The sequence below is a fragment of the Centruroides vittatus genome, unplaced genomic scaffold, assembly GCF_030686945.1.
Source record: "Centruroides vittatus isolate TY-2023 unplaced genomic scaffold, ASM3068694v2 contig_880, whole genome shotgun sequence".
Lineage (NCBI taxonomy): Eukaryota > Metazoa > Arthropoda > Arachnida > Scorpiones > Buthidae > Centruroides > Centruroides vittatus.
In genome coordinates, this window is record NW_027122572.1 from 2,539,369 (window position 1) to 2,683,547 (window position 144,179).

At 27.6% G+C, this 144,179-nt stretch overlaps 2 protein-coding genes and 6 long non-coding RNA genes across 14 annotated transcripts; 4 read left to right on the plus strand and 4 right to left on the minus strand.

Moving 5' to 3' along the window:
* The first annotated feature begins 6,270 nt into the window (after positions 1 to 6,270).
* On the plus strand, positions 6,271 to 62,824 carry LOC136983361 (protein couch potato-like). 5 transcript variants are annotated; one of them, XM_067280076.1, is made up of 10 exons: positions 6,271 to 6,664; positions 56,502 to 56,579; positions 57,206 to 57,259; positions 57,755 to 57,817; positions 57,904 to 58,045; positions 58,425 to 58,558; positions 58,719 to 58,939; positions 59,238 to 59,307; positions 59,649 to 59,773; positions 59,877 to 62,824. In XM_067280076.1, exons 1-10 carry the CDS (start codon positions 6,587 to 6,589, stop codon positions 59,959 to 59,961), a joined length of 1,050 nt encoding a protein of 349 aa, XP_067136177.1. In that variant the 5' UTR covers positions 6,271 to 6,586; the 3' UTR covers positions 59,962 to 62,824. The 5 variants fall into 5 exon arrangements, 3 of the variants coding, with proteins under 3 accessions (XP_067136177.1, XP_067136176.1, XP_067136178.1); XM_067280075.1 differs by having other exon boundaries at positions 6,278 to 6,664; positions 58,422 to 58,558; XM_067280077.1 differs by having other exon boundaries at positions 6,284 to 6,664; positions 58,422 to 58,558; positions 59,649 to 59,756.
* LOC136983318 (uncharacterized) lies at positions 43,015 to 44,612 on the plus strand. Its single transcript, XR_010882020.1, has 3 exons — positions 43,015 to 43,195; positions 43,295 to 43,383; positions 44,466 to 44,612. It is a non-coding gene; the product is annotated as an uncharacterized lncRNA (long non-coding RNA).
* Positions 62,825 to 64,601: 1,777 nt separating the features above from the next.
* Positions 64,602 to 66,296, minus strand: LOC136983320 (uncharacterized). Its single transcript, XR_010882023.1, has 3 exons — positions 66,191 to 66,296; positions 65,256 to 65,355; positions 64,602 to 65,166 (listed from the first exon to the last, which is right to left on the minus strand). It is a non-coding gene; the product is annotated as an uncharacterized lncRNA (long non-coding RNA).
* On the plus strand, positions 64,892 to 65,810 carry LOC136983319 (uncharacterized). Of its 2 annotated transcripts, XR_010882022.1 has the most exons (4): positions 64,892 to 64,954; positions 65,066 to 65,189; positions 65,263 to 65,378; positions 65,726 to 65,810. It is a non-coding gene; the product is annotated as an uncharacterized lncRNA (long non-coding RNA). The 2 variants fall into 2 exon arrangements; XR_010882021.1 differs by lacking the exon at positions 64,892 to 64,954 and having other exon boundaries at positions 65,028 to 65,189.
* Positions 66,297 to 67,835: 1,539 nt separating the features above from the next.
* LOC136983281 (uncharacterized) lies at positions 67,836 to 83,488 on the plus strand. Its single transcript, XR_010882010.1, has 4 exons — positions 67,836 to 67,967; positions 68,047 to 68,177; positions 82,145 to 82,253; positions 83,351 to 83,488. It is a non-coding gene; the product is annotated as an uncharacterized lncRNA (long non-coding RNA).
* A 3,625-nt stretch (positions 83,489 to 87,113) lies between these two features.
* Positions 87,114 to 96,073, minus strand: LOC136983321 (uncharacterized). Of its 2 annotated transcripts, none has more exons than XR_010882024.1 (3): positions 95,863 to 96,073; positions 87,489 to 87,576; positions 87,114 to 87,402 (listed from the first exon to the last, which is right to left on the minus strand). It is a non-coding gene; the product is annotated as an uncharacterized lncRNA (long non-coding RNA). The 2 variants fall into 2 exon arrangements; XR_010882025.1 differs by having other exon boundaries at positions 87,478 to 87,576.
* Positions 96,074 to 96,354: 281 nt separating this feature from the next.
* On the minus strand, positions 96,355 to 97,312 carry LOC136983341 (uncharacterized). Its single transcript, XR_010882031.1, has 3 exons — positions 97,142 to 97,312; positions 96,540 to 96,644; positions 96,355 to 96,447 (listed from the first exon to the last, which is right to left on the minus strand). It is a non-coding gene; the product is annotated as an uncharacterized lncRNA (long non-coding RNA).
* A 25,629-nt stretch (positions 97,313 to 122,941) lies between these two features.
* On the minus strand, positions 122,942 to 123,502 carry LOC136983299 (uncharacterized). The gene has a single exon (XM_067279997.1). The coding sequence runs from the start codon at positions 123,500 to 123,502 to the stop codon at positions 122,942 to 122,944; it is 561 nt and encodes a 186-aa protein (XP_067136098.1).
* Positions 123,503 to 144,179: the final 20,677 nt, after the last annotated feature.

The following is a 144,179-nucleotide window of genomic DNA, read 5'->3' on the forward strand; positions in this document are numbered from 1 at the left end:
AAATGATAGAAAAAAATATATAAATGTTTACACTTTTTTGGATTACGATGTCATTAAAAAAGTCTTCATGTTTTCATTATTTTTTAATCATTTTAATAATTTTTCTTCATTTAAACATGTCAAGAAATGTGTGAAGAAATTGTTAAGAAAGTCAATTTAACGATAAATAAAAAACTTTATTATTATTAATAAAGCGCTAATTATTTAAAAAATATTCTATGAAATTCTCAATTAGATGATAAATGTTATCTTATAACTTTAACGAAGCATAGAGCTGACATTTAAAGCGTGTCATATAATTTCTGACATCAACAAACTGGAGATTAAACGAAGAAAAATGTGCAAGATTTTTATATTGCTTTTATTATGTATGACTTTATTTTATCTTTAATGAATCAAAATAACGTAGGTTTTTTTTATTTCCCTGTTGATTTTTATTATATTTCCATCTGTCTAGATGCGTTAAGGGAGCGAATTACTTTAACCGGTAGCAGATAAGTTCATTAAGAAAAAAACAATTTAGTGATAAGCAAAGAAAATTTCTATTTTCATTATTAAGATCGACTTTCAGTGTTCCTTCCTGAAAGAACGTCTTGGGAATTCTTTAGTCTAAAGCTATCTCATCTGTTGCGGAAATAGAAAGGATTTCGTTACTTCATCACTCTGCTCTTTTTTTTCTAAAACTGATTCTAACAAACAAGTCAGAAACGAAGACAACCTTTAACGAATTCCGTTAGCCGAGCGAACAGATATTGTCAGTTAACGAAAAGATATGCTAATTAACAAAGTTTTTTCCCCCTTCTCCACGTTTAAATGTTTCTGGTAGCGAACGTGTAAAAGGTTCGTTTGTGATTATCTAATGAGTGCATTACAGAACCATTACTGAAGTCTGACAAAATCAATTCCTCTACCTTTATTGCTTACTTTTGGTAACAGCCCCGAAGATATGTGGCGATAAAATTGATAAAAATCTATTTTAAACTATTTAAAATCTAATTAGACATTTTATTAAATAAATATAACATACGTAAAGCTATATTGATTTAATAAGTGAAGAATCACTCGTTGTGAAATATTCAAAAATCTGGCTTAAATTTTTGAATTTTTGTCTTTTAAAAATATTTTATAAGAAGATTGAATAAAGAATTCAATTTTACAGTTGGAATGATAATATAATAATAAATATTATTTACGTTTTTTACATTAGAGATAGCAAAAACAAAAAAAAAACAAAATGTCTTCCATTATTTTGAGGTTTGCTTCTTTTTGTGTTTAAAAATTTAGAAAAAAAATATACAATATATAAACGCGCATCTGTGCTTAAAGTTTTTTGTTTATATATAATTGTTTTTAGCTTAAGAGAAAGATAAAATATACCGCAACGTGTTCTAATCCTTTGATTGCATTTAAAATATAAAAATATATGTACAGTACATATACGTACGTATGTCAATAGATTAAGCTTCAATACTCTGCGCTAAATCCGACTTGCGGAGGATTTATAACGCTTGATCCTATATTTACTATATACAGAAATTTTTTAAGTTGGTTCCACTTTGAATATAACACTTTAGTAAACATGAATTTGGTGCGAAAAGTTTGTATCCATCAATTGAAAAGAAGGAGAAAGTATTTCTCCCACGAGTCACATTCTTTTCACTAGTGGTTTTCCAAGATATTTGTTTGCTTTAAGAAACAACCCCTCGGCTCTTTATACAATTCTTACTGTATTCTTCTCGGTCGAATAGTGTTTTTTTGTTTTAAAAAAACGACCAAGATGATTTTCTATAAGCGCTCTTTTATTGAACTCGGGGGATGGAAAATGGAAAAGAAGGAATAACCATTTTCCAAAAGTAGATATTATATTATGTATTCTACATAGAATATTACGTAAATGTATTCGAATGTGTGTGTGTATCCGTGTTAAATAATTTATTTTAAGAAATTTAGATGGAAACAATTCTTTCCAACAGCATATATTCGAAGAAGATGAAGAAGAGTTGAGGGGGGAAAAAATGGTCGGAGTTGTTAAGAGAATGTATCCTTTGTGGAAGTCGTACATTCCCTTATTGAGCACGTACATTTATTTTAACGATCCCATTCTCAACACCTCACATGACAAAATATGTCGTCAAGCATCTTTCATCGTAAACAAAGAGTCAGTTACGAGATCATTAGAATCGGATGGTTACAGTTTTATTTAGTTTTACTTGGTTGTTTCGTAATTAAATTTTAACTTACCACCTCGTAATAATTCAAAATATCGTGTAACGTCATACATTTTATGAATAAATACTTCGAATGGCTTGTTTCTAGCTATCGTAACTCATTAAATATATAAATTTTTAGGAGTTTGAAGTATCGTAAAAATTATTTCGTACAGTAATGAAACTTAATATATATACATGCGTACATAATGGAGTATAAGGAATATGGTCAACTGCAAAATTTATGTTAGCTAAATAAACTAATTGATGTCTCATCTCGACTCATTTCCATAAAGATTACATGTAATTTCTATACTATGACTACTAACGTAACACTTTAAATAATTATACATTTACTACGGATTGAACTGTAAAATCATCTGTAAATTATATAAAATTTAATTGTTTTAAGTTTATTTGGTTAGTATCATTGTTAATTTGAGTTTTAAATTATGATTTTAATTCCTGGAAAATATGTGATTTGAGTTGTAAATCTGCAATAAATCTTATCTCTAATTGAAGATTTTAATCTAAATTGACGATTAAGATCGAAATTTGAGTTGGTAGCTGAGTGCGAAATTCAATTTTGATTCATTCGTGTGTTGATTCAGATTGAATATGGATCATTTGGTAAGTACGTGATCAAGCTTGGATCAAGCAGTAATTGTGTAATTGAAACGAGATACACACGAAATCTATACATTTAAATCTGCTTAAAAATTTATTTTGAATTTTAATTCCATTGTAATTGAGTCTGAATCATAAATTTGGGGTTGATTCATTCGACAAATGCATTAAAATATTGAGTTATATTATCAAAAGAAATTTATTTCACGAATCAATACGAATCAAAATAGCCTGTAGATCATCAATAAACATGAATCAAAATTGAATTTAGGTCATCGATAATTATGAATTTAAACTGAGTTTAAATTATTGATAAGTGCGAATCAAAGTGGATCAATAATGTGGATTTTAAACCGAGTTTTAATTCTCGAATTAAAAAATTGCTTTTACAACAAGAAATTGTTAAGTTAAATTTCAATACGTTTCAATTTAAAACGTCGAATTACGTGGAAAAATATAACTTAAAACATAATTTAGTCCGAATAAAATGTGGATTAAACCTGAATTTGGGCTTAAAATAAATGTGAGATTAAATTCGAATTGGGATCCCAGTAAATGGGGGATTAGAATCGGGTTCGGATCCGAATAAAAGTAAGATTAAATTTTAGTTTGAACTGCCAATTAATGTGGATTAAAACTGTGTTTGTAAACTCAATAAACGAGAAAGATTAGAACGTAATTTCGAACCACACGCAGCTGTACAAAAATAAATAGATAAAACATTTTTCTATCCACTTATTGATTTTGTACGGTGAGCACAGAGCTAACAGGTGTCGTATGATATGTGCTTTGTACGCAACATCGCACCAAGTCATTTTCTCTCTTTCTCTTTGCACCAACTTTCTTAATCCCACAGATTAAAGAATAGTTACGCAGTGCACACCTGTTCCTACTCTACGGTTTTCTCTTAATACCCCGTAAAATATAGAAAACAGCAATTTGAAACACTCCTCTGTTAACTTTAAAGGGACGGAATCACCTACTTCATATTCTTATTAAAATTTGAGGGGTGGAAGAGTAGCTTATAACTTAAGTTTCGAGTTGATCGAACGGAGTACGTAAGAACACTTTGCCAATTTATAAAGATATATATTCACTTAATCGTGATATACGCCATACTTAGATATTTCTGACCGTTTTATTTGACAAGCAACGCTATTAGAGTGATACACTTGACACCGGTAATCCTGTTGTTATAAAAAAAACACAAGCTTCCTAACCAACACACCCAAAAATAAGCTTTGTCATATGGGGGATCTCTCATATACAAACTCAACCCCTCGGGAGACGTAATGGGCGTGTTCCAACCTCGTCGTCATAGTGACGTCTCCCAGGTGATCCAGGTAGGTCGCTGCAGCTGTTCACTGCCAAGTTGCTGCAATCGTCCTCAGACCGTGACATGACTTTTTTCTCTCTTTTTTGAAGGAGAAAAACCACCCTAGACCTATTAAACGTCTAAATACCGGAATGACACCATTTACCTCTTAAAATGTCCACATAGAGAGGATAAGAAGTGATACGATCGAATTTGGACAAAGCACGGGTCAGCTAATGGATATTGGTTACAGGCGATTGGTAGGGGTGATCTATGGTGTATACTCACTCTAGCTTCTAAGCGAATATATTGATTCACTCCACTGTCACGAGATGGAACGTTTTTATATATATAATTGGTGTAGTCTTACGAGCCAAGTTGTATAGGTAGGAGTCAGCTTGGCTCCACCATATGTACTTTTTTAAATAAATGATAAATGATAATTTGTACAGCTACGTTGGCTCCCATACGTACTGTACACTTGGTTTTTATTAATTACTTAAGAGGCAGGAACCAAAATGTATAGCCTACTTGATTCCTATCTGTATTCCTTTTAAGTAATGATAAATGCCAAACTGTATACTCTTGGCTTATCAATTACTTAAAAATTATTGGATGAAGTGGGAATTTTTTACATCGCCAGTGTCACGTATAATGAATTCTTTAACGATATTATTTATAATCCTGGAAAATTTCGATAGTTAATCCAAGTGGGACCACCAAGAAGCAATTGGTGAAACGAACTAGTTCGATAGCATCTAATTAGCTAGAGAGATAATCTGAGATGGAAAGCAACAGTTCGCTTCTCTCTCTCTCTCTCTCTCTCTCATGCCTACAAGTACTAAGCTGACTACAGTAGCTCATAATTGCTACATACTGCATACACTACTTAAGCTTCACTCTTCAACCTATTGGTTGTCATAGTAACCACCGAGTTTAGACAGTTATATACATTCTTGGAAGTTGTTTCGTACTCGAGGGAGGAACTGAAACGTTTAGATAAAAGACGATATATTATCGCTCCCGCTTTCTCTACTCCTAAGAAATTGTTAAGAACTGAATATAAAAGTAAATTGCTAGAATCGTTAGAAGGGAGAAGAAAGTATAAAATGCACCAGTTTAGAAATGTTAATGATTTTGATGTCGTGACAAAGTAGCAAAATTATCTTTCAAACTAATGATTAAGTGCATTTTACTCTACGAAGTCGTCGACTACTGCTTTCGTGTACATCCAAGTACATCTTCATACATAGTTCCGTGTGTTGTATATGTGTAATTGTCGATGGTTCGAATCTGTATTTGATATAGAACGATATTGTCAAAAGTAAGGCTGCTAACACCGTTGTACGTTACGTATTTGTACAGTTTTTTCGTCTGTACAGTCTTTTGAGCTCGTAAAGACAAAAAAACTGTACATAGATACAAATATACATATTCATATAATAAAAATCCATGTTAGTTAAAAAATGAATACGACACGATCTCCTTCAGCCGTGTACTTATTGTACACGGTTGGTAGATCATGTCGCATTTCAGAAATGCAACTATGTACAGTACATATTGTACCTATTAAAAATTAATATACATCTATGAATATCCATCTAAAAGCGTAACAAAGTCATTAATGGGTTAGCTAAAGAAGCATAACATTGGATGATAGTCTACTAGGTGATGGAAATGTCTGCTATGTCTAGTAATAAACTAACACATGTACGAGCTTCTACGTAAAGAAAACGTAGAAAGAATGAGTTTTCGAGGATAAAAATTGAAGAGTTAGTGTAATAACGTCTACAAACGTAGCATTGTAAACGATTAGTAGGCCAGTACCGTTAATAAACATTAATCTATTTATATACACCCACTCAAACGCGTAACAATTCATCAATAAGTGAAAAAACACGAACGAAGCAAAAAGAAGCACGGCTTCCATCATCAAATTTATACGAAAAATCATTAATACATGAGTAAAAAAGAGAGAAAAGGAGTATAGAAACAGGAAACACACCTTCATTCTCCTAAACTTCCGGATGTTGCAGGTTACGTAACAACGTAACGATATTTATTTATTTGTTTCCCGTCTCGGAAAGAACACACACACACCGGGTGTCGGAAACGCCACCGACCACGTGATACTATCCGGGCGTGGTAGCGCGGCTGACGTCACAGAGGCAGGGCTTTCGGTTTAGCAGACGCGCATCAGCGGTATCAGTGGAGCTGAGGTGCCGCGTATATGTAGGTAGGAACGAGCGGAGATACTGTGTGTGTGAGATAGACACCGGCCCTCTCTCCGTAGCACTCACATCACAGCACCTAACGTTAGCACATTCATTAAATAAATTAATTAAAAAATAATAATAATCAAATAAAATTTAAGCACCCGTGCACCCATAGTTGGTGATTTTCTACTGGTTTGTATCGTCCTCTTTCAACACCTATCATGTCCACATCTACAACTGAGAGTTCTATGACGCTAAGTCAAAGTATGGACTCGGTCAATACAGCGACTGAAGAGGAGGTGAGTGAAGTTTACGTGTTTACACCTTTGACCAGGTGCGTTAGGCTTAAGTTAACCTATAAAAATCGCTTTTAAATTATATAATTGCCGTTATTTTTTTATTATCTTATTTAAAATATCTAAATTAGCTTCTAATTTATATTAATTCGTACTTAGAATTTTATATAATGAAAATTATTTCATTTTTTCCTATTTTTTAAACTACGTCTATATACGTATTTTCGTACGTTGTAATTATGATCACGTGCCTTTCGCTTATAAAAATTCACGTTTAAGCTATTATTTTATGTAAAATATGTTTAAAATGTTGTAAAGATTATTATTATTTTTAATTTCAACAAATATCCTGTACTGTGTATTTAATGTTATAAAAAAAATAGAACTCATCCGCTGTTTTTATGTATAAAAATTCATCTTTTATGCTGTAAGGTATGTGTGTACTATATAAAAAAATGCGAGATAAAATAATAAATCTTGTGTATAAAAATGATTTTTATACATTAAACATTTAAATTTTTAATAAGTAAAAGATAATATAAAGAAATATTTATATAAAATTACTAAATTCATGTATTGAATGCCATGTATAGGCCGCAGTGACGTGCCGAATTTTATAAAAAAAAATTATAAAATTTAAAAAATATTACTTATAAAAATTATATAAATTAATAAAAGGAAACGGTTATAAATGTTACAATGTTTAGTTATGTTTAAATTTTTATAATGCAAAATAATCTAGAGAGAGAGAGAAAGAGGAAGAGCTGTTATATTATTTATGCATTAGTGGTGTGCTCATATAAAATATTTTTATCATCGTTTAAATGAAAATATATTACTTTATGCTGTTTTAAGTTGTATATAAATAACATCACGTTGATAATTCTATAAAAATAGCCCGAATCTTTAGTTGATTTATATTAAAAGCCGCGTTTGATTTAGAGCTTATGTTGACTGAAAACGCATTTCTGTAGTTTGTAAAATAGTTTTAATGTTTAAATATTTGCATATCTTCCTCTTAAAATGTTTGTTTACATTTATAATTAGCAAAACGTTTCATATTTTAAGAACAGAAGACGTTTGTTTGGTTTTTTTCCTTCTTTTTTTTATTTTTTTGTAAACGTAGAATGAGAGAAAGTGCGTATGTGCCGTGCATTTCCGGTCCCCCTGTCTCTGCACACTCTCACTGAAGAATGTCGACACGACTATTGTGTCGACGTGAATGTACTGTGGACAGGAAACCGGGACACAATACCTGGACGTTGCTTTTCACCTGGCCTCCCCACTTTGCAGATTGCGCGCTGCTGCTACCGAAAACCCTCCCAATGTTAAGACAGGATATAGGGCCAGTTGTCCACGGTTGGTTAGCGTCACGTGACGTGGCCCGCTGCCTTTACAGAAAGAGGGGGTTGCCCACAGATGGGTGAAGAACCTCCTCTTCATCGTTGACCTAACTTAACCTTACTAAGGGGTGGAGAAGATAGGGTTTTTTAGAGCAGAAAACGGTTTGATACGGATCAAGATATGTAGGAAGCTTCCTTTTTCTTTTCATTCTACACCGGATTTTTCTGGTTCTTTTCGATACTAAATTGTTATAATCTCTTTTATTATTGTTTAAACATGACTCTTAATGTGTGTTGTATTAAAGATTTTCTCCATTCTAACTTGAAAAAACTCTTGTAGGATTAAGACAGCACAATGTAATCAATATTTTAATCTGCATGGCACTCGACTTAAGTCCACAATAAATCGAGAAATTGTTTGTGTTTCTGGATGTATTCATCGTTCGAGGATTATGTACAAATATACTTTTACTTTTTTTACTATTTTCACTTCAATTTTTGGCACGAATTTAGTTTTATCAAGCTCACAATTCCCCCAGTTTGTATAAGGTACTGTATACGTCCACGTGTACATAATTGATCGTAACTTTTATAAAATTCGTCACGATTAGTTAAAATATATTTAAATAAATTAACGTTTCAGCAGAAATTGGAGACGATAAATTATTTTGGTGGTGGGTTCAAACAGGCAAGAGACCTTAGCCACGTGAGAGTGTAACGTGTCTTCGCTTACGTTCCCAGAGGAGTGAGAGTTGCAGAGGGAAGTTAGACGTGACAGGTGTGCCGAAAACGAATCACCTGCATCTATAGTGACGAGAACGGAATGGGAGGAAAAGAGTAGTAGTTCGATAGTTTGCTATTGATCGAATAGGGAGAGAAGAGAAGTGTCCCATCCGGGACCAAATCTGGTGACAGGTAAAACATCCTAAGGCAACATCATTATCTTGCCTTTCTCCTTACTAAATATGGCTCCAATTTCCGTTCGTTATACGAAAACTCATTCATATATTGGAATTTAGTCGAGTTTTCTAGTCAAATTTATCATAAAAATCCAAACAAACCGATAAAAATGTATACAAAACACACAGACAGACCGAAGAAAAAAATCGCACGCACGCACACACACATACATAATCTGGAATATTCTCATAAATTTTAAAGTTTTATATAAATTTTTAACCTTAAACAAATAAACACAGAGTCTTTTCTTTTCTATTCGAATTATTGACTTTTATCCAGTGATGAGTGATGGAGAGAGAAAGAGGAATGTTTAGTTTTAATTAAACTAAAATTACACGAGTTTCATAGACGATAGTTTAATTTTAACTTAAAAAAATTCTTTAAATGTCACGTTAAATACATATTTTTGATAAGAGTGAATTAAAATTCAGGTGTTGGGAACGTATTTTTATCAAAGCAAATCTTTTTACTTGTTGAACACCTCCCTATCCATTCACTTCATTGACAAGAGGGGTGTACTTTCATTTAGCTTCAACCCTTACCGCGGTGAGTATAAGACCCTTCTTTGTGTTTCCATATCTGTGTTGCTTGGTAACACTGGGTTACCATGGTAACAGACAGTCGCCACAACTGATAAGTGTACAAACAGGCAATGCTAGTATAGGTGAGTGTACACTACATCCCGTACAATAAAGTCTATGATTGATTAGACGTTACCTGCCAAATAATGAGTTAAGCGACCTTATTTATAATCATTTGTAAAGTGGAGTTATTATTTTGAAGTCTTTATAAGAGTATTTTCCTGATAATTCTGTACAGAAATGCTTCACGTGCTCGATTTTTTTACTTTAGTTCTCACTCACTCCTACCAACATTTTAAGTTGAAAAATTCCTAAATATTCGACTTCAAAATATTCTTTTGAAAATAAATTTTGAGCTTATTTAATGAATAAAGAATCTATTTTATTTTTCTGCCAGAAAAATAAATATCTTCTAAAGTTTATGTGTTATGTTTTGTTTATACACCTGTTGTTGCTTAGCAACTAAACTTTTGCAAAGTCTCGAATAATCGACATCGAATTGCAATATATTACAAGTAAATATATTCTAAAATGTTTTTTTGTAACTGCTACGTTCACAAAAAACAAGGAAATATTTCTGTATTTTCCTTTCTCCGAATGGGAATTTTCATAAATTTCATTTAGTTGTAACTCGAATTGCACGCTTCACAACAGTTAATAAGACGAAGAAGGAATTTAATTTGTTTATTTGTAATGCCATTTGTATAATTTCTATTTATGTTCAGCAAATTATATTTATTTGTAACCCAAATTTTAATGTAACAGCTTGCATTTTACTTGCACTTATTGCATTTGATTTAACAAGAGTTGCATCGTTTAAATTCATTTGTAACGAAAATTATTAACTTGTAACACAAATTACATCTTTATCTCTACTTAAAACATAAACTTTACGTATTTTCTTCACACGTAACACGAATTGCATCCATCTCCTTACGCTTCTCCTTCCTTCCTCTCTTTTATTATAAGAATTGCATCCATTATCTTAATATATAACTCGAACTGAATTCGAATTTTATATCGTAATGCGATAGCTGCTAAGCAATACCTGTTACTTTATATCGTAACAGATAACGTAGAAGCTATACCTGTTACGATCTTTGAATTATATATTCTAATAGGAATTACCTTCATTGCATCAACATATGCATCACAATATCACTTGTAATAGGAATTGCGCCATTTTATTTGTATATATTTTAATTTACTTACACGAAACAAGGAATTTGATATATTATTATAATATCTAACATAAATTTCATTTATATTTTAATGCGTAACGCAATTAAATATCCATCTTTTTCTAACTTGTAACGCGAATTTCATTCGTGTTCATGTTACAAGTAGCTAGAATATAATCGTTGTAACATGAACCGCATCCATTCTAGAATGAGAAACTCAATCGAAAAAAGGAAAGGATTATGTAACAAATTGTACTCATTACTTTAGAAATGTCATTTTCCTTCCTTAAAGCATCATCAAACAATCTATATTTTCTTTAGATGATTTTTGAAATCAAATGAGTAGATGTAAATATCTATTATCAAATAAAAGGAAATTTAGTAAAAATTACAGTTTAAAATATTTTAAATGTCGAAAGGAAAAGAGATTTTAAGCTAATTAAATCCATCTCCAAGCAAAGCATCTGTCTACTAAAAGTAATATCTTCAGCTTTTAAGCTAATTAATATGCACCATACGTTTAGGAAAATATGCTAATGGATACTTGATGCAAAGAAAAATCATTGGAAAAGTGAATTTTATGTCAAAGAAACTTATAATTTCATTAAAGGATTTGTTTACAGTAATATTTGAAATTAAAAAAAAAAATTGGAAAAAAATGTATATCTTATCCCATCAACTCTTCATCATTTTGCAATTAGTGGGTCATTTTTCAAGCCTTACAACCTCGTGTTATCGACTGATTTTCTAGGAAGCAACCAAACTTTTTGCTTCGAACTAGCGACAAACTACATATATTAAATAAGCAAATTGATGCAAAATCATTAGAAATTTTAATTTTCAAACGTAATCTTCCGTCCTGTAACACAAAAACGGTGCGAATAACTATGAATTTTGGCAAATTTTGCGTTTCTAAATCACATTTCTCTTCATCTTCTTAATTATGCATCCTAAATCATATTTTTCTTAATCTTCTCTTATTCCAAATCCTTAAATTTCACTTATTTTTATTTTGCCTCTATAAATTATATTCCTTGTACATCTCTCTCGTTTTGTATCTTTAAATCACATCCCCTTTATCCTTATATCATCCAGCATCTTTAAATAATAATTCTCTCGTTCTTTCCTCATACAGCATCCTTAAATAATATTTTTCTTATTTTTCAAAGTAGTTGCTTCGTCATAACGAAGTGTCAACAAGTTTGTAACAAAAAAAGGAACGTAACCATAGTAACGTTTTGTACCATTCATGATGGATTGTGATTAGCATGTTATGCGCTAACGTTAATAACATGCTTAGTTAGTTGATATGCATTTCGGACACGGTGCGTTGTAAAGCGAGTAATTTGCTATGAAACATCTTATTGATCTATAATTAAATTAAATATTACAATTCTGCATATAATTCTTTTATGTAATCGTCAACAAAAACATTTCTAAAATTTATCTTTGAAAAATTCACTCCGACGATCAGAGAAACGTGGCTTAATCACTTTAGCATCCTTTCTAGCGTATCCTTAAGATATCTTCCACTAATTTTGTCCCCTTAAATCAGTTCCTGTTAGTGTTTTGTTTAAATCGCGTCCTTAAATTATTCCCCATTCATTAAATAATGTCCCTCTTATTCTTTTATTATCCTACATCCTTAAATTATCTGTCATTCATCTTGTCGTCGATTTCCATCTTTAAATTATCTTCCTGCTCAATTTTCGTATCCTTAAATCATATTTCTTTTATTGTGTTCTCATCCTGCATCCTTAAATCACATTTGGCTTATCATTCTATCATCTTTCCTACTTAAATCATCTTTCGCTTATCTTTTTCTAATACTGCATTCATAAATCAAGTTTCTCTGATCCTTCGCTCATAATGTATCTTTGAATCACCGTTTACTTGTCTTGAAGATGAGAGAAACGTAATTTAAAGGTTTAGTATGAAGGAAAAATAGTTATAATGATATAAAATTCCTAATTTTATCATTTATAACTTAAGATATTCGCGAATTTATCTCGAATCGCAGCTCTTGTTGAACTTTTCTAAAGTTTTCAGAGTAATCATAAGAAACTATATATTGTTGTATCGCTCGAATGTTTGTCGTTTAGTTAAAACGATTAATCTACCTCGGATAATACATGGCTGAAAGTTAGATAAACGATAGTTTCGATCACAAGAAGTGCCACAATGATTTATAACTTTGAAAGTCTGGCATCTTCCTTTCGATAATCATCCTTTAAATGCTCTCTTTTATAATGATAATCAGATAAAAGTAAATAAAATTTTAGTAAATTATGATAAAAGTATATCTTTCTTCCATTTTGTAAGTTGTTATTATTATTTTTTTATCTTAATAATCCACCGATCGTTATCGTTTGATAAGTAAAAATCTGATAGTTTATCTTTCTGATTCCAGTTTTTTTTCATTTTTGTTGGATTATTTTAAAAGGCTTCTTTAGTTACAATAGTCTTTGTTATTCTAGTAGCATTTATTGAATTGTATCCATCTGGTGGAAAGCTAAAAATGGGATTTTATGTAGGAAAAGGTGTATTTAAGTATATGATATAGATGAGCCGAATGATGAAGAGAGAATGCAGAACTAGAAACAGTTGGATACAAAGCTAGAAAATGAACAAATAACGGATGTAGAAGCACAGATATTGTAGAGGAATTGGTTGTAGAATGAACAAGGTGGATAAGTGATATCAGATATAAGAATGTATAATAGAAAACCATTGATATTGTTGTTTAGATTGAAGAAAGATGAGGATGCTGGAGATGAGAAAGGGGATGCTGCAAGGACACAAAACAGGAAAAACGTATAGATTTAAGGAAACAATAAGCAAAAATTTAAATAGTAATCGCGTAAAATTTAGTTTTAAAGTTGCCAAATAAATGAAATTATGGAATTAAAATATAAAATAAGAAAAATTGTTAAAGATTTAATAAAGCAAAGTATGGACGAATGGAAAAAGATGAATATCAAGATGTGTAACGAGTAAAAATATCAAGATGCAGAACGAGGAAAGGATAGACATAAATATGCGGTCCTACTTTCCAAAATTGCATATATAATACTTATTGAATACATTTACAGAGTTTAATTTTATCATTCACATTCATTCTAAGAGATGTCCGTTCATTTAATTTCTGGTTTCGGCTTATTGAGTCGGATACAATCGCAAGCTATGCACCGTATTAATTAACTAAATCACACTTACTTGGCATAGTTATCATACTATTCAGTTAGCAGGTAGTTAATCAATATTCTGCTACAACCTAGTATAACTAATCTTAAATAATCCTCTCATTTAAATCCGTATCTTTACAATATTAATTTTGGATAATTGTTTCCTTGAATCTTAAGAAAACATATATAAATAATAGTCCTAATATCGTATCTCTTTGATATTTTTCTCCATTAACGAACTTTTCCTTTGTGTATCAGCATCTTGGATTCATCTCTTCTGGATGTATACCAACGAATAGGGATTAATGCTACATTAGTGACAATACTAGACTAGTTGTGAGTTATCCGGTATATAGAACAACACGAAACTTAACTTTCCAGATTTAGAAATGTTATTGATATAGATCTTTTAAAAGCATCCTTCCCACTTCCTGGTTTATCTAAGTTTTAGATTTAAAAATGAAGTTGTTCTTGACTAATCTTCGCATCTGTATGCTCCTCACAACTCTAGAAATATGATTTAGTGAATAATAATTCGTTAAATAACGCCGAAAATGATATAAATGTAGATAATATAGAGAATATTGATGCTATTGTTTGACGTTGATTGAAAGATAAAGATGCGGGATGAGCAGAGGCTGAGCAGAAGACGAATAAGGATGCTGGAAGAGAAGAAGATAAACAAGGATGTAGAATGGAAAAAAAGATGATTCAAGAGGGTAGATGATTAAAAAAATTGTATTTTTAAGTTGATAATTTCAAATTGAAATTTAAATTCGTAATTGAGTACGTGAAAGATGCTTCTTTGTATATTTATTTCTGTTTAAAGTAATGGAATCATTAATGGTCCTGATTCATGATACACGATGGGCTTATGTTGCTAAATTAGTATTATAAAATATAAATATAGTTTCATTTAACATAATTCTGCTTAAATTACAGAATTGTCTCCATTGACACTTAACTTAAGTGTATAGTGGACGTAATTCTGTTTAAAAGTACCAACTTAGATCAATTATGCAGCAATGCAAATATGTTTAACACATTTCTCGGATCCATAATTAAGATAAGGGACATAACTGCGTTTACAATATTCTATTCTGCAACGGAGTTAATTATGTTAAACTTAATGACAGTAATTATGCTTAAATACACAAAATTAACTCCATTATCGAACTCAATTAACGCTGTTTTTTTTTACTTAGAATTGCCTCAATTGATTATAATTAATGTACATTAAACAATTAAACTAGTATTTAGAATTTATTTAACAAACTTTTACGCGATAATGGAACGAGTATTATAATGGGACATAAGGTTTGCCCATTCAGCCAATCACCCCCACGTAAATATGTCATATAAAAATACAAATTTTAATGCTAAAATGCTGATTATCCCATTAGATACGAACCGAAAACATAGATTTTTAGGCAGTCGGTTACATGAGAATGTAGTCAATCAAGCGACAACACGTATTAATTAGCGGCAGGGGATGGCAAAGGTTCTAATAATTATCGCGTCACCCAACTAATGGTGTATAAAGCTGAGTATACATTAACAAGGCAAGAGTTTTCAGTAGCAGACTTTCAATAGATTAGCGGTTGAACAGCGGAGGTCTCGAGTTACTAGCATTTTGGGAGCCATTTAATACTGCATTATGACTACTACTAGAGATTCTTGGCTGATGTCCTAGTCGCGTTTAGAGCTTCTTTAGTGAGAAGTCGATACATCTGTCACTAGTCACTTTGCCATAATCTCCGTTTCAGACGTTTTCACGATTACAAGTTTTAATGTTTGTCGAAATTCGTCCTCTCCTACCTTTCCAATTTTTGCATGGAGATGTGCCAATACACGGCTCTTTGCAAGAACGTAGTTTAAGAATTTTATTCCCCTTAAAAAAAGTTTTTAATTAAATTTAAGTGGATGTATTTATTATTAAAGTGTGATAATGATGTTGGAATTTGAAAAAAAAATGCCAAAAAGTTTGAAGATTTTATAATCCATAATGTTAAAAATTCGGATGGAGATGCGGAAGGTGGGAAAAAATTCTCGCTGTTTATGCCTAATTAAAATGTAAATAAACGATTTTCTCTTTTAAGTAATGAAGATTAAAATTTAAATGTTTTTTTTCTAAATGCCTAAATTTTTAAATTTTGGATTATTTTATTTTTTAATTCTTCCAACAGGAAAATTTTGAATCGCTGTTTGAATCTCTAGTTTTAAAACACATCAATACTAGAGGAAATTTTTAATTTTCTGATTTTTATTTTTAAAATTAAGAAATTTTAAATGAAGTTCACTTTAGATTTGTTGAAGATTATTTTTTTTTTTGGTAGATTTTTTTAAAAATTTTCTTAATTTTAGTGGATTTTTAACGATTCTAAATGTTTGAACTCTTACTTAAAATGTATTTTTTTGAAATATTCTAAATTAGAGAACTTCAAATTTTAGAATATCCCGTTTTTAAGCGGTTTTTCGAGCTTTATCTAAGAATTTTTGGTATTTCTAACATGAAAATACCCTAAGATTTGCGGATTATTTTGTTAGTCAAGATTTGGGACTTCAGATAAAAATCCTCCTATCAAGGATTTATCTGAAGCCCTAATTAAATTATATCTAAAACACTCGACATATTTTAACATTTTAATTTTTCGATCCCTAAAATTAGGGATTTCGAATAAAAATTCATCTTTAAATCTTCAATTAATAGAGATTTTCCTGCAATATCTAATTTCGTAGCACCTTGAAGTTTTTAGGATTTTTTTGATATTGTAAAAAAATTTCTGAAGGGTTTTCTCTTCTTGCACAGGAGAAAAAAATCTATCCACTCGAGTTGTTTTATATCAAATCTTGGATTTGATACGAAAGGCGTTAAGGAAAAAAAAAAAAGAAATATATTCCCATCTGCGGTTGTTTAATGTCCGTGCTTGTAAAGTAAAGATAGTATCGCTTTTTAAAACACAGTTAAAAGAAGAAAGCAGTGAAAAGACGTTCCACAGAGAGTGTAGAATCCTCGGCGGAGGACGTGAAAAGATTTGGAACCTTAAAAAAAAGAAAGCAGCACAAGAAAAGATATTTTTCTTCACCGATTCTATAGGATTATATAGGACTTGGCTGAATGATCTTTAGACACATACAACGTTTTCCAGTTTCAGAAAGCTCTATATAAGTGGCAAGTAGTTGGTTTTAAAGTCGAAAGGACGTTGTAGTAGTTATTAGCCACTCTTTTTATATATCTTTCGTAGAAAAATGCTCTAGTGGAGGCAACAAGTGGCTTCTGTTCTTGAGCGGTCTCTAGTTGTGACGTTGGCCAATATACTTAGTTTTTAAAAACATAATTAAATTTAGTAAAAATTTTAATGTTAGCCCATTTTCTTCTCGCGTTTATCATTATTTTTTTTATAAAAAAACCTTTAAAATAACTGGAGGGTGCAAAATACGAAGAAATTTAATACAAGCTTACAAAAAAAAAAAAAAAAGAAATTCTTTCGAATCGTGTTGAAGGATACATTTAATTTTAGATTATTTAATTCAATATGTTACTAAATTTAGTAGTGCTATTAAAATTAGCTCTTTGTCTTATTAAATTAATTATTTTATATTTTTAAACGTAAGCACAAAGGGACCACGGGGTCTTGCGTGGTTACGAAGGATCTTGTGTGATATACTTCGAAGGATTTATGAAGAACTTTTTATAAGAGGATTTTTTACTTGTTTATGATAAAATAACTTGTTATAGAAATGAAAATTTCGAAAGTTTCAGTGTGAGGTTGAAGTAGGTTATAAAAAATTCAAGTGCTAAGCTAGTGGCGTATGACACTTCGACTGCACACAATTTTCGATGTTCTTACTTTATTGCGACAAACAGATAGAAAATATTAAATGAAAAATTGTATTTGGCATATGATACAGCACTATTACTCAAAATAACCGGAAACCAACCACTTGTTACACCCCACTGCGACAGAAAACAAATATGACAAACAGCTGCCCCTGTCTCTTTCCAATCAAACTGGGTGACGTTTATAAAAATATTTTTCTCTCAGTTTTCTAAACGATTTTATAGAATTTATATCACATTTAAATTCTAGTTTTTAAGACGTATTTACATACATTTATCGTACATTAAAAAATAAATAATAGCGAAATATTTTGGGGATAGAAAGAACGAGCCGTGTGTGAATTTATAAAGAGGACAAACATGTAAATGTGATCCCCTTTTATAAGTCTCTCTGGAATAATTTATAATGGCTGAAAATGAATAAATTTACAGATTATTGGGTTGAAGGGGGGCTGAATATAAAAAAACTGCCAGTAATCTGCTTGGCCCGAAGCCAAATATAATGATCGCGTTGCAGTTTAGAATGTAGATGACGTTGCATGGAATTAAAGATAACTTACACAATAGATGACACTTCCTCACAACATTAAAACGGGGTAAATAATATTTTCCGGTAGGAAGCAAAGGTAAGTTGAGATTTTATAAAAATCTTTGGTGAATTCGGTTCGATGTTGTAAATAATTCCTTCGCTTATAGCGGAGAACTGTTGAGAATTTTCGTGTAACTGAGGATGAGTAGATCAAAACGGGATAAATTTTTGAAAGAAAGATGTTAGAAATTATTTAAAATAAAATGGAGCGAGGATGAAGATTTCTTTCGTGGAAGCTGAAGATTGTGATTACTGTTGCTGCCTATGAATATTTCATGGATGAGATGGAGAAATTGAAATTAACTAATTTCAGTAAATGAGGACGTGAGATCTTGATTTCTTAGGAATGTAGGACAAAAATTTACTTCTTTTGAGGAGAATAATTAACTAATTAATTTAAAAAGGATAGAATAGGATAAGTTTCAATAACGGTAAGAAACGGTTGAGAGTTCTTGTAACGGAGGGAAGGTTGACTGAAGAATAAGAATGTAGATTTTCTTTAGAAAGAGGGTCTTTTTGCAATAGGAGATGTAAGAAGAGAATCTCTTTCATTTAAAGTGTTAACTGAATTTGTAATATAGAGAAGAGATAAATGAGAAGGGGCATTTCTTTTTAAGAAGAAAGGAGATTGACTACTGTTTCTGTAAGCGTGGTTTATGAATGAAAATCTTTTCTTTAGGAGAGAATGATGTTAACTAATTTCAGTAATTGAGGGGATGAAAAGATGATCTTTTTACTCAGGAGCGTAAGCTGAAAATCTTTATCTTTTCAAGGAAAGAATCAAATAATTAATTTTGTAAAGGCGAGAATGAGATGAAGGTTTCCTTTAAGAAAAAAAATTGAGTGCTACATTCTGTAACCTTAGAAAGGAACGAAGATCCACGTTTTAGAAAGAAGAGGAGGATAACTAATTCAGTAAAGGAGAGAAAGAGATGAGAAACTTTTCCATCTAAGTAGAAAAAAATGGGGTTAACTAATTCTGTAACAGAAGGAGTAAGATGAAGATTGTAGAAGGAAGAAGGGACTTAACTAACTCAGTAACGGAAAGAAGGAAGAAAAACTTTTCAATTTAAGTTAAAAAAGGGGGTTAACTAATTCTTTATATAAGAAAAGAAGCGAAATGAAGACTTTTCTCTTTCAAGGAAGAAAGGAAGTTAACTAATTCTTTGTGTAACGGAAGGACGAGATGAGGATCTCGTACTCTTTAGGAAAAGAAGGGGGTTAACTGAGTTTCGTATCCGGTTTGTAAATAAACTGTTTCGAAATCGAATCAGAAAAGTTTAAATTGAAATACGTTTCTGTAGATAGATGAAAGTGGAAAAAAAGAAGAAGATATCTTAAATTCCTCTATCTGACTAGATCAATACTACAGCTGTCACTTCAATATGTGCAAACAGCGAAAGTTACTCCGCCAAGGCGAGAATCAATTAAGCAAGGAGAGACTAATCGTATAGAGAATGGAACTTTTATCGAAAAGTATTATATTGGTAGACATGTTTCTGCGGTCGAAATATCTTTGCACATTAAAACTTTTCAGCAAACTTCTAAATATAATACTTCAACTTTGTCTTTCTGACTGACAAAGTTCGCTCTCTCCATTCGCATCCTTTGGGAAATGATGCTGCAAATAGATACCAAACTACGCTCTTTACCTTCTCAAGATATTATCTCTCCTAAATTTAATAACGCACTTTATTTATTGCTAAAAATAAAATAAATTCTACTCTTTAATTTTAAAAAAATATATTTAAATTTACACAGAAAATATTGTCGATTTTAATATCAGAATAAGCTCATTCCATGGTTTTATGAAATGCAGTTTGTCATGCTATTTCTCTTTATTGAAAGAGGAAAATTCGTTGCCATTGGTTAGTACAGCTGCTACTGTGTGTGTACTTCTATATAAATATTTACTTTCCACATAAATATGCTACCTGACATATAAAATAGTATCGTCCGCTTCCTATACGTATCACGCTTTCGCTACCGTCTCCCTCTAATAGGTGAGGAGCGAAAAAAAGTAATATCGGGAAATCACGTGATCTCTCTACTCCCAATGACGTCACAGCCGATCTAAATGATACGGATCACGTCATTTGTCCATATTAGTAACCATAGTGATTGGCTTATTTTATATCAACAAGGATGGTTACGATCAAAACTGGTGAAGTGTATCTGTACAGATATTGAAGCTATTTAAGCGATATTTCCTATACTTTGATAATTATATAATAAATTTTTAATTATTTAGACGTAACGCTCGTATAAATCTACATAATTTTAACGCGTTATACGCCTACAAACGTAACAGTTAACGTAGTTATACATCTGCATTCGAGCCTATTGTGTTTTAAGGGCTTATTATACGCTTTTATTGCATAAAATTCTAGCAATATTTTATTTTATGTACTGTACCGTACATGTTATTTATATACGTCGATACTTATTATCAGCTTTACGTGATAAGGATGTATTTTCGACTTACTCTTCCTCTGCATAAACATATTGGAAAATCATATCCCTGCACGAATATTTTTAATCTATGTTATATAAACGTAAAATTCATATATTATACAACTCTTAGGTTGATTTACTGTTTATGTATATATCATAAACGTTCTATACACGTACCTTTCTATCTAAATTTACTTATATAAGCTACATATATAGAGTGAATGTTACCTGCAGTAAGAAAGCCACGTTATTGTGTGCATATAACCCCCGAATACATATTGTATTTATAAAAATAAAAATACACAAAATTTCTTATAATAACGTATTATAATGTATATAATAAGCTTCATTATATTAAAAAAAATTCATAAATTTAGCCCGGTTCTAGTAATACATTGTTAAGATGTCCATGAGCTTTCTAGAGCTGTACAATTGTATATTTTATGTAGCACTTATATTGAAGTTTCACATAGACACATTAATGAGCATAAACAAGCAATAGGAATTAGAATAGCCATATATATTTACAACTTTCCAACTTCTAGAAATATGAATTGCTCCAGAAATTAGAGAGAAAGTTGTAAAAATTATTATTATTATTATTACAGTATTTAAATTTATAATTTAAATAAAAATATATTTAATATAAAATTTAAAAATTTGAATAATAATTAAATTAGTTCGATTTACATTTTTGGGAACATTCCTTAATTTAAAATGTGTAATTTATAAAAAGAAATTGATTTAAAGTGGTTGAAAATTTTAATTCGACGTTTTCTTTTTTTTTATAATTTAAGAAAAGATATTTAAAAAGTCTCTTAAATATCAAAAAATTAACAAAAAAACATTTTATTTTTTCTACAGAATTCTTTTAATTTTCTTATAAAAATATTATTATGCAGCATCTAAGAATAACTGCAGACTCTCAATTAGAATGCCAGCAATTTGATGTGTCCCTCCTCTCTTTGTAGTAAAGAAAGATGTTTACATCCTTTAATGTGAATAGATATTCACTTTGAATTGAAAAAAAAATATATTTGAAAAATTAGTATTTTTTTTTTATTGTGAACTGGCTGATTTTTTAAAAATTGGTTTAAATATTTATATACATATAAATACGTGTACAAAATGATAAATTTGTATATAAAACAACTTAATTCCTCTCGTCTTATCTTTCTAATTTTTAATAAATTTTATATGTATAAAAAAACCTCTATTTTTTAAAATTTTACTATAAAAATGTACTAAATATTTTTATATATATTTTATATTAAGCTTTAAGTGTTTGATATATCAATATATCAAAGCGTACTGTACAATAAGTGCGATCTAACATGATCTAAAAAATTTATGATACTCTTTTATAGATTATTGTAAATGTTTACAGATTAAATTACGATCAGTTTATTTTTAAAAATTCCAATTTCTAAAATAATATTTAATTATCGCCTTCAAAATACGGTCGAACCTCCAATAACGGCCACCTGCAAACAACGACCACTTTTTTTTATGGTCCCGTCAGTGAGGTTTGACTTATACATTTTACATCTGCTAATAAACTTTTGTATTATATTAAACTAAAGACTTTAAGGTACGTGATAATTTAATAAAAACAGAAAAAAAACTAAAAAATTTAATTTTTTAGACACCTTTTCTGTACTTTTCTTTACTCGATTTGTTTCTAAACACTCAAACTTCTACAACAATTTGGGATTTTAGAAATCAACTACATTTAAAAAAAACGTCATTTTTTTTAAATTTAAGCTCTACTCAATCATCATTATTATCCTTTCCCTCCTGTTCTAACACTTTGTTAAGTCAGTTTAGTCGATGTCTTTCATCCTTTCCTGTCTTTCCACGATCTTCCTTCATATTCTAGTCTATCCCTATTCTATCCAAGTCCTCTTTAATCTGATTTCTCCATCTCTTCTTGCTCTTCTCATTTGTCTACTCTTCTTGATATCTACTAGAAATATATTATATTAAGCTATAGATTTTTAATGTGTTTAATAAGAAAAAAACATTAGAAAAACTCTAAAAATCGCAGTTTTTTTCGACTTTTCCTCTTTAATTTTTATTCAGCTTCTACCAAAAAATTGCAACTTCTTGAACAATTTATGGCTTAAAAGTCAACCATTTTCCATTGATCCGCGTGGACAGAATAATTAACAAGTCGCAATTAACAGTTTCGATCAAAGTTATTTTTATTTTTCACCTTTAAAATATATAACAATAAAATATCCATCTGCATAATTGTTTCGAAGATTATATTAATATATTCTGGCATTTGTTAGCGTAATTATAAAATAAATTTCTGTACAATTTAGTTATTAATTTGACTAATTATTTTCTAAAACAATCATTAAGCCAATAGTAAGATGATAAATGCAGTTTGAGGGTAAAATCAGGACCGATGTGTATACAAAGGTTGGGCGAATTAATCGAATTATTTTAATTAAGCACTTTACTAAATAATTGCTTTTGTATCCTTAAGGACAAACTAACTTAGACGAATACACTTGTACAGTTGTGTATACATATACTTGTACTGTGTATATACACTTTTACTATGTGTGTGTGCATGTATATAAGTATTGTAGGGAGATTTTCAGACTTTTATTTAACAGAATAGCATGTTTTCATTATAAAAATAAAAAAATCCTATCAGCAGTGACGAAAAATTCAACATATTTTGGTATTTTTTTGACATTTTCTACTTTTCTAGTAGGGTGTTCGATCTCAGAAGACTGGGGAATCCATCAAAAAATGTCAAAAATGACAGACAATAGCTCGATTTAATTTGGCGAGAATAACAAAAATATGCATAAAAACAATCCGCAAAATATTGTTATTTATGTAGACAAAACTGCTATTTTTTGGTATTTTTCTAAAGGTCTTTACGCCTTCCTGTTACTGAAAAGCTTAGAAAATGCATTAAAAATAACAGGAAATAGTCAAGTTGGAAAGATTAATATATAAAAAAGAATTCTATGAAAAGAATACACCCGAAAACCCCAGTCAAAAATATCATTTTTGACAGGAAAGAACACATTAAAAAATACAAAACAAAATATCAGAAAAATACTCAATTCAATCGGAGTAGATTAATAAAAATTTGTATCAACAAAAACCATCCCATAAAACAGTAGGAAGACTTTTCTTATTTATATAATCACATGGGAAATCGCCAAAAATATGCGCGAAAAGTCTTTTATCCACTTTACAAAACTTTAATTCTTGTAGGATTTAAAGTATTTTGTCTGCAAAACTTTGCTTTATAAACAAGAACATTCGAAAACTAATCAAGCAAAAAAACGTTAGGTTAAACCATAGATTAGCAAACAATACAAATTTAGATCCCCGAGTGTAGAAACTTTATAAATGTTAAGATTTTGGATCGATCTATTCTCTAGGATCAACTGTCCAAATATGATTAGGAAGTGATTGTCTTTTTCGGTTGGCAACACCTTCTCCCCAACGCCCTAATCTGGTAAGTGAATTCTTTGCCAACTCCCTAAGGAGCTGCTCTTTTTTCCCTACTCTTTCCTACTTTAAGTATAAAGATATTGACAGGGTTTACATGTTACAGAGTGATGAGAAATTCTAGATTCTAACACCATTCAGTTGCTTTTTTGGATTACAAATTCTTCTAAAAAATTCCAAAGTTTTCATTGTTCCGTTTTCTATGAAAAATCCTGGAAATTTAATATTAAGCTTTGATAAATTATGGAATAAACATATCTAGATACTTGATTTTTTTTAAAAAGTAATTTAAATTAATTTTTTCTTTGTAAAATTATTTTGAATTTTTGAAAAATTGATAAGTTGTGGGTTGGTGAATCGTCTAGACGTTCGGTTCTTTCAAGAACCGAGTGTCTAGATGAGTCACCAACCTACAACAACTTCTATAATTTTACATAGTATCATTTATACAAGACTGTTGAACGTTTTTAAGACAATATTTTTTGAATTTGAAAAATTTTACATTTAAAATTTACGGACTTTTCCCGAGTTTCATACTCCTAACTTGAAAAAATGACCTTCTCGTTGAAATCTTCTTTAGGATTATAACTAGAAATTTTAGATTATTTCCAACCAACTTACTTGAAATTTATTTATATTTGCCCTTTCGGAAAACTTTCACACATTCTAGAGAATTATCTAGAAACGTTATTGAAAAATTCGAAAAATCATTCTGAGTTTATGAAAACTCTAAGTGAAAAATATCAAAAAAAAAATTAAATTTATAAAGTAATTTACTAGAAGAATTTTTTTTCTTTAAATGTCTCATTAAAAAATTTAATAAAGCTTTGTGAATTTCTCCAAAATAAAAGCAATTAAATCTATACGAATTTTTGGAGAAAGTATTTCTAAAAATTACAAAATTTTGAACTTCTCAAAATTGTAAATTTATTTTATTATTTTTGGATTTTTGACAGAAAACTTTTATCGGAGCTTATGATGAAATTTTAGTTGATTTACTCCATCCGCATCATTTTCATCATCACTTGGGGCAAGATTCCAAAAATTAATTATTTTGTTTAATTTATATTCTTTTCAATTAATAACTAGCGAGATCAAAGAGACGTTTTATTTTCCTGTGTGTGTGTGTTTTTTTTTAAATTTTCCAAAGCATAGAAATTAATGGTTGGTCAAGCGATATCTTGTTTGACAATCGACTCGACAAACTTTTACTTTGTTTAGTGGAAGGAAGCCTTATTGATTCTTTAATCTCTTTGGTTATTTTAATGCTGTCACTTTTGTGATATTCAATAAACGTTAAAATCTACACTCGAATGACGAATTTAATAAAAATAAAATCGTTTTAATTACTTTATTTTGTATTATTTAATGATTTAAACGTTTAATGTCCACGCTCGAGTTGGAAACTTCACGCCAGTTTGACGCTTCTTTGTAGCTTTTTTTTTTACAAATAAAACTCAAAAAATAACTTTTACTTAAAAAAAAGACAGAGAATAGAATGTCTCGAGGCGATTTTATATATGTTTTTTCTAGTTTTAAAGGTAAAAATTTCCGGTTTGGTGAACCATTTTGTTTCGGTTTCGAGTGGGAAGATGATGTCGAAGTTACTTTGAACACGAGTTAAATTACTGAATTAATCGGAAAATTTGATATTAAATCGATTCGAAAAATATATAAAACTTTAAAAGATTTTTTTGATATTATTTTAAACGGAATTTTTTGAACTGTGTCATTTTTTATTGGAAGAAAAAACAATTTTCACGTTGGAAATATTGGCAAGGGAAGGTGTTTTCTTTTTTATATCTTTTATTTGGCTCCTATTCTTGCTTCCTTCTCAATATTTTGTTGTTTTCTTGAGGGGATGTCATCTTATGTTTTAAAATAATTAATCTGATTAAGTTATATATCATCCAAATCTTTATATAAGAAAATAATATAAAGACATAACATTAATCCTTGTTAATCACGTTTTGTTGTCAATTGTCGAATGTGTCAGCTGTGTTATTTCCGTTAGAAATGGGGGAACGAGAGGGGAAGAACAGTTCGACGTAGTTTAATTTTCATACCTTATCAGGTGTGTTCTTAGGTAGAGCCAACCGATCGAAGTAGTCGCCATGGTAACGATATTGTTTGCGATAGGGACACAGAAATGGTACAGAAGGACCCATTTACAATAACATTTGTCGAATTGACTCCATGTTTTTTTTTTTTTTTTAGAAGATGAGAGACGAATTTATGCAGAATAAATGTTATAAATATATAAAATTTCGAATTCTTTGTACGCACTTTTTTAATAGTTACGGTAGACAACATCGGGGTTTAGTTTAGATCGAGTTTGTGCAGCTGTATAACATCTACCGGGGGTGCTTCCGGTGTCCATTGTACCACCCAACCCACTATTGTGCCCATTTCCTGACGTGTTGCTTGTACCTGGTTCCTAAAGCAGGAAGTTCCCGCAAATTTCTTTTCGCTTGGATAAGCCAGGATATGACGACAGCGGTATCACTATAAACTGATATTATACCCGATACATCCGTATGAATGTAAAAGTTCGCTCTTCGACCCCCTTCTTTAGTGTATTGCCGCTTCTTCGTTTTTCCCTTTTAACATGTAAATGTATAAATTTAGAATTAAGTAGAGGTTGTTTGATCATTACGGCGAAGAAAAGAAAAAATAATACCCTCGAACAATGCGCATTACTTCGATTATACGTCACACAGCGATTTATATGACATTTGAGAATGTATGACACTAAAAACTATTTGACTAAATCGAGGATAGGTTAAATATTTTATTCAGTTTTCGCTTTCTAAACGACACTTACAGAGAACTAATACTCGTAATGTCTCCCATTCTGTGATTAGTTTCTTATTTTTTACATACTTCGCCAGTAATTTTAAAGCTTTCTTATTCATATTTTACTTTTAATAAACCAATAATAAAAGAATTACAGATTAAATTATAATATATGAACAATTTCCACGCGAAGAAAGATTAGAAATAACGTGTGGGATTGAACAAATGCTCTTGTTTCGAATACACCGAATTTTCTAATTAGTTAATCCACTAAAACACTTATCTTTTCTTCTAATTGGAGATGAATTCGGATCCTATCCTGTAGTTCAAGAATAGTATCTAAATTTATCTCCAAACACGTCTTTATATGTTTAGGATATTGAGACTTTAACTATATATAACTAACTTGATTTTATAATTATTTCTCTATTTTTATACGTTTTTCTAGCTTTTTTTAAACTCCGGAAAGTATATTTTCGATAAATACTACTCTTAATAAACATATAAACACGAAATATAGGCTAAATTTGTGTTTTTAAACCTCATTTCTACAAGTGAGATCCGAAATCTCCTTCAACTGCCCTGAACATTTATGCCACATACTTTATAATTGGAAGTATTTTCGAATTTAATCCGGATCAAAACACGCGTCACAAGCCTTCTAAACAAACCAGTTACCTTAAATCTGTGCTGTGTTTTCCCTCCTACATTTTAGAAGAGAGGTTTGTATGGTCTTCTGTCAAAATTTCGTGTCCAAAAATTGTAGACAGGTAAGTTGATTGGTTAAGACGATCCAGATTTTATTCTGTTAGGAAAAAAGATAAGAAAGAGGAGGTAGCGTGCTCCAAGATAGATTTAACGTTGTCCAAATAGTATATAGTTTCTTACTCGACTGCACGTTCGTGTGGCAAGCAGATGATAGTTGTTAGAAGATGTGTGCTTCGTAGTAATCACGATTCCAATCCACAATCAATCACACACACACACACACATACATACACGAAGAATCTTCACAAAGACTTACAACGTCTTTTCAAATATTCATAAAGATTCTTACAATCTAATCTTCGCTATCCGAGGGCAACTTTTGAATTTAAAAATTTCAAACTTCAATTGATGAAACTAATACTTTAACAATGTCTGGGAGGAAATTTATTGGAGATTTCTTTTAAATTTGTATTTTTAGAAGCAATTAGAAGATTCGATTCATTCTTTGATATTGCTTCTGTTAGAATGATAATTACGTTAACGTAATCAAAACAGTTTTAAAACACGAGAAAAGGAATTAAATTTCGTGCAGAATCTTTTAAAAATGATAGAAATTCTAAAAAAATATTCGCGATTTAATAGAATAAAATGCTCTCAATCGTAGTTATGCATCAGAATCACCATGGGGTGATTGGGAAAACAGGGATGAGTCAGTGGAAATTCTCTTACCTCACTCGATTTCTAACTACTAGAAGCATCAGTTATAGTTTTTAGTGTGCAACATTTGAGTCAGAGGTAAATACAAGTTTTAGTCGTAGTTCAGAAAACCCTGAGTAAGTGATCAGTGCCAATAGGGATGACTAATTTTAGGCCATTTACGTCGAGTCTGTGTGTTAGAATCGAAAAAGGTAAATTTATTAGCGCAGGTAGCACTTCGCAGAGTATTTTTTTTAATCGTAAGAATGTAGCGGTATTAGTATACACTAATTAAGTTGTAACATTGTGATGTAAGACTGTAAAACTTTAAATTTAGGTTCATTGGCCGTATTTGTTAAGTGCATCTATTTTTATACGAAAAATATCTTATTCTTGATGTTTTTAAGGAGTAAAAGATTTAGCAAAGTGAGAATTTTACTTCACTTCGACCAACATAAACAGTGGTTACATAAAGGCGAATGCAACAAAACGAGTTTTTATCCCACTTACATCATCTACCACTTCACTTTTACATCTCTGGATACGGTAAATAATTCAGTAGAAAACGTTGTGGGTGAGGTGTTGGAGCAGCATTGGGACTCATTCTAACAGAAAACGACGTCAGTTCTTACCTTCAAATATTTACGACGGCGTCAGTCTAGAAGAGGTGAGTTGATTACGGTCGTATTTCTCACCTGACAGGTACGTATCTCACAGTAATGCCTGCTTTAGTTACTTTATAACAGTCGAAAAATACACTTAATAATCTCTGTAAACTTTTTTAATTCTTGTATTCGCTATCTTATACATCAAACGAAGATGCTGCTACTTATATCACGTCTCTACTCCCGACGTGGGTTGAGATTGTATGGTAACAACCAAGAAATAACTTTATAACTCGGCTTCTGATACTGATTAACTACTAAAAAAATGTAAAGATCGGTTGAATATACTCCTCCCAGCATTTTTATAAAGTAGATAACTGGGTATTTTCAAAAAAAGGCAGCAAAGAATGCTTCTACTTACAGATATCATCTGCTTCTCTAACGATAAAGAGTAAACATTTTTTAAGAAGTTATGATCATTTTCTGCGTAGTTCTGGGGATATAATATTTTAATTTTGAAGAATTTTTGATATATTTTCATTTTATCATCAATCCACCAACGATAAGTCCGAGTTTATTCTATTAAAAAAAAAACACCTGGAGATAGATACGAAATGACGTTAATCTCTTTTCAAACTCCACGGTTTACTATAAAAAAAAGAAAAAAACAATGTTTAAAGTCATTTGTTTTCAACCTCCTTTTTCGCACTTTCACTATATATTTTTTTATATATATTTATATACGAAAATTTGACTTTTAAATTCAGTAATCAATAACAGATCGTATATATATTTATATATATAGGCTATAAAATAGAAGCGAGGGTGAACTTGATTGATATTTCTTGGTTAGAAAAGTAGTATAGACCCTCTACTACACTTTGGCGGATAAAATAAATAACATTATTCTTACCATTTATCAAATAGGGATGCTATCTTGTACCTTAACTGTCATCATTCTCTGATATTATAACTGGTGGGGGGATGAGAAGTTTCTTCTTTTTCCAAGTTGATTTTTCTGTTTGCAATTATATACACGCTAGAGAATTTGATTGTTTAGAATAGCAAATGGAAGCGACGAGATGAGAGGAAGTTTGTTGTTTGCCAAAAGCGGAAATTTCACTTGCTTTAATTTGATTCTCATTGACAACTTGGATCGCTTCAGTGATTGAAGGATAAATAGAATCAAAATGACTTAAAACCGATCGAAATTTGTTAAATTTGTGATTTAGATCGTTTCGTTTACAAATATTTATCATTTTCTTTCCATTATTTCTGTTTTTGGGGGGGCAAAAATCGTATAATTCTCGTAACAATTCCACGATTTGTTTACGAGTAAGCGATAGAAAAACATGTCAAAATAAACTAAATTAAGTGAATAGTTATGATTTTTTAAAATAATATTTAACTAAGAAATGTCTAAAATGATATTTTATTATTAAATTATTGTTGTTTATTTCCTAAACATAGAAATTATTATAGTTTAGCTACAAAATTTTACACCATGTTTTCTTACTTTTAAATAAGTAAAATAATTACTAAAATGATTTAAAGTGGATAAAAATGTTAAATTTATGTTTTTTTTAATTTTATTTATAACGTTTTTAAGTTTTTGAGTATTTTTATTTAATATAAAGCCCCATCTTTATATTACTCGCGAATGAGATCGTTATTTTTTTAGATTTCTGTCGGGTTTACAGATATTTTTATGTTTATAAACCGACTAAAATCTATCTTTTATTTACATCTCTCGTGTATAATATCTATAGTTTTTATATAGATCCATGAATGGGGTTATTCTCTATTTCAGTTGAACATGGGAATTAGAATAAATAAATAATAAAAAAAAATAGTTAAATAATAGAAGAAGGGCAAAAGATATCTATAAATAAGCAATTTAGGATTAAAATATATTTATAAATTAAAAAAATTAGGTCGAAAATACGTTTATAAGCACTTTTTTTACCGCTGTTTATTAGTCTTATTTATCAGGAATAACTCATTGCTAAGCTGTTATAACAGAGAAAAAAAACGTCAAAGTTTGAAAAAAATATGTAAAAAACATTTTACGTTTTAAAATTTTAAAGAAAGAATGATGTTTCTGAACCATTTCCGTCCATAGTTGATGTTCTTTAGCACGTAAACTAGGGTCAATGCTCCGATTATGTCAGTTGTGACATCGCTTACGTTTAAGTCACATGACACGCGTTTAAATGAGGGCACGACTCTATCGATGAGTTTGTCATTTACCTTTTAAACTACGATTTCTGAATAGAACACGTCATAAAACTCGGCTCCTTTCACAGTTATACTGCGAAAGGAGTGGAGGAAAAGTAAGAAACTGATCGTTTTATTGTGAATTTACTTAGTAGATGAGTCATTTTAAAGTAGTGTTTTCGATATTGCACGGTTGAAGTAAGCTATGGGCACTTTTCTGTGTTGTACAATTATAAAATTTCTTGCTAACAAAAGAAAGAATACGTTGCCACGAGACAACATCCATTTGTTTCGCGTGAAAAACTATTTATTTTTGACATTGATAACCCCAAGGCACCGAGAAAAGAGTGGATTCCTTTCACAATTTAACTTTTATTAAAATCCTAACAATTCCTTCAGAAAGTAGTTTATTATATATGCATGAGCGAAGAATAAGCGTCTTCATTGTTTTCTTACTTAATTATAATTATAACAAAAGAACTGAATCGAAACAATACCCCATTTTTATGTGTAGAAATTCAATTCTGATATCTGTTTAGACAATTTTTGTTCACCCCTTCATTCTTTTTTCTCTTACGTACTTTATTTCATCGATCTGCATCTCCGAAAATTAAGAAATTCGCATTTCTGACGGGGTATGAAGCATACTTGCACCCTTCGAAAATACCCCATTTTATAATTTTATGTATTTACATGCTCGTAAATGAGAAAAAATATTGCTTTCTGAGGCATATACATTTAAAAAAAATCCCTAAAAGTAATAATTTGATAAGCTAGAACACCTAAAAATAGAGGTACCTTTGTTTTTAAGGGGCGTAGGTCGTGTTCACGCATCTGTGAATACTCTATAAATGATAATTTAATCATCAGAATCATGTTCATACTCTAAGTTGTACTTTTGTGGGGTCGAGATAGCATTTTCATCTAAAAAGTTCATTCTAATTCACAACTCGATTTAGTCCATTAGAAAATAGAGGATTACAACCTACATTTTAGAGAACTTTTAACGTATTTGCTTATAAATAAAACCTTTAAAACTAAAATATAATCAAACCTCTGAATAACGGCCACTGGCGAACGTGAAAATAATGGCCTCCGTTTAGAGGTGGTCGTCGTTATTGGAGGTTCGAGTGTATAAAACCTGAAAATAAGTAAGCTTCTATTTTACGGAAGTGTGGCCTGTTTTTACCTCCAAAACAATGCAAAAAAACGTAGAAAATCTTCTTTAAGGGATATAAATTGAATTTTAATTAAATAAATCGTTATACCGGGGTTACAAATCGATTTATATTAAGATGAATCATTGTTCCGGGTTATAAATCGAGTTGTGTTTAATTGAATCGTTGTTTTGGGAGTTATGAATCACGTTTTATCTTATTGAAAGGAGGATAAAGACATAAACAAAAATGATTTTGAAGCCGTAACAGTTATTCACGTCTTTTTATAAATGGCAAACAGTCGTTAACGAGGTAACGCTCGAGTAAACCCGCGTCCAGCTGAGAAACGAGCTGCTCGACCACTGGACAGGTGTTCCTTCAGGTAAAAGCATCTGCCTCTCGACACGTTCAGCTGTCGTTTGCCACGTGGCAGGCACGTGGGCGAATCACCTCCCCACCAGTTTCTTGCCACGGGCAAGATCTGACCACAAAAGATATACGAGACAAACCATTGAAGCTAGACAATCGTACATCCGCCATTTTCGTCGAGGCAGATGTTTTTAACTATTTACAAACACCAATCCCCCCTCTTATATACGTATTCCTAGACGTTTTTAAACGTCGCAGAATCAATTTTGCACGTAATAAACGTAACATCTGCTTAGTTACGATTGTAAAATTTCAAATTTCTTCATCTGTAAGTGGGGTGACGATCATTTTTCTTTCTTTTTTTTTTCGAAATTTAAACTGAGTTTAATTGAGTTCGCTGAGGGGGATTAAATGTAGATACATTTAACACGTTACTACATTAATATTTGTATGAATAATTGATAAGATTTTAATCAAAATTTAAATATAAAGCTGATAAAATAATAATAATAAAAAAGAAATTCGAAATAACAACCAATTAGCAAGAAAAATACGTTAAAAAACCCCCCAAAAAAGATTAATTCTCGTTCTAATTGGTTTGTAGTTTTTTATATACGTAAAAATTCGTAATTTAAAAAAAAATATTTTTACTCTTATTTTAATTAAAATAAATAAGCTTAAAGTGATGCGAATTTAATGCCGTAACACTCCATATCACGCTTTAAAATTAAGCTAGTTATCAATAACAATGAAAACAAGCAAATGACGCGACTGCAACTACATAATTTTTTCCTAATTTTACGTACATTAAACAGCGAAAAACAAGAAAATTTAAATTAATTAATTCGTTGTAAATTATTCGGACAGATGCTAAATGATATAAATTTTAAAGATAACGGTTTAAAAGGTGAGATTTTTACACAGCTGTCAACTGTTGTTGATGATAAAATGTGTACTGTTAATCTCCGATAAAAAGAGTCAAAATTAGTATTTTTTTTTCAACTTTTTTTTTTTTAATTTTAATCTTAATTTTCTTTATCTTCTTCATCATCTTCATTCTTCTTCGTCGTATCTTTTAAAATCATATTATTTCCGCTTGTATTAATTAGGCTTATAATTCGTGTCTGCAGTGTTTAAACGGGGAAAATGGCGTTTATATGTGGAAATATTTAAATTTTAACGTTGTTTTGTATGAATTTTCAACTTGTTCGAGAGAAAATTGAATGAGGAAATGCGTGTTTTTTAATGTATCGTCTGTGTTATTATTATTATATACGCTGGAAGAGTAGAAAATCATATTTTTCGAACGTAAATAATCTGCTTCACTGCATATGAAAATGCAGTTTTTCTAACGTATCATTTGAAAACGATATACAGAAACACGTAGCTGTGGGAAACCCTATATTTTGTCGACGTAGTGTTAGGAAACAATATAAAAAATATAGTTTTTCCAACGAATCGAAATGATACAGACACGAAAAGATAGAATATTTTTCTATCAGGAAGCGCTTTTTCCAACGAACTAGTAAGAAATTCTACATAAAAGTGCAATTTCCAGCCCTTCTGTACATAGTAACATAGCCTATTTTCCAATAGCATACCCAACAGACACAACGAATGGAAACCGACATCTCCCCCGTTATAACGATTATTTCGAACGTCGTAACGGGTTTGGGGCCTTATGCACTTTGAAAATTCCGAGTTAATTATGTTAATATCCTATTAGAAAGGTAATTAGTCGGTAACAATATTAATCTTTAAAGTTCTAACTGACAACATCTGGCACATCAAGTAGATTAATTGCAACAACCGAATAGAACAAAAGAGACGAAGGAAGTAACTCGAATACAATTAAATGATACTTTACTAACGTAACGCTTCTATAATATTTCCGAAAACCCATTATATATATGACCTTATAAATTATCCACCTATTTTATTTATAATTTTAGTTTTTTGGATGCTGCATCCACAGCATCCATTGAAGGATGCTGAGGAGTTGACAAAATTTAGCATCTTCTTGTCCAACGTTTAATGCGCTTCTTATATTGTTTTAATATATATATATATATATTTTTAAATATAAAATAATTTTAATTAATTTACTTTATAAAATAACGGAAAAATTATTATATGATATTTTATTATATTTTTCACATCTTAAAAAGTCATTCTTATTTATGTGATAAAGCATTAAATATTAAAAATTTTCATAAAAATAATTACTTTTTAAAATTTCGTTGTATTCTTAGATAAATTTTAAATGTCTTTTTGCCTATTTTTTTAAGTTTTTACTCAATTTTTAAATTTATAATCTTATATTCGAGCTAATTTAAATTTTGTTTCTTTACTTTATATTTTTTAAATAAATTTTTCAAATTATTAAATAAATTATTAGAATATTCTAAATTTTAAATTTTATATAAGTTTATAAATTATTTTTAAAATGAAGTTTAAGTGTTATTTGATAATTTATTAGCTTTTAACAGGTAAAGACAAACAAATTTTACGTTTTATCCCTATTAAGTTCTTAATTTCGACTGCAATTCTTTAAAAAAAAAGCAGTTTTTTCCCCTTAAAAATTCTACTGTTTACATTTAAAACATTATAAAATTATAAAATATTTCTATTTTATCGCTCAAATATATAAAAAAGGAAGTGAAAAATTCAAAAATCTTTACGGTAAAAGCGAAATTTCAATCAATTCACGACTCGAATGATGGGATTTCGAGAAAACGCACGTGAGGTACTATATAAAAATAAATCGATCTAATTTAACGAAATAGAAAAAAATATTTAAAAATAGATCATGCAACAAATATTTATTCAGAAATAAAGATAATAAATAACCATATTTATTTTCCTATCCACGTTATATGGGTCCATCACTAGGCACCAGACATGAAAATATTTCCATATACAAGAAGCTTACTCAAGGTGAAGCTAAGGATGCCAAAATATTCAATCTTAGAATTATGATAATGCTCTTTCTTTTCGCTTGAAATTCTCTTTTCTTTCTTTAAAAAAAAAAATAATAAACAGCAACAACAACAGAAATATCTTTTGTCCAACGATAAATGCACTTACTATCTTTCATATAATGTAATTTAATAATATGAAAAATGTAAGAATGCGTGCAAGAATAGCAGATTTTTTGGGCAAGGAATCGAAATTTTTAGTGGAAAGATGTGTTAAAAGGTAAAAAAATTTAAGTAAAAACTGAGTTTTTTCAACGAAATTAACCTCAGAAATGAATTAGAATTACATCCGTAGACGAAAAAAAAAAAAAAATAGATTTAGAAGCGATTTTAATGCAGAAACTGAGCCGAAGTGAATCAAAATTCACACGAAGATAGGCTGAGTAGTCGAGATTTTGGTTAAAAATTCGCTTTTCATGTCAAAATTCAATGCAAAAGTTGCAGCGAGGAGTCGAAATTTTCTTCAAAAAACGAAAATTAAATAGAAAAATCAATTTAGGGATCAAAATTTTATATAAAAAATAAATCGAAGAGTCAAAATATTATTATTTTTTTTTACTGCTTCTGAGAGATAATATTCGCGTGATTTACTTTATTAATATAAAAATATGCAAAAATAAGCAGAATAAAAAGAATATTTTACGAGTAGAAGGGTGGAAATTGGACATGTCTGGCATCGAGCAAAGGATAATTAAGAGTTTTTTTAAAGCTATTCTTGAGAGAGACATCGCGTTACAATTTCAATTAGCCACCTTCGACAATGCAAACGTATCAATTACTCTGCTACAACAGTCAGTTAAGCCATGCTATTAATACATTTGTTCAATCTCACATCAGGAAAAAAATGTTTTCGACTTTTAAATAAATGACTTCCAGTTTTTAAATAAATAAATGCCTCTACATAAAAATTAATAGAAAAATAGTTTAAGAATAAATTCAGGAGCCAAATTCTATTAAAATAATTGGGTTAGAGATCAGATCTTTACCAAAAATAATTAATTAAGGAGCCAAAATTTACACAAGAATTGAGTTAAGAGCTACAATTGAAATTCGAATTCTAATAAAAGTATGTTTAAAGAGTGAAAATTTTGTTAAAAAATTTAGTCGAGGAGCAAAATTTTACCCAAAATATGGATGAAAAGATCAAAATTCTATTCAAAAAATGCATCGAAGGTCAGAATCATACGTAAAAGATCAATAAGAGAGTCAAAATTCTACATGAAAATCAATTTAAGAATCAAAATTCTATCGAAAAAATGTGAAGAATTTTCAAAAAAAAAAAAAAAAGAAATTTTAATTTCAACATAAAAAATGAATCGGGGAACCAAAAGTGGGATAATCTTTAGTGAAATACGAATGATGCCACGTTAGATTTTCATGAATTCCCTGGTTCCCATTATTCTGTCTTATCCTCTTACAATTTTTTAACATAGGATAATAGTAAAAGCCGCTAGTTGAGAACTAATTTCTTGAAAATTGATCGCGCATGGAGGGTTACAAACATGAACGGATTGAATGTTGCTTATTGTTAGTGACAACCAAATTGATGGCATCATTACTTATTACATACGACGGAAGAAAATTGATGACTTTTAAACACTCCATTGACAAAACTATAGACGTTCTTTTGTTGCAAGACTCTTACAGATTAAGCCACCATCGCTCTATGAATATTAAAGGATGCAGATATGGCCTTTAAATACAGAAGAAAGACGTTAGAGAGGGGTTCTCTACCCTTTTTTTTCCCTTTAAATTGTTCTTGTAAACAGCAACGTTACAGTACGCTGCCTTTACAAAGATAACTGGCTCTCTACTCCCTTCTGCATCAATCATTTCGCTTCAAACAATCCTTAATGGCGTCGAAATTTTTGAGAATTGATCGAATTGAATAAACACATAAAGATTTTATATAAATACCTTATATAAATGTACCTTATGTCTCTACGCAGGAGGATAGGATAATGTAATTACAATATAAATAGGCCTATCTCTGTTAATGTATCGGAATTACTTAATTGAATCTCTTTTTTTTTGGAAACTTCAAGTTATTTTTATTCAAAAAAAAATAATCTCAAAATATATTAGCCTTTTCTGTGAATTTACGTATAACACGATTTGTCCTTTACCTTCATCGATCATTCGTCGTCACGAACCATTCTCTTTCTATGGGGATAATATGTAAATTTGAAATTTTTGACTAATTATATACACCTGTGGGTTTTGAATAATCAAGTATGATAAAGTTCTTATGTTAATATAAAATATTAAGTGAAAATAAATATGTATTTAAGGCGATTTAAGTGGAAAGATCGTATTTTAAATAGGCCTAAAATTCCTTTACAGTTGGATAAATAATTAAAATATTCGTATATATGATAAATTAATACATAAAATTTTGTTATTTTTAATTAAAACGGTGTGTGCATTTAAAGAAATATCTTAACGATAATATATTTTGATCATAGTCGAAGGAAGGGTTTGTCTCCTTACTAGATAATCCAGGATAATTATGATACTTAGATATAAATTTCAAGAAACAGATAATTTATAGAAAGATAAATTAACTTCTTTATATATAAATATAAAATTTTATATCTAAATTTAAGAATATTTTAAGTTTTAAGTGTTGAAACTTTACCTAAAGTATAGGATTTCTATGAATACGAGTCTTGATTTTGCTGTATCAATCTACATATTTTATGATATAATTCTATTAATGTCCGTCTTTTAGTGTATCAAAAACAGCTAAATGAAAGGGTTAAATTAATTAATAAATTTGTAATTAACGAAATAAACCACAGAGCCTATACAGTTGTCATTTGTTTTAAAAGTTATAATGTCCCTTTAAATTTCTATAGTTTAATATTTAAGCAAGCACTTTAAATTTCAATCATTTAAGCTTGAAGTCCTAGAAGTAGAGATGTTTTATGTGTTCAGGACTTGAGTGAATTATCTTCAATATATTATAGAAGACAGCAAGACTTAGACAGAAAGGAAGTAGTTACTTTGTCTCGTATTTTTAAACGCCAGTCTATATATAAAAATATTTTCAGAATATTTTTCGAGATAATATTTTATATAATAGCTTAGCAGCTTGAAATTCTTGATAAAAATCGAATATTTTTTAAATAAAAAAATACGGAAAATATATTAGAAATCTATTGCGAATTTTAATGATATAATTTTTTTGTATAAAATTTTTTAAAAAATTATGAGTTACACAGCACAAATATTCGAATCTTAACATCTACTATATACATTAAAATAGCTAAATTTTATATTAAAAAAAAGTAGAAGTAATAAGCTATTAAAGTCTTCAATACGTTTCATTTTAAAAAAAGGCATGTTTCTAAGACGAAACACATAATTTACCTTGAATATGTCTACTCTAAAAATGATTGATCTGCACCTGAATAGATGTGTTGAAGACGAATCGTGCAACCATATGTCGCATTTTCTACACATCCAACTACTACAAACTCCAATTTATAGACCAATTTTTGTAGAAGTTTTTGACAATTTTGATGAAGAAAATTACACCTGGAAGTTTATTTGTGTTGAAAATGTAATGTAAGCTTTTCGAGATAACAGAACTTGACTAGGATGTGCTAGTAACACGAACCCCATAACTGGGTCCGTTTTGCTATTTCGTATCCATTTATAGCGAGTGTAACATCAAAGAACACGTTGAACGAACAGGTTCAACGTGTTCTTTCACTGTTCATAAATTACAGAAGAATGTAAACATACTTTTTTATACAAAGTATACTCGTAGTATAAAATTCTATAATTGTATTGTTATATCTTAAAATATCTTTAGCTTCAGAGAGCTTAAACTAGAATATCCGCACAGACAGACAGACACATTAGTATGCGCTTTTCTGTAAAGATATAAAATCTGAAAGTGTTATAAGATTTCTTTACCTACCTGCAGCAAAGTATGTCAAACTTTAACATCAGCGAATACAAATATGTTGAGTTTGTATATAAATTATAGACAAAGAAGAATAAAAACATAAATATGTACTTTTCTATAGAGTCTATTGCCTATATAAAACCTTAGGGTGTGTACTTTAAGCTTTTATAATATTTTAAAATGCGCTTATATCGGATATACAAAACTTTAACATCAGAGAGTAGGAAGAGGAACATCTTCGGTTTACACAAAATGTAAATAAATAAACTGCAGACAAAACACAAATTAAAAAAATTAACTTGTGGTATAGAACGAGGAAGTTTACATCCTCACGTGACGATTTTTACTACACGGTCGAATCCACTTTACACTTTATGAGGGAAGTCGGGTCGTAAACGGTACATAAAAACAGACATCATAAGAGAAGGGGGCGATATAAATATATATATATATATATATATATATATATATATAAAGGGAAATTGTTTTAGATTTTCTGCACAATTTTACGTGATTTAAACTTAAACAAGTTAATGAATTATGTTCATAAATCTTTATTTGTTGGCTTTAATGTTCCAATATTGCAAAACACGATAAACAATGTAGACGATGTTGAGTAAGTTCATCTAGTGATAAGTAAATAACCGGTGTTATAGGTGTAGATAAATTTACATACGAAAACGCTCTCGCCAAACCTACCTCCTCTGGGAGCTTTAGATATAATAGACCACCTCTAGAGACGACCTCGACTTCTCTGACGACATCGGCACATGTCACATCTAGAGAACCACGTGACTGGGTATAATGGCTCCTGTATTGTTCGACCATCAGCACCTAATGTGTTAGACTTTGACGTTAAGTACAGCTTACAGCTAAGAACCTTTAGATACAAATATCTCTTGTAAATACGTGCTTAACGCTTAGACACGATTTTAAGTTAAAAAATATATATATAAATACGAATTTTTAAAGCTAAAAATATACCATTCTATCCTTGGAGGCATTCTATCTCTTCGCTTCTAACTGTCGATATAACATTTCTATCTATGCTAGACAGAGATAGGAGGGTGGAAAGAAGCTGTCCATATTACTTCGTCTCCCACTGATAAAACGATCTTGCAATTGCACTTCACGCTGCATTAAATGCTAAAGAATTTTGAATAAATATATTTTTCCTGAGAGTTTATACTTTTATCAACAAATTTTTTTAAAAAAATTGAACATTTCAGATTAGTAAAACAAGAAAATATTTAATTTAAAGTCATTTGTAATGCGTGTAATTCGATACTTAAACAAGGCAAATTTTCGGCTTAACTAATTGAATGTTACATCCGAGCTAATTGCTGCTGTCTTCTCTCATTTATTAATATTATTTTTCGAATATTTTAAGCCCGTATACAAGTTTAGAAATTTATTATCCGTGCGAATTTATCGTTTTAGATATATACTTGCACGATATGAGATGAGCTTCTGCTGATATAGATTAGCTCAATTCGTTGGTGCAATTATATCTCTGATAATGATCATTAAACTACGTATATGGCGAATTAATTGGATGTGTGTTGGCCCACGTAAATATCAAATTATACTCACTCAATACGGTTTGCCATTACAAACAAGATATCATACGAGACGAGCATCTTTAAATTTTTCGTCGTATCTTATGATAAATTGAAGTTTAACACGAACATTTTGATGTTTCAAACACTCGCTAACCTCTATAATTTCAACGTATAATTTTTTTAAAAGAAGAAATATGTATAAAATATCGTTGGAGTTATATAAAGGTAGTATATTATCTTATTAGTCAACCAGATCGATTATCGATTATTTTCATAGATAAAGTTATAGTCGGATGGTGAAGTGAGTTATTATATTAATTTACCGACTGTTCTATACGAGTATTCATTGATAAAACATAATAATAAGTTGTCAAAAGAGCAGATGAAAGTTCGTGTTACATGTATAACGTCCATTAACGTTGCATAATTAGGATCATCTTGTTGGAAAGATGATCCGCATCACTTTCCTCATCCTCATCACTATTTGCTTTAATGTAGACTTTAATTATGAAAGAATTTATTAAATTCTCATTTAAAAACTCGTTAAAGGTAGTTCTCTACTTAAAAAATTATAAAACTTTTAAGTAAATTTAAATATTTTATTTTACTTTTTCGTATTTTTTTCCAACATCCTTTTCTTCTCCAACTTGCTGTAGTGTAATGGAATTTCTCACTCTTTTTTTTATTATTATTAAATCGGATAGTTTCGTGTTTAATGCAAAATTTAGCTTATTTGAAAACATCGAATTTTTTGAAATTGTTTTTTTCTCTTTTCTATGAAATAAGAATCCAGAAAATATATTTAAAGTATCGATTCTAAATCTCCTATGCAAATTTTCAGCCAGCTTGCTAAATTTGTAAAAAGTTCTTCAATGGAATAAGCAAAATTTTTACTATCTTCAGCCTTCTAATAAGTAAAATTGCATAATAAGCTCTTTAATTTGTTTCTTAGATAGCTACTGTTGCAGTAATAATTTCACAAAATTGATAAATCGTGCTGCTTTAGGTCTATAGTCTATATAATAATTTAACAATATCTACTTCTGTAAAGTTATTTTAATGTAATTATAAACACAGAAAAACTGTTATAGGCTACAATATCTTCTAAACATACTATCCTAGCTAGATTCTAGAAAGATAAATGCATTTTGCAGATTTTAGTTTATCATTCTTGCCATTTTTACTTTTCTATTATAATGAGCACACTTCTATATAATTTCCCAAATCTAGTGTACAGAATAATACAAATTATAATGTTTTTCTGTTATTTTTCTTACAAAACCATCGAGTTTTTCTCTTATTATTGAGCTAATAATTTTTTATTGCTGTAATAATTAGTTCCAATATGAAATACATAAAATTTTTATTAGAAATGTGTAACAAATGAATGGTATTAATGTAGCTTTTCTTTAATTTATTATATAATAATTCTTTATTGCTATGATGTTACATTGTCAAATAATTAAAAAAATATGCAAAATTATATTTTTCGCAATTATTCTTTTAATATTATCCTAATTATTTAAGAAATCTGAATAAATTAAAGATGCGATCATTTCTTTACTTAAGTAATTTTTATTACTACAACAACAATTTTATCAAATAAAACAAACAAATTTATGTTAATTCAACAAGCAAGTTATATAATAAGTTTTCTAGGATAATTTTACATTTTTATAGAATATTTTTGATAATTTTATTATAGTAAAAATGAATAAATTCAAAGAAAATATTCGGATAATTCACAAGGGAAAAACGTAGAAAATATTTAATTAAAAACTTTTCATCTATGAAAATTGTATAAAAAAAGAAGGAAAAAATAACAAAATCAGAATTTTCATCTATTAAAGAAAAAGAATAAGAAAATAAAACAAGATGGAACAATTTCCTCTCGGATGAACAGGAACCATAATGTAATCATCTACATTCAATAAAATGTTTATAAAACCGCATCAACTCAACTCATTTTTATCATTTTTATTATTTTTTTTTCATAAATTCTATGATGACAGATTCTTTCTATAACAAAATGACATCAAATAACAGCTGTTCATCGGAGCATAACATTTTCCAACTCCAGCATTCATCTTATTAAGATAAGGTATGCAATTTGTTACCTTTACTCCTCTCACTTTTCGACCTTCTTCTATACGTTTAACAATATTATAATTTCTCTTTTTTAATTTTTCTAAATTTTTACAATGTAAATTTTAATTTCGAAATTATTTTATACACGTAAAAATATATTAAAGGCAATTATTAAACATCTTTCGTAACGCATTTCTTTCGGATGCAGGCAATTCTCGAAGCACCGTGCCGCTTTGTTTATCTTGTAATTTTTTATTTATTACGTTTAAAAATTCAAAATTTTGGCAAGGGCGATGTAAAGAATTGTTATTGTAACAGTATTGAAAAAAATATTTATTATTATAAATGTAACAGCACGAGAGCGAACGATGTTCGCTTATCTGAACATAAATACTTTATGATACAAATATATTGAAGGATGTTTCTCATGATATAATATACATAAATAATTTAAAAATCTTGCAAGCAGAGAAAATAAACTAAGCATTCGTTTAATATTTATCATTTTTCTAAGCTCCCAAACAACCAACTTTTTTTCTTAAATATTGTTATATTAAGGCTGTAGCATCAATAATGAATGCTTATTCATTGGAGGTACTCCATGACATACTACATAAGTAATATCACTACTATTTGATACTAATTAATAGACCTATACTACACTGTAAAATATATAATACCAAGCACTATATTACTACAATACTAATAAATGCAACTATATTACTGTAAACGCGAAACATAGTATTATAATAATACTTTACTACTGCATTAATATTAATCAATACCACTATCTTATACAATATTAATTACTATACTACTACTACGTTACGTGCTTTATAGTAACCAAGACCTTTTCTGCTTAGTTTCTATAGATTCTATGCTGAATTTAATGGTAAAAATAAGGAAAACTTACTTTAATGTAGTGGATGGATGCTATACAATATGGAAGAGTGTAATATTCATAAACATATCTCATTAGAAAAATCTCACCCCTTCAATTGCATCTTTAGTTATAAAATTAACTTTAGAAATATTAAACGCTATAGGATTGTGTGTGTTTGAAAATTATTATTAAGTAAGCTTATTTCTTGAAAGATTCCATCATAACAAGCGTCAAGTAACAAGAATTTAATTATCGAAGGAAGAAGTATGCACTTGATATGCAGAGTAATGAGTTAATTTCCAGCTTGCTCATTAGTTTTCAACTGGTTAAGTCAGAATGAAATTCTACACTGTTCATTAAAAGACAAAGTCTTACTCGTTTATAATAAAATTATTCTTGTTAAACATAAAATGGGTAATTAATTAATTTTTTACAAAAATATTTTACCGTCGTTCGAATAGTTAATACTCTTTTTTAAATTGCAATTAGAATCATTTTTACAGCTAAAACAATAAAATTATTTCCATAATAAACTCTCCCAATTGTTATTCATGCAATTTTTACTACTAAAGTAATAAATTCTTCAATAAATACAAAGAAATTTATTTTTTTACTGGCTTAAATCACTGATTTTTTGCAAGTTTAATAGATGCATAACGATCTCTTCATTCTTTTTGATATTCGAGTAGCTTTTACTGCTACAGTAATAAATTCCTGAATTGAAATAAGCGAAATATTTTCATTTACTGATCTTGTAGTAACAGTAATTATATAATATCCTCTTGAAAGTTTTATTTAAATAGCTTATATATATTACTATAGTAGTGCATATGAGTAGCATTTCTCAAAGTAAGGAAAGTTTGTATAATAATCAGCCATTAACTTAACGACAGTTGCGAATGTTTAGCTCCATAGTTTTTATCACTATAGCAACAATTTTCTTAATTACAATAAGTTACTATCATCAATCGCAACTAGAACTTTACTACTGTAATAGTATAACGAGTTCTTGAAACTACAGACAAGAAAATCTACTATTATAGTAAGTAATTTTCTATATGAAATAAGGTATTAGTATAACAATAATTGAGTAATTGGTTATGTTAACTCCAAGGTAGTACTATGATAAATCGCGAAAAATCACTAATATAACAGTAAAAAATCAAGTAAAAGATTTACTATATATAACCTTACAGTAATGGTTGCTACTTGGTAAATTTTACTGCTATAGTAATAATCTCACCGATAATATAAACAGCATTTTACAATTAGTAACCAATCACCTTATTTCAATTTCTCTTCAACTTAATATTTAAGTAAATTTTACTACTATAATAATATATTCCCTCATTATAACGAACAAAACTCATTATTTTCAACAACTGGTTCACTTTAGTTACTTAAGGAGATCTTATATTATTTTACAAGTAAATTTTACTACTAGAATAACAAATTTCTTAATTAACATATGTCTATTATAATAATAAATTTCATAGTTTACAATTGGAAGAAACATTTATTACTATAACTTCAATTACTCATTTCATTTTAATTTTATAAAATTCTCTTTAAATATTATTCAAATAAGCTCTATTAAAAAGGTAACAAATTTAACAAATTATTCAATGGCAATTTCAACCATTTTTCACCCCCTATATAGTAATATTTATTATTTATTTTTATTGTCCTAATAGCAATTAGTTGCATATTTATTAGTTACAACAGTGTTAAGGTAATCGGTTACTTACACCAATCAATTTGTTACTGTAACAGTAGTGGATTAGTTAATTCAATCACTAATTTGTTATTACAATGGTAGTTGGTCGTTAATTCTAATTGGTCATTTGTTGTAATAATAATAATTTAATTTTTTTACACTAGATATTCGTTGCTATATTATACAATCATTTGTTACTTACTACAGCAGTATTAAATTGCAGTTTAAGGCATTAAACCAAGGAAATTTTAGACGTTCTCTGGCATTTTACGCTCTTCAGAAGGGGTAAAATGTATTTTTTTTTTATTTAGAAGGTTTATAAAATCCTTTTTTTCAGATACAACCATTTTTATATCTTTCTTGTACACTTTCGCATCCTCTTACGTTCTCCCTCCAAGGTATAAAGTAGGCAAACAAACTTTGTGACTTATGTAAAGACATTTTTGGAGTCGACCAAATGTTGGGTAAGTCAGGAAGGTATTGTTGATGAACGGCATGTCGCTGGTAGGTAAGTCGATTCAAAAAACCTCCGTTCTCACGTAATGTTGGTGTACAGTACAATAGAATACCCGGTGAATGGCCTGGGGGATTTTTTGGAGAGGAAGAGATCCCCAAAACTGTAGGACTGAAGTGAATGGCAATTTCCGTTCTAGTCTCAACTCTAGCTCCAAGAAGTAAGAACAGTTTGCCTCAGGCTTTGATTCCAGCAACACCGAAAAGTATTAAAAAAAATCTTTTCAACGTTTTTTTAGAAGCGATAGCGACTAAAATAGTAACATAAATTTATAATTTTTGGACATTTATCTGTTGCTCATCTTCGCAGTTTAGAGCATCTCTACCAGTGAATAATATTCCCGAAACGTTAAATGTATTTAATACTCGAAAATTATCATTTACTCCTCTAAAAAATCCATTTTTTAAACTGATTTTAATTAATAATTCATATTTTACTTTTATAGGATAATTAAATTAATTTTAAAGTGCATGGAGAAAAATGATACTCGACATTTTAATTATAGCTTGGAGCGAACTTTACAAGTTGGATCTTTGTTAATATAATTTATATTGTAACGAATTATTTTTAATATAATTAAATTATTTTCTAGCATCATTATATGTTATAAGCAAATACGGATGATGCGGTTGGAGTAGATTACTGCTATAATATTAATTGGGTGGTTGAAGCAAATAACTGACTAGTATCAATTGACTTTTACAATAATAAAAATGGATGGTATGGTAAACAAGCCACTTCTATTATAATAATAAGTGGGTTATAAGTCTATACAAACAATTTCCATTATAATAACAAATGAGGATTGAAGTATGCTACATAAAGCGATTGTTGGAGTAAGCTCTACAAAAATTCTACTTCAGTAACATAGGGATGATTGGAATAAACTGCAGAAATTCTGCTTCAGTAACGTAGGGGTGATTGGAGAAAGTTACAAAAATTCTGTTTCAGTAACATGGGATGGTTGGAATCAGAACGTACTTGTTACCTCTTCTCTGGTGCTAATCAGGTGACTACTACTTAAACTACTATAATATTGCTTCTACTGTAATAATAATGGGTATCAGCAAATTGATAGTTGAAGTAAAAACCAAATACTATTATAGTAACAAATAACTGATGAATTTAAATAAACAAACATTACTATTATAGCAAATAATTGCTTGAAGCAAACCATGTATGAAAAATTAATCACATTAAATTTAACCAATTACTATTAAAGTAACAAATCAGTATAACTAATAACTACAATTATAATAATAAGCGGGTAATTTTGTATATATTTATATGTATATAAATGGCAACTTCTAGAAGGATTTCGTGTAGAGTTTCCTTATTTGAATACCTTATTTTAAGAGATTGGAAAGTTTTTCGGTCAATGTTATTCATCCAGAATATTACGAATGAGTTAACATTTTATTGCAAAATGTTGGAAAAAGCATTTTTCAGTTTATAAAAGGGCACGATATATTTCGTGTAACATTAAAAATTGCTCTACGAAACTAGACCGGATGCACCAATTCTTTAATCTCTACTTTCGAAATTTGTAACATTTTTTAATTTTTTAAAAAATTTTTATAATTCGATATGAGTTTTTTAAATAATAAATTTAAAGAATTTTTAATTAATAGAGAAAATGTTTAGATTTTATAAGTTTAAAAGTAGCAAGAAGTCGTTTTATCCAAAAAAAACTATTAATTTTCTTTTAATTATTTTGCATTTCTGAACTTATACACAACAAAATATATTTCTTACTTTAGATTTTTCAACATAAATTGGTATTTTTAGAGTAAAATTATGCTCATTTTTTGATTTTATACAATTCGAAACTTCCAAGATTCTAAAATATTTATTGAAAAATGGAACCAATTTTAAGGTGTTAATGTTTCCGAGAAGTGAAAAATACGAATTATTTTTTTCAAGATAAGATTTTATGTTTTTTTTTTTCCTTTTTCCCCTAAGTTTTTGGACCCTACAGCATCAAAAATATGCTTTAAAATAGTTCAATTTTTTAAAAATTAATGCTTTAAGAGAAGGTCAATTTAAATTTTTTTTTCAATTTTTATATCTTGAATCAAAGTTATTGGTTTTATAAATTGCTCTTTATGGAATTCTAAAATGTCTGACCAATTCTCTTTTTTATACGTTACTTTTACTAGATTTTAGTTTTAAAATTTTATAGTTTGAATAATTATTTAACAAATATATTTTTTAATAAGTACTTTAATATTTCAATCATCAAAAATAATAATTTTAGCCAAAAAAATAGTTAAATTCGAGATGATATGAGTAAGGAAAGATGATACTACTACTATATTAAGTAGTACATCGGTAGCTACTGCATTAATTGTTTATACTTAAAAAGTAGCTAGTGTATAAAATTATCGACAAAAATTTACCGAATAAAAAAGAGAGGAAAGTTACACCGTTATAGAAGTCACGAAATGTTCTAATGACAAGTTATCGTGCATTAAAAACATTGTTTCTAGGAAGCGGCTCGTGTCTTTGATTGGTGTAAAGGTGCCATTGCTATTGTCAAAATTATACGATATTTATCTGAAAAACTAGGTATTTAGAAAATATCTAAAGGTGTTAGTACCGTACGAAGTTGTAGTTGAAACCTTTATCCAACCCACCTATCGCTAACGGCAAATATTAGGACAGGAGTTGTGTCTAAGTGTTTGTTATCTGGATGCCTTCTGCACCAAGCACACGACATCTGTCTCCCAAGAGTGACAAATGGACCAATTAATTACATACAGCGAGGACCTTAGGCACTTAGAAGCTGGACATTACTTTATTCTTTTTCTTCTCCTGTCGAGATGGATATATATATATATATATGATTCTTCCACCCTCCTGTACGATTCTCATACCCTATGTTATATATATAGGGGATATACTCCCTCTCTAGATAGGGAGGGATTCTTCAAATGCTACCCACCCTATATCTATATATGTGTTAAGAGAGGGTGGGAGTTGAGGAATCATATATTATTCTGTCTGATATGATTCTATATAGAAATTCAGATCATCGAAGCATTCTTCCATCAAGAACAATATATAATTGCATTCTTAAGTATGTCTGAAGCTACCTTTTACATGGTTATGCGATAAGTTTTGTAATTGCTGTTTATATTTAGGAAAGTTCTTAAATTTCCACCCTCAAGATAATGTGTGTCTGTAATAGTGTAGAGGATGAAAATTGAACATTCATATATTATTCTATCTGATTTGGTTCTATATAAAAATTCAGACCATTGAAGCATTTTATAAAAAGGAACAATATGTACAATAATTGCATTCTTCAGCTTTCTTTTACGTAGCTTGTGATAAATTTTGTAATTGCTGTTTACAAGTATAGCGCGCATTATACGAAGGTTGCATCTGTTGAATTTTCAAGAAGGAAGGCGTTACACCTCGAGGGTGGTCCGCCTTTCATATGAAAAATTTCTAACAAGTTGATTTTATTAAATGATACTTTTCCGTATAGAATTAAAGCCAGGTAAGCAGGTGTCTCGAAAACCACTTCGTTTATTGGTTTAATAGAAAATTTAAAATTCTTTTTTATAATACTTTCAACCAGACGAAAAGCTAAATTTCTGATAAATCTAATTGAACACGTTTCGAAAGTTATAAATTGTTACAAATCATATTTGAATTATGTAAAATGGCGATTTATATCTTTATTCGTCTCTCTCTAATATATTTTTTGTTGATTATTTAATTATTAAAAGTTATAAAAGTTCGTCTGGTAACTATAAACCAATCAAATTTAACATTTATTTCATCACTTTTGATTTATTTCTTTTACAATTTAAGTAGAAGATAATCTCGAATATCCTATACTAAATTTGCCACGAGTAATATAGAGAATCGTGTTACATTATCGTACACTTTTAGTAAACTAATCCCGTTATGGACAGACATTTTTAAGAAGGAGAAAAACACGAAAAAAAAAAGAAATGAAGACATCTTCAATTGAGGCATGAGGACCGCCGAGCGATGTCTGCTTTGTTACCTGGATGTCTGCTGCCAGAACACCTACCGCTTCCAGACAGGTACCCACCTTTATGACGTATCGATTTGAATGACGTTTCCATGGCGACCGTGTCCTCTTGTGCACGCACAGTTGCTCTGTTGAGAGAGAGAGAGAGAGAAAGAGAGAGCAGCCAGCAAAAATTGTTAGATTGGCGTGAAATACTAGCCTTGTTTGGTGGTAACGTGGTCCGCACGGGAGCCAAACTTCTCCCTTAGGACAGAATCTAGACACTGATGACGATTTATTTACGCGATGCTAAGAAAATAAAGAACTAAAGAAAAGAAAAAAGAAAAAAATACCTCTATAGATAATCACCCCGATGTCACTTGTCTGTTGATATAAATCTTAAATTCGTCAAAAGGTGACGTTGTAAAATGTTTCGACAATAAAAAATTCCCATATTTAATAATAATTAATCTATAAATTATTTAGAAAACGAAATATATGAATTTGAAGCCTATTTTTTAAAAATATTTTTTGAAATATTATTATAAATCGACCTTACTCCCTCTATATATAATATATATATATATATCATTTCAATATCTAAACTTTTCTTTAAGCAATATCTAAAAATAAAGTTTTAAGTTTGGATCAAATCCTTCTTCTTTTCTTATTTTTATATACTTTTTTATATATATTTTTAGTATTTTTTTTTTGAAGTTAAATAAAAACAAATGGCAGCGAAGATCGCTATTCTTATCCTCTTTATAACATTAGTTTTTTTTATTTCTAGAGCTATTTTAAAATTACTATTTTTTATTTTTTAAATTATAAATTTTAATATAATTTTTTTAACATTTAAAAATATGTTTTATTAGAATATTAAATAATTAAAAAAAAATAATAATAATTTTGTTCAATGATACTTATCAATGAATATCCATCATGTTGATGATTAATTGGTATCACTAGCAATTTTAATTAAAATAAAGTGGACTTAGATAAATCAAGTTAAATTTTAGTAGAGTTAAATTATTGATTTAACATTTATTTTATTATTATTTTTTAAATTTTGATACCGGTTACGGTCGTTTATATTTATTTCTTTTACATTTTTCTTGATGTGTATCTTGATGCTCCTTTTTATCCATTAATACAGAATTGTTACAGTTCTGTTTCTGTAATTGTTCGCTTAATTTATTTTATTGGATTAACGATAGAATTGTTAACGCTTAAAAAAAAGTCAATTAAAAAGAATAATTGAATTTTCTATACTAAACCAATGAGAAGTGTCAATACAGCGAGAGAAGAAAGCTGTTAATTACCGCAAAGTCAACTTTGTAACTCATTTCTACAAAAGATAGAAATTTTGTCGTTTATATCTTTTGTACAAATCAACAAAATTCGTCGTTTATAGCATTTTTTTTTTTCTTTTAGACAACTGAACACGGTTAAGTTCTCGTATTATTTGTACAAAACTGTTTACGTCATTTGTACAAAGAAAATTGCAATTGTAGCGTTTGTGTAATTTGCAAATTTCAAAATTTGTACAAAAGAGAAAAGTTTCCTTTTACATCATCCGTACAAATCAACTTAATTCATTATTTGTGCTGTTTGTATAAAGGAATGAAATTTATTATTAAGTTATGTAGTATAAAAGAACATAAAATATGTATATGTATATATATTATATTTTGTTTATGTATTGATATAAGAAACAAAATTCCAATTTCTGACTAGAAAATTTTAAATTTTAAATAATATTTGTATAAAAAATGAGAGAGTTTTTCTGCAAATCACAAAAATTCGTGTCTTTTTGAATAAGGATTAAAACATATGTTGTATTGTTTGTATAAACCTAAGAAATTATCTGTTTATAAAATTTGTTCAAGGAATTTTTGACGTTTTTTTGGCACTTATATAAATAAGAAAATTCATAATTTGTATTATTTTCACAGAATAGGTAAACTTTGATATTTATATCGCTTATACAATAGACTTACATGTATTATATATATAAATGGGCGAAATTGATTATTTTTAAAACATTTTAACTGTGCAAAAAACATGAATTTAAGCCACTTTACAAATCATTTGAATACAATAGCATAATTTTCTATTTATATAAGTTTTCGAAAATTAATTTTTAACATTTACACAAAATCTCTTTTCGCATTGTTTATACGAAAGAGCAAAATTTTCCATTTGCATCAGGCATCTACCAGAAAGAAATTTCCCATTTGCTTTATTTATACTGAACTAATTTCACTTATTTAATATTAAAAAAATTGTTTAATTTTTGTTTTTCATTTAAGAAACTATTCCCAAATTATATTTAAATTTAATAAAGTCAAATATATATATATTTTTATACCAAATGGAACTTGTCGATTAATCTAAGAACTGTACATTAACCTTTCTTTCTCTGGACAATCAGCCGCAGATTCCACATGGGGAAACAGATAATACAATAGAGATGGGTCGGAAGCATCTCCACCCCTGCTCGTGTCCTAGCAGGAGCCAAACTTTTCCCTAGTTGCTCGTTCCGTTCCCCAGTAATACACTGGAGTACCTTCTATTGCAGGCAAAGTGCTACTACAGTCTTCACTGTGCTTCCATTACTTCGTCATAAAAGGAGCTCACACGGCATTTCCTATTCCCCACCGTTTTGACCCCCCGTTCGAAAGCTCACTACTCTACAGTTGGACGATCGCGTACACCGATCACGTAGGACCACGAGACATCACGAGACTTCTCAATCCGCGTTACCCAACCCGAAACAACCGATATAGAGGACCATATCCTGTTGGAGTAAGTCTAGAATGTTTCACCCCTCGAATAAAAACTCATCTACTAAACTACACATCTTTCTTATATATATATATATATATATATACACTGTATATAAATATAAATTTTTTATATACTTTCTATCGATCGTTTTTTGGAACTTCTCGGTAAACAGATCTAGAAGATCGTTTATCAAGTCACCTGTCGTGTGGATCGACTCTCTTTATTGGGACACGTACGTTAGAAAAATGAGTAATGGTATGAGAAAGAATTGTTATTTGATTTACGCACTTGATATATTTCTTTTGATGATTTTTGCTTATCTCCATTTCTAATAAAGTTCTGTTTTTTGGATGTTTACGCCTCTTTATTCAATTTCGAATATCCGTTATCGAACTCAAACCCTCTTTTGATTTATGAAATGATATATTGTATGATGGCAATATGATATCGCCCGTTCATACTATAGAAATTGGAGATGTTTAAGTGCAACAGAGACTACATAAAGATTAATACAACCTTCATTATTTTCTTCTTTTTCTTTTTCTTCTCTAGCAAACCAATTACTGTTGCTGCATTTGATCCGTTCTTAGCTATTGTATCTTACATGCGCTACTTCGACTAATTTTCTTCAAGTTAAAGGTAATTCTGCAGAGAGAATTTAAATAATTGCTTAAAAAGAGATACAAAAAAAAAGTTAAATGAAAACACAAAGAACAGTATTAATCTATAGTTGAAGATAGAGTTTCAATCAGTCAGTTTGCTTAACTCATTACTTGCAAGATTATTTCAGTTAATAATAATTCTTAGAGTTCCATTAAGTATTTTTTTGTTTTCGAAGATAAAATTGATAGAATATCTGAGAAAAACAGTATGAAATTTTACTTTATAGATCTACCAACACCTTCTAGTCAATCATTTTGGTTATCTCCTACCACGTGGGATTTAGTTGGCGTTAATGGAGTATTACAATATATTAATTACGTATCGTGATTTATCACGAGGAATATTAATTATAATACAAGTTAATATATCATAACTTGGCCTTATTACTAAGAGGCCTACAATTATGCATACACAATAAAATAATTAACATATTCTATAAAAGAATACGTGTTTTAATCGATCGAAAGTTACTAAAAAGCTCTATTTTTATAGAAAAATATTAAAATTATTATAATTAAATTCGAAAGATATTCACAAGATTATATATTATAAATAGTTCACGAGAAATTTTATCTTTTTATGTATATATTTTATATTCTAGATAATATTCTTTGCGTTATTTACGAATCGAATCTCTGTAGGATACGAATTTTACATCTTAATAGGATTACCTAAAGGATTATTTTGTCGAAAGCGAATGAGTAATTGCACTTCTTATTCTGTCTTCTCTTCAATTTTATTAAATTTTTTCCAATCTTTAACATTTATTTATTTTCTTTAGCACAAAAATTAACCATTTTTCTTATATTTTATCAACGTATCTATTATCTGATAATTGATGCGGAGGGGCATCTAAACTAAAATCTATGATGATATACTTTAAAAATAAGAAAAAAAGTATTAGTTTTATCGAAAAATAATTTAACAAATTATTCAAATGTGTAGTAAAGGATGGTAATTTATTGAAAAATTGTTCTGTTCTTTAAAATTTTCGCTTATTTATGAGTACATTTATGAATGAATCATGTAAAATTTAATTGAAACAAACTTAAGATCGATAACACTTCATATTAAGAAGTGGGTTAAGGTTTATTTAAAGACTTATTAATGCTTTAATAAAGTAGAATTTAAGCAAATTTCGTTGATTAAATTCTTATTTTCTCCGCAAGAAAAATGTACAAGTAAATAATTCACTTTAAATGCGCTTATTAAAAAATGTACTAATTAAATATTTCTATTTTTTATAATATTAAAAAAATTATCATAAAATTTAATTATATTTAATATCACAAAATTTTATTTTTAATATTTTATATTGCAAAGTAATTATTTAATAAAAATTTATATTTAATATTTAAATTTAAATTTTTATATTATTATTTTGCGACTTAACAACTTTAAATTCTTTATAAGTATATAAGATTAATATTAAAGAATATAATTATTTTATTTTATTATACGGTATATAAATTATATTATATTTCGTGGAATAACCAATTTTAGAAATTAGTAATAACATTTATAATAATTAATGTTTTTTATACGGTTTCATATTTTCTGTTAACATTTTCTAATTGGTTTTTCGCGACGTTTTAAACGTTTTGCCGTATGTTTTTTAAAATGTTTTTTAAGTGCACTTTCGCAACACAAAAGAGCTGTTGTGTAGTTTCTCCGTAAATGTTTGACGATATCAAAAACGTTTATGATAGAAAAATTAGCTTTATATAAACGTTTACAATACAAAACCTATTACTTTTTGTATTATAAACGTTTACATTACAACAGAAAAGACTTATTTTTAGTTTTATTAATTTATATAAAAGGCATTTGTATTGTTCCATAAATGTTTATAATAGGAGAATTTTCTTATTTTAAGTAAACGTTTACAAAAAACGTTTTAACGCGAATATAAAATATATGATTGTTTTGTATAAATATTAATTTTAAAACAATTTTTTAATTGTTTTTCCAGAAATGTTTGATAATAAAAAATTGCTTTTATCAATTTTTCTATAAACGATAAGAAAAAAATAAACACCATTAAATAAAGGGAAATAAAAGTATTTATAATTTAAAACGTAAAGATAAAGTATAAAGTAGCGAACGGGGCGATAAATTGTAAATAAATCTAACAAACAAATATTTAATGAGAAATTTTTGTACCAATCTTTTAATTACATATCCAAAAATATCGTTAACGAGAATAGATGTTTCAGAATAATAACAGTCGCCATTCGGTCCATTGTGGGGCGTGACGATCACCCGAATTATTTAGACGGTTGAGATTGGTTACCTTGGCAACCTAAGGGACAACACATTGATTACAGTAAGGTTGGTGGGCGCATAGATCTTTAAGGTCGATAGGACCAGACGTTGATTCTCTAACTACCTTACACAAACCGCGACATCACTTAACATACAATTAGGAAGTGGTAGAAGAATCGTTCGCTTTAAAATCGATATCTGACTGGAAAAACAAGATCAAACATTTAGAAAACTCTTTAAAAATATCGTAAAAGTACTCAAGTTTAGAAAATGTTTAAGTTTTCTAACAGATTATTTTTTCCTTTACTCAGGTTCGAACTTTATTCGTTAGTGGCTTACCTATGGACGCTAAACCAAGGGAACTTTACCTGCTGTTCCGAGCTTACAAGGTAAGGAAGAATATTTAATGTTTGAAAATTGTCTTAAGATGACAAAAAAAAAAAAAAAAAATGGATCCATGATATCGACTAGTGTCTCCCTCTGACGGAACTCATTAGAAACTCGCTTCTCTTCGATAAACTCAACGTACTCATTAACCATCCCTCAGATTTTGATGGCATGGAGGGGAAGGAAAGAAATAAAAAATAAAAAAAATGCATTGGATAATTTCGGTATCGCTGACAACGTGCCATTTTCTCATAGCATATTCTATTTTTTTTTCTTGTTTTTTTTCTTCCCTCAACGAAATGTCAGCTGCTCTCTATAGATGCTATACTTTTATAGGATGTTTAATAGTAGAACTACTACTTATTCCTTAATCAATAACAGTTTATAATTAATGTAAAAATAGATATAAATTATAATTTTTAATATTTTTTTACTATCACAAAAAATGTGTTTTAATTAAGGTATTTCTATACTAATTAATTCTGATTCAATTAATCACTTAGATAACGCAGCTAATTTATTTTAAAATGTTATTTTTTTAAATGTCTCTAGGTGAATAATTATTGGTTTAATGTTACTCCAAAAAGCTAGATTTAATTCTTTTTCTTATTATTTTTTTATTTTCTAGGGTTACGAAGGTTCCTTGTTAAAAGTTACAAGTAAAAATGGAAAAACATCTTCGGTAAGTCTAGTTACTAAATAAACTCTTCAGATATTGATGCCAGTGGAGAAGTAGCTATAAAATTATGCAAATATTTTTATAAAGACAAGATATTCAGCAAAATGATTATTAATTTATTTTTATTAAATGTTTACTCTTAGAAATTTATATAAAAGTAAAATTAACTTTGCGCCTGTAAATCATGTTTCACTGCAATGATTCATGATACGCAAAGAAAGTTTTCGAGAAATATTAGTTAAAAAATGAAGTTATAATAATTTATTAAGACAAAAATTAATTATTTAATTTAAATTATATATTTATAATTTAAATTAAATAATTATAACTTTAAAAAAACTTAATAAATTTGAAATGAAATGGAAACTCTATCTAATAATCTGAGAATATTTTAAGCAATATAAATAATAAATTTAAAAACATATTTTTTCGAACTTATTTTAAAATTAAATATTAAAACATGATTTATCGATAAATTTTCTATATTTTTATTTATAGCCTGTTGGTTTCGTTACTTTTACGACGCGAGCTAGTGCAGAAGCAGCAAAGCAAGATTTGCAAGTAAGAAAATAATAAAATATTTAAGGAATATTTAAAAAATAATTGCGATAAATATAAAAATTAGAGAAATTGTTCGAAATTTCCAGCAAGGAGTCAGATTTGACCCGGACTTGCCCCAGACAATCCGTCTTGAATTTGCCAAAAGTAATACAAAAGTTAGCAAACCAAAACAACAATCGCCTCCTATAGCAGCAACACATCCAACTCTCTTACATCCAATAACAGGCCGTAAGTATGTCTGCTCCCCTAACTACTAGCTCCCTCTGTTGTTCAAATAGCTAACTATTTAACATAAATTAAAACTTATTTATTTATTTAAAATATTCTCCTTCATTAAATAAATAGTTATTAATAAGTTTGTTTTGTAGTTTGTACAGTAGATTGCATTTGTCTTCCTTCACTTATTAAAAACAGGTATATAAGATATGAGAACTTATAAAATCGCTTGTATTTATTTAAAAAAACAAAAACATTTGTTTTTATTTCATTCTATCTCACCTGTTGCACTTTCATTTATCTATTTCTAACCATTTTCGTCACTAGGCTGGAATCCTTATTAATTCACCGGCACCTTTTTTCTTCCTCTATTTTCCACTCGTTTCAGAAGAAATAGGAGCTGCACTACTGCCAGCTGCTCACGATGGTTGGCCACATCTGCCTTTGTCCTATGCTGAGGTGCCTGTTTCGTCAGCCCTCCACACCGCGGCGCTGATGCACCCTGCACTCCATGCTCAGCTTCCGGTAAGGCACTGTTTAAATATTGATGCACCGCGCTGAAAACAATTCCTATATTTATTATGCTTCATATTAAAAAAAATCAATATACATATAAATACTTAAAGAAAAATCAAAAAGAAACAAAACCTTGTATTATTTTGATATATATTTTTGATAATTTCAGCCGCCCCTGACGGTACCTCATCCATTGTCGCACGCTGCCCTCGCAGGGAGTGCTGCTATACATGGCACTCTTCCTCCGCCTCATCTGATAGCAAGTCCAGCTTTGGCAAGTCCCGTGGGCTCAACGTCATCCACATCAAGCACACCCCCGTGTTCGACGTTATTTGTTGCAAATTTGGGACAGTTCGTTTCCGAACAAGAACTTAAAGATTTATTTTCTAGGTAAGTCATTAGGTCCTCCTAACAACTCGATCTTCTATTCTTTGGTTTCTTTAGAAAAAATACACGAAACACTATTTAAAATTATTTTAAATTTCAGTTTATTGTTATTAATATTTAAGTTTTAATATTAAAAACTCATAATTTTATATATTTAAAAGAAGACAAATACAGAAATTCTCAAAAGATGAAGGAATTTTTTGAATCATTAATATTAATTTTTTGAAACATGTGATATTAATAAATAATAATTTTTTTTTTGAAAACTTCAATATTCTTGACTTGAAATAATTAATTTTAGCTATCCCGGATTTTGCCGCTTGAGAATGCACAATAAAGGGGGTGCTCCTGTAGCCTTCGTTGAATATCAGGTGAGAGGATATCATGTCAACAATTGGACAGCTTTATCAATATTTACAATCACCACCCTTTTTATTTTTTTATATAAAATAAATTCAGATATATATGTAAATATATATTTGAAGGGGGAAATAAATAATTTATAATATTAATAATTTCTAAAAATTGACACCATACACAAATATTAAAATTCATATTTGAATATTTTTTAAATGTATTTTTATTACTACACGGAGAAGAACACGTGTTTTATCATTTGGTGGTTGTTATTTTTATTCTTAAAATAATTATTTTATAAATTTTATGTCAAATATTAATATTGAATAATTTTTTAAAATATATTTTTATATAGGATATACGTTTGGCCACCCACGCTTTGAGTTCTCTTCACGGAGCCATATTATTTTCTTCGGATAGAGGAGGGATTAGAATCGAATATGCTAAGAACAAGATGGGAGAGGCAAGTATATATTCCGTGTAAGAGATATCATTAATCTATCTTACAAATTTACGATTTTTATTAACAAATATATATTCTAAATTAACATCGTTTATATCATAATATAATTTATCCTTTCAGGTTTCAAGGGACTAAACCTCACCTTTGTAGCCATCCTGCCATTTTCAGTAAAGTGCAGACAATTAAGGAACAACTGATATCATAAAAAAAAAATTGGAATATATTTTATTTGGCTGGCTCATATTTTAAGTTTATTCTTTCCTTTAAAGCTGAATTTCTGCAACTGTTTGGACCAGTTAACAAAAATTATATATATATATATGTCTCTATATATGTATATATATATATATTACGAACAAGCAATATTTTATAAATATGAAATATTGTATTATAACTTTAAGTGAAAATTTAGAACTTAACAAAAAAATTCATCTCCTTGTCTGTAGAATCTTGCGTTAAGAAGGAATTGCAAGGGGGTCATTCATATCACGTGATGATGATATCGAATTTAAAAACAAAACGTTTAAAAATGAAGAAAAAAATGTAATATTTGTGGGCACAGAGTAACTACATATCAGAAACTCATTGTTCGTTTCCTATGAACATATCAAATATCTAACAAACAAAAAAAAAAAAAATTATCTAAAGTGGACCATCGTACAATCTTGGGGGACCCGAATGGTACATATATATGTATGTATATATATATATATATATATATATATTTTGTACCATCATTTCTCAGTTCTATATGTACAGCACCTTCATAATTTCTCTGTGTACAGTTGTATGTATGATCCTATCCATCCCATCTTGTGAGGATAATTGTCATAATTGTTGAAGATAGATGTATATCTGGAGATCAATTTTTTAGAAGAATTAATACATAGTTGTGATCATTTTTCGCATGTTTCTTGGCAAATATATTGTGATATCCTATTTGGTGGACGATATTCCGCCAAATATAGAAATGGTTGTCATGGTTTTTTAAACGAAGGTATAAAAATAAAGTCTTGCTTTTTGCAAGTCATATATATATATATATATATATATATATATATATATATATATATATATACCATGTCATTCGTTTCTTTATTTCTGTCCAGTTAGTGTTTTTCTAAAGTTTGGATTTTGAATCCTTAGAATTGTCGATTAATAATTAATGCTGGCAGCTAGCAATGTTACTTGATCATTTTTTCGTTAAATTCTAAATTTATTTTTAATTTTTAAATCTTATTCTACTCGTAGACATTCCAGCCATTTCTATCATTATTTATATATCTTTAGTATAGATTTTTTCGTTGTTTCTTGTGTGTTTGTTCATATTTTATAGAAGGAGAATCTTTGTTGTGCATAGTTTAGTCGAGAAACGTAGTCCTAGCTCATAGATCTGCATTTATTTATAAGTCAATGATCATGTTAGAATTTTTGATCTTCAGTAGGAGAGAAAAGAGGAAGAAGTAATTTAACAGTCGATGTTTTTAGGAAATCGATTTACTATATCTGTTCAGAAGAAAATGTATTGGGTTTCTGGAAAATGACTATACGTTCTTTTTTAAAAATAAGTTTTCGGTTATAAAAATACGTATTATTATTCGTTTTTTTATTTTTAAAATATGTTGTGATATATATATATATATAACTTATATAAGATTTTAATAAAAAATGCGATAAGAAAAATACAGTTTAGAAAATAACAATTTTTATAAATCGCTGCCTAGATTATGTATTAAATCAAACAATTTACGTTACCATTCGAAGCAATAGTTCTGCAATAAAATAAAACAATACTTTATTGTTTTTTGTGAAAAAAAATAAGAATTTTCCAGACTCAAAACATTACTCGATGTACAGTATATGCGATCTTATAGCAACAAGTATCTAGATAGAAAAATATATATTGCTAATTTATTTTTAAGAGTTATTCATTAAAACTCGTCGTTATTAAATATATATAAAAATGTAAACGTTTCTATTCATTATCCATTAAATTTTACTCATTTCGTTCTTTAAATTTGGCAATATAAAATTGTTATTATTAGGTTTTTAAAAATTTCTCGACGAGTTTTCAATGGGTCATATATAGGTTACGATCCTATACATCTGTATTGTAATACGTCCATCACCATAGATGAATATGCAAAAGGGCGTTGGTGCGGCCATTGATATGATATACTTATATATCATATAACCGGATATCAACGCTCATGGCGCACTTGTTAACATAATCACCAAAAAATCCTTATTAATCACACCTTTATTCCCTATTTAGTGAATCCTTTATCCTAGACGTGGTCCAATATATGTTGTGACGACTGCTTAAAAAATTTTATGTAACAAATCACTTTGCAGTACGTTCTAATTGTATATCTTCGATATAAAAAAAAGCATGTATTGTGCAGAACCAGTCCTGCCTTAATCTTGATGAGCATTATTATATAGTAAATGAGAAAAATGCGAATCGCGCGTATATAAATCCGTCCAATTTTTTGTCGGCCTAATTGAAACAAAGGTGTTGAAGCCAACTACAAAATAACCCGGTCAGTATAGTTTGAAAATAAAATAAAAATAAAGAAATTCTGAGTTCGACTAAGGAGCTCTAACTTTATAAAGTAGCTGTAACAGTATATATATATATTATACAATATATATATTAATATATATACCCTTACATGTAGCTCAATCTAATTGAATAGTTTTCTGTGTTTCAGGCGAAATTAAGACGAAACAAAAATAAAATGGTGTGATCTTATAGCCTGAAAGAATGTAATGTTCTTTTATTGAGATAAGAATATTATTGTAGTTCTAATTGTACAGGGATTGATAGACTCTTTAAGGAGTTCTATTTTGATGGATTTTTATTTTCAAGGGCAACTGATAAAAATGTTATTGAAGTTCGATCAACAACTAATTCGACATGTAAACAAACAAAAAATAATTCAGGTGATATAAAACTATACAAATATATGAAAGAAAAAAATTAATCGTGTGTTTTTCAGCTTTCTGTTGTAGAATGATAAACTTTAGGTGCTTTAAAATAAATGCGTTTGCAAGCAAACCATTAACTATGTTTTGTGCTTCATTTATTTATACTCAAACATGCAATTTTAATTCCTCATCTACTGTATATATTTATATAAAACTCATTTCTTTATCGCCGGTAACAATTTTATTATAAAATTTTTAAATACTATAGAAAATTCTGAAAATATTTATCTATACCTTGTTTAATTTAATTAAATATGCAGGAATTTTTAATTAATTAATTATAAATCAAACATATTTTACAAATTCAATTGTTTTATATGTTCAAAATTTTAAATATGTTAAAACTATTTATAAACTTATTATGTATCATTAATAGAGCATAATTATTATTTTTCCACGAAAATTATTTTATTAATATGTCTTATATACCACGATTTTCGTAAAAAACGATTAATATACCACGATTAATATACTACGAATATACCACGAAATTAATATACCACGATTTTCGTAAAAAATTTAATATCATTCTATATAAATTTCTATAAAAAATAGAATTAATTACTAAATTATTAATTAGAATAATGCAATTGTTCCGCTTGTTAATTAAAAGTAGAGTGCGAAAGATATTAAATAATTAAAAATTAATAAATAATTAACATGAGTTACGTACGTTTTTACATATAATAGTCAAGCCAAGAAACCGACAGACATTATTTATGCCAAAGTTTACAAGTTGAAACACTCTACCTCTTTTGACCATGTTTAATATGATTATCCAAGTAAATGCAAAGAGTTGCAGAGAATCCAAACGTTAAGTTAATTATGTCTTAATTGTATAAGAGCGAATGGATTCAAATCAATGATAACACCTAAAATGATCGTAAGATTATTACACTTCGCGCCTGATAAATTAAATAATTCGATTTTCTAATAATTTTCTTAATGATACATAAACACGGAAGTCGATCTAATAATAAAATATAATTAAAAATACTATACAAAATATAATTATTTGCTTTAATATTTATGAAAATATATAAATACATACACACACTTTTTTATATTTTTTATTATTTATAAATAATTAAAAGACGTTTCTAAAGTTGATTGATGATTTCGTAATGAACTCAAACTGGATTGATCTTTTAACAATGGAATACTTTATAAATATTAAATATCTTCCTTTAGGAGAAAGATACAATTAGAAAATCAATTAATTCTTCAGCTTCTGATAGTAAAAAAAAAACATTAATAAATAAAATTCATGAGTTGTAGATCGTTATGCATATTCTTTAATGTTATGAACGGATGTTGAATAGGAATTTTAACATTTTTTTGGCATGTAAAAAAACAATTAATGAATGTGAAAGCGTGGAATTAATATAATTCAGCGTTTAATGAATAATTTAAAATTAACTAAAGCATTCAATCTGAACGAAAATGTTGTTTTTGGATAAAGGAGACGACCGAGCCCTTTATCTTTTCTTCTCTTATCGCATTATTAGTTACGTGAAGTAAAAATATTTAAAGTTTTATAAAAGAATTCTCATAAGAATCTGTTACAGTTGAATGCTAGCACGATATTAAAAAATAATATATATATTAAAAAATGTTTTCGGTTAGAGTAATTATGGAAAAGATATTAGAAAGTAGTCCAAGCGTCACGAAAGACGTCAGAAACAATTTAATGGCCTAAAGTTAATTTATATATTATCGTCATTAAAAATTCGTCACTTTTGTTTCGTGATAAGTTTAAATTAATAAATAAATATAAAAATAATAATACTTAAAATATAAATTAAAATAATGACAACAGATAGAACTTTATAATTTCATTGAGTTCTACTTTAATGTAATCTGACTTAAAGAACTTCTGTGTTTTAGAAAATTAATTAAAGATTTTTCGAGGACCAACTGTAATTGAAAATAAATAAATAATATTCTGTTCTATTAAGACTGTTGGATAGGCAAATAGACGACGTTTCCTCTAAGGGATCCTAACAAAATTACGAAAGAAACAATTGCAAGTCCGACAATCAATTAAACTAACCCAATAAAAAGTCTATATCTTCTACCACAAATCAAGACAAAAGTGGTTATATTTATTATTAAGTTTAGTCACTAGAGATTTAAATGAACCATATTCTAGTAGTATATAAAGATGCTCTTTCTTGCTTCCTCACAAAGCTGCAGATAGATCACAAGTAAGTAGTTTGTATCCTTCTCCTCTCTTATTGTCAATGCATTCTCGTCTTTCATCACATTTTATTCAATACAGTATTAATATGACATCATTTTTTTCTCTTTCTTCATAGGAAATCATGAATTACAAATTTGCATGCGCAATCTTGCTCTTCACTTTCTTCATCGTTTTGCCTGAGATCATCGAGGCTAAACCGCTTCTAAACGGAAGTATCTTCGGAAAGAGAACCCCTTTTGGTTGGTGACTTACGATAATAATTGAAACATGTTTGAAATTTAATTTAAAAAAATATTTCCACTTGCTTTCTAGATCTTGACAATGAAACTAACCCTAGAATACGTTACGCAGTTTGTGAAGCAGCATTACAAACTTGCAGTCAATGGTTTACATCATGTGCAGATTCTATGACAAAGTAAAAGAAAAAGGTATTATTTTTATATTAATAATTTTAATTCTATAATTATATTTAAATTGTTTAATATATAAACTGACATTTGTTATTATATAATAGATGCACTAGTATATATCCATTATAAGATTATTTAAAATGAAAAAAATTAAGTATGATTTATTGAGTAATACTAAAGTAAAAGAGAAATTTTATAACATTATATTTTTAAATTGTTGTGACATACCTTAAACAATCTATAACTTAAAAATTGATAAATTGCAACCCTCTTATAGTTGCTACCTTAGCATAAATTTCTTTTGTATTATTCATATATAAGGTTATGAATTAGAATTTAAGTATAAAATTTTTATATTTTTACAGATGGAAATCCAAGTAATATAATTGCAGCGATACATAGCATTTTTGAATATATGTATTGATGTATTTCAATAAAATTGTTGCATGATTAAAAAATGTCTTTCATTTCTTTGTTAATTATATATATTAACAAGAATATTGAAACATAAGAAACTATTTACTTTCAATTCTTAAACAAACTGAAATTATATCTAGAAAAAAAAAAGAGGAAGAGGAGGAGAAAAAGGATGCGGAGAAGGAGCGGAGGATAAAAATATATTTTAAAACTTAAACATATAAAAATTATATTCTTAAATTTTAAAACATCGGATAATTTACCACGATAAAATTACTTTAAAATATCTTTAATAAAACGCTATTTTGTAAATTATCCAAGATTAAATTTTGCAGAGAGGAAAACCATTTATCAGTAAAAGCTATAAGAAATTTTAAGGACAAATAATGAACTAAGAAATTATAAAAAAAAACTTGTTTTATGACATTTTCTTTTTATTTTTTCCTAGTAAAATGATTGAGTTTTACGAGCCTTTAATTTTTTTTATTAACTAAAAATATTTGTTGTAACGACGTGTTGATGATTAACAATAACAAGAACATATTGTTAAAACTTATTATTTTTCGCATCATCATAAAATTTTTCAGATGCTCCGAGGATAACAATGATTAAAAGAATATTTAATTAATTTCCAAGTTTTTTTTATTAATTAATAAATATAATAATATACGTGAATATAAGTGAATTTTTAAATTAGCGTTTTTAGTAATAAAATATCAATACGAAATTTACAAACGTTTCAAAAATATTTTATTTTTAATGTCCTAAAGCAGAATAAATCGATTCTTTCGTTAAAAAATGAACATTTTTTCCTTATTTTCATCATAAAAATCAAAATAAATTGGCAATTATATATTTAAAGCATCTTTAATAATTGAAAAGGCTGTTATTTTTATTAAAAAGTATTAAATATTATTAAATATATATTATTTTAATTAGTATCAATCAATTTATTAAAATATATATATTATTTTTCCAAAAAAAACATTAAAAATTATATATTTTTTAATATACTTTTAACACATTCTCCAGCATCTTCTGAATGTGGAAGATGCTAGAGAATATCAGAATATCATTTTACAGAAAACAAAACAAGATAATAAATGAATAAAAAGTTTATCTAAACGTTGTAAAAATGCAAAATTAAATTTTAAAATAAATATTAAATATAAATTTGCACCAAATTACATAAATTAGATATGCTTACTTCTCAATTCTATGGAGTATAGCTGAGATTATTAAGGAAATACATCCAAAAAATAAAATGAATATATAAAACAGTAAACGCGTTAAATTTAATTACCAAAAATTGTATAAATAATCTTTTATGTTACATAAATCGAACAATTGTAACACGTGTAATCTGATTAAGGAGTTATTTCTAATTCTAGTAGACATGTCACTGAATACATTTTATTTTTTTGCCTCTAGAGAGAACGGCGAACACTAATTTTTGTCATACATTATTCAGTATATATGTACAGTTAAACATTTAAAATAAAATATTCCAAAATATTTTTTAAAATTATTTAAACGAGATGTAGAATGATACATTTAAATCTCCGACATCGATAACATTAAAAGGAAATTAACAATAGGAAGCATTCATTATTATAGCAATAGCTATCTTTTAAATTGAATGTATTCTAGAAATACTGTCATTTTCTATTAAAGGTAAATCTTTTGAAAGTGGAAGTGCTAACGTATCATTATGTTGCACTCTTTACGTCTTCTATTCTCTTCACACATCTGTACACGTGACAGATGCCCTCAGAGACAAGAGAAGGTGGCATCACGTCTGTAAGTTGGACTACTAAGTAAGGTCTCTTAAATTAATTATTGGAACAAGTCCCAGAAGCGTATTCTCTTCTGATAGCTTGCCTTTCGAAAATAATTATCAACCTTTCTGTTTCGTCAATTCGCAGAAGGAGAACGACTGGACGGATTTTCTCGTTAGTTAAGGAAAACGTGTTGTGATTGGTCGAAACGCGTTTCTGTCGGATGTTTTATGATGTTGAGGGATTGAAAAATATCTTTTCATAAATTCCTCATCTTAAAGATACTTGTATTTCAATCGTGTTTTCCAGTACAGGTGTGAGAATATCCATTTTTGACACTTCTCACTCTTCACCTGTCTGATCAATTCGATCGTTATAACCACTTGTCGGATAAGAAAACTACATCTGAAAAGTAAGTTCTTATCACCATACCATTTTATATATATATTTTGCTTTTTAAAAATATTTACTACAAAATTTCTTACTTAAAGTGTTACGCCATATCTATTTCGTGTGGTGGATTATTTCATTGATACTAAGTTCGACCGATGGTCAATTTTTTACGAAAACTAAGACAATTCCGAGAATGGGTAGAAGAACGGATAAAAATTGGATCTATCTGGTAGGTTTTTCAATGACTTTATAAATATTTAGTACTAATTTCAGATAGAAAAGTTAGGCACGCATCGCGAAAATATTATGATTTTGGCCTAAAATCAGGTGAAAAAGTTAGGAAATTTAATATCTTTTTGGAGAATATTTTTTATAACGTTATCTATAAATAGTTTCAAGAATTTTTTTCAATATATTTTATCAATTTTTTGATAAAGTTCTTTTGATAAATTATATTGCAACATATGGTTCAAAATAAAAAGAAATTTTAAATTCTTCGCACTCTCGACATCAGAATTGACATATAGTGAAATATGTTATTTATATCAACTTATACGAAGATTATTTATATAATTTTAATAAGAGCATACATAAATTTCATAATTTCTCAATCGTTACAACCTTGTAAAAGAACGAAATAAACCAATAATGAAGTGGTTATATACATTTATATAACTCAAATTATTTAAATTAATTTTATAAATTTTACATTTATTATAGTCAAAAAACATTAAAATAATTAAATTTTTTGAAAAACATTAAAAAATTATCAAATTTATATTTTTGATTAAAATGAAAACGAATTTTTCTCCATCTTCAACAAGGAAATAATCCTTAAAATAAGCTTATCTAAAAATTAAAAATTATAATTAGTAAACGTAAGAATAATATTAAAAATCGTTAAAGTAAATCTATTGCATTAAAATATTATTAAAATTAAAAATGTATCGGAATTATTTTATTTTAAAAGTAAATGTTAAAATGTCATTCTCGTAGCTTGACTTCATTTTTATATTTTTTTAATTTATAAAATTAAAAAAGAAATCCAAATACATTCAATTTCTTTAATTTAATTATTCGAATTTCTAGCTTTCAGTTTTTTTTTATGACAAAATTATTAAGAAGTTGACGTATGTCAAAACATTAAATTTGATATTTAAAATTATATATATATATTATATATTACTATTATTAAAATGTAAAAGCGAAAAACAAATTAAAATTTTTAAAATATTGATTTAAAATTTAATTTATTATTACCGGTATAAACTTCATTTTATATACAATATTCTGTCTTTTAAAATTATATATATATACAATCGAACCTCTAATAATGGCTACCTCTAAACAGCGACCGTTTTTTCAGGGACTATTATTTTTCTTTCGAGAAAAAGCCTATAGGAAAACCTTCAAACAACGGCCATTTTTGTTTCCGTCAGTGGCCGTTGTTTAGAGACTTGATTGTATTCGTATATAAATTTATTAAAAAATTCATAAATCCTTGAGATAAAATCTATAAAATGATAATGCACAGGAAGAGAAGCACTTTCTATTATTTTTTATATAGAAAGTATAGAAATTATATATAAATAAAGTTAATTAGAACGTAATTTATTACATTAGTATAATAATTTAACAGATTTTTAATACTTTAATTAATCGTCAATTTTTCTGTAATATATAAAAGTTCTTGATAATAAAACAAAGTAGCAATTAAAATTAATATATATATTTAGATACAGTTTTATGTGAGGATAGTAATAGAAGAAAGACAATAGCCTATGCAAAGGTTAAGGAAAGAAGGGGGAGGGAGAAGGGAAAAATATAGATAAAGGAAGAAAGTACAGGGACACAAAAAACTGTTTTAAGTTACGTATTTCCATCTTAAAATTTGAAGAATATTTCAAGACGAGATATTGCTTTCGCTCGCATTTAAATAATTATTAAAAATTAGATTATAATTCTCAATAATATTTTAACACGTATTTTAATACAGTAGAGAGTCGTTAATCGGAATCAATTGGGGACTGGGGTTGTTCATATTAGGGATTTGTTCCGATTACCGATTATATACGAATAAATATATTAACCTGTCCGGTGTTGAAATTTTTCTCCGTTGCGTGTCGCTTCGTGTTGAATTTTCGTCGATTTTAAGCCTAACGAAAATTTTTATAATAATATCGAGGCTATCGTATCGTTAAAAATTATTTCTGAATTTTGTACAAACAAAATAAATATATTGAAGAATATAAAAACACGAAAATTATACTTTAGAAGTAAATTTAGTATCGAAAACGTTCGATTCAGCACGACACAGTCCGACTGAAAATCGTTCCGATTACCGGCGATTCCGATTACCGGGGTTCCGATTAACGAGTCTCTACTGTAATTAAAAGTGAGAATAAACTGTATTAGTAACACTATGTATACACGAACATATATAAATATTGTATATGATTATTAAAATCAGAGATGTAACCAAGGAGGAATAGAGAGGAACATATGCCTCGAGAACTAAGTGAGAAAGAACACCATAAAGTTGCTTAATAGGTAGCAAACAATTTAAAAATTTAAATGTTATGCAGATTTAAAACGTAAGAAAAAATTTATCGTTTTATTCATAAAATAGCACGCGCTGTTAAAACGTGTACAAATGTATAGTACAGTCTAATTCTGTTCGCTTCGTCCAAAAAGTATACACTTTAATGTCAATTTTGACGTCATTTCTTCAGTTTTACCATGAGCAAGATTAAAAAATGACGTTAAATTGACGTAAAAGTGTACACTTTATGACAAAACGAACAAGCCTTTTTATATAGCAGCCTATAGATATACTGTTCCGGGGCATCACAATCCATAACATGTTTCTAATTAAAATACACGATAAGAAATGTTTTTGATACATATATAATTAAAATTAAATATTTTTTTTAAAAAAATATTGTATAAATATATTTAATTACATTTTCTGTTATTTTGCTAAAATAAATTTAAATAAATTGAAAATTAATAAATTATTTATAATTGAAATAAGGAGGTAATAGCAATTCAAAACTTTTCTTTCAGATAATTAAATTTATTAAAATATTTGCCAATATTTTTCTAGAGTTTTAAGATCATTATGCTTTCAAATAACATTAATTTTACGGCGATATATTAAACAAATTAAACTTTCTTTTTATACTTTAAATAATTATTTAACGTTTAAAATATAACTTTTACATTTTGACTAATTTTATATACAATAATAATTTATTTAAAAAAATTTATGAAGAAATATTTACAATTTTAAACATTTAAATTCTTAATATCTTAAGAAGAATTAATAAATTTTTAAAGTTAATTATATTATTTAATAAATTTAATATTTATTATTATTTTATTACGTTAAAATTATCTTCTTAATTTTAAAAAAAATTACTGCATTTTTATGTTAAAACTTTTATTTATAACCTTTTTTTCTGTTTTACTTACATCTAAAAACATTAATTCATCTCAAATTCTCTTATTTAACTTATCATTCAGATCATTCGTTATCCTCATCCTTCATCACCAAGATTGATCCACGTTATTGTTAATTTAGTTAATTATTTTAATATTTTATTAATCTAATATTATTTTACGCAGTGTTTTATCTTTTTTTACAACAATTTTTTAAAAAATAATTCGTAAATATTTTGAATTTTAAAATACTGAAATTACCATTTTTCATTTTTTGTTATTAATTCGCCAAGTGGAAATTTTTATAAAATTATCTTAAAAAACGCTTTAAAAATAAGAAAATAATTCATTTTTATAATAAATTTCGAATTTTTTTTAAATGAAACTTTTTGTTTTACGAAAAATATTAAGTTTTTTTTATGATAAGACGTGTTAAACTAAATATTTATGCGTTTTTTAGGCGATATATCTTATTCTTTAGAATATTTCTTTTTCTCACTTTAAAAGTCTTTATCCGTTGTTTGTGGAGTTTACTTTTTAAAATTTATTCTAATAAATTACCTAATTTTTTGTTAATTTTGAAAGTTAACACTTTCATCAAAAAGCTAATATAACAGTCAAGTTTATCTTTTACATTAATTAACATTACACAACATTTAAAATTAAATATTAAACTTAATTGACGTTAGAAGGTAATGTTGCATTATAATAAACATTATAAATCTATATTTATCATACAAAATACAATAAATTAATTCTACATAGTTGCGAGTCTTTTTTGCTTTAATGAGCCTTATAATCTCGTCGTATATATTAATATTACTCAATATTTAGTATCCTACTGCATATAATTATCCCAGATTGTATATAGCATATGTATATAGTAACCTGCTTCATAAGTAGGCTACTATATATATTAGACTGCTCTAAAATCCATAATATCAATCCAAGTAAGTATGTATACTCTGTTTTACGTGGTATCTCTAAGTTTGAAGGATATCATATGTGATATCTTGTGATACTAGTGAAAGTTAAACTTTATCATCTTTCTATCTTATGTGTATTTCTAGATTAAAACGGTACCATATTTGATATTAAAAATTTTCTATATGACTTTATAGAGGAGGTAAACATAAATGGAAAGGTAAAATAACTTATTTGACCTTAGACCTTTGACTTGAAAAGCTTAACAATATAGGATTGTAGTGGGTTTCGTTAAGGGATGAATGCCGAAATAAATTTTTACTTGAAAGAATTGTGCTGGATAGTTATAAAAATTCATTTTAATAGATTAAATTATAGTTTAGGCTATTAAATTAAGCTATTTGTGGCATAATATACAAACGAGATTTTATTTATTATCTTAAAGAAAAATAGATTATTATTAGTATAATTAGTTAATTAAATAATGATGATAATAATAAAAGATACAGGTGCTCATTTTGTCTGCGTTTATTTGTCGTTATTCAAAATTTCCTATCTGCTATCAATTTATGGTGTATTTTATCTTTCATATATTTTTTTTTTATTTCGTGTATTTTATCTTTCTCGGCCACCAGTGGCCGAGTGGATAACACCATTGAACACTAGTAATTGGTGGCGGGTTCGCACCTGACCGATAAGCTGACCGCTGGTATTTTCCGGGTTTTCTTCACGTGTCTATCACATACATAGGGGCTAGTTTCACCGCAAAAGTCCCTAGTTTCCCTTGGCAGATCACCCATGTGTTGCGTTGCCTTATTTCATCAATCCAATCTAATCTAATTTTTCGTATTTAAAACCGTGTATTTGCAAGTACTTTTCAATCTAATTTCTTAGATTATTCTGTTCATTACCAATTTATCTTGTATGTTTTCCAGTCTTAATCAAAGGCAACTGAAACTTACGGATAAGTAATTATTCTCTTACAAGTTACAGAAAAAAGCTTAGCCTTTCAAAAATAAAAGAAAATAAGACACGGACGATTTTCGTAATTAAATTAGAAGTATTAAAATAATGAGTTATAATGTAATAAATTTATTTTACCACTACTTACTTATGTCGTTACAGATCAATTATTACTGCTAAAAATATTATATTTATGATTGTTTATATTAATATATATATAATTTTATATACACATATGAGGAGATAAAGTACTTTATCCTCATCTCATAAGCCATTTCATAAAGAGTAAGAAGATTTTCTAAAGATTTTTTTTTCTGTTGCGAGAACCTGTTAGGGTTGGAAAACGTAAAAAATAGCAAACCCTTTCCATTGATCGGTTAGAGATTAAAGATTATCGGAGAAAATGATTACGTTATGATTGATCAATGAGAGATTCAATCAATCCTCACTTCCGTAAGCATCCCCATCGCTATTTTTTTCCCCGAATCAAACCAATCAACAGAACGAATGTGTATCATTTTTAACGTTTCCAAATTGATGGCGCAGCCACATTCGTGACCAAATATTACTTCAGGAAGAATTGTTGCTCTTTATTAGTTCTTTATATTCTTCAAAAGATGATATGATTTTCGGTTATATATCATATGATTATAAAGATATATTTTTGTAAAAATATTAGACAATAACACACATTATATCAAGCAAGCAAGCTATAATGTATAATAATAAAAATTTTTTAATGATCTTATAATATAATCGAGATGGGTTGACGATAATAATAAGCGCAGAGCCCAAACGGTTAGGAGTTGAAAGTTGAAATTTGGTACACAGTTAGGGTACGTTATGAGAACGTACAGGGATTTTTCGAAATTTCCCTCGGGGGAGAGGGAAAGGATTAAGGCTTATCCTAAAGAACTCGGTTTCTACTGTACTATTTTAGATGCACTTTTTTGTTTTTAACTGCGTTTTAGTAGGGTACCAGGTGGGGATGAAAGAAGTGTATTCCTTAACAATGGAAGTGTTAAGAGAAAGCGATGTGCAAGATTTACAGGCGTAGATGAGGTATTTTTATGTTTTTGCGGGAAATCGAACATATTTTTAGACTCATCTAAAAATTCTCTAATTCTCTAACTGGAAGTGAGGGGACCTAATTCTTGCATTCTTTGAAAACGGGTAAGATTGGTTATAATGTAAAAATCTTAATCTTCGCTATCGTTACTTTCTGCCCGAGCAACACTGGGCTTATCTGCTAGTAAATAATAATATTTTCCATGTCCAATATACTGTTTATTAAAATCGATAATTTCGGAAGAAGGGAAAAAACACTCGAAATTTATCTATATTTATTTTATATTATTTATATAAAAGCTTTATATACTAAGAAATTATGAGGTAGTTTATATTAATTTTTATAGTTTATTAATTTTACTTTTTGTATTCGATAAATATTATCCCTAAAGAGTCATCGATGCCGAAATTTTCTAGAAATTGAAGATACATGCCGCAATTACAAGCTTATTTTTATATATAGATATATAGAATTTCTGTATGTAGGTGCTATTTTCGAAGTAATAAAATGGGTTTATAACATTAGATAATCAAATATTTATCAAGATCTCTATATCACGTCGAATTTCCTGAGAGACGATAAAATAGGGAAAAAATTTAAGAAAATAAAAATGTCTGCCTTTGTTTATAAATTCTTTTTCTTGAGATTAATAAAAAATGGATTTTTTCAGATAAAATTTTCTTAAATAGTTATAAAAATTTAGAGAAGTGTTACAAAAAAAGTTTTTAATAAGGCAAACATTCTAACATAAAAAATGAATAACAAAGTTTAATATAAGTGATAACTTGCAAAACGTTATTAAAAAAATAAATTTTATTGAAAAACTTATATTAATAACAAATCGCGAAGAATTAAAGATAAATTTAATGAAAATATTTTATAAATAAAATAAAAAATACACGTATACTTTAAAGAGGAAGCTGTATACTAATATACAAATAATCTAATTTTAAAATTAAGATATTTATTTATTTAAGAACTAGTCTCTAAATTAATCAAGAATTGCTCTTCTATCGAAAAATTTATTTAAAATAAAAAAAAAATATAAATTTATATTTATTTATTTTTTTTTATCAAGACAATTTAATATTCAAAATAAATTATTCAATCAGAATAACAAATTGCATTAATTAAAATGGAAAGAATTTATCTTAAACATTATAAAAATAAAAATTTCGGCAAATATTTATTATCCTTTGAGATTTAAATCCCGATAAAATAATTTATGTAATTTGTGAATGAACTGACATCGTTTAAAATTTGTTTACAGAATCAACTACCAGTATTTATATTAATGAACACATCCAACTTTTCAGTCTTTGTAAACTTAGATGAGAGATAAGAATAATTTTCATGCTTTGCAGCACGTCGATCTTTAATATGTAAAATTTTTACCAATTTATATAAATTTAAAATTTAAATTTTTAATTTTTATAAGACTAGATGATGCGTTGTATAAACAATATTGAATATTAATACAATTTTAATACTGTTGTTTATACCTTAGACTATATTATCCGTGTTAAGGGTCTCTGTCTCTTGTAAATGATTGCTACGAACATTTTTTTTTATTTCAAAGATTAGTTTGATAAAATGAAAAAATTAAATTTAAAAAATAGACTTTTTCACACTCTCATGCTATTGACTTTAATACAAATTTACAAGAAAAATTAAAATTTTAATGATTTTATTAATAAATTAATGCAAATAGCCTCTAAGTATTAATAAAAAATTAACTGTATTTTATTGAATATCAATAAATTAACATAAAAATACTTTTAAATACAGCCTAAAAAGAAATACTGTTTATATTTATCTCGTGGCTTTGATGATGCATTTTCAGTTAGAAATTTAAAAAAAATTACAGTAAAATTAAATAAATAAACTACATAAAAATGAATAATATCTTTATTTGATTAAATTAATTTAAATAAATGGAAAATCGGAACATTCAATGATTTTCGTTTTGAATTAATGAGACACTTTGCTTTATCTCAAGATAAAAATATACTTTATTTACTTATTTAAATATTTGATTTATAAAATATTATAATCATCTTGCAACGTTTTAAAGATTGTTAATAACGTAATAATGTGAAAATAAATAAGAAAAACAGGTCCATTTATTTCAATGACTTCCATTTAAGCCGTATTGATTATGGAATTTTAAAGGAATTCTTTTATTTTTCTAGTTAATATCGAAATGTAATTTAATATAATGTATTTAAAGATGAAGAAGAATATAATAGTTATTCGTGATAAAATGTATGGGATCCGAAAAGAATGAAGATTTACGAACGATTTAACATAAAATCCTGTGGGATTTCCCTGCTGGAAAAAAAGAAATAAATTCGAGTTAGCTACCTTTCAGAATATTTTTCTTTGTTTTTAATTTTGAATGAATTACTTCTGAAACCGTTATATTTATCTCGTAAAATTTTAATATACTTTTTCATTTATACATCTCAAAAGATCATCTGAAGAATAATACAAAATTGCTTTAGATGTTAGATATTCGAGAAATTAAGTTAAAATTATTAAAGAATGGTCTTAGATAACACTATAAGCTTCTAAAAGCTTATATTTCTGTTTATATTTGTTCAAGATAATGTTAGATATTAAATGAATAATCTTGAAGAAATGTGGTCCAGAAGTGGCGGAATGGATAAGACCACTAAACACTGATCGTGGGTTCTCGCCCAACCGGACTGGACGCGTGTTTTCGAAGTTTCTTCGTGTGCCTAACATCTAAATAGAGGCAACTTTACCATAGAAAGTCCACGGAAGTCCCGTAGAAAGTCTACCCGGATTCCATCGAAAGTTCAAGGAAGATGCCGTTGAAAGATCGCCTGTGCGTTGTCTTGTACTATCAATTCAATTCTTGAAGAAATGTTTCAAGATAATGCTAAATGCTAACAAACAAATTTAATTAAGGATACTGTCAGATACAAAATAAAAGGTCAAAAAAAAGTCAGTTAAAATATCCCAGAATAATACTAAGCATTAAAGAATGATCTTCAAAACACCGACTGAAAAAAGTTTACGGATAATCATAAATTTTATATATTACCAAAACATTTTAATAACAATTTTTATTTAATTAGAAAGCTTTAATAGGCAATTAACTAAATTATTTAAATAACAAAATTTAATAAACAAGTAATAATAAACGATAGTTTAATCACATATTGGATGAAGTTCAGTACAAAACTTGATTATTTAACCTGTAGGAGTTGATGATATAAATAATGAGATTACCTACTTTAGCAGATTACACGTTGGTAATCATGTACACAAATGAAATCTCAGATTTACAAACAACAAAAGTTTAATGTTCAACGACTAACATAGCTCATAATATTGATACGATAATATAATAAGCGCAAAACAATAATATATATGTAAATTATAAATTAATTTTAAAAGTTTTTATTATAATAAAAGCAAGTTTTAAAAGTTTAGAATATTCCCTACAAGTTATTAAAATTTACTAAAAGAAAAAAATATATATATATATTTTTGAAGTGTTTATTATACAGAAATTTGTATTCACTGTAAGCAATAACATGGAAAAATATCGATATATTGAAGGATAAAGGTGAATAAAATCATAAATGTAAAGAAGTTATATAGATTTAAGCATAAAAAATAAGATCATATTTTAAAATTTAAAATACAGTAAAAGACGGAACCTGTCTAAACGGAAAAGTATTCGTTAACGTGCGATTCCGGTTTACAAAGATTTTATTGTATTTATTTTAATAATAATAATAATAAAAGAGCATCTTCATTATTTATTTAACAATTTAAAATCTGGTACTTAAAAGGTTAATTTAGAAATTTCTTTAAATTAATTTAATCTTTTTTAAAAATAGATTATTATATATTAAATTTATTGATATAATTTTTTTATTTTTAAATTTAAAACTTCAAAAATTGATAGAGCATTAAGCGTTGTAAATGTCTAGAATTACGACAATATCCCCATTGTCATATTTTAGTCTTTAAACAATAAAATACGTCACGAAAATCGAAGATAAAATTGTTGTTTTGAAAATTTAAAAATAAATACATAGCAACAATCGATTTTAACATTTACTTTATATATATTTATAGTTAAAAATATCAAAATAAATTTGACCATTATTTCTTGAATATTTATATAAAAAAATTAAAAAAAAATAATAATTTTGAATATTTATAATAATTTATTGTATGAAAAATTTAGAAGAAATTCTATAATTTTTTAAATAAATGAATAATGTAATTGTTTAACAATTAAGTAAAATTCACCAATAAAATAGCATATTAATACATAAATTATGTAAATTATAATCGTGGATCAATTTCATTGGTTAATAATATAATATATATGATGACGATAATAACGTCATTAGTAAGAGAGAAGTTTTATTGGTTAATCGAATCAATAGCACAGATTATTATAATGAGATTAAAAAAATGTCATTTATTAATAAAATATTAAACATTTATTATGCTAATTTATTAATTAATTAAAATTAAAACAATTTTTAAAATTTCATAAAGAAAAATAGTTAAATTTACTTAATAAATATTAAGATAATCGATATATTTACATAGAAAATAAATATTTGTCTTAATTTATTTCATCGTCACAATATAATAAAGATATTTAACATAAATCACACGAAGTAATAAAGCAGATAGTAGGTTACATTTATGGAACATATGATCGACTATAAAGAGGTATTATTTAAGAGTGATGATGCTAAAGAATAAACGAAATATGAGTCATAAATAAGGATAATTTACTAATTTATAGTGACAGTATATTTCGTTTATAAATAGAATATTAATTATCGTGTATCTATGAAGATATTCCCGATAAATACTTAATATAAAAATAGCAAATAATTATGTACTTTATGTATATTTATATCGTACAATTATAAAGAGAATTATTGAAGAAAGTAAGATCCCATCACATGGAATTTTTCTAAATGGATTTTCAAATTCGATATCTTAATCCGGATTGAAAAGAATTACAAAATGCAATATAAGTTTCAATTTAAAACATGAATTTTATTGAGAAGAATAAAGAAAAAGTCTCCCTTTTTCTCAAAAAATGTCCTTGTAGATTGCTACTTTACAAAATATTATATTTCGAAATTGATTTTTGGGTAGACGAAATATCAATTTTTTATATATAATATATATAAAATCGTTACTAGATAAAATGAATCATTTTTAGAATAAATTATAATAATTTTCTTAGAATTTCTAAGAATATTATTTTTAAATTATAGACGCATTAAGTTATTGATTAAACGTTATTATAATATACATATATAATCATCTATCACGTTTATTATAGGCGTATATTTAATTATAATAGAAATTAATCCACAGTTAAATTATTTTTAGAAAAACTTTACATTTTTTAAATTCGTTTTAAATATAATTAAATGTATTATTTTATTTCTAAAACATCGAAATTTAAATGACATTAAATTAATTTTTGTTACTAACTTTTACTACCAGATGGCGACATCGACAAACGTGGTCCGTATTTTTGAATTTATTTATTTACTTTATATATATATATATTATTATTATTATTAAAATTTTAATACATTATAATTCGTAATATAATAATTATAATCTTTTACAATAAATATATATAAATAAAATTAATAATTTTTTAAATGCAGATATAAATAAACGTGATTATATTGTAGATTTTATTTGAAAAATTATTCTATATTATTTTCATAGATAGAACTACAACTAATAATAGATTGAATATATTAATATCCAATATCTCAATCGTGAATAAACCCATAATAATTAATAGAAGCAAACCCATTAAAGATTATATTATTGATCCTAATTATTAATAATCAGGATCAATATTATTAATATTAAAAAAATATTCAATAAAATCTATTTTTAAATTAATTAATTTATTTATTTGACGCATTTTTTCTTGAATTAATTATTTTATAATTATTTTATTCATGTTCTTCCAATAAATTATAGATTTACTGTAATGCATTCTATAGCTTAAATATTATTCAAATATTTTTAATTTTATAAAAAGGAATAGAGAGAATCTTTCTTCTCTATTATCATTATATAAAAATTAACTTAAATATTTAAAATTTATGGCTATTATTAGCATTTTTTAATAGTATTTTCACAATTTTTTGCAAACTTCTTAATAAAATATAAAATTTTTTAATAGAAATTTAATTTTAAATATGGGTTTAAATAGGTTAAATTTATAAACATTTTAATTTATTAAAAATTTTCATAAATTTCTTGATATTTGTTAACTTAAAAATTTATATTCAATTTTAATTAAATTAAACGGTTTATTATATAAAAATATAATTTATTTATTCTAAGTATATTTAATAAATTTATATCATAATTTGTAAATTTAATCAAAGATTGATAGATATAACGAAGTTATGCTTAGTGAGTAATTTACAGTAGCACAAAGCAGAGTGTCCTTTAATAAACACAGTCAAACCTTTGAAGAACAACATAAAAAAATGTCGTTGTATAGAGATTCGACTGTATTGATATAAATTCTCAATTTTCCTTATAATTTTTAAGAATATGAGAAATATTAATAATTCAAAGTAAGATAGTATTAAGGAGAGAACAGTTATATATAAAAGTAAATAATAAGATAAAATAAATAGTATTAAATCATATATTTAATTATTTATTCTATTAACAAGAATTTAAGGAATTAAGTAATCAGATGAACCCGTTTTCATGAATATTAGATACAGTAATTAATTGTAAAGAATAAATAATTTATGGTGAAAATATAAACGTCTAGTCAATTATTCGTTTCTTAAATTAAAGTTATGTATAGAATATTGCTGAATACAATGACATTTATCTGTATTTTGAAGATTAGATTCATATAGTGAAATGTACTTATTTGCATAACGAAACTTATTGATGACATTATTAGAGACAAAGATAGAATAGATTAAAGATAAGTGAACTTTGTCATGTTTCATTAGTTGAAAAGAGGTTGAACTGGAGTAAATTATCGAGAGTTTTGTATAATGTTATTAGTTTACTATCCGCAAAAGATTAATAAAAGAAACATTTGAAATTCATATCTAAACTAGCTTCAAGCAATCAATTTTTATTAATTTACGCTTCACTACGCTTATTTGTCTATACACATCATCGAATTTTCCTTTCATTATGTAAATACAAATCAAAGAAAGCAATTAATTATTATACTAATTTTTTTATGCCATTCTATCCGCTTAATTACAAAATTAATGTCGCATGTAACTAAGGTTTTCAATTGTGTTTTGATATTTTCTACTGTTCATATTTGTTTCGGGATAATTGTCATCAAAATATATGATCATTAGAAGCATTTAATGATGTATATATTTCTCAGTAAACGAGCTGAATAGAAAACTAATCATTACTATTAGTTCTATAGCGTAATAACAACTTTTATATCGAATAACAACAAACATAATGCCAGAGTTTTACTACTTCATTTTTTATTTATATCTAATTTGATGTAACATTCTTTGATCTTATTTTATAAACATGGGTTTCTGTTTTTAGGGAAATGTAACATTTGCTATTAAAATTAATCATTAAAAGTAATAGGCAATGTGAACAATCCAGTATTGCCTTTAATCAAGGAATACATAACAGTTAAAACTATAAATTAGAATTAAATAAGGATGAAAATGGCAAGGAAACGGTTCTTTTAGTTTGTTTGGAAGCAGATGTAATTAATAATAAATTAATCATTCTTAATTTAGATAGGAAAAGAAGTTTCTGACGAAAATGAAGAAAGCCAAATTGAGGATTTTTCTCTTCTTCCTTTATTAATTCCTAATGTTTTCTCTGATGTTACCATAAAGACTAAACGTGAGTATATTTAATTGATCATATTTTGGCATTACATTTTGTTACTATATGAATTCTACGATCTACAGAACTTCGCACTTATTTCACGTAGGCTACGATCTATCTCCTGTTTACATTAATATGTATAATGTGGTTTTCTGTTTATGTATGTATTATGTTATGTATGAGAATAATATATTCATTTGTATTGTTTCGTAATATTCTTTTTATTATTTTACTTTAGAAATCATTTGTAATGTCCTCTTCAGCCATATTGCTTTGTACACGTATAAATTACTCCATGGTATTAGTTTTTTGGAGTTCCTCATCCATCTCTTATAATTTTCCTCATTTCCTCTGTCCACATTTTACATCTCTCAATTTCCACACTTCTCAACGCATCAAATCGTCTTTTTCTTCTTTTTCTTTTAAAATTTTTCTATAAAACCTTTATTAAATATCTAAGAATGTGGCTTATACGTGATACTTTGCAAGACAATTTGTATAATGCTGTATTCATTAATTTTATAATGTATCATTAGCGAATAATCTCACATTTGTGTTACTTAAGAAGCCCTAAATTAGTTTAATTATATTATTTTGTTTATAAGGTTTCTTCTAAATTGTATTGGTCACAATATAATTTTCTTATATTTTATACGTGATTCCTACATGAATCATTTTAAATCTATTCCCCTCAAATATGAAAATTTAAAAATATTATAAAATTAATTGACATTTATATAAATGATGCTTTATTTATATCATTAAAATTATCTAATTTAGAATCAATTTATGTATTTTAAAAGAGAATAAATACAAAACATATTTATATAAATTTTATATTTTATATTTATTATTCGTAAACACGTCGTCTATTAAATTATTAAAATTTGTAAACATTATATTTTAACAAACAAAAATAATTTAAATTCATGAATAAGTAATGTATAAGAAGAATTTATAATATTTAAAAAATGTAATATATTCAGCAAAATAATGAAAATAATATAATTTGTAATTTAATTTAAAATATAATTATTGTATATATATATATATAATTTTATAAATTTTTATAATAACTTATAATTAATTGCTTATTATTTTCTTAATTTTAGGTTCAAAATCTTGCACCGAAAAACGGCATTTAACAAAATATGGAAGGAAAAATATTTAAAAATCAATATTCAGAAAACTTCTTATTTTATTCTTAAATTAATGTGTTGAAATCATTCCAAAGCAATATAAATATTTTAATGATAAATGATAGATTTATTATATGTTTTTTTCCATGTATAAAAATCAAAAAATAAAAAGAAGGACACACTTAAAATATTCTAAGAAAAGTAATTTTTCCATTATCTAAAAATACAAAAGGAAAAAAAGCAGCATTATCTAAGTAATGATGAATTTATTAGAAAGGATGATCAATGGATTCTTAACAACTTGACGTTATTTTGACAATAATTGTTCGAATATACGTTTATTTTTCGATTAATCTTCCAAGGAAACTGCTTTCGAGATAAATTAACTGGAATAATTTGATGCAAAAATCGAAGTTTAACCAATAACTTTTTCCTAATTAAGTTTTTCTATTATCATTAAATATTATTATTAATAAAGAAATGTGTTTATGGAATAATTACAAATTTTATCCAAATTATAAATTTTAAAACACATTTAAAACTATAATACAATTTATTTATTTTTATCACTGATTCGTTCATTAAAGAGTCATAAACATGTAGAATAGGCACACGATACTATAGACTTAGTATTCAATTATGCTTATTATCAATAGATTTTTAATTAAAAATAAATATATATATAAAAATTATTTGAACATTAATGTATGTATAACAAAAATATTCTCATGGGTTTGATTATTGTATTATTAAATACAATTTTCAACATAAAAAATTAATAACCTCTCATCTTCTATTATTCGGCATGCCTAATATATTGTTATTATTATATGTATATTTATTTTTTAAATATTATAAAGTATGGTATATGGTATAACGCTAGAACTATAACATTAATAGCAAACAGATCGGATACGAGCAATGTTATTACACCGTTTATAATGAATAATACGGTAATGCTTAAACTAGTGTTTATGGTAGATCACTAGATCTATCACTGTCGTAAAGTATAACAGTCGTACATTTATTACGCAGAGAAGATGGTTGAAGTTAAATAATTTTATATAAAATACTATTTGCAACAACATAATCACAAACAGATTGATTCATTTGGATTCAGTGGAGTAACTAAGATTTTGCTGTGAGAATGATCTGGGGGGATGATGTAAAACGTAAAGTCAGAGTGATATAGAATTAAGCGTGTATAAAGAACCATAAAGTACCGTTTATTTATTTATTTTTTCATAAATTTTTTAGTTTAAATTTTATTCCTACACCCTCTAGAGAGATCTAACACCCGCATCACTCCCGTAAATACGCCACAGATTGGATTATAATTATCTTGTATTTTCGTTTCCACGAAATTAGATGCTTTACCTCGTAAACATCTAAATAATATCAATAATAAATATTTGATATAATAAATATTTGATATAAAAATAATATCCTGACATTTTATACTAGTAACAATCAAAATCGTTGGGTGCTTCTAAGTAGCAAGCTGTTAAAGTAAGCAAACCAACATAAGACGAACTATGCTATTGGTTTATTTAGTTGAGTGCTACTTAGAAGCATCAATTAAATCGTTTCGTTTATCACTATTATGAAAAGATTCCCATATTCATAGACGTAATAAAGAGAATTATATTATAATAATTCAAGTTATTAGCTGTTAAATCTATTGATTAACATGTTAATAAATTAACACTACATTAGCATGCAAATCATTTAACATATAATTTATTTTCATAGCTCATTATTCATTATCTTTTATTTATATTTAATCACTTATTATAATCATTTATTGAATTTATTATTATTTTTTAAACATATTGACAATAATTCAAATTTAATTTTTCTTAGTTTAATACCTGTATTTATTATTACAAATACTTTCTCTTTTTTATTATTAATCAAGAAATATTCTTCGATAAATCATATAAAAGAAAATTTCTATAATATATTCTTATTGTATAAGTAATTAACATCCATTTTCATAAATTATTTATTAAATTTTTACATCCCTTATAATATAAACAGCGTATTTAATATTGGAAACATCACCATTATAATTAATTTCAATTTTACATTTTAATAAATTAATTTCTTGACATTTTATTTTCAAGTTAATAACTTTAAAAGTTATAAAATACATTTCATAAAATGCTTTAAATCCATGCCGACAGATGTCAGTACACTCAAATATGATAATGGAAATGATAGTCTTTAACCTTTAAACAGTATTATATAAAAAAACCAGCACTAGAACACGAAAACGTCTGAATGTCTGGACACAGACAATGTATTTTTATACGTATGGATGCTATTATATTTGTGAGAATAATACATTATAGAGAAAAACCCGAGAGAAGTAACACATAAAAGTATTAATATGAGGAAAACACACGAAGTAAGGCAACTTATAAGCATGCTATTCGTGTATATAAGCGCTTCCTACACATTTATCGTAATTGAACTGTACTCATTCTCACCTACTGAAGATTTTGATTTAAGAAAACAAGAATTCGAAAACGTTCTGCTTCTTTTCTTGTCACAAATTAAACCAGAGGTGCTGAAGAGGCGCAATCTATACGCAGTGGCAGATACATTGACACACACACAAAATAAATAAAATTTATTTGTTTGAACTTCAAAACGTTGTTTTTAAAAAGATTTATGATGGCAAATATGGTTTATCGAACCATCGGCAATACAATTGTCGTGCATGTGATAATAAAAGATAGTTATTAATTATTCAAATATTTTTAATTTTTGAGTTAACCCCCCTTTAAGTATTTCTTGGTATTGTACGTATGGAGTGATATTGCAAGTATTCTCAGTATTCGAGAACTCGAATCTCGAATACTAAGGATTCGGAGAGAGCATTACCCCATCTCCATTTTTTTGTTACCAAATTATATTTAAAATGAAAAGATTTTATATGCAATTAAGATTGAATAGTTTTATGTCATAATAGAATAATTTTTTGAAAATAAAACATTGTACACATAATAACTGTCGAGGTCATTTTTTTTTTCTTTCATATTTGCTGTAAAACGTTACCAGATGTGACGAGAGAGTGTGACATTGGAATTTTGGGTGATTTCAAATTGATGGAAAATTTATATTGTAAATGATTTCATGGAAGATGAACCCTTATTAAATAAATTTTTTTCTGCCTGTGTTAATGTAAAGTAATTAATAAAAGCTAAGTTAAAATTAGAAAGCTTATTTAGCTTAATGCTTTAAAAAATAAACCTTTTTTTTTCAATTTATGTTATCTTCAGATTTAGATAATGTAAAAAATGTATTCCCTCTGTAACGGAGGTTAATTCCCATTACGATAAATAAAGACTTGAATTAAATCGGATATTATTTAAATTTATAAAAATTAAATAAAATTAAGAGCACTTAAAAATTTTAAAAATCAAGAAAACATCTGAATGAATTTATAATTTTTTTTTATATTCTAAAATAAAATAAAATAAAAATATATTATTTTTAAAATTGATATAAATTAAATAAAATTAATTTAAAATACTAGAAATTTAATTTTTTTTTAAAAATTTTCTTATAAATAAATTAAAAAATAATGTTATTTTATATGCGTATTTAAGTTAAATCTGTGAATTTAAAACATTAAAAGTGTATGTTTTTTTATACGTTATTTTTTAATAAAAAATAACGTTAAAATTATGTAGTTTATTTATAAGAAATAAAAGGGTATAAACTCATATTGATATAATCAGAATTTTTAATATTCATCAATCAATACAATCAAAAATATTAATTTTTTTTATTCATTTCACAATAAACTTTTCCCTTCTTCAATTCTTGATTATTATTTTCCTCATAGAATAATAACAAATAACAATAATATTCGATTAAAATATATTTTAAATTTAAAATTATACATAAATTTATATTAATAAAACATTAATTTTTCTCATTTTTTTTAAGAAAAGTTTTCCAGTAAATAATTATAAGAAACGTTTAGTATTCTCGAGAATGCAAAGATAAATATCCTGTAAAATAAAAAATAAATGAAATTACTTATTAATTTTTAAAAATATATTTATTTAATTTATTTTTTTACTTACTTCATACTTACAGTAATTTAAGAAATTCATTTTCTATACGGCCATTCGTGTTCGTTCGAAAGATCTTCTAACATTCTCCAATCCCAAACAGGTCGTGGGCTATAATTTTACATATGGAAAAATAGTTATTAATATAAAGAAAACATAAAAAATGAATTTATATTAAATTTAATAATACGTTTACACGATAAAAACTTTTATATGATATTGGAGAATGATTACAAGTAAAAAAAAATTCATGAAAAAAACTCCAGTTTATGGATAAAAGTAAACGTTTGTTTAAAGATTTTTTATTTAAAAAATAAATAAAATTTTATATTTTTAAAGTTTTTCTAAAGCTTTATAACAACTTATAGATTTAAGATAAAATTTTTTCGTGTTAAAAATTTATAGTTTAGTATGTTGTAACGTTTAAAATAAATAAAAGTTATTGTAAAAATTTAAATAAATGTAAATATTAAACTGAATGTTTGTCGTTTTAAAAATACATTTTTTCTTGTAAAAATCGCTATTATTATTATTATTATTATTATTAGAAATAAAGCCTACTCAATTGTAGGCTGAACGAAGAAAGAGAATGAGATGAGGAAGAGGAGAGGTTTTAATAGGATGCTGAGCAGATAGAGTGGAAGAGAGAGTATAAAAATAAATACAAAATTGGTTAACAAATGTTTACATAGTTGTTATAATTAGTAACAGCTTTAATATAATAATCAAGTGGGGGTAAAAGTTATATAAAAATTTAAAGTTATTCCATTTTGAATATAAAATTTAATTTTCATTGAGGTTAATTTTATAGGAAATATCTAACTTATAAATAATGTTTTTACGATAAAAAGTATGAGTTTTTAACGATAAACCATATTAAAATAAACAAATTCTATATATTTTTATTTAACATACATTTAAAAAACTTTAAAATGTTTATTAAATAATATTTCTATAATTAGTATAGTTTTTAAAAATCAGTTTTAAATAAAACTAATTAAATGTTTAAAAGTATTAATAAAAATCTAAGTAATTGAATAAATTAAATTTGAATTTTAATATAATTTTTAACTAATTTTTAACGTTTAAAACAAGAAAAATAAATAAGAAACAATCAATTTTGAGACGATAATTGACACTTATCAATATTAGACAAATTACATTAGATGTGATCTTTAGAATAAGCAATTAATTAATAAAATATTTTAATTGACAATGATTAATACTTTAGTAAATTAATCTACTTTAATGAGTTTAAATTATAATTATATTACTAAAAACATCAAAATAACAACATGAGGTCATACATAAATTATTCTGTTGACACCAACATCTTTCTATACTCATTTATCATTTATTGTTCCTAAGAATTTCCAACAGATTTTCGTATAAAATAGATAACAGAATCTTATCAACTGAAATTATAATTAATTAATAAAAGTTTTAACCTTATAAACGTATAAAAAATATTTCTTAGTCTCTAAAAATTGTCATAAATCACTTTATGATTTGGAAATATTCATACTTTATTTATTTAATTCCTAAACAAAATAATAATAACTTTCTTTAATAATTTTAAAATGTCAAATAATGTTTTTATTTTTTATTTTTTAAAGTAAATTTTAATCAAGTTCGAATTGGAAAAAATGTGGTTTTAAATAACTTCGAACTCGATCGAATAAAGAATTAATGTAACATTTGTTTTAAAATAACTTCTTGAAAGTTAATAATTCAGAATTTTTGTACTCATTATCGTGTAAAATCATTAAATTTAAGAGGATTGATTGAAAATGCAAAGATATTTGCCTGGAGCAGATGCTGGAGAGAGGAAAGAAGATCAGGATTTTTGCTTCCGGTGACTCGTTAAACAGGAAGAAAACCAATATTTGATCAATAGAAAGATAATTACTAAAATTTTAAATAGAAATATGATATTTATACAATAAAAGTTTTAAAATAAAATGATTTTTTTATTTCCTTCTCTTAAACTTTTGTATAAAGTCGTTACGTAATAATCATTAAATTTATAAAAATTTCGATCAATCAACGATGAAAATTTTCATATGTCATAAACAGAATTTACAAAAATCTGTATAAATTACTAAAAAGAATTAAAAATAGAACTTATTTTTTATGTTGATTTATAAAGAGAAGTAAGCCTAAGTTTGTTGAAATATCAAGAGTGATTTTTTTCCCAGTTAAAATTTCTTATATTAAACAAAATTACTTGTATATTATTAAATAATATCATATATTTTTTCAGTGAAATATAATCTTCCAAGTAATAAATATAGTAGAAGAAAAAATCAAGGATAAACAAGACGAAATTTAATTTAATCAGGGGATGCTATACTTCCATAAGATAAAGTAAGGGCCATTTATAGAAATAGTTCTTTTGGGATATTAGCGGTTCCTCCTCAATTTTGATAGAAAACATCAACAGCAAACCAATCATCCCAAAGTTATCATCTTTTTTTTTCTATTGAAACGTATCATCGACAGCATCCAAAGCATCAGTAAACCATCCTCTTTCGTGTTATTGAATCATCTATACTTATCGTAGAAACACAAATAAATTTTGTTTATAAAATTTATATATTATCAGAAAAATTTGTTTTTAGAAACAAGGAAAACAATTTTCTCTTAATGAAAGTATTTTCGTTTCAGCTAATGCTTTTCGATAATTGATACGAGGGTGGATTGAATGAGCGGATGAATTAAACGTTTGTGATTTGGCGATTTCTAAACGCTAAATGAGTGTTAATATGTATGAATGTTTAATTAAGAGACTACTAACGTCGCCCTGATAATGATTTTTACACTAATAACATGTTGTATAATGGATAAGAACTTTTGTGATTTAAAAATAATTGTTCGGTCTGTGTATTATATTTAAACACGCCAATAGATAAAAATATAAATGTAATAAATCAACTGAATTTTGAATATCTTTTCCTTATTCAAAATAATTTATATTTTTTAATTTCTAACGGATTATTGTAAATTTAATAATCTTATAACTCGCTTTTATTAAAATTTTTTATAAGTAATTTTGTCATATTTTTATAAATTTATGAATAATTTTTGCTCCTATAATCCTATAATCTTATAAATTTTCTTTTCTATAAACCCATTTTTCTTTTTTTAAAGTTATAATCTCATTCTACATTTTAATAACCAATTTTTATAAGCTCGTAACTTTATTTTTTTAAATAATAAATATATTTTTTTAACATTTTGTATAAACAATTGTATTTTTAACATAGAAATTTTGTTTGTATCGTTAATCATCTACCAGTAAACATTGATATTTCCAATTTTCTTTGTGTATTTTTTTATATTTGCACAAAAAACAAATTAAATTAAAATTATTAAAGGAAATGCAAACAAGAATAAATGTAAATGTTTAATATTTTCATAAAAATGTCGGTAATTTCTTTCCAATCATCAATTAATTTTAGCATTTCCACGACATGAATCGTTAAAAAATTAATATTAAAAATGCTATAAAACGTTATAAATATTAATAAAATAAATTTAATCTAAAAACTTTTTTTATAAATAAATAAAACAGAAAATAAATACTTTAAATTTTTCTAATGTAATTTATAAAATAATTTTCATATCATAGGCCTATTATTATTATTATTATTTTATAATTTAAATAATTAAAATGTTATACATTTTGTATATAATATTTAAAAGTTGGCCGGAAAAACAATTTTTATAATATTTTATTTAAAAAAACCCCTTAAAAATTAAAAAAAATAAGGATTAAAAGTAAAAAAGTTCTAAATATTTAATTTTTAATAAACTGTTTCAAGATTCTTTTAACTTCTAAAGAACTTATAAAAGTTAAATTTAAAAATTAATATTTTATTTAAAAAATTTTTTTAGATAATCTAAGGACTAAGTTTTCTTTTATCTTTAAATTTATATGAAGCAACTCAAGAAAAATAAATACTTTATTCTTTTTCTTTTGTACATTAAATAAAGAATTTATAAACGAACATAATTTAATTTATAATTAAATTATTTAATTTTAATTTTATTATTTTAATACTAAAGATTATTTGCAATAATTCTATATAGTTTTAACTGAAAAATACATTTGTTACACGTTTAACTATGTTAAATTCGCGTTACGTAGTGTAACTTACAATGTTATAGTTGTTAAATTACTTTAGCTAATTGTAATACGTTATAAGAGGAGTGAACTTGTTATTACTGTATAATGCAGTTATGTTTAATTAATTTAAATTTTTAACAGGAATTTTAAAAAAATCGAAAATTTAGCCCAGAAAATATGAAAGGAACAAATTACTTTTGTGAAAAAATTATGTGAAAATCACAATAAAAATGTTTTAATCAAAGCTTTTATTTAAAAAAAAGCTTGGGATTGAAGGGATTAATACGTTGAGTTAATTCTAGACGTTTGCTTAAAGAGTAAAAAGTATATATTTTTGACAAAATAATTATAATTATAATTATATCTCTTTATCAATATTATTTATAAAAATGTTGGGAACTATATCCAAATATATAAGCATTATATTTAACCAAGAATATCTACAATTATCTAAAAAAGTAGGATGAATTTTTAAAAAATCTATTTGATACTTGATGTATTCTTATCATTTATTCTGTATAAAACAATGCTTAGAAGTAAAAGCTGTAAAGAAAAGGTTTTCTTTTGTATTTTATACATATTATATATAGAGGACAAGGGACAGTAAATAGAAAGTCTTCAAAGATTTTTTAAAAAATACTAGAAAAAATGATATTAGAAGCGAAACTAGCAACATAGAGTTATATCTAGAAGCTATCCTGCTCTAGAAAGAAAATATTTGTTTTATTAAAACAATTACAGTCATTATTGTCATTACCTCAGCGATATTAAATTTCAAAACACGTATCAAAATATATCGACAATAATATCTTAAATTATGCAATTTTTAAAGATTTTTAATGAAATCTTGAATATAAAAAATTTACATGAAATAATTTTAATTTGAAAGACGTCAAAAATCTGATATCTTAAACTGTTAATTTGCTTTAAAACTAAGAAAATTACACACTATTTTTAATTATAAATATCTTTTGAACCGTAAAACGTATATAAAATGTTACTATAAAGAATAATTTTCCTCCTTAACTTTTAAAAACATATCCTTATAAATGCATAAAAGTCTTCGTGTAATTTGTGTTATACAAAATTATAATTAACATAATTAAAATTTATTTAAAAAGTAAATAAAAATACATTTTAAAGATATAAAGATTTTATTAATTAAATTTAATTATCTCCATTAATAATTAAATACCGTAGAATATCATACAATTATATGTTTTTCCAAAGAGTTTAATCAATGGAAGTGATGCGGGAGATGCGGATTATTAGAGGCAGTGGATGTTTGTTGCAGGTTGATGCTTGTTAATTAGTAGAAATGAAGTAGAAAGTTCCAAATAAAGGCAGCTTGAAACAAACTTACTTTTCAATTAATTGAGAACATTTATTCTGTATAAAATAGGTCATCATATATATTTCAAGGATGATGTAATTCGTTCATGAAATAATTTAAAATATTTAATTAATTTTAATAATATAAAAATTTTTCCTAAATATAAAAACTTATATAAAGTTTTATGAGATTTTTAAAAGCTTTTTTTTGTATACAGTATTTACTGAATTTTTGATGCATATTTTATTTACCTAGAAGTGAAATGACGTGTCCGAATTTTGTAAACATTTCGTCTTTAAAAATTAACAAAGCTGTACATTTTAAATATATTTCACCCGGTTCTTTAATTTTTATGGTACAATGCTTAAAGGTCTAACTTTTTATAAATAAAAAAAAATATAATATAAAAAAACAAAGTTAAGAATTAAAAATTCATTATAAAAAGTTTTTACTGTTTTGTTTTTATAAGTTAATGAAAATTTTTAATACGCTCGACGTGACGTTTAATATAATTTCTTTTCTATATTTCAATTTTTAATAACATACTTTTAGTATTTTTATTGATAAATTAACCGAAAATTCGAAAGAAAATTTTAAAAAATAATTTCGTTTTAAATGTTATTTATTAGATTGAAAACAGAAAAATTCATTAATTTAATATTCAACTACTGAACTACTCCATGACTGTTAAGATTTTTGTGAGTTTTTCGATTCGCACAGATTAAACTCGTGTTATTAAAGTTTTTCTTTCTATTTTTTTTAATAAAATCTTATTACGATTTTTTTAGTTAACAGCTCTCCTTCAAATATCAAGAGGGCCCAAATAGCTTAAATTAATCTTTTAGCTTATTTTGCACGATTTATCTCCTACTAAAATTTGCATCTCCTAAGATTTTCGCTTTCTAAAGTTACTAAAATTTAAAATTTTTAAATCAATTTTTAAAAAGAAATTATTTGTAAATGATTTAAATGATAACATATTTTAGTTTTATACAGTTTTAATAAGAACATTTTTAAAAACCTCGGAGAAAATCCAGCAAAACTTCACCTAAAGAAATCAATGGCTACATGTTTCTTATCAACAAGAAAGGAAATTACTTGTACAAATCCTTAAACTCATTCATATATAATGTTGTTCTGGTGACAATTTGCTACTGACAAAAGAACTACATTTAACAATTCTCTTTAGAAAATAATCTCGTTATTCATTGATGATCATCTCAACGAGTACTTTTCTTCATCTAACGAATCTTTCTTCAATTCCAAATAACAACTTCCTTTAAAGATTTTATGATTGTAATAATTATTAAACATACTAAATTATTAATGGTAAACTTTAATCGTTTAAAAACAAATTAAAGAATTTAATTGAAATAAGATTTAAACAGAATTAAATTTATAATTTTACAACAAATTTCCTGATATCTTCAATGGGATTCTTCTTACTTAAAGAAGATCCATCAATGTCGAAATGTCTCTTAAAGCTAACATTTTAATACGTTAGATTGTTTACTATCGATTATTGTTGCTTTATTCTGAAAATTCAGAAAAGGTTCTAAGTTTTGTCATCTTTGATGAGTTATATTTTGTCATATATTGTCGCGAGTGACATTGATTTAAGTGTAATTCAGCAATACGCAGACATGCGAAGAATTTCTTGTTATTTTCGGCTTTATTATGATTATTTGCGTATTTTATTATTATAAATATATTAAAAAAATAAAATGATTATTTTTATATACTTTTAAATCCTTACTTTTTTAGATTTTTATTGATAAAAAGTAAGCGGTATGTCAAGAAATCCGTTGAGTTTGTATCCGATAAAGTACGATCGATCGATATACAAAGTTTAGGAATAAATGGAAGAAATGGTATTTTCGTTTATCGAGCATTTCCCTGATATTATAAGATGATAAACTGCAACTTTATCATATTTTCTGATCGATTTTTTAAATATAGAATGACTTTTAAAATTATAAATTTATGTAGAATTAGCATACATAACGATCTTTTTTTATCCAAAAGTCCAGATATTTGCAAGAAGTTTTAATACTTAGAAAACTTTATTTAACGATAACCACGAGTTTCTTAATAAAAAAAATATATTTCTACAGCATTAAAATTTGTGAGATTAATAAATTAAATGGCTTTTATTCTAATGGTCTTACCCTGATGATGAACTGTTGCAGATTATCGTTAATTTGATAATTGTTAATTACAGTTAGTTGTAAATTAATAATTTATAATTTAATTAGATTAAATGGTTAATTAATTTTATTCTAACAAACAATTTTTTTCTAACTGTATAATGTTTTTTTCTCAATTTATATCTATAAAGAGATGTAATGAAGCGAGAAAACGTTCCGCAAATAACTAAATTAGGAATCATAAATTAAAAATGTATATTTTAATGTTTATAATTATCACAATATCTATTTATTTTAATATAAAATAAAAAACATTTGCTCATTTTATTCATTTTTTGCAATATTTTTAAGTGAATGTGAGGTTTTTTCCCCCTAATGGAAACCTCTCAAAAATAATTAAGTTTATTTATTTCGAAGATATTTTAAAGGTTAATAAACTTATAAACTTATTAAACAAGTATAACAATTAAGTTTTAAAGGTTTCAAATTATTTATAAAAAAATTATATTAAAAATTGTGAAACGAATTACAAAATTCTGCTGAAATTTGACCGAATTTCAATTTAATAACTAAAATTTCAATTAAATTTCGTCTGAATGGAGACAATTTCAGTTAATTACTTAAGTTTAAACATTAATTTTACGACTATTTTAACCAGGAAAGAACGATTACACGCGAATGTACCATAGAAAAATATATTAAATAACTGCTTTATATTATCAATTTTTAATTATTATAATATATAATTTATAAAAAAAAGTATTAAGCGAAAAATACTTAAAACTTACTTCTCATACGAACGTTTGGAAAAAATTTCGTAGCCACATCTACAGCCTCCTATCTTTCCAGTGTGGCCAGTTTTCTTGCACAACGTGTCACAATTTAAAGTTTTGGCAAAGAATAGGTCCATACTGACCGAAGCCAAAATAATAAATACGAGATAAAAACTCGATATTTTTGTGTTCATGCCTGAAGCCGTTTATCAATAGCTTGTGAACATTAGCAACAGTTTGCGCTTTATATATATAAGGGAAAAAGTTACGATCGCAACAAAGTGTGAATTGCACGATGACGTCGATGAGTTGAGCCAATAAGAAAGCTCGTTTGATATACGTGGGAGTGACTGTTACCATTTTATTCACTGTTTACCTTTACTATTCTAGACATTATTCGGGATAATGCAGTGAGAAGAAAGAGGATTTGTGGAAATTTATACTTAAAAACTATTTAATATTTAAAATTGTTAAAAAAAAATTAACTATTTTTATAATCTAACTTGCCGTTTAAAGTTGATGGTGTCGTCTGTAGAACGAAGCGTGCAACAACTCTCTACCTTCTTTTCTGTGCAAGTGCAACGCTTACTCATTTGGTTGCTTTGGGTTAAATTATGTAAATTGTATTAAAAACATCATTAAAATTTTCCTTTATTTCAATTAAATGAACTTGAAAAAACAAAAGAACTTACTTGTTTGATAATGAATATTTTACTTTAGGTAGAATATCTATTTGTGGACAACAAAGTGGATCTTGCGGTCTACGAAAGCAATTGCAGTATAAATCAAAGTCTTCGCTTTAAAAATAAAAAGAAAAATGGAGCTATTTAATTAAATACGTCTTGTCTGAAACTAATTTAGTTACTAAATTAAAGAAAGAAGCAAATTTTAAGAAGATTATAGCATCTTAAAATATCGAAAGTAAAACGATTTGAATTGAAAATATTAGCTTTTGATCTAAAGAACCTCATGAAAATTAATGAAATTTCTTACATTTATAACCCTTTTTTAAGCTTTATATTTAAACATATTTAAATATTAAAATGAGAATAAATTAATTAATTTTTAATTATAATACAGTAAATTTTTTGCATATATTTATAGTTCTAGATTTTATAAAAAATATTGAAAAAAATATAAAATAATATATAAAAATTTTAATTATTTAAACCTTTATCTCATTTTGAAGTTAAAATTTATAAGTTATTTTCTAGAAATATATTGAAATAAAACCCAATTTTACAACTTTGAATATTATGATGTTTAATAATAGATTTATATATAAAAATCTCACCGAGAAGCTCTTTTATGAAATGCCATATAAGAACAGTAACAACCACCAACTTTTCCTAAATTACCCATTACTTTGCATACTGTTTTACAATCAGTTTTGATCTGAGATTCAACTTGATGCTGAAGGAAGAAGAGCGAGAAAAGTATCAGCATCTGTTGAAAGGACTCCATGATACGGATGAGAAGAGATGATCTGATAAGAATTCGACTCCATATTTATAGTATTTTTGCAAAGCAATTGCAAGTGATTTGTCAATTAGCTTGTGTAGCAATTCCTTCTCTAAATAGGATTTATATTCTTTGGAATTTATCCCAAGAAAATAAAATATCATTTAACAACAAATAAGATTTTATTTTATAGTCGTAATGAATTTCGTTTTGTCTTATATATTTATACTTATTTACTATTTTTCATTAAAATTTTATTTTAAATTAATAAAGATTCAGGATGTCATACATCAACTTTCATATAAAGTTATGTTATACAGCATTAACAAAATCTCTTAAATTATTATATTTTTCTCCTAAATATATTTAAATCAAATTAATAGAATGACAAAAAGTAAATACTCTTTGATGTAGAAGAAAGAGAAATCGAGAAAGAGCAGAGAGAAGATGGAGAAAGCAGAGTAAGTTAAGTTTGAGAAAATAGAATTAAAATGGACCTAATCCCATATTTTATTATTTACATGACTAAATTTTAATTGAATTTATGTATTTTAAAAATGTTACTCATATTTAAGGTTGGTTATAAAATATCTAAAAATAAATATTTTATAAAAACTCATAAAATCTAAAAAACAATAAAAATATGAAAAAAATATTATTATAAGTAAGTTCAGATTGATTAAAATTATTAAAAATAAAGATTTTAAGACATTTTTTCAATCTGTTGTTAATTATAAACAACTATTTAATCAAAAATAAAACATAATTTTAAGCTACTCTCTATACTATGTACGTTTTTTTTTAATTTTCAGCTATAATTTGATTATTTTTCATCGTTTATTACTCTTTAAATAATGTATTGATGTTATTAAATTTCTTTGTAAGTTTCGTTGTAAATTAAATATAAGTTTTAGGATTTTTTAAAAATTTAAACGTAAACTATTTTAGCCTTTAAAACCCTTTCAAAAAATAAATTTAACTTTAATATTTGTTTAATTTTTCAATTAATGAATAAAATGTATACATTTTTTTTATTTTGAAGTTTCTTTTATCTATTATTCTATGATTTTAAATTTAGAATCTATTTATATATTTATTTTTTTATGTATTTAATATAATTGAATCAAAAATAATTTTATTAATCAATAAAAGTTGCGATTTAGAAGTAATTGAAATGATTAATATTAATTAACTTAAAAAATATAGGTAATTTGAAGACAAAAAAAATCATTTATAATAATTTTAGTATATCCTTCTCATACTTCAGGAATACGAAAGAAATTGCCTTTCTTATAGGCTCTTCCCTTTCTAAATCAATTTAAAGTTGCTCTCGGCAGTTCATCTAATACCAGGTTCCTGTAAAAATTGTAAACACTAAAAAATCAGGACGAAAAATTACTTAAAACTTTAAGAACAAAAGGTAATTTGAAGACAAAGACAGAAATAATTTGGACTCCAAAGACTCAAAATTATTTTTCCTCTCCTCTTCAAATCATGTTTTAAAGTGAGTTTTCGTGCTAAATTATGATATTTTATAATTTAAATATTTATAATTTTTATACTTTATTGGTTAATTAAATATGTGAAGCCTTAAAATTGATCCATAAAATATTATTTTGTGTAATTAAGAGTGCAATATTTTATAAATGTTTATTTCAAAATTTAAATAAACGTTCCTGAAATTCTATTTATAATAATTTTATTTTAATAATAAAATATATATATATATATATTTAATATTCAATTTTTATTTTGGGTATTTGAATTTAATATTTTTAAAAAAATATAAAAATATTTTAATTAATTTGTAAATATTTTTATTTACATAAAACACAAAATAATTTTTTTTTACAGTTTTGCAGAATTAAAATATAAAGATATGGATTTCAAATCCAACATATTTTTGAAAAATTAAATTCTTTGAAAGTATTATAAAATTTTATTAGAATTTATAAATTGCTTTATTAAAAACTTAAGACTTTATTTATTGTGAAATTAAAAAAAAAAAAGAAATTATTTCTAAAATGCATATTTATAAAATAAAATCTTAAAATTAATTCAATTTTTCCATAAAACTTTCTAAATTTATAATAAAATTATATTAAACAACAAATTGATTACATCATTCTGTGAATTACAATTCAAGTAAAGTATTTAAAATATTTTTATAAATTTGTTTTTATAATATATATTATAATATTACAATTTCCAACAAAATTTTACAACAACGTTTATTACACAGCATATTTAAAGAACGCAAAAAGAGAAATAACCTGGTCAAATTATATCATAATGTACAGTACCTTTTAAGTAATATTTATAAATAATTAATATTTTGTTAAAAATATAAAAAAAGTTCAATAGTCGAATAATCTTTTACGTGCTTTTATGAAATTTATTGTACATTCAATCGATATTTTTATATATATATACAGACACTCGTTTAATATAATACATCTAAAGAACTCGGAATTATAACTTTAACATTAGAAATACTTATTCTGAACAACTTCTCATTCACTATTGAATCACTTGAATGTATGTTTCGAGGCATTCCAACAAAATTATTATTATTATTATTATTATTATTTTTTTGTAGCTGAATAATAACGTGGTTTGTTGTAATAAAAGCAAATAACAAAATAAAAATAAAATTATTATTATTTTACTTGAAAAGAATAAATTACACGTTCAACGTCCTGATTTTAATTTATTTTTTATGTGTATTTTCTGATTTAATTTACTTTAAATATATTTTCTATACTGGCGAAGAATGTAATGGAGAAAATTAATATAATTTTGAAAGAATTATGTTAATAAACGCTATAAATTTGAATCATTACTTTATTTGGTAAATAATATTGTTTATTTAGTGTAAATGATTTCTCCGGCGTTTAATGCTGTTAATGTTGAATTAAAGACATTATAAATGTTAAAAGGATTAATGCAATTATAATTATATAATAAAATTGTAAAAGCATATTTTTAGAAAATATACAAAATTATATAATAATTAAAGTAGTTATAATATAATTTTCTTGAAATTTTAAAGTACTGTAATAAATAAGTTATAAAATAAAATATTTTATTTTATAAGTGTCACAAGATATTCGTAGGATAGCAACTGTAAAAAAACATAAGAGAATAATTAAAATAGATGGATAATCGACTATTTACATCTATTAACATTTATTTAAGTAATTAAAAGTATAAAGAAGAAATCTGTATTCAATTCGCTTAATTTTCTTATTATCTTTTAACATTTTAAAATTTATGTAAAAATTCAAAAACTACTTTTATAATCAATCAATCAATCAATTCTTTATTATACTAAGAAAAAATCCTTGTTACAGGGGATTATTTAAACATGAAAAAAACTCGAATATCTAATTGTACATCATATGGTAGATTTTTTATTACACATAAATTGAATTAAAAGGATAAGTATAATTATACATATAAGAAGTTATTGAAAAACTACTTTTATAATTTAGCATTTGTTAAAATAAATGGTTATTTTATTTACGTTTACATAATCTAATGATCATATTAAGATATCTAAATACTTAATCAACATGATTATTCCAAAATACTGATACTGCAAACAAAAATTGATATATTAAATAATTAAAATTTTTGCAAACAAAATGATTCGTGTTAAGCATGAAAACTAGCAATATATATTAATTAATTTATGGAAAATCGAATATTAAATTAGTATGAAATGAAATTCTACTTATGAATCTTAACATGTAATATTTATTAAAATATTTTTTAGTAATAAAAGACTTCGAAATATAAATTTTATACCCTATAAAATGAGTATAAAGATTCCATTATTTGAAAGTGTAAAATGTTTTAAAAAATGGTTTTAAATAATTATTTAATCGCTATATTATTATACAATAATAGAACGATCAACGAATTAAAATTTGTAATGATTAGACTATAAATGTCAGTTTAATTTTACAATTTATAAATATTCAGAATATTTTATTTCGAAAGTTGTAGATTCAATAATAATAACTCGAGTAGAAATTATCTAATCAAGGCAATTGCAATGGCAATTTGCTTAATGTTTCGACTACAATGTGATGTATCTTAACTTTTAAACACACATTTTAATACATTTACTTTCTCATTTTAATCATATTTCATGATTGCGTCTGTGAGTATATTTTACTTGATGATAGAAATATAAAAATGTGAATACATCATACCCGCAAACATACCAAAAAGTATATAAATAAACATACACAAAACACATTCAGGCACTCAAACACACTGCATACAAATTGTCTGCTTGTATATTAACTTTGTTATTAAAAATATTTCGTATATATTAAATACTAGCAGATGAGCATTGTTTGGGAAAAAAAACAACAACAAACATTAAGATTATTAGATTCTTTCATACTTATAACCCTTCTACTATATTACATTATAATACTTGATTTATTATAACTACGAATGTTATTCTTACATAAGGGTTTAAAACACCAAGTGCCTAATGTCACGCATTTTAAAAATTCTGTAAATTGTGTACAGTAGAGGAATAAAGAATTTTTAAAATGTGTTAGATTGGTCACTCGGTATGATAAACCGATACGTAAGATAACCTTTAAAGTTATATAAATCAAATACTATAATATAATAAATATTGAAACGAAAACTATATAAAGAGTTTGGTAATTTCAGTCTACCATTGTCACGTTTTTCGTGATATTCGAACGGTACGAAATGGCACAATTTCATTTGTCAAGTAGACACTAATTAAAAATATGATACCTTAAATTTTTTCTAATGTTACCTATAAGAAACTTCCATTTACAGCCGAATATCAAATGGTCATCTGACATTTGATAACTTTTAATAAATGAACGTAAATTTAAAGTCAATTTTCAATAAATATCTAAAATAAAATCGAGAAAAAGTCATAAAATATTTTAATGAACTAATACAGCATAGAAGAGTTAAAAATTGCAATATCCCTGTAAAGACAAAGCGGAAAAAAAGGAAAATTTTCCTGAGATTATTTTTTTTATTTGTATTTAAAAAAAATCGCACATTTTATACAAAATATAATTTTATTTTAGAATTCTCTTAGATTTTACTGAAAGTCAGTTGATGGAGAAAGTTGGAAACTTGTTATATTTAGTATTTAAAATTATTAAATTTAATAAAAATAAAAATAAAATTTATTTACTGTTTACTTCAACATTTTTTAAAAATCATTTTATTAAAAATTATTAAAAATGCTAAAAAATTATTTTACATTAATACCTTGGATCTTGAAATAACTTTATCATGTTTTAAATGATTTGATTTTTAAAATTATAATTAAGAATATTTTTTTATACATTTACACTTTTTAAATATAATTTTTTAAATTAATTTATTTTTCGTTGTAGGTATTTTCAGTTTAAATGTTAATTTTGTTATCATTAAAACGTAATTTTTCAAATGGATTTTATTTTTAATAGATAAAAATCTTAAAAAGTTTTATTACTGATTAAAATTTATATGTAATTTGATATTAACGAAATTGTTAAAATGATTAAATCTGCACTTTGAATACGGGGAAAAATTACATAAAATTACATTAAAAAATTAAAAAGTTTAAAAAAATAAAAATCGCGGCTCAATTTAAAAGAAAATTTTAATTAATTATTAAAAATTTATTTTAAAAATATTAAATCTTTGTTCTATTATATTTTTTATATTTTATAATTCATTATTTAAAACAAATACAGTACGATAAAACCTGCCTAAACGGAAAAAATTCGGTGCCGTGCGGTTTTATTTTATACAGGTTTGGATGTAACAAGATAAAGTTATAGATAAACTACAATTTTTTATTCTATTTTACAATAATTAAAAAATATTTAATTACATAGCAATTGAATGTCAAATATAAAGTACTGTCTATTTCGTGTATTTAAAAAGCTAATAAAAATATTAATAGAAAAATGATTATTAATATCTCCTTAATCTTATCAATTAATTTTTTACAGTTGGTTATCTATAATTTTTATATAGGGGTACGTGGGGGCACGACAGGGTTAGTGAGGCAAAATGGGACCTCACTAACCCTGTGCCTTCAGTACGTTTAATAAGTAACTTAGTAATAAATATTGTAACTAAATCTACACACCAGAAGAAGTAGATAACTGTAAAATTGCTGTTGTTGTCAGTGACTTTGAAGGCAAAAATTACATGTTGATGTAATTTGTTACATTTTCAAAAAACACCGTATTTAAGTAAATGCAAAGTTTCTTAATTTTTTGATTCCTTCTATCAGCGGAGATTTCTTCTAGCTTTACTTGACTGCATGAAATCTTTTTTTAATAGCATTATGAAGGAATCTAAGCAAACTTCAAAATAGCATCCTTGGGCAAGATGGAAAAGTGTTCTGCGGGACAAAATGGGGTTAATTCACGTTTCTCTCGATACTGAATGCCTTTACTATAGATTATTACAAAAATTTCTATACTAAAACAATTTATTTTTCTTGAAAATGTAATGTGTAAAATGTGGTGAAATTCATCTTCATTTACGAGTCAAGACTTTATCAGGGACAAGAACCAAAATAGGGAGACGACAAGATATTGGTGTTGCCAATACCTCAGACTGGATCTCGGGATTATTATTTAGAACGTAGTCTAACAAAGACCGAAAACCTGACTCTGCGAACAAGAACGTTCGCTGCAATTGTCAATGTCAAATACAAAAATGATATATTATATCTGTAAACTAAATAGAGTCTTGCTTCAATAGATCGATATTAAAGCCATGAGTAATATACACATACTTAAGATTTTGTCTACTATCAAAGTAACAAAGTATTTTTTTTTCAAATTTAAGGAAAGTATAGTATTTAGGATGTCTACACGGACTTATTTTATTAATAGGACTTATTATACCGACGACTGTGATGACTTAAAAACAAAGACTGTGTTTTTTTCTGAAAGTTTTCTTAAATTTGCTAAACCAAGTCGTCGGTATAATAAGTCCTATTAATAAAATAAGTCCGAGTAGATATCTTAAATCAGACATGTCAAAGATACCGCCAGCGGGCCATGATTGGCTCGCTAGACAATTAGTTGCGGCCCGCGACATCAATTCAATAATGCTATTTGTTTATTTTTTTATTATGTTGAACTAATGAAAATGTGATATTTTGTATTTAATCAAATAATACTTAATGAACAAAATTATTGAACTCAATTATTATTTTTTTGTTTTTATTTTTATTTCTTCATATTACTTAGAGATATTTATTTTATTTGATTTATTTTTATGTTTAATTTCTTGTTTACATTATGTTTTCTCTATTTCATCTGATTATTTTCTCGAGTCAAAGATCTTCACAAATTACAATTTTGGATCTGAAAATAGATTAAATGTTTTGATGAAATGTTCCTCTATTTCATCTTTTGAATTTCAAATTAAAATCCTTCTTGGCAAGGTCATTTATTGCACAATTCTCACTATTTTGCGCATAAAATGCGTGTTTTCGACATATTAGTAAATTATAGTTTATGTTTGTATTTTGAGTCTTGCGATCCTTATTTCCAGATCATTATACAGACCTGCTTCAGGCCTGTAAATTGGCCGAAAATGTTTGTTCTGTGATTAAACTTATTGCTGGAAAAGTATAAATGGTGGTTTTTTTTTAAATTTTATTGTAAAATCTCGGGTTATTAAAAAGGATTTTTTTGAGTTGGCTACTTTTTAGAAAATTTTTGGCTACAAAAGCTCAAAACATCTCATCTGGCCCACTGTCATACTCCAGACAAAAAATTGGCACTTAAGCAGTTTGAGTTTGACACCCCTGTCTTAAATGCAGATTTAAAAACTTTTTATTAAACTAAAATTCCACTAAGGGAGAAACTACAGAATATGAGGATTGATATATACAAAGTCAAACTGTTAGCGTTTGACGGAAGCTCCCGACATGGGCACATAGCCAGCCACACAACAAATAATACAGAGTATAAAGAGAGAAAGAATCGCGAGGATGACATGGGCACTTAGCCAGCTATAAATTTAAACATAAGTGTAGAAGTATGGAAAAAGCGCGCAGAATTTACATGGGCTCTTAGCCTGACATACGCGTACACTATGTACAAAGGAGAAGTGTGGACGCAGTGAACAAAAACCAGGGAGCAGCAGGTGGCCGAACAGCAGTCGTTAGTGTCGAGGATGTCTCTCGCTTGTAGAGTTGTAGCCGTACAGGTGATTGGTGAAGATCTCTCTACTCGCCTTTATTGTATCACTAACCATTAGACGCTTCATGGTTGCAGCGTATTTCCTCGGGATGGCCAGTCGTCGTAGTGTAGATTCATTAGCTGGGTCCCAGTCGCCCAGGGCACCAACCACGAAGGCATCACAGAAGGTGTTGAAGCCCCTACTTCTGAAGTGGGTGACTAGGTCCTGGTACTTACGAATCTTGGCAGACCTTGCTGTGGAGAAAGCCTCTTCCCCATTTTCGAATGGGACGGTAACGTCCACGATAGTAGCTTCCTTAGCGACGTCATCGATGTATACCAGATCCGGTCTACAGTTGTCCGAGAAGCCCGGGACTCGTTGGTTGATGAGCAGTTGGCCGTTTTTCTTGTTGAAGGCACTGGAGAGGCGGTGGAGGATGTTGTCGTGTCGTTTGGTGATGTTGATCATGCTCGGGAGGCAATGACACAGGACATGTGCTAAAATTTCGTTGTTGTATGTACATCTACATTTCTTTGACTTGTTACCAAACCTCCTAAGACCGTGCAGGGGGACAACACTCAAGCGGGCCCGGTGTATGAATCTCCAGTCAGCAAATTGTGTATACTTACCGTCCCGCAAGAAGTGGTTGCTCTCCCTGCAGGCGCTGGTTATCCGAAATGCCTTCCCCTGGTCAGGTTTTCTGTGCAAAGATAGTAGGTGGTTAAGCCTGACCAGGCCAATGAGGATGTTGTTGCAGTTGTTCTTGCGCAGAATGTTGCCGTTGACTGCTAAGACGGGGGGGGCCTTCGCCTTCAATCCATTCGATTGGAAGCACCTTCCTCAGACGACGGGTTGCATCTCGCAGGCGGGTCCATGTCGACCGGATGTCATGGGACCTGAGACCAAACTCATCCTCTAGGGATCCATTTAGATATTTGCAAATGTCTTCCGCTGACGGAGCTCGTCTGATGCGCTTGTGGATGACCGATGTTAATGCACTTAGGGCCAAACTGGTCACTCTCTTGTCTCGTGACTGGAAGATATGGAGAGCGTGATTCACCTGGGCGATATCTGAAAAAGAGCTTAAGGGAAGGAAGTTGGCACCTCCTTGATTATGGGTTAGGTAAAGGATTTCAGCACTTGCTCTTTGAGGCAAGTTGAGCCAACGCTTAGCAAATTTTTTGAGGGATTTGTCAATAGTGTGCATTTTCTTCTTCGCAGTCGTACCTAAGGTTAGGTGAAAAGTTAATTTTGGCAGGACAAAGGTGTTAACTGCCTCTATTTTTTGCCATGGGGCAAGTTTAGAGTAGTGTATTTTTTCCATCTCCTGAAGAACTTTGTCCGTAACCTTGGCCGCAGTCCATCCCGTCGAGAAACCCGTTGGAACGCCTAAGTGATCATAAAATTCCTCCGGGCCCAGGGAAGGGATGGGGGTACCATTGATGTCGAACGTAGTGGGAGCCGTTGTGTGTTCTTTCCCTAGAATAGACAGAGTAGCACATTTTTTAGGATTGATAGAAATACCTGCCCATTTTGCCCAGTCAAGAAGACTGTCCAGCTGTGAGCGAAGTCCTTGTTGGGAGCTGCTGACCAGTACCACATCATCGGCGTAGGCAAGTATGCCGAAGCTTTGGTTGTAGAGGTTGTAGCCCAGATCTAGCGACTCCACCATACGAATCCCAACCTCCAAAGTGAGGTTGAACAAGATGGGGCTGATTGGACAGCCTTGTCTAACTCTTGATTTCACAGGGATGGGGTGAAGGTATCCATCCTTAGTACGAACCTGAGTACTGTAGTTCTTGTAGAGGTTTTGTATGATGTTGATAGAATCCATGTGAAGGCCAAGCCATTTGAGGCTCTCCCAGATGAACTATATGATAGGAACACAGAGGCATATGGTTTAATGAAATGGAACTCAAGAAATGGAACTCATACTTAATACAGAACTTTTCTATATATTAACAACCAAGTATAACTTAATAGTCAAAACGTTAATATAGTCATTAGTATAAGTCAATTCAGTAATTAGCTGATACGCCAAATTGTCCCTTACATATAAAACAATTTCTCCATGTTTTTTTGGCTGTCTCTCTACTTTCTCCGTCTATGCATAGGATTTTGTATGACGTGTTATAAATGTGAGTCCAAGATTCTGTGAATACCGGAAGATCAAGTGTTCAAAGGAAGATCACTAATTATATCCAGTGCTTATTTTGAATCGACTTTAACCTTATTATCATTGGTGGACTTTGTGCATTTTTATTACCTGTAACAAAAATAAATATTTATTCAAAAGTTACGATAATTAGTGATCGTGATGCTGATCATTAGTTATAATTTATTCAGAAGTTATAATAAGATATCTGATAGATGATTATCACAACCAGAAAATAATAAAAAGATATAGGGGAAGGTGGTGTTTTGAGTTGAATACGAAATGGTTCAAATTAAATATTTTTCATAAAGATTAGACATCAAACTAACAATGAAACAATATTTAGGGTTATTTGTATTTTATCACTAAGTATTAAGATCCTATTCATGCCTTAAATATATAACGAATATGTACACAAATATTGTGATACTCTTTCCAGATCAAATCATTCAAGAAACCAAGTTTTTCGATGTTTTTGAAGTACTTTTATTATCTTTTGGTTTGTCAAAAGTGCATTTTGGGCTATGCCCCTCGTCAGTCTGACGATAGAAATTATTGTTGCTAAAAAAACAATTACTTGGTCAAAAACAATATCTTCGTCTTCCTATTTTGATTCTGGTTCCTGATAAAACCTCGTAAATGGAGGAGAATTTCATAAAAGTTACTAGACATATAATTAAAAATAGTTTACTCCTTTATTAATTACTGTATATTTCTCGTAATAGGGGTAATGCCTTGTCAGCAGCTTTCTCTTGAAACTATTTTGCAAGAGCTAGATATAGTTTCAGAATATTTTTATGAAATACCATTGATAAGTATAAATACGTATAGTAAGTAACTGCCGTTCATTGTAGGAGAAGGATTACAACTATTCGTGATAAATTTGTCGTTCGCAAAATGGAAAATTTCCTCAATGTTTTAAGAACAACATAGTTTACCCTTTATAAGAGTGGTTGAAGAGAGTAGTTACGAATTATCGGTCAATTATCTCAATTTTAAACGTAGCTAAGATTTTCGAAATTTTTTTATTATCGTCGGTTAGCGAATTTGGTTCAAAAGTTCAATCTTATAAATTATAATTAATTTGGTTTTAAAAACAATTATCTACAATTGATGCTTTAACTCTGTACATTGATCACTTGATATCATCTTTGGATAACGCTGAAATGTTTGTTACAGTAATTGTAATTTACAGACATATCAAATGCCTTTGACTCTATTAATTTAAATTTTTTAAAGAATAAACTAATATGTCTTTGATATAAGAGGGTGTTCCTTGGATTGATTATTGGAGTATCTCCGAAATCACATTCACGCCTTAAGGATTGAAGGTGCTGTCTCCAAATTTTTTACATATCACATATTGCTGTTCCCGAAGGATCGGTGCTAGGGCTTTTGTTTTTCAACTTTTTCATGAATGGTGTTTTCAATCTTACTTCAAGGCAATCTTTACTTTTGTACATGGGTGAAATTTTTATGTCTCCTTTGGAAAGGATAAAACTGAGGTGAAAGATAGTCTAGGTTCAATAGTCTAAGTAACATAGACTATTAAACCTGTATTTTAAAGTGAACAAACCTAGGATAAAAAGAAATAAGACTAGTTTTATAGTTTTTGCAAATAAAAACAAAGAGAATATTCTGAAGATTTTAATTTGGTTATTGATAATTGAAATATAAAACAAGTTGCACATGTAAAATATCTTGGATTACATGTAGACCAAAGTTTAACTTGGTCCACTCGTATGAACTATTAAGTATTTTTCTTTGTTTCTAGATGTGGTAAACAACCTTAAATTTTATATTGAGTCCTCTGCTTCAAAATCTAAATATATAAAATTACTTGTTCTGACTGATTGATTCATCATCGCCCAGGGCAAACCGCTGAACCTAAAGAAGTGAAATTTGGTACACAGTTAGGTACGTCATAAAAACGCACACTAATAAGGGATTTTTCGAAATTCCCCCGTGGGGGAGAGAGGGAGAGCATTAAGGCTTAACCTGAAAAACGGCTTCTACTGTACGATTTTAGATGCGATATTTTTTAAAACTACGTTTAGTCTTCATTGAGCACTTAGGCGTGTTAAACTGATTACATTTCAGACGTTGTTATAAATATTTTTATATATTTCTATTTTTCAACCAAATGTTCGAAACATTTTAAATTCGAATCTGTTATTGCATATTGGTTCGGTTATAGAACGATTGTAAACGTTTCAGAAAATTGATCAAATTGAAAGCAGTTCGTTTGATTTTCAGCAATTCTCATCATTCTCAGCGGTAGGTGTTATATAACAATTACTATGATTATTGAAATAATGAATATAAATGGTGTTTGCTTGCAAAATCCGCGCGAGCGAAGTCGCGGGTAACAGCTAGTACCTATATAAGATTATACTAGAACCTGAACTGAGTTACAGTATTAAACACAGTTTTTAATTGAAAAACTTTATTCTTGTATAGTAATAATTGCTAAATATTCATTATGAAAATTAATAATAAATGAAAGCTTTTTCAAATATAACAAAGATGAATTGTACGAATTAATTATTTCATTTAAAATGCAGTTTGCATTATTTTTATTTCCACATAAAGATATCTCTCGACTTACAAAGAATTTCCGTTTCGACAATCAGATCACAAGTTCTTTAATTGCATGCCCAATATAGTAGGTGGGCAACCGTTGACACACGTGTCAAACGTGGTATACCAACGACTTTCCGGCATAAAATGTAGGGCTTACCCCAGAAAACAAATACCCAACGTAGTTGCTGAGTTGTATATTTTAACTTAATAGAATGCCAAATAATATTATGTTCCGGAAAATTTCGGTTGGCTGGTGATAAAATTTTGATTTGGTGATTTTGGCAAGCACACTTAAAAAGATTGCGTATACCATTGGTAAATGGTATACGCAAACGAAAATACGATGTCCAATGTTGAAAGAGAGGTCACATGATGTCTACAAAGTATCATACCATGAGGCACTGTTATGCTAAGGTGGCTACAAATATTAATAGAAATGAGGATCAATGCCAGTAATGACAAAAATAGAATGTACAGTACAGTACAGTAGAGGTTTAATGAAGCCATTTATTATAGTATATTATAAATTGTATTTTAGAGAATATGAGATTATGGTCATGTTATAACTTCAGTTGGATTGGATTGATAGAATAAAGCATCATAAAACATGGACGATCTACCAACGGGGTGTCTCCCAGGAGAACTTTCTCTCAATTTAGGTGAAGAAAACTTGAAAAACTCCACGTGGCCAGCTCGTCGGTCAGATGCGAATCCAGAATCAACTAGAGGGTTCAATGGTTTTATCCACGGCCATTGGTGGACGTCGTAATTTCAAACAGTTGTTTTTTATATCTGTAATATTAGAAACTCAATTTAAAAGAAAGACGGTCACTATTCTAGTGACTGCCTCTCTTTTAAATTACATATGATGAACTAAATAAGAACCTAAGATAACTCATTTAGTACTATCAGAGGCATGTATAGACTTAAGCGTGGAATAAAAAGTCATTAAAACAATGCGTAAAGTAGTCAGTTTCAAATAGATTAGCACTTCTGCGATAGAAATACTGTAATAGAAAATTTTTCACTTTTTGTGTTATTTATCAAAAGACCAACATTTTATGACGAAAAAAAAAATTAGAAGATGCACATATTGCTCTAAGGCTAGAAGATTGCGTTACATGAAGCTTTTAGTTTATTAACATTGTCTCTTGAGCTTTGAATCCTTTAACATTTTCCCCTAAGCTTTGAGCTAGGGGAAAATGTTAAGGGATTACTAAAGGGATTACTAAGAGATTACTACAATTACTAAAATTATTTTAAACCTACGATTCTAAGTAAAATTATTTTTAATATTTTTGAGATTAATAGCAATGTTTTAAATATTAATAGAAATGAGGATAAAGTTTTTGAAATTTTTATTGTAATTTTAGTAATTTTGATCGATGATTTGGTAGAGTTCATATAAACTTATTTGGATTTTTGAACTATTTGAGATATTTAAATAAATGTCAATTAATATATGTTAATGCAGCTTTAAAACCATTATCTTGGGGATTATAATAAATTACGTTTACAAAATGAGTAGGAGATTATTATAAATATGGAGGAATTTATATTAGAACTAGAAACTCCTCTGTCAAACATGATGGAATACTTTTTATGAGAAAATAGAGATTGAAGAATTGAGAAGAGTAAATATTCCGAAAAATTCAAGAAGAGTTGCTAATATTTCTACAAATTAAGTATTTTATACTCGAGTTTCACGTTGTGATGCTGCTTCTGCAGTCCTTGACAAAGCAATTCTTATTCGATGTTGCTCAAGTCGGATTTCATGCCCTTCAGGGCTCTCGGTTGTTCTTATTCTTTTAGGTGTAGAATTTACCTGGCCAATTTTATTCTTACACTTCCCTCCAGACATTTTTTTTGACAAAATAGCAAGACTTTTTAATTCCACGTTGATAAAACAAAAATTAGTTGTACGTACGTTAATTAGATGCGCGATAACACTTTGTAAATAATAGGCTAATTAGATGTTACTTTCGATTGGATAATAGAACGTCACGTGGTCACTGTGGAAATATTTAAAAATGTTATAGAAGTGATACGATGAAGTTATAGTTTTTAAAGTTTAAATTTTAAATTTAATGAAGTAAGTTTAAAATACGCCATTTTCCAAAACATTTAAAAATACAACTTAAGGGAAATTCCCTAGTTCAGGATGAACGTCACATGGTCACTGACTCCACTGCAACGTAAGTACGATCACCGATCGACTGATAAAACGTTTATTCTATAGCTAATATTTTTGCAAAATAAGTAGCTTATACTTTCCGTCTGAACATAAAACGTTTATAACCAAACTTTCATCTGGATTGGACAAAAATTACTGGAACTATAAGGAATTCACACAGACAGACGAGGGCTTTTAAATTAGTAATTATAGAAGTATTGTTGAGAAATGCATTATTAACTGTATTCTAGTGAATGGGGAAATATAATAAATTAATGAAAACATTTGCTAAATTAAAAGATTAATTTGTCTTTTTGGTACAATTTTTAAGATTTTATTTTTTTCAAAACTATAAAAATTTTAAAAAAATTAAAATTTCAAAACTTAACTTCCTAATATTCCTGTTTCAATGATGTGAAGGATTTTTAATATCGATGGACTATCAAAATCCTTCATATCATTGAAACTAGAATATTAGAAAGTTGAGTTTAGAATATTAAAAACTAAATATTAGAAATTTTTTGCCAATGAACAATAGTGAATCATTGATGATTTATTGTTTTCTGGCAAAAAATGTCTTTCTTATTAAGTCCTTGAGATTTTAATCTATAAACCGGTTCTGTGTAATTGTCGAATATTTGTTTTATTTAGAATTATTTTATTTTAAAATGCAATAGTTAAACGAGGAATAAATAATTTATAACAATTTTACTTAATTGAGTGTACAGTGTACAGTAATTGTTTTTCTAATTATCTAGATTTCTATGGAATGAGATCAACTCTACAGTAATATCCTTATTCAAGTAATCATTTTAGTTCTAATAACAAAATTAGAATCATCAGGGAGAATGGTGCGATATCTCTATTTAAATTTAATTTTATAATAAAATTTATTTATTTTCGGAGTTTTAAAATTAATCATTTTATATATGTATTGATAGAAATGTTACTCATCCAGATATAATTGTCCAATTACTGCAAAACTCGACATACAGCTGTATCAGACAGGTATATAAATGAGCAGGATCGAGGTCCGATTGTACACCAGATAATACCACCATTGTATATTAAAATTGCTACCTCATCACAGAATCTTTATCTGATAGGATTCTGCGATGATCCCATATAGGCTTTACATATACCGTATTTTTCAGTGTATAATGCGCACCTGTTTCCTAAATTTGAGAGAGAAAAATAAAAATTGCATTATACATTTGTAGTACTAATTAGCATCTATATGAATATTTTAAATTCTTTTATTTGTGCTTATGAGTTAAAAAAGTAACTCTAGAAATCAATAACGAAAGTTATGAAAAGTTTTGGCCTTTATGATGCGTAAACAACGTAAATTTGTTACCGGTACATAAAACTTTTTGTATTTTGTATCGGTTCTTGTGTTTTGTAATTATTTGTTGCATAAAATTTCTTAAATCATAATATGTTAAAAATAAATCCTGAAATTCCTTTATAATACAAAAAAAGAAATACGTAAATATAAACGAAAAACGATCTGAATTAATAGATTAAAACAAAAAATGTTTTCCTGAAAGTTTGGGTCAAAAACGTTGGTGCGCCTTATATACGACAAAATATAGTACATACAGAACGAGACAAAAGTCTAGAAACACCCTTTTATTTCGAGTGTTCGCGGCCATCATCTTGAAAGCAACTCGTAATTTTCAAGTGGGAAGGAGTCACGCCAGATATCAGCTAAGTCTAGAATTCACCCAGAAACACAATGGAAGCATGTTTTTTCCCCCCTCAAATATATTTATTTAGGAGTTATTCATATACAAAGTGTCCACAAAGTGGTTGCAAGATATATTCAGCGTATCCATTATGTTCAGTTCTTTGAATCAGTTTTCATGAGAATGCCAAAACGTCAAAGATGAAATTTTATTCGCTTCTTCAGATGTGCGACATCACGGATTTTTACTGCATCGAGAGACTTTAAATGCTCCCACAGATAAAAGTCTAATTGTATTAAATTTGGAAATCTCGACGAACGTTCTATCAGTCCTCGATATCCAGTTGTTAACGACATGGTGGTTTACCTGTAACGACAAAGGTTTATGTTAGGTGTCAGATAAAGTAATAACTTTGCATGTGAATAGCCAACTCCTAAACGAATAAAGTTAGAGCAAAATTAACTCTTACCTGCATTTCTAGGTGAATTATAGGCTTAATTGATATATAACATGACCCCTTCTCATTTGAAAATTGTGAGCTGTATTCAAGAAGGCGGTCACGAACGCCACCTTTACCACAAGGTAGAGGCTCCCACCCGACTATTATCATGGCAAGTGGGAAGACAATTTTGACGATATTTCTCGATATAAAAGGGTGTTTCCAGACTTCTTCCTCATTTTGCCTGTGTATTTTAAATTCAGATGAAGAAGGTTAAATTAAAGTGTATCAAGTCTGAATCATCTCTCAAATCTCCTATCCTCGAAAGCATATGGTTCATAAGAATTACGGCTTTTGTCTGATTATGTTGACTTTGGCAATTATGAAGATAAAAATCATATTTCATATTACGAATAATAAAAATACAGTAACGAGTTAAGCAACTCGTTACTGTATTTTTATTATAAAAGTTAAGCAACTCATTGCTGGATTTTTTAATAAGAAGAGACGAAAATTCTTAAGCGAACAATTACAACAAAAATAAAAATCGCCATTACTTATTGATTTTGAAACTTGATCTATACTGCTTTTACTTGAATTTGATGGCTAGATAAAGTATTATAATCAATTCCATTACACCCAAAGATCAAATTTCATTCGATTTTTAATACTATATAAATAATTTGAAATTATTTATATTAAAAATCGAACGAAATTTGATGTTTAAATTGGTTCAAATAAGATTTTCTTGTAACGAGTGTTTAATTTAAAATTAAAGTTCATTTTAGTATTTAAAATGTTAATTTCATGACACTACGATGCATAATTAACAAATCTGTATGATAAACTGTAAATACAATAATTTTATATGAATTATAACAAATATAAAATACAATACATGCAAAAATTTCGGTTTTTTCATTATATTAGATATGAAGCCAAAAATACCGCGATGCACCACGTTATTGGTGAATCACGACTTGACCACGTAATGCATTGAAACACCACGTGGTTGACACGGGTGTATCAATGCACGAAATCACGAAATTCATGAAAGTGATGAAATTAAAAACTTATTTTTTTAAAATTTCGCTTTAAAATATGCTAAAAAACATTGAATCTTAAGAAGATTTAAATGTACTATTATTTTTCCGGTTGTTATATACAGTATAACAGCGAAAGTACAGCGATCGGTCAAAAAATGACTTCCCCGAGATTTTTACATTTTTGGACTAAGGACACCTCAAAACGTCAAGAAAAGTAAAAAATGCGGAGCAATTTCTGTATCTATAAATGGATGTGTGTTAGTGTGTGTGCGGGCACGATTTTGTTCACCCTCTTTAAAGCTTAATAACTCCCGTGCTTTTTGTCGAAAATTTGTGAAAGTTTGCAGGGATGTTTGTTTATCAGGGAATCGAAGCTGTTAAATTTCGGTGGTTAAAGGTCGAGGGGATGGGGAGATAATGGGGATCGTGTGTATCTTCAGTAGTGACGATTTTACTCGTTATTATTGTTTACAATTTTTTAAAATAAAATCCAAACCAATACTTTTAATTAAAGCTTAAAGCAAAAAGCTTAAAGTATAAAGCAAAAAGCTTAATACTGAATTAAGCTTTTTGCCATTTTATAATAAATAAAAGTACAGTATAAAAATTTTTCGTTATAAAATATCATTACAGATGGCGCCACACACGCGGTTTTAAATGTTGCCGGGAAAGTTAAGCAACAAGTTGTTGGATATTTTTAATTTTATGATCAATTTCGAACTAAATATTAAATAAGAATTGCCATATTATCTCACTTTATTAAATCATTCATTCAGATACTGAACAAAGAAATAATAATAAATCGTTTTCCTGAATTAACTAATCAACAATTATTTAATACTAATTAAAAGTAAAAACATGCAGTTTTATAATATATAATTTTTTAAAGATTATATTTAAATTAATAGCTCCTGAATAATGAACGTTTATTTGTACTACATTATGTAATTCTATATACTTCATATGATTTATCATCATGGTTAGATTATAAAAATAAATATAATAAAATATTTATATTAATATAAAAGAAGGAAAATATAATAAATATTAATATACAGAAAATAATAATGAAAATGTCATAAATCTTAAAATTTATTTTACTTTCATTTTGTCCATAATAATAATAATAAAAATTTGAATTTGGATATGATTAAAATGCTAAATGACATTTTATAAAGTGTTGAAGAATGTAATAATTTGATTAATTATAGTTTCTGTATGCATAAATTACATTATCATTAAATTATACATACTTAACTTTATTAGTACAATGTTTGCTAAAATATTAACATAATTAGTACAATGAATTATTTAAAACTACGAAATTGAAGACTGTGATTATTTAAATAGTCGGTTCAATTTTCATGAATCAGTAGTGACTTTTTAAAAGTATAATATATAAAAACACAAGTTTAACGTTAAAAAAGAAATAAATTTATATGAAAAATAATTAAGAAATTTATTATATAATTTTAATTTACTTTAATTAAATATTTATTACAAATATTTAGTTTATTTTTAATATAATTTTGTATTGCATCTGTTGAGAAGAATCACATACAGATAATAATTTTCATGGTTTTCAACTTAATTTTTATCAAAAATTTTATTATATTAGTCGAAATATCGACAATTTTGTAAACTAATCATTAAATAAAAAATTATTCTTTATTTTTTAAACACATTAAATCTGCTAATTTTTATTCTTTGAATAAAACTATACAATTTTAAGATTTTACTGAAATCCCAATAGATTTTAGTGTAAATAATTTTGAAACAATTTAAAAATTTGCAATTTTTTACATTACAATGTTAATAAATTTTAAAAGAAATCTATTTTTATCATTACATTATTTTTTGTTATGTAATGAAAGCGTTTTTGTAAAATTTAAAAATTTTAAGCATTAATTGATATTAAAAAGAAATTAATTTTAAACATTAATTAAAATTTTGTAAAGAAATTAAAATATTTGAACGAGAATTGTTTATACATGGGTTTAATTACAACGAAGATGCTTATAGTTTTATAAAAATTAATTAAGAGATTGTTTGTTTAATTAGTACTATATTTATTACGTTATTTCCTCAAAAATATACGAAAGTTGAATATTAGTATATAATACATAATTTATAACTTCCAACCTTCAACAACGACCACCTCCAAACAACGGTCATTATTTATATTTCCTTCAATGGCTGTTCTTTAGAGGTTCGACTATGATTTCATTTATTAGTAATATAAATGCTATGTATTACATAACAAAAGTTTGAAAATTTTCTTATTTTCTTATGTCTTTATTATATTACTTTCTTTATGTCATATTATTGAAAAGGATTTTAAATATATGAAATAAATAATTTTAAAATAATTAAGAGGAAAGAGTAATTATTAAAGTATTTTTATATTTATTAAAAGCATCAAATTTAAAGTGTATATTTTTAAATTTTCCATTATAATTATTATAAAATTATAGAAAAATTTTTTACATTCATTACAAAAAAAATAAATATTCTCTTTCAAATAAAACAAATTTGAAGAAATTCATTTAAATAAATATAAAGCAAATATAAATATTCTAGAATCTTAATAAACAATTTTTAAAAGTGCCATTCTTTAGTAATGTTTACATGAAAATAGAAATAATAATAATATATATTTTTTTATTTAATGCAATTCTTAGAATGAGTAAATAATAACAATATTATTGTTTAAAGCTTTCTGTATTATATTTAGCTGTTAACATGATTAGAATTCCTAGAGTTATTTTCAGAAGAATTTCTCATTTTAGTTGATGGTTAATTTTCTCTATTTTATTTTTTCCCATTCTTGAATTTAAATTCTTAATATCCATGATTAAAAATCTTTTTAATCTTCTAAACTTTAAATCTATTTAACTTTTAAATCTAGAATAAATACATAACAATTAATTTTAATATTATTTTCTATGTTTAAGAGTTTTAGAGATAAATTTTTATATTTATTTTTAAATGATAAAAGCTTGTTAGAAGATTCGAAAAAATATATGTATATATATATATATATATACATAATCTGATTTATAAAAAATATTTACGTAGAATTTTAAAAAAATTGCAAGAGATATCAATTATTTAATTTAAAATAGATTTAATTATTGAAGAAATGCAAAATGTTTTATTTATAATGAAATATTTTCCAAGATACTTGCAAAACGGCGCTGAAGATACAGAAAAAATAAAGATTTTTCTTTATTTTAAAAGCTTAAAATGTTTTCAAAATTTTTAAAAAAATAAAAGCAAAAAACAAAAAAAGAAATTCTATAAACTTAACTGTAATAAGTGTTTATTTAGTTTTGTTTTTAATATTTAAATTTATGTATAGCACTATAAAAATATTAATATATAAAATATAATTATTAAAATTTTAAAATAATTTTTATTATTAATAATTTTATTTTATTTAATAATATTAGGTGTACATAACATTATAAAATTATTTTTTTGTGTATAAAGTAACAGTACTTGGAATAAATTTTTAATTATTAAAATTATTACTCCATCTAAACCTTTCTGTTACTATCTGCAAAGATTTTACAGAGTTAATTTGCCTATTTTTTTTTTCAAATAATACAAGCATAAAATTTTAACAGTATCAGTGTCAATTATAGAAGTTTACACATTAATAATCTGTTCATTTTTTTGTATCAAAGATATTGCACATGTTATTAGTAAAATTTCGAGTAGGAGAATAAAATCCTTATTGAGTTAACTTAATCTGAATTAATTCTCGTTGATTAATGATTATTAAGATTATCATTTCTTCTAGAGAATATCTAGAAGTGAGCAAAGATCTTATTTAAAAATAACAGACATCCAGACAGATCATTTATTTATAACACAATTATAAAAATGGCTTTAATACAAGATATGCCATGTTTTAGTAAAATTGGCATGTCTCTTAATAAAGCTATTTGTATTGTCCATAATTTTACAAATTAATTTTAAATATATTGGTGAATGTATACACCATTTAACTTTTTTAAACGTAAACATGAATACAGCTCATTAAATTGCCTGGAAGATAAAGAAAATATGAAAATTTTCTACATTTTTAAAGCCTAATTTCTAGATTTTTAACATTGTTGTTAATTATATCACCAGAAAAATTTTATTTTTAAACTATTTTTAAAATTTTATCGATTATAATAAATCAAGAAGAATTAATAGATTAAAGATGACAGTTTAATGAAAATTTTGTCATGATTCAGCCAATTTCACTTGATAGAAAGAACACTTCAGGAATGAATATAGAAAATTTTTCCCACGGCTAAAATAGATTATATTAATATATTAAACGATAAATATTGTTATAAGTATTAATTTAGTTTAAAAATACAATATCATTGAAGATAGGGAGAGATTTATAAGTTAAATTTTTGATTTGTGATATTGGAGCATGTTATATCATTTTTTCTAGCATGGAAAATGATGGTACATAAACAAATATTTTAAAATAAAATAATGAAAATAATCGCTAATTTTTATTAATAGAAATAAAATGATCTATACGTTTTTTATGTTGTTTCTTTTTAATTAAGCTTTTCAAGTTATTATATATAAAAATATTAAAAACGTTACACTATTTTTAACTTAAAATTAAATTTAAAGAAATTTATATATATAAGCTAAAATTTAAAGTTTAAGGTTTAAGGCAGATATACATATAAATAATGTTTATTTTAATCATTTTTTTTCAAAAACTTTTTATTTTTTATGCTATAAAATCAAGTAGCAAGATAGAAAAATATAAAATAAAAATTCTATATCTCATCTAAATGTTTATTGTCTAGTCAAACGATCAAATGTTTCTAAGATGCGCTCCTGTTCGACGACAGCAATTCATCATTTGTAAAATCTCATATAAGAAATTGTCATGAATAAAAATGAAACGTGATCTATAGAAGAATATATAATATTTCCAGATTAAAATCTCTTCGTAAAAAAACTGGAAAAACGAAAATTCTGATTGTATTTCCAGATGCTGTCATCTAGTTACTATATGTCCAATAAAATACATACAATTTCAACTTAAAACTTTATTTTTAAACAATTCGAAAATATCTTAAAAGTAGCTTAAATATTATATATTAATATTACTTACATTTTAAGTATTTAAACTGCTTAACAATTAAACGATATAGTGTTTAACAACCGGGATTATTTTATAAGAAGTTTTGTTACTTATAAAAAAAAAAAAAAAAAAAAAAATATTGGTATTAAAGTGTGGAAGATGATAGATTTTGAAAATGTATCCACAGTATAATAACTGTAGATGGATAGTTTATATTTTAAAAGTTACATTTTCAATACGTAACTCAAAGGATCCTTCAGCTTTCGAAATTTTTAGTTTGTCAAAGTATATTGAGAAAACATCTGAAGGTGACATCGTTTTTACTTTGTCATCAGCAATAAATGCACTTCAAACCTTTGCAGTATGAAGTTTATTTAAAGAAAACATTCTTTTGTAGTTATCTAGCTTATATTTCTTAGAGAAAAAGATTTAATTTAATTTTGATTAGGTCTATATCTTTCCACTAATTAACTAAATGAAATTTGTGATTAATATGTAATACTTTTTCCTTAATTTTTTTCTTCCTCACAGTCGTCTTGTCAGCTGTAATTAATGAGTGCAATGTTATATAGAAAAATTCTGCATAATCTACAAAAATAAATGTAACCTTTAAGTTGAAGCAGATTGTTTTTACGTAAAGATTATTTTGTCGGTGATAAAAATTTTATTATTTGTAATCTTCTAAATTTTTAAAGCATTTTTCAGTATTTTCCTTGAAAAAAACCGAATAAATATTTTGAACTTTTTAAAAATATTTATTCATTTTCATTACTTTTTAAGGAAATAATTTAAAAAGTTTATTACATAAAGGATATTTAAATTTAATTTATATAAAATAATTATTAAAATATTAGTAAATAAAATTATTACAAAACTGAAAGATTGATGTAATTTTCATTTAAACGAATTCATTCACGAATTAAAACAACTTAAATTAAATTCAAGATTATAATTATTAAGTTTAAGTTATTTTAATTACCTTAACTAAATATAAACAATCAAGAAATATGATAAATAAACAAATTCTGCTTATCAAGAAATTTCCCAACTGATTGATTTCCTCACCTGCATGATCTTTATATTTATTTAAGTAAAATTAATCGAAGTACAAACAGAAATTATAATAAATAAACTTATAAAAAAAATATGTTCGAGTTGAATATTAAAATAGCCCAAAACTTAAGCTATTTTCTTTCAAGTGGTATTTTATACAAATATTTTATTTTAACAGTTTTAATAGTAAAATCTATACTTTTACTGTTACATTTGATATTTATTTTTGAGTGGGTTCATCTATCTAAATACAAAATATTTTTAAAATATTAATATTTATAGGTAAATATAAAATTTAAAAGTATTTTTTGCTTAAAATAGTTTAAAAAATTCAGCAGCCTTTCATATTTATCTGTCAATGATCACTCAAAACTTAATTAATTCGCCCAAGTAAGATATGAACCTAGTTGGAGTATTGCCAAGAATATTATATTCATTTTTATAAGTGGTATTTTAATATTTTAGAAGATAATTTATACACAAAATTAATAAGAATAATAATAAAATAATACATAAAAAACTTATTAACATTCTCTCAGAATGTAGATATGATGAGGGTGGTGTCGAGGTAAGACAAAGAATGAGAGGACTAAAAAGGAATGTACGTCAGAGCACAACACACTGTAGTGAGGACCGGAGTACCACGTCCCCTTAACAGAGTTCACATAACTCCACTCACTTCTCGCATAGCAGAGAAGAGGGCGCGACGATTTCAAGGGTAAAGGTCACATTCACAACTTCCTAACACCCTCTCTATCGGTGTGCCCGGAGTCTCGTATACGCTGAAAGTAATCATTTCATAATTTTTCTTACAAGCACTCTCGTATCCATTGTGATATATATATATATATACATCGTGTTATCTGTCTTCACTATTGTAAATAGTTACCGGTGGTTTATCTAAGCTTTGTTTAGTCCAAGCAGCTTGACGTTCGCTTCATGTTTGTTTCTCGGGAGAGCCTTCGTTAGCATATCCGCTTTCATTTCTGTAGTAGAGATGTATTTTGTTTTAATTTTTCCCTTTTCTTGGGCTTCACAGGAGAAGTGATACCTGATATCAATGTTTTTACTTCTATGATGATAGATTTTAGCTTCCATGATGAACGATATTTTTGCTCAGCTGAATAGCGCTCTGACTGTCGCAGCGAACTATTGTCGGTGTATTCACATAGCTTTCAAATCCCATTTTTCTTAGCATCCTTCTCATATGGATGACTTCCTTGGTTACGTCGGTAGGGCTCTGCTTTCATCGTCGAAACTGCAACAGATTTTTGTTTTCTTGATTCCCAACTAATGGGTTTGTTCGCTAGAATTATCATGTTACCAGATGAAGACTTCCGGCCGTCAATATCTCCGGCCCAATCTGAGTCCACATGGGCGCACAGCTTCTGATCGCACTCCTCGTAGTTTAGACCGTAATTTACAGTTGCTTGAATGTATCGGAGTAAACTCTTGGCCATTTTCCAATGAACGATACCTGGATTAGAGCAGAAACAGCTTAATACGCTAGCTGCAAATGCCAGATCTGGGCGTGTCGAGTTCGCCAGATAAAGGAGTCCCCCGATAAGTTCTCTGTACGGTTTTCCATTCATTTCATTTGTTTCGTTCTCTGACTGCGGAGCCATCTCTTTTGTTAATTTTTGATTTGATTCGATCGATGTTGCAACTGGTCTACATGCTTGCATATTAAATTTTTTTAGGAGATCTTTAGCGTACTTTTCTTGAGTAAATTTCATCTTTTCGGTAGTCCCTTCTCTTTCTATCCGTATTCCGAGAACTTCACTTGCCACAACCAAATCTTTGATTTTGAATTATTTCTGAAGAATGTGTTTGATTTTTCTTATCATCTCTAAGTTGCGTGAGGCAGTTAGCATGTCATCAACATAAACTATAATGACAATGTTGTATCTGCCTTCATTTTGGGCGTAAGCGCAAGGATCGGAACTTGTTCTCTTCATGCCTATGCTTAGGTAGCTGTCTAATCGCTTGTATCATTCGCGTCCTGCTTGTTTTAATCCATACAGGGGTTTAGTTAATCGGCACACCTTATTAGGGGAATATTTTCGTTTTGCGTATCAGTGGAAGGAACATTACTCTCATCAACTTCAATATTTTTTATGGTTGGTGTTAAATTTAAAGGTGCACTAAACAAGTCCTGTTTGTTTTCGGTTTCTAATTTTTCGACCTGACGCACATCTCGAGCCTTTATGACAGTTTTAGTGCTTGCTCCCACAGTCGGTATGCCTTTGACTCTTGTGAGTAGCCAACAGAATTCCTTTTCCTTTGGTTCGAATTTGTTTCTCTTCTGTCTCTTTTGCAGAGCAATTGCTTTGCTACCGAAAATTCTTACAAATCCAACGTAAGGTTTATTTCCAGTTCACAGTTCGAATGGAGTTTCTTCTTCTAAGGCTTTGGTGGGACAACGATTTCTTACATAGGCTGCTGCATTGATAGCCTCTGCCCATAGACTCTGAGGTACCTTGGATTGAATCATCATGCATCTCGCCATCTCAGCGAGAGTTCTGTTTTCTCGTTCGGCTATTCGGTTTTGTTGAGGAGTATGCTCGACTGTCAACTGCCTCCTTATTCTTTTTTTTCTCCTAAGATAATTAGTAAATTCTTTTGATAAGTATTTTTTTGCGTTGTCGGTACAGAGCCTTTTGATTCTCTAACCAGTTTCGTTTTCGACTCTTTCCTTGTATTGTTTAAATGCATTGAGTACTTCAGATCGGTGTCTGAGCATTGCTACTTCGACGTAGCGTGTTTTGTCGTCAATGAATGTCACAAAATACTTAGAGCCGCCTAGGGATTGAACACTCATTGGACCACATATGTCAGAATGGATTAATCCCAGTATACTTTTCTCTCTCATATTGGACGACTTAAAAGTTATAATTGATAAAGCTTTCCTTTGTAGCATGTTTCACAATCAATTCTATCTTGGGTTTGTTTCATTATTATTCTGTCTACAATTTTTTTGCTTGCTAATTTCTTTAAATCGTTGATGTTTAGATGACCAAATCGTCGATGCCATCTCAAAAGATTGTCACTTTCTTCCGCATTCAATACTACGTCAGATGTAGTTTCTACTACTTGCAGTTGATCTCTTTTCTTTGCTATCAAGGCGATGGAACCATCTTGGCGAGTAACAGTTGCAGATTCTCTTTTGAATGTGACAGAATATCCATGTTCTGTTATTTTAGGTACAGATATCAAGTTGTTTCTCAAATCTGGAACGGCTATCACGTCTTGTAGCTTAATTGTATTTTTGGTGCTGTTGACACTCATGCTTATATTAATTTATTCAGTTCCAACGGATCTTAATGCATCTTTTCCTGCAGTTTGTATTTCTTTGTGGAGATCTTAATTTATCTCTATAAATTTCGTACAGTCGCTACACATATGTGCGGTTGCTCTGCTATCAAGACACCAGTTTGTCGAGTTTAGAGGTTGGGCCGTTTGTTCTGTGACCGCCATAGCGTCATTCTTTTTGCGTGTATTGTTCCTTTGCAAATATCTGTTATTATTTCTACATTCAGCTGCATGGTGGCCTGGTTTACTATATATGTAGTATGTTCCTGTGAATTGTGAAGAAGAACGATTATTTCCTTTTGGGTAGTTTTGTCAAAAAGAACTTTTCTTTTGTTTCGATCCTATGGACAGTGCACTTTGTTCGACTAAAAACTCTTACTTCTCTTGCCGTCTTATTTCTTCTTCAATTAATTTTATTTTTAATAATTCAGGCTTCGGTATGTCATCTCCGGACTCAATGGCAATTCGAAATGTCTCGTATTCACCGGACAATGAATTTAGTAACATTATAGATAGTAACTCACTTGGAATCGGGATACCCGCTTTTTCTAATTGTTCAGCCTTTTCCATAAATTCACTTACATGTCTGACATTGATTGTTCAGTTCCCTTTTTCATCGAATAAAGCTGTCTATATAGTACTGCTTTTTTAATTGGACTTTTCGATTTATGTATTCTTTCCAATTCATCCCATGCTTTGGAAGTTTCGGCCCTCTTTATGTAGCTCAACTGGTTCTGCTTAATGCCTTCTTTCTTCTTCTTTCTTTGTGGTTTTAGGCCCTTTACCGCTCAGAGAGCACAAAAAGGCCAAGATCTGGTATGTGTTTAAGAGTGTTTGCTTTTGTTAGTAAAGTTGTCCCAGAGAGGGCTCATATTGTCCCATGGAGGGCTCATAGAAAAACTAGTCCCTTGTGAGGGCTCATAAGTTTACGTGTTTTGTGTTGTGTTTCAATATTTTATTCTGAGTGTCGTGTTTAGTGTTCTGCTATTTACTTACCATTTTCGTTTATTTAGAAGAAGAAGAAAGATAGATGGATAGAAAAGTTGCAGTTTGCGTGTTATAATTAACCAGACCTAACCTTAATTTCTGAGTTACTCAGAGTTGCCGAGGAAAAGAAGGCAGCAGTGAGCAATTCAATGATAGTCATTTCCAGCAAAAGGGGGATAGCTATTTAGAATTAAGAATTCAGAGAAAGGGAAAAAATACCACACCCTATGAGGGTACTTTCAGTAGCCTTCCGGGAGGACTTTAGGGGACTGGCCCCCATTTGGGACAGAGAGTGGAGGAAACCCGGAAAAACTCCACTCGGCCAGCAAAAATGGAAAAGCCAACAATGCAGAAATTTAGTCTAGCAAGGGAAAATAAACTACAAAATGCTGGAAACAACTTCCACAAGGAAGAGGAAGAGAAGTGAATGAAGCTTCAAGATTAGGGCCCACACAACACAACACAGTCTCCAGCAGGTGTGTAGTCCTGTGCAGTGGGTGATGAGCTCAACCTGTAAGGATAATTTTTATATATTATCACCTAGCGGTGGGCTAGAAGAGAAGCCTTCAGTGCTAGGTTAAAAGAAGAAATGAACGTAAGGTTAGGAGTATAGCAGCAGAGTATAGGTACTGTGGCTTACTAATGCCACGATACTGGGTATTTAGAAAAGAAGAAGGCTATAGAAAACAAGTAAGAACGGATTATGTTGACAACAGAAGGCTACCTCATAGCAGAATTAATTCTGTTTATCAACTGAGAAAAACTCATATTGGGTTTTAATTTACTAGCCAAAAAGGCCAATGCGATAGACAGGAAGGTCCACCTTCGCGAAACGATAATATCGAAAAATAAGAAGAGTGGGTTTTGAACGAGAACCACAAACCCCAATACTCACTCAAATGATAGAGAAGACCCAGTGTTTCTCTTGCCTAAGTAAAATGGGCGGAATGCGACAGATAGGCAATACAGCAATTGTGAGGTTGAGGAGACAAGAAAAGTAAGGATAGTATGATTAGGAACAATAGTGTCAAAAGAACACCTTTGTTAAAGTCGATTAATATACTATTTATAATGAGAATTTACAATGATTTGAGTATATAGAATTTATTTATTTATTTATTTGTTTTTTTTTTCTTTTTTTTCTTTTTTTTTGACCCACCAAGAAGACCTATGAAACCAGGGTCAACCTAGCGGTTTTTTATATTTTGAGTACTGATGATGGAAATATACAATGAAGGTGATAGAAGAATGACAATCAAATTAAAAGACAAAAACAAAATAATATACATAAACAATATATTCGTGATGAAACTATATGCAATGATACCGCAACTCGTGGTTAACCGTTGAAAATTGAGACATTTATCAGTCCAGTGCGCAGAGGAAGCCCCCAGGAGAGGCTCCCCGGCGGTAAGTCCCACCCCAGTGATGATACCGCAGACCAGGTGCAGTATGGCGGCACCGACGGTATCGGGGGCTTAAACTCCACAAGGGAGAAGGAATCGAACATGGGACTCCACAGGGGAGCAAGAATCACAGGAACTAAGTGTGTGAGTAATATGTTTTAATGTATTGTTGACTAATAAAGTTAATTAAACGGCCCTACAGAAGTAGTGGTTTGATTTGAAAGGCCCAAAACTCATAGCAGAGAATTGGGCTGTAGGGGAATTTCTAATAACTTATTGAATAGTATTTAATACCATAGAGTTTGTGTAATGTGTATTAATGTATTTTTTAGTTAATAAAGATAAAAGAAATGACCCCCAAATATAGTACTTTAGTTTAAGAAAAACAAACCTCTTTGCAGGGATTTGGGCTGAGAAAATAAGTTTCTATTGGAATTTTTTTTGAATATACTTTCGTTGTTGACGTAGAATGTGTATTATTTTATTATTGACTGTTAATTATAATAAAATGACCCATCTAAGAAGAATGTTTTAGTTTAAAAAAAAAATAAAAAAAAATAAAAAAAATGTCCAGCTCACAGCAGAGAATTGGGCTGTATGATAGATACTAATAGTTTATTAATTTGTATAAATACTGTAGAGTAGTCTTAAATTGTATAATAATGTATTTTTTTGTGTTATAGTTAATAGAAAAAACCAACAAGTGAAATTTGTTTACTTTTAACAAATCAAAAATTAGGTTGTAAATAGTTGTAATTGACGTGTTTTGGCTGGAAATAAGAGTAGATGTAAGAAGTAAAATTAAAGATTGTTTACTTAATGTTAATAAAAGAAATTTTGTACTGGCAGCACCATGGAAAAAGCGCGAAAAAAAAGCGAAGGGATTTTAGCTAGAAAAAAGGCCACCAGATGACAGGAGGGCGTGAAAAGCGGCCAGCACGAACGATACTATTGAGAAGAGTAAACAAAACATATCAGTAAAAAAATAATTTATAAAGGCAAGCCCCGTTCAAGAAAAGTCCAGTGTCAGAAAAGGTAGGAAAACTTACTATACCATAGAATAACCTAATTTCGGCAGAAAATATAATAATAACGCGTCTAATTGTTAAGTGACATACGGATGACGGGTACAAGTGCCGTATTAGTGTCTGATGACAATAAAACATATTAATTATTCGCATATAAATCCAGTTTTTACTTTTTGTACTACTCAGTTTGCTAAATTTTTATTTGAGATAGAGATAGAGGGCGCTACAGTATTCCGTCTGGAGAGATAGGGCGCCTAGGGCGCCGACGGCGCCCTAGGCGGAGGAGGGGTTGGTGGGTGGGCGTATCTATGAGCGAAGTGAGAAGTGGCAGGAAAACCTAGGTAAGCTCTAACACTTATCGATTTACTCGATTTAAGTCGCCGAATATTTTGTTTTTCAGCTCCTTGCTAAAGTTTTTGGACAAGTCCAACGACGCCTTTGCTGTTTTTAACAGTTCAATAAACTTTTCTTCTAATTTTGTAACCGATGTCGTTGCCATGACTAAATAGCGAACACACGTACTCGTTGCCGACAATTTCGATACGATAATTTAGATTTAAATTGTAAAACTAATTTCGATACGTTATTTGAAAATAATTGGAAGCTAATTTCGATAAAAGACGAATATCAGACACTGGACTAAGCGAAAAAACGGGACTTACCTAAATCGACGACTGATGTCTTCAACCTGCTTAATGCCTAGTAAGATTAATGCTAAAGCTTTTTCATCTTTTGTTTGCCAATCTATTCGTACAGGATCGGTGTCTGGTCTTTCTATGGATCCATTTTTACATACGACCAAAGTTCACTGCAAACAGGTATGCTACGCATTTGTAACTTCCACGATTCGTAGTTGCCATCATCGACTTTATCTACATGCTGCGTCCCCACACTATTTATGGCGTTGTTCAAACGGGTTATGCCTTTCGTAAGCAAACAAGTATATATCACTTACTTGAATCTCCAATTAGATCCTTTTCATATGGTAAACTTCGATCATTAAACTCTTAAACAACCACGCTCTGCTACTATGTCAGAATGTAGATATGATGAAGGGTGGTGTCGAGGTAAGACAAAGAATGAGAGGACTAAAAAGGAATCTATGTCAGAGCACAACACACGTTCAAACTCTAGTGAGGAACGGAGTACCACTTCCCCTTAACAGAGTTCACATAATTCCACTCACCCCTTGCATAGCAGAGGAGAGGGCGCAACGATTTCAAGGGTAAAGGTCACATTCACAACTTCCTAACATATTCAAGTGGTTTAATATATTTAAACAATTTCTTAATTATATTATGTTTAACATCTCTGCTTTTGCTCATCAGTATAAATATTTTATTGTGCAGTAAAAGATCAAAAGTTTTATACTTCTCTAGTGTATTTATAAAAGAAAATGGGAAATATTGCAATAATTTAGTAAAAAAGGATTCACATTTTATAAAATACAAAAGCTCGAATGTCACATGTAAAGATAAATTATGAATTCCAAATTTCTTGAAAAACAAATACCATAGAAATTTCAAAATAACTACAATATGGATGTAATGCTGAAAATTTTATCATAGTCTAACCTCTAATAACGGCCACCTCTCAACAACGGCCACATGTAAACAGCGGCAATTTTTTCAGAAACTTTTGTTTTGTTGTTTTTCTAACAACAATGCGTAAAAATTACCTCCAAAAACGGCTAGTTTTTAATGTTTCCGCCAGTGTCTGTTCACAGGTTTCACTGTATTTACAAGTAAAATTAGTAAATACTTTTATATCTTCCAAAAACTTACTAATTTCATTTTACAGCTATTTTAAAATAAATTTTAAGAATATTTTAAAACGTATAATTTTCGAACTGAATTTATGGTGTTTTAAACAATCTGTTTCTTAACATTAAACAATTATAAAGTCAAATGTAACTGTTTTTAAAGAGATGTGTCGCCATCTGTAGCATAAAATTTAAAACTATATAAAATTAATTAAATATTTTAAAAATTAAAATATAATAAAAATATAAATATAATAAAACAAAAAACTGTTAATATAATATTTAATTTTTTTAAATGCGTAAAATAATGAAAAATTATGAAAAAAAATATTTGATTGAAATATTTAAAATCGAATTAAGCAAAAGGATTAAAGCTTAAATAATTAGAATTAATAGTGCTTGAAGTCCGTATTTTCATAATGTTCAACTTGAGTCTAATGGTAACAGCTGGTTAACTACCATAATGGGCGAACGATCATGGATCGCCATAAAAACATAGAATATGACCATTAAACTGTATAAAATAAGATCATTTAAAAATAAGATCATTTAAAAATAATTTGGAAAAATATATCGATATAGGTTGATGAAAAACATAGTAGCAATATAAGTATGATGACAGAGACTCCCTGTTGCATTACACTCTGATGATATTACACTCCGTTATAGCATTTAGAGAAAAGATTTCACGAAAAAAATAATATAAGGATATTTTTTTTGTAAAAACAGTATGTCAAAATACATATTGTTGAGAAAATTGAAAAAAAAAATTTCTATTAAATTGCATCACACATGGACATCTTTTGCTCCTATTTGCCAAAACGGTGAGCTATTCTGAAGGTTTTGCTATATTGTCAGATATTGCGTTTGGCAGACCCCAAGAAAAATTAAAGTTTTGGTACTGACATATGCTGTTCTTCCGAGAAATTTTATTCCCAGTGTTGTTGCATAAAAAGGTTGCACATATCATTTCTGAGTCCTTGTAGCCACTACTGTTGTCTTCCTCTTCAATATCCACATATTGTTTATCAGCTGCAACACTTCACAGACTTTCGTAGAACTTTTTATTCTCTGCCTTCCGTAAGAAAGCTGACAACTTCAAGCAGTTTCTTGTCTCGTATAAGTATTGGATCTTTGTAGGCTTGTGGCAGTGTCAACTCATTGATTCTTCTAATCAAATTATTTTTGCATGGCCCAGAATATGTGCTACAGATTAGAACAGTCTCTTCAGTGACTTTTATAATTCATGCTGTTTTGAGATTCAGCTTGTACTCAATAATGGGTGATGCTTCCATGCCTGCAATCAGGAGCTACTACACACTTTCTTATTCCCTTTCTTTTGTGGTTTGTATGGTTAGTTTCATGAACTTTGGCTTCTCAAATAACGTCTTTTTTCCTCTTCTTTCTTGGCGGCAAACATCAATATCGGATATTTCTAATGATGTTGAGTTTACTGTGATCAAGAATACCTTACAGTGTAGTTGGCCACCTTTCTCTCAAAAACAGCAGATTTCCCTGAGAATTACTGTTTTTGTGAATAAATCTTGACATTAACTGCTGAGAAGTGTGGTTTTTGTAAATCCTCAAATTTTCATGTAGAATATCTCTCCTAGAATTTGCTGTTGTTGCGTAATATTTCGTGGGCAAACCGTCCACCATTAGAGTTACCAGATGCTATGAAAAACCCATCTTTGCCCAATTTTGACACATGTTGCTTGTACAAAAAAATATATATTATGCATTTCGAAACTAAGAACTTTGCAATTAATTCTCACAGAAATTTTGCGAATCGATACACAGATTTATTAAAGATTAAAACTTCACTAGTTTGTGAACGAGGTGCAACAATGAAAGAAAATTTTTCGCGAATTAGTTAAAACTTTTCACAAAACACGCGACATTATGCAGAATAGAGGCCTGGATTTCACATATTAAAGAATAGTTTTCAATAAATCTAAGACAAACTATCATCACGGTTTCATTATTATTATTTCTAAGTTTAGTTTGATTGTTTCATTTCTTGTGAGGAAAAGCTATAAAAAGCATTTACAGTCAAACCTGTCTTATAACGGAACCCCAAGCGACCGAACAACTCTTCCGTAGTAGACAGGTTTTCGCTATATACAGGTTCCATTATAGATAAGTTTGACTTTAATAGTTTGCATCTATTTTAACCTGTTACCGATGAGATTATTCATTCAATTCAGAAAAATAAACAAATTTGTCAAATAATTTATAACGTATTCGTTATATTGTATTGCATCATTTATTACGCTATATTATTTTATTAAGAATTAGTATTAAATATTTTTATACGTGTATTTATTAAAATGCAACAGAAAACCTACCAATTATCAAAAGAAAACCTACAATGGCACAGGAAGTGAAACAAACGAATTAAAATCATAAGTAATATGATTGTATCGATTCGGGAATCTTTGTGAGAATTAATTGTAAAGATCCTATTTTTGAAATGCAAATTTTTTTTTGTAAAATCTTTTCGCTGAATGTTGCAACAGAGTGTAAAGATCAGTTTTACTCAATATTTTACAAAACAAGAGATAAACGAACATCATACAGATTTATCAGTAATAACAAATATCTAAAGAGTATGTAAAATATGAAATATGTATCAGATAGACTCTCATGCATCAAGGTAACTAACTATATATCAAGGGGATAGTTTAACGTTTTTTTTTTTTTATCAATGTATGAACTTAAGACAAGAATGAGGAGACTAAAAATAAATTTATTAGAAACTGGAAGAAATTTATGATAAATTAGTCATATAAAACTACAAAATTATCCTTGGAGATTGCAATACCAAGATAAGGAGATGCTATCTGATAACAAATGACATGAAGAATAGCTTATATGAAATTACAAATGACAGTACTAGATTTAATATCATTCTCAGAATAAAATATGATAATTAGCAAAAAAAATCAAACAACTGTACAAAAGAATAAACCAACAGAGAATATACCAATCCAAAATTAATGTTGTCAAGACCAAGAACCAAAATACACTGGCATAAAATGAAATAATATTCAGTAAGCTGTGGCATATCCAAAGAAAAATTCTATTCCATTCTGAGAAATTATTTACAAGCAAGCTGTCAGAAAATGGCATCTCCCAATGCAACAGAACAAACAATACATTAGATTATAACGAAAAAAATAATAAAAATTTAAATATTTAAGATAAATAAAAGTAGTAAAAGTAGTAGATAAAACATAACCAGATATATCAAACTAACATTTGGAAAGTAATATCGAATATTAAAAAAGTATAAAACTCCTAAAATGTAAAGTTATCGATCAAATTTTCAATCCGACAATCCAAAGAAAAGAAACACGAATTGCACGAGACATGCACATACTTTTATTGTCGCTACTAAAATCTATGATAGCATTATAAGAAACAAAAATTATGGATAATCACGGAAGAAACAAGAATAATTAACTACGTTTATCTATTCGTTAAACACAGTCATTTGGCAAGAATATGGATGCCATATAGTAAAACAAGAACCAAAATTCAGGATGTTATTTGAGTCTTGAGATTAGCAATGAATTGAAACAGATTGATACATTATCATTATTGCTTTTTTAATCTGCTTCCAGAGAAAATAAACAGAAAACTTGAAAAAACTAGGAAAGGAATATATCCAATCATATTGAACAAAATGGTGATGATATTTGTATAACAGTGTGGCAAGAGTACGCGCGTAGTTTTTTATATAATATAAATTCTTTGTTAGAAGAGTGAAAATCTTGAAATATATGCATATTTATTCTGAAACGGTCTTCTTTAAAATTCCGTAAGATTTTTATTGATATTTTGAATATATGTCATTTAATAAACATTTTTTCAAAAGGTTACAAAGAAGCACTTTGTCCCACCTGTGGAGCAAAAGTGTCTTTTGTAACCTTTTGAAAAAATCCATGGTACGGATAAAAGTTTGCAAGACAAGGTTTTTATGAACAGCTATACAAAGTACATATCGATAAACAGAATTTAATGAAGAATAACAATTTTTCATTAAATTAATTTTTTTAATTTTTTCAATTAAACAATTTTTGCACATTTTTCAATACTTACATGAAAACTCTTCGTACTCTTTCTTACATTCTTGGCCGAGTACGAAGAATAGCTTATATGAATTTACAAATAACAGTACTACATCTAATATCGTTTTCAGCAAAAATATGATAATTAGCAAAAGAAAGAAAAAAAACATCAAACGGTTGTTCAAAAGAATTAACCAACAGAGAATATACTAACCCAGAATTGATGTTATCAAGAACCAAAATATACTGGCGTAAACTCTATGGTCTGAACTCTCCTTTTTCGGATCAGGAATGCCATTATCCGTGTAAAGTGATTTATAAGTAAATTTTCCCGGTTTTGTTGTTTTCGTCTTCCTTGATATCTTTCTCTTCATATCTTTGCTTTTGATTCTAAATTATACTTAAAAGACCAGCATGTTATTATTTCGGATTTTCCCCCTTTCCTCCTTATTTGTTGTGTAAACTTTATTTTTGGGAGTGCTCTGATTTCCGCAGGGATGAAATCATTTGGTCCAAAAATAAATGGAAGTACATCTATTCCTCCAGATGATGGGGCTTATTTATTAATACCTCTATTCTCTATTGCAGATATTTGTGTCTCTTTATCAACGTGCATATCTGTTACTGCACAAGGTACAAAATACTCATCTGTAAACAAGTTCGCATGCGCATTTTGCCCCATAGTGACATGCGAAAATTTGTCCCGCAACATCGTTTTTTCAAAACAGACTGCCATGTAGGCTACACCGAGAACATTTCTAAATGTTTAGTCCACCATAATGCAATGAGTTTATCAAAATATCCAAGGAGTGATATCCAAGTTTATACATAATTATGAAATATGATACGTAAACAATCAAAATATTATATCAGAAAAATAAAAAATAAATCTTACCGTATGATTTCAAAACTATTCACGCCAGGTCGGTTATTATTAAGTCTTCAACAATTCATCAAGAAAACCATATAAACTAACTCAGTAATGCCAACATGACATTTATACAAATTAAATACTAATTATATCCTCATTGAGCACTTTTACCCGCCGCGAACTTTTAGTTCACTCTCCTCCAAGTGAAAAATTATAAGATTTCGGAATCCAATCTAAAAATCCTGAAAAAAATTTCGCGTATTGCATATTCATTGAACCTTTTTTGCTATTACTTAATGGTGTGTTATTGGGGTTCTGTTATCAGCTCTTTCTTGTTCACTGAACATTACCTATATTAATTATTAAATAAATAAATAAAGTTAAGAAAAATCTGAATAAACTTAATTGTAAATAAAACAAAACATTTGTACCTGTTTACGAAGTCAATTTAAGATCTGTGATTTATGACAAAATCTGTAATAGAGTAGCCAATTCGAAATACTTGGATAACATTCTAAATGAAAATACAGTAATGCAATTATTGAACAGAGATAATGCAAGCTACGTTACATTACAGATGATACAAACTCAAAAAGTATCTAGAAATCTTAACATAATACCTATCGCAACCCTTATAAACGTAAAATATGGCCACCTCTATAAAAGCTTGGAAAGTAAAGTTCTAAGAAAAACCTTCGATACGAAGGAGGATGAAATTAGGGAAGGATGGAGAAATTTATAAAAATTAACATGCCAAATTAGATATTTACAAGAATACCGGCGAGTAAGAAACAGGTTAACAGATAGTATTGAATTAATTGGCATAGAAAAGGGAGATGGAGAGAGATAACAGGAAAAAGAAACATGGAAATCAGTTGTAAAGGCAGTCAAGGATCTTTGCGATCCAAACATCTTGGAGTAAAGTTGTACAACTTAAACTATTTAATCTCATTTGGTCTTTTGTGTTCAGATAAAAATATGTTGACTTTTTTATAGGTAGGTTTTAAAGTTAAAATCTAGATTACGAAAATTAAATTATACGATATTATATCCTTATAAATAATAGATAATATAAATGTCGAGATGTATTCTTCCTCAATTTTAAACTCTTTTATTTAACTTGCTTTGTATCGTCCTCAAACCTTGCAACTCGAATTTCATCCACTTTTAATCAAGAGTGAAACTTTGAGGACCTATCTAAATCCGATGACAACGCATTTTAATAATGTTTTAGGAGGATGGCTCTACCCCACTATCCACCATCCCAATTTCCAAAAGACAATGACTAATAAAAGCGTTTTTTAAATAATTTTTAAATTTTTAAATATTACATACATATTAAAATTACTATATGTAGTTATACAGCATGTCTCAGAAAGGCTTTATTTAGCTTATGTCATTGGTTCTACTAGAAAGTTAAACTTTGGAAGGATCCTTTTAAACTCAGATCATAGCCGTTTGACCCTTGAAGGTCAATGCGATATTATTTTGTATGTTTCTATGTTTAAGAATTATAAAGTACTGCCGTCTAAGGTTAAGAATTTCGGATTATAAATATAAATTTAACTTCATATATAATAAATTCGTATTTTGTATAAAGTGAACAGCGGGAGTGTTTGTTTACGAGTGTCTCCATCTATTGACGAATTTTAATTTTAATAAAAATCCACTTGTTTTTGTGAGCAACTTTCACAGATTGAAGCTAGCAAACAATTATTTAAAAACAAAAATATTATATACAGATTTAAAAATTGTTATTCTTTAAATTATTTTATTGTTTTTTTTTATATTCGATTACTTAATTTTTATTTAATAAATTTTTAAGTGACATTGTTTATTATAATAATATTCGGTTATTAATTAAATACAATAAAGTGTTTTAAATATAACTATATTGTTAGCTATAAAAAAGTACTTTTTAAATAATATTTTAATAAAATATATAATATTAAAAACATTTTATTCTAGTATACTCATCATTAATTTTGTTTGCTTTTTAAAATTTAATTTATCTGGTATTTAGTATTTATAAAGTAAATATTTGATATACGAAAATTACGAATGTTGTAGAAATTATATTTTTATTTCTATATGCAATGAGTGGCAGAGTATTCTTTATCTAGTGTCAGAGGAAAAAGGCGGGTGTGGCTGGAGCTTCCTTGTAAACAGGAAGGAAGAAGAGCATTCTTAGTTTGCACCAAAACCTATTGCGTAACGAAAAAGTTATTAAACAACAAAAATGGCTGCTCGAACGGTGCAGAGTAAGTAGTCCCATTTTTTCTTTATAGAACTTTTTATATCGGTCGCTCTCCCCAACCAAAAATTTATATGTTTTGGAAATGTCTGTCAAATATGTTTCTTTTAAAAACTCAAGGAAAAAAAAATCCCGCATTATAATTCTATATAATTACGAGAAGCAGTATATGACCCGATTTTTTTCTTAAGTTTTTTAAAGAGACATATTTGATAGATATTTCCAAAACAAAATTTTTGGCGGGCAACCCGTGTAAAAAGCGAAAGTATGAATTTAATTCTGTCTAAGAAAAGGGATTAATCCAATGAAATAATATTGTCATTACAAGTTAAAAATTACCATTTTTGTATGACGAAGAAGAACACAAAAGAAATTCCACATATATTTTCAATTAAAGAATAAACTTTAAAAAATTTATATATATATAAATTTGTTTAATTTATTGTTTAATATATTAAACAAATGTATGTAGAAGTTTGTCTTGAATGTGAAATGTATTTGTGAAAAGTTATGTTCATACTTGGAGAATGGGCGTTTCAAAACTTTATAAATTGTTACATTATAAAGTAAAAATTCTAAAAACATTCAGGACGAAATAAGGGAAGGGAGGGCAAGATGGAAACTACTTACCCACCCCGAACCGCGCGACGACGCACCCGAATCTCCATGCACACAGAGACACCCGGATATCTTGTATTTATGAACGGCTAGTCAGACCAATTGGTGCCACCAATTGACGTGTGCAAGTATTTCTTATTTCGCAGCAGATTATTACGCAATCATTGCACTTTTGCAGTGTTATTATTTATACCTACAAGGTAAGTATTACTATTTTCTTTTTATACAAAGTACCTATTAGGGATAGATTGCATGAATTGATATTTAAAGAGGAAAAACTTCAAGGATTTTTAAAGCGTTGATATTATGATTGGCAATCGGCATGTGGGCAAGATGGAAAATTGCATTTCAGGGCAAGATGGAATAGTTTCCATGTTGTCCGCCCGCAATTATTTTGATTTCTGTTTTCAATTTATCTAACTAATTGAGGATGTAATTGTTTTTAGATGGTGAACAAGTATATAAGAAAGAGCAACAGAGGTTCTTGGAACCTCTGTTGCACTTTCTTGAAACAATGAAGAAACGATGCAGATGGCGATGGATGAAGGTTTTGTGTATTATGTAGAGAACCATATGTGGAACCGCCCACAGAGGACTGGGTACAGTGTCCAGTGTGTTGTGGTTGGGCACATGAACTATGTACAGACACAAAAGATGGATGTTTTTTATGTGTCAATTGTAAAATGTAGGGATATCCTATGTATTCCATCTTGCCTTCAGGGTGAGGGCAAGATGGAATTTTTGACGTTTTTATTTCATGATTCCTAACAGATTTTATACTTAATATTAATTATTTTTAATTACACAATTTTTTTTAACTATCTAAGATCTCTGTCGAGACTGATTAAAATAAAAGCTTTATATTATGTTGTTTTATGTTTTTTTACATCATAAAGTTAAACCTTCCATCCTGCCCTCCCTTCCCCTATATTTTTATAAAACAAATTGTACAAATACAAAATATTAAAGACTTATTCGGAAATATACTCTTGTAGTCTTCCTTATTGCCCTTTTCACAATCACAGGAACATGATCCACATGGAGTCGACCTTTCTTCGCCTATATTTATGTAAATCAGGTAGAAGTTCCATGACTTTATAAATTGTTATAGAATAGAAAATCTGATTATAGATTCTACTCTGCTTTATTTTTAATATTTATAAAATAAAATTTTCATTCGATCACAGATTCTTCAGTAGATTTTCTAATTCCTTTTGTCACTAGTTATAAAAAAATATTTAGATTCTGTAATGAGAACGTATACGATTTTAAAGTCATTCTTTTACTAATTATGATAAAAGCCTCATCTCTTACACTAATTGAAAATGTCATACTTAAAGTATATGACATATTTCAATGAGTGTAAACTTCATGTAGCAACTGCTATTTGAAATAACAGATTAGAAATAGATAAGTGAGATCATCACAAGTTGTAGATCAATAATTTTACCTAAAAACTTACAAATAAAATTCCTTTAAATGTTTGTGTTAATGACGATAAATGTTTCAATTATTGTATAGATTCTTGCCTTAAATTTTGAATATGTATATTCAACGTAGAAGGTTATAAATATCAAAACTAAGATACCCTGCTATAGATGATAACATTTATTAGTCAAAAACTTTAAATTTTATATCTACTAACGTTTGTGTCTACAGAGAGAGAGAGGTTTAGTTTTTATTCTTTATGTTATATAAAAATTATTTTAAATTTGGAAAATACATTAATATGCTGCTATGCAATAAATATATTTTTCTAGAGGTAATTTTAATAAATTTTTCCATGTAAAATAGTTTTTTTATACTGTATATTAGGTGTTTAAACGGCTTACGAAGAAAATTCAAATGAAATTTGCATAAAAAGTTAAATGTGAATTTCAAATTTTAACGTTTATCAATACTTTATTCTGATACACCAAGACTTGCATTTACTGAATATTATAAAAGCCCATTTGTATTTATTCAGATTGTGAAAGTTGAATGGAAACCGTTAATACTTTGAATTTGCTTACGCTTTGTGAATGTAATAAATTTTAAAATTAATATTGTATTTATTTACAATAATATTATTTTATCATTCATCTTATTAGGAAAATATTGCAAGTAAAATAATTTTAAACATTGCTATTGGAGAAAATTGATAAATTTGTCAGAGAAATTGAATTAAATATTCTTTTACATCCTAATATATTTAGATTTTATTTTTTCTGATTAATATTAAACTTGTTATTAAAAATTTTTTAGAAAATGCAGTTTGTTCACTTTAAAAGAGATTCTAGAAAAATTTTGAATGTAGCTTAAACATGAAATTAAAAATTTTTATATTTGAATTATATTGCACAATTTCCATTTAATTTTAAAATGTATTTTTGATAAATTTATTTTCATTAAACACAATAATATTTAGTACGTTTTACCTTGGCCTGTGAAATTTTTAGATAAAAGTTTTCCACTTCTTCTTTATGAAAATAGTCTAAAATTAAAATAATTCATAATTTTCCCACTTTTTTGGTTTCCAAAATAATAAAAACCACAGTCTTCTAAAATTAAAAGTTTTTTCTTATATACTATAGTTTAATATTAAGGTGCTTATTAAAACGCGACTTGAAGGCGCATCGAGAGATTGGATTTACATCTTTAATATTCACTACTCGACCAGGTGATGTCAGTTCACCTTTCTTGGAGATTCCATCGAAAAAAAAAGAAAAGTTGGTTGGACCGCACAGACCGACAGACGAAAACTAGCTCCCACCTAAATTCGATTCCTGTCTAGTACCTTAACCACTAGACCACAATAGGCTCATAGTTTGTTTAACAATACATCATCATATCTTTTATGGCGTCATTCTATAACGACATTACAAAAACTTAAATTAATTATAAAAATTATCAGTCATCTCAATCAGTATAGAAACCTTTAAATTTTAATATGTTTAAGAACTATTTAAAATTATATATCAATATGTTAATACACTATTACTAGCAGATGCTTTCGTTAACTTTAGCGTTTATCGTTAAAAAATCATTGTAAATCGGTTCATTTTTTTACTTTTTATTTAAAATAATAGAAATCGAATTACATCTGAGTAATGTTCAAAATAACCACTCAGTCGGTTTGACGAAAACACAAATTTTATATTTACAGTAATGTACAAAATAATCCAAATTAGAGTTACAATTAAATATGCACAACACTAATTCCAACAACAACCGACTATTCCCGTACAAATTCGTCGAAAGAACTCCTTACGAACAAACAGACTTGTAATTAACAAAACCTCCGAGTCAGGAACAAGTTCATACACAAACACGTAACTTCCAACGAGAGAGTTAGTTAGCACCTCGATAACGACGATCTCCCTTGATCCGATCCGATCCGATCACCTCCGATACGATCACACCATCCGATCCGAACTTAAATAGTCGACGGCGTTCGAACCCTGCTCCAATCAAATTTGAATGTTCCCGCAACGGCCGCCAACGGCCACTTCCCGCCGGCCAATCGTCCGATGGTTGACGATTCGAAACTTAACGGTTCTTCCCACGGAAGTTCCTAACGGTCGTTTCCAACGGCCGATCCTAACGACTTTTCCGTTATGACAGTTCGTTATAACAAATCATTGTAGATCGGTTCATTTTTTTACTTTTTATTTAAAATAATAGAAATCGAATTACATCTGTTTACCTATCTCGACAGTTCTGTACACATTTATTTATTGAATCTGGAATCAGAAATTGAATATTTTGATATGAGAATATTATGCTCGAACGAATAACTTATATTGGAGTTTTGATAATTTACTGTCTCAACTTTATTATACTATATCATTTAATAGAAATTTGTATGACTTACGCACGGTTTAATCTCTTTCTTTTAGTAAATTTCTTAGGTTACGAACATTTGACATTATTGAATTTAATGCTTATAGCAGCATATCAAAAGATTATAAAAAGTTAGATATGTAAAAGTATTATAAATACATTTAGAATATCTAATATCTCTGTAGGATAAACACATGATTTTTTTCTGGCTGGAGAGCGCGTGAAAATTAAATATCATGATCTATCAGAATATCAGAAATCTTTACTTGTATCTTTAATTTTAGGCTTTTAAAGACAATAATAAAAATAAGAGGAAAAATAATGCCAAATTAAAGAAAAACAAAATAAATATATTCGATTAAAACAACGTTTAAAACTTAAATTTGTAGAAATTTATCTATTAGACAGAAACGTTACTATCGTTCTCATGTTAATTTGAATAACGAAAGATGTAAAGAAGCTAATAATAAATTTGGAAATCGTTTTAAAATCAATAAATAACAGTTTACTTGGACGAAACTGTTAGGAATGTTCATAAAAATACCTAAAAAACTGCATGAAAACGACGACGAGAAAGATATTTAGCAACTTCTAGTTTAAGATAATAAAATATTTACGAATTTAAAGAATGTATAAACCGCATTATGCTGTATGCTAGAATTAAGTAAACTTCAAATATATCAATAATTTTATTAAATAGTTTAGAAAAAATTTATATTAATGTTAAATTATTATATAAAAGACTGACAATTTAACTTTTAAAATTTATAAGAACGATATTTTTGCATGCTTCAAAATAAATTATCAAACATTTTTCTTTTCAATAAATATTCCAAAACTAAAAGCTGTTTGAAGAAGAAGAAGAAGAAAAAAAAAAAAAAAACACTGGAATATTTTAAAGATGAAGCAATGTCAACACCTTATTTAAATCTGTAAGATTAAAAACAAAAATATATCTTATCTTTGGAAAATATGGAAAGAAACGACAAACAAAATAAACAGTTTATTAAAAACTTTCAATCATAATTTATATCGCTGTAGAAAAAGTGTTATACAGCACTAAACTTCTGTGATATGAGTGTTAGTCTCTAGTGTGCGTGTGACTCCTTTTTTCTTGATATAACAAGTCCCACGTCTTCGTAAATTTAGTAATGTAACTCATTTACGAAGACTTGTAAAATGAAATATATAGTTTATAAAGCTTTTTAATATCTCCCAGTATACAAAAAATATAAGAATGGATTGTTAATAATATATTTTAAGTTAAAAACTGTGAATCTAATTTTTATTTTTCAATAATTTTAACCAACAAAATTTTGTTATATATTATCTCATATATTTTTTTTGTGTGTTTTTGAATTTATTCTGAGTTTCAACAATTTTTAGCTAAAGATTTTATTAGCTACCGGTAGACTATATCTAACGTTTTGACGTGTGATTAATGTTTAAAGAAAGTAATAAAATATTTTTGAAATTAATGTATTTGACTAAAAACATTCATTAAAATTATGCGCATAAAATAAAAGTATGGACTATATGGTTAAAATTGTATGGTTATATATAAATTTTATGATCATTAGATACATATTTCATTAAAAATTATTATTTGATAAAGTTATATAATAAAATATGCATTATAATTTCTTGCGTATAATTATAATTTTCTAGAACGTAAACTCTACATATATTGTCAAACCCGCGGGATATAATCAAGAAATTAAGGTAAATTTAATATACCAGATAAAACAATCGATGTTATAAACAGAAAATATTCTACATGCAAATATAGAACCAAGAAACTAGTTTCTAAAACATTTCTAATTATCGATAACTACGAATGTGTTTATCGTGTATTAAATACTAAATATGATTATTTTAAAATGAAAAGTTTTCTAAATTGTATTTTTTATTAAAATACTACAAAAGCATACGTTTTTATAGCTAAAAATGATTCTGTTTCAAAACCTATTTATTATTTAATTTATTATCAAATATTATTGTAAAAAAGTAATTTTACTTAGAAAAATTTATTATATAAAATTATGTATTCGAATATATGGAAAAATTAAGTAATCCTAGCAATAACAATTTTAAATTATTGCTTTTTTTCAAGTAACTTGTAGATAGCTTCGATTAGTTACTACCTTTTTTCGAGCAATTCAAAATAACGAAAGATTTCTAGTCTATTTAAAAATAGAAGTCTTTCAAAATTTATCAACAGATGGCGACACTCGTCAACAAAAGCTGGCATTGTCCATTTCAAAAGTATTAAAATTCGTC

Coding starts and splice junctions, on each gene's coding strand:
- LOC136983361 (XM_067280075.1), top strand. CDS start 6,587: ATGTCCACATCTACAACTGAGAGTTCTATGACGCTAAGTCAAAGTATG. Junction 6,665..56,501: donor ATACAGCGACTGAAGAGGAG/GTGAGTGAAGTT, acceptor TCCTTTACTCAG/GTTCGAACTTTATTCGTTAG. Junction 59,774..59,876: donor GAGGCAAGTATATATTCCGT/GTAAGAGATATC, acceptor TTATCCTTTCAG/GTTTCAAGGGACTAAACCTC.
- LOC136983299 (XM_067279997.1), bottom strand. CDS start 123,502: ATGAAATTTACTCAAGAAAAGTACGCTAAAGATCTCCTAAAAAAATTT.